General features: G+C 35.6%; 9 protein-coding genes and 1 long non-coding RNA gene across 11 annotated transcripts; 8 read left to right on the plus strand and 2 right to left on the minus strand.

The window, feature by feature from the left end:
• Window positions 1-143: 143 nt before the first annotated feature.
• Window positions 144-3,154, plus strand: LOC136818421 (uncharacterized; the record flags this gene model as incomplete). Its single annotated transcript, XM_067074756.1, is given in 5 exon segments — window positions 144-252; window positions 2,096-2,220; window positions 2,481-2,596; window positions 2,752-2,815; window positions 3,077-3,154. Coding segments are annotated over 5 exon segments (492 nt in total), but the record flags the coding sequence as incomplete, so codon positions are not given.
• Window positions 3,155-3,215: 61 nt separating this feature from the next.
• LOC136818468 (SAP domain-containing ribonucleoprotein-like) lies at window positions 3,216-6,233 on the plus strand. The gene is made up of 5 exons (XM_067074801.1): window positions 3,216-3,243; window positions 3,346-3,410; window positions 4,023-4,115; window positions 4,497-4,616; window positions 5,839-6,233. Exons 1-5 carry the CDS (start codon window positions 3,216-3,218, stop codon window positions 5,878-5,880), a joined length of 348 nt encoding a protein of 115 aa, XP_066930902.1. The 3' UTR covers window positions 5,881-6,233.
• A 580-nt stretch (window positions 6,234-6,813) lies between these two features.
• Window positions 6,814-27,200, plus strand: LOC136818423 (potassium voltage-gated channel subfamily A member 10-like). Of its 2 annotated transcripts, none has more exons than XM_067074758.1 (2): window positions 6,814-7,014; window positions 24,969-27,200. In XM_067074758.1, exon 2 carries the CDS (start codon window positions 25,026-25,028, stop codon window positions 26,229-26,231), a length of 1,206 nt encoding a protein of 401 aa, XP_066930859.1. In that variant the 5' UTR covers window positions 6,814-7,014; window positions 24,969-25,025; the 3' UTR covers window positions 26,232-27,200. The 2 variants fall into 2 exon arrangements, with proteins under 2 accessions (XP_066930859.1, XP_066930858.1); XM_067074757.1 differs by lacking the exon at window positions 6,814-7,014 and adding an exon at window positions 15,255-15,319.
• On the plus strand, window positions 12,003-14,029 carry LOC136818465 (potassium voltage-gated channel subfamily A member 1-like). Its single transcript, XM_067074800.1, has one exon. It carries the CDS (start codon window positions 12,768-12,770, stop codon window positions 13,911-13,913), a length of 1,146 nt encoding a protein of 381 aa, XP_066930901.1. The 5' UTR covers window positions 12,003-12,767; the 3' UTR covers window positions 13,914-14,029.
• Window positions 27,201-34,023: 6,823 nt separating the features above from the next.
• LOC136818469 (potassium voltage-gated channel subfamily A member 1-like) lies at window positions 34,024-35,294 on the minus strand. The gene has a single exon (XM_067074802.1). The coding sequence runs from the start codon at window positions 35,292-35,294 to the stop codon at window positions 34,170-34,172; it is 1,125 nt and encodes a 374-aa protein (XP_066930903.1). The 3' UTR covers window positions 34,024-34,169.
• Window positions 35,295-41,464: 6,170 nt separating this feature from the next.
• Window positions 41,465-53,524, plus strand: LOC136818470 (adhesion G protein-coupled receptor L3-like). Its single transcript, XM_067074803.1, has 14 exons — window positions 41,465-42,536; window positions 43,777-44,013; window positions 44,289-44,323; window positions 44,614-44,729; window positions 45,103-45,220; window positions 47,536-47,695; window positions 48,005-48,071; window positions 49,270-49,336; window positions 49,476-49,570; window positions 49,782-49,905; window positions 50,746-50,787; window positions 51,392-51,469; window positions 51,847-51,916; window positions 52,869-53,524. Exons 1-14 carry the CDS (start codon window positions 41,465-41,467, stop codon window positions 53,003-53,005), a joined length of 2,418 nt encoding a protein of 805 aa, XP_066930904.1. The 3' UTR covers window positions 53,006-53,524.
• Window positions 53,271-62,390, minus strand: LOC136818418 (cilia- and flagella- associated protein 210-like). The gene is made up of 14 exons (XM_067074753.1): window positions 62,252-62,390; window positions 59,768-59,826; window positions 59,351-59,556; window positions 58,879-59,002; window positions 58,570-58,686; window positions 57,662-57,750; window positions 57,228-57,405; window positions 56,650-56,724; window positions 55,937-55,980; window positions 55,661-55,781; window positions 55,451-55,522; window positions 54,909-54,992; window positions 54,356-54,436; window positions 53,271-53,783 (listed from the first exon to the last, which is right to left on the minus strand). The coding sequence occupies exons 1-14, from the start codon at window positions 62,301-62,303 to the stop codon at window positions 53,430-53,432; spliced, it is 1,656 nt and encodes a 551-aa protein (XP_066930854.1). The 5' UTR covers window positions 62,304-62,390; the 3' UTR covers window positions 53,271-53,429.
• A 10,106-nt stretch (window positions 62,391-72,496) lies between these two features.
• Window positions 72,497-92,084, plus strand: LOC136818429 (integrin alpha-V-like). Its single transcript, XM_067074768.1, has 30 exons — window positions 72,497-72,752; window positions 73,288-73,412; window positions 74,155-74,424; window positions 75,554-75,682; window positions 76,003-76,152; window positions 76,608-76,652; window positions 76,927-76,970; window positions 77,474-77,587; window positions 77,925-77,977; window positions 78,280-78,388; window positions 78,937-79,042; window positions 79,775-79,872; window positions 80,526-80,604; window positions 80,984-81,029; window positions 81,529-81,636; window positions 82,101-82,156; window positions 82,379-82,545; window positions 82,987-83,201; window positions 83,482-83,638; window positions 84,226-84,348; window positions 87,838-87,920; window positions 88,459-88,548; window positions 88,686-88,809; window positions 89,164-89,265; window positions 89,490-89,540; window positions 89,911-90,030; window positions 90,340-90,456; window positions 90,794-90,892; window positions 91,319-91,444; window positions 91,856-92,084. The coding sequence occupies exons 1-30, from the start codon at window positions 72,574-72,576 to the stop codon at window positions 92,000-92,002; spliced, it is 3,432 nt and encodes a 1,143-aa protein (XP_066930869.1). The 5' UTR covers window positions 72,497-72,573; the 3' UTR covers window positions 92,003-92,084.
• An 11,400-nt stretch (window positions 92,085-103,484) lies between these two features.
• On the plus strand, window positions 103,485-105,456 carry LOC136818451 (uncharacterized). Its single transcript, XR_010848236.1, has 2 exons — window positions 103,485-103,692; window positions 104,786-105,456. It is a non-coding gene; the product is annotated as an uncharacterized lncRNA (long non-coding RNA).
• A 28,454-nt stretch (window positions 105,457-133,910) lies between these two features.
• On the plus strand, window positions 133,911-140,908 carry LOC136818428 (uncharacterized). Its single transcript, XM_067074767.1, has 7 exons — window positions 133,911-134,086; window positions 134,897-134,993; window positions 135,541-135,677; window positions 137,130-137,214; window positions 137,602-137,708; window positions 138,329-138,455; window positions 139,114-140,908. The coding sequence occupies exons 1-7, from the start codon at window positions 133,923-133,925 to the stop codon at window positions 139,171-139,173; spliced, it is 777 nt and encodes a 258-aa protein (XP_066930868.1). The 5' UTR covers window positions 133,911-133,922; the 3' UTR covers window positions 139,174-140,908.
• Window positions 140,909-144,179: the final 3,271 nt, after the last annotated feature.

A 144,179-nucleotide genomic window follows, 5' to 3' on the forward strand; every position in this document is an offset into this window, starting at 1 on the left:
GCATTGAAAGTTAAGCAGAGAGATCAGAAAATTTTTATTCAACAGTGTCAGTTTTGTATAAAAGATGCAGTTAATCCATAATCAACTTGTTGAGAATAAAATAATTGCATTTAACAGAAAGGTTTTTACTTTGGTATTTTCAGGTCGATGGATTGAAAGAAGAGTTGGGAAAGCGTAAACTTACAAAAAGTGGAACAAAAGCAGAATTACAAGAAAGACTATTAAACCACATAACTACAAATGACATTACCTGTGAGTAGTCTTCAATATTATATTATTCTATAGCACTGATATTAAGAACCATTTTTTTAAAGAGTCTTCAGGGTCGGTGTGATACCTCACCCTCTTAGATTTTGATGAAATTTTGACCAAATGATCTATCACACAAGAAAATAAGACTCTGAAAATTTCACTTTGATATCTCAAGTAGTTTTGCAGATACAGCGTCTCAAAGATAGGCTACTAAGCGAAAATTGACCCCTAAAAATCATGAACTCTGGTGGGAAGCAGATTTTGAAAGCCAATGAATTTTTATTCAAGTACATTAGAAAGCTGATTTACAGTGAATTTCAAGAACTTTTTGTAGGGAATCAGAAAAAATCAAATTGAGTCTCCAAAATTTTCCCCGAAAATCTTTAGCACCTCCTGTAGAGGGCTTCAAACTTTGCGTAATCTGGTTTTGGAAGCACTTTTAGCTGTCTGCTGATGGTCCTTGAACTTTTTTGAAGCAAACATTTGACCTGGAGTGGTTTACTGGTGGGGTTTTGGCCACAAAAATAACTTTTCAGGATTTCCATTCATTGCGTAACCGTAAAAAATGCAAAAAATTGCTCTTTTGGCGATCTGGAGCAAAATTCAAGAGACGTATTCTTTTTGCGGCAACACCAAATTTTTTTGAAACTTTCAGCAAGGCTTCCTTAGTAGGTCTAGTTTTAGCCCAAAAATCTCAGTGGGTTTTGAGTCTCTTAAGATATGATCGATTGAAAATTTGCTTAACTTCGTGTTTTTTCCCTCTTAAATGCTAAATCAGGCCCACTTAAGGGCTCTAAGGTAATTTTGTCAAACATTTGGTTGATCTTCTCTAGCCAACTAATCATTGGCATTAAGGGAACAACTGTAAAAAATTTCAGGTCATTTCCATCAACAGATGACATTTTATGACTGTTTCTTTATTTTTAAGTACAGAATATGTAAAAAATGAGACTGACATCTGGCCTTTCCTACCATTCCAGGGCCTATATTTTCAGGAAAAGCCTCAACCTTTCACAGTTTGGTGAATATCATTCTTAAATATAAGCAGGTTACTCCAACTAAATGGGTTTAACAGTACTTAATTCCTATTCAAAAACATTTTAGACTCATTCAGAAATCCTACTTCTTATAAAAACATTCGAAATTATTTCTCTTTTATTTCCCTTTTTGTTTTTTATTAATAAAGAGAACACTTCGGTTATTTCTAACTTTTTTAATGCGAAAGCTTCTTTTATTATCACAAAAAGATATCTGACAGTGAGTTTTGCTTAGAGGTGGACGATAAATTTGATTATTACTGCCAGGCACATGACACTGCCCAGGGGGAAATTTTCTGAACTTTAAAATGGAAAATGAACAGTACAATTATACTTAAAATGATGTATACAAATTTAACGAAAGAATACTTCAAAAGAATCAGGTTCCTTTAGTTGTATTCAATTACAAAGCTCATTTTTAATGAGCCTTTTTTATCAATATCACTATATGTCATTATTACCATGCTTATTTATTTTCCTAATACCTAGCCAAATCAAGCAAAGCTTTAATGATTCTTAATTAATGGGATAATGAGATGGTTTGAGATATTTGGCATGTGAATTCCTTCGATTGTTCAGGAGCAAAACCTCAAAATTATTTGCCTAACTATTTTCCAAAGTTTTTGACAATTAGTATGAGAAAACAATAACATTTTAAAATTTAGAAATTTAGAAATTTCAAATTGTGATTATCAAGTTCTTTGGAAAATGGTTAAGATACTTGGAGGTTGTTTTACTCAAGACCACAGAACGTTTCTGCAAGCCAAATATCTTTAACAAAAAGATTATCCCTTTAATACTTTCAGCCATCACGAATAAAGATGAGCCTGTTTTGGATGACACAACAGAAGATGAAGAATTGAACAAAGAAATTGAAGAAAGTCTGGATAAAATTGATACACCAACTGCATTGGGTGATGAAAAATCTAAGGTTTGATTACGTTTGATTACGTTTGATTGTGATTGCATAGCAATCGATTTTGTGAAAGAAGCAACTTAAAAGTTAGAAAGAATTTTTAGAAACATTTTAAGTCCGTCAGGTTCAGGAAAAAAAGACACTTTTTTATTCAGCTACTGGCAGTTTCATTCCACTTTGGTGACAATCTTCAGTCTTCAATCTTACATTTTAATAATTTAGAATTTTTATTTAACTTGCATTGATTGCAATGATCTATCCTCTTCACCTTGCAGTTTTTATCAGATGAGGCAGCCGAACCAGCGAAAGAGGCTGGAACACAAGATAAAGTGGAAGAAAAAGTCGAAGAGCCTGTACCAACACCAGAGGAAAACATTACAGACACTGAATCGTAGGATTGTTTTTCTTAATTTTCACAAAATAATTTTTCTTAGCTCTCGATAAACTTCCATTACCAAATTTGCAAAAATTAGGAAGTTATGGTCATAAAATTATCATACTTTTTGTTTATGTTCCTGTATTCTTACTCTTTGTATATTTTTACAGAAAAGTTGATGGAAAGAAAGAGCAAACCAAAAAGATTGTCACTGTACCGTTAACAGAATCTGAGGTATCATTTTGTGGTTGAGCTACTTTATCGGGGTAAACTTAATCGGGGAAAAGTGACGAAATTTTTCCCAAGAGACGAATATTTTATATGCCGGACTAAGCTTTTCTCGATAAGGTACCGTGTTCCCACTCGGATTAATAGGCTAACTCTATGAATGGATACCAGAAACAGTATCTACTTTCTACTAACAGCAAAGCTATAGATAAGATCTATTTTTGTTACCCTGACAATTCAGTAAAAGAGATGTTTTTTCCTCATTAGAAAATCGAACAGAGAAGCAAACGATTCGGTGCTGTTGTCAATGAGACTGAAAAAAAGAAGGCTCGTATGGATCGGTGAGTTTTTTTTGCAGAAACTTTACGTGTCTTTGTCATGGTTGCAATAACGACTTGTTATTGCTATGAATTTGCACATCTCTTTCAAGACAAGTATTTAAAAGTGCAAAAAAACAATGTTATAACATAAATGGTCTTATTCAATAATTTACTGTGCATATTAGCCAGTTATAGATAATTAGAAAAACCAATGAGTAATTTTCATCATTTCTTTTTATTTAGCTTTCGGTGGAAATAAAGATGATAAAGATAAACCAGCGGTATGTAATTTTCTTTTTTGCTTGATAATGACACTCGTTCTAAACTTACTTTTCGGTTTTACAGCTTGAATCTTTTATTTTCAAATTTTTCACATCTCTTTCGCAACAGATCTTTAAATTCTCAACATGGCAGTTCCTCCACACACGCCATTTCTGATGGCTAAAATCTCGAGATTTAAAAGCAAAACGCATGCAAAAATCGGTCGTAAATCTGTAAACAGTTCACAGATTTTATTCAGAAACACAGAGCTCTAGAAAACTTTATTCGACCTTATATTTTGGGTTTAAACCATTTTTTCATAAAAAATTATCATTGAATGGCAAAAAATTGATCTTTTCGAATTTTTTTTTGCCTTTCTTCTGGTCACGTGACACGCTGACGACGTCATTTTGCAAATTTCTTTCTATCAAAATGATCCTCACACTATGAGTGAAAAAGGATGAAAACTTGAGAGGCCTAGGTTCAGTGATTCCAGAGATATTGAAGCATAAGTAAACGCATTCAAAACTCATTTTTACGGCTCTGGAAAAGTAGCTGTGAAAACTCCGAGACTGAAAGGGTTAAAACATTGTTTTAAAAATGTGACTGATTTTTCTCGAATTTTGTTACAGGGAGACAAATTATCACAACGTGCAGCAAGATTTGGTGCATCGGTAACATCGAGTAACACAACAACCACCAATAAACCATCCAATGGAATTAATGTAAATTATTCTTTTTCTCTCATCGCACCTTCTTTTCATATCGCTACTCCATGACTACTGGTTAAATCACGCGAAGATATTTTCCCTTTAATCAAAATTACAAGAAAAACTAGAAAAATAATCTTTGCGCTTCCTCGTGGAAAAATCTTCAGTCGAGAGAGAATTCTGTAACTGTACTATAAATGTTCAAAAATAAATAATAACAATATTATATAAGTCTATATAGTATTTATACCTAAACTTTCGTGTCTGAAACCATGAAAGAGTGAGTGATTTTAGTTTTTCAATTTTCCTATTGATTTTGTTTTCAGTGTTCACTTTTCATCAATGAAACTCGTAAAACTTGTTTTATATTTTTGATTTTGATCAATATTTCCATAGACAACTTCAAGTACGGACAAGTTGAAGCAACGACAAGAACGTTTCTTGGATGAGAAACTAAAGAAAAGACAAGAACGGTTTGGTGCTATCCAACCCACCAAACCATCTAATGATATGGAGGTATGCACGACTTAAAAGTTCCACTGTGAAAGTTTTTGTAGAAAGAGGATTGAGAAAAGCAGTGAAGACTTTAATGGGTTCACTCAATGATTATGATGGCAATCTATAACTTTCTAGATGGCGCGCTCTTGAATTTGAAAGCTGTAATAAAATACAGTTAACTTTCTCTCTAATTCGACCTCCAAGGACAATTTTTCGAATGAGAGAATGAGAGAAAGATTCGAATTTCAAAGAGTGATTTGAATCACTTTTCACCTGAGGGGACCAATCTTTTAGTTCGAATTACAGAAAGATTTGAATGATCTAGATTCGAATTAGATACCGGGTGCGCCACAAAAAAGTTTCTCTCTTTAAAACTAATTTTCTAGAAATCTAAAGATTTTAAAAGAACCATTCCTACTTTACTGTAAAGAAGAAAGATGAACTTAAATTTTGATGGGTCATTTATTAAATTCGATTCATTAGATCAAAAGTTATGCTCAATTGAATAAAAAAGTTACTTCCTGAAATTGTTAAAAAACGCTAAAAGTCGACCTATCAAATTTAACAGAAGCATAATTACATGATACATCATTATCCTTCGTTTCAGTCATTAAAAATGATAATTAGCTGTCTAAAGTCTAAATGACCTTTTGTTATTTAAAGGAAAGTTGAATTTCAATCAAAGGCAGAAAATTCGTTGAAAAAGGCAAAAAAATCTGGTAAAATTCATGAAAATACTAAAATATTGGCGAGGTAGATCCAGCCTTACAAAGACTTTATCTAATCAAAAACCGAAAATCGGAGAAATTTCGGTGTGATTTGATGAAGTTTTGAACCTTTCATTTCATTTCGAATTTATGTGTTTATCACTGAAAAATGCTTTTAATCAAAGGTTATTGTAATTGCCCAATTTTAATATAAAATTTGATAGGCGATTTTTAACATTTCGAGGGACTTTCTGAAATTACTTTTTTTCAATTGAGCATAACTTTTGATGAACGAATTTAATAAATGACCCATCAAAATTTAAGTTTATCTTTCTTCTTTCCAGTAAATTAGGAATGGTTCTTTTAAAATCTTTAGATTTCTAGAAAATTAGTTTTAAAGAGAGAAACTTTTTTGTGGCGCACCCGGTAGCTGACTTTAATAATAAATAACAAAATTGCTTTCCTAATAAGTCGAACAAAGCAATATGAATTTATGCAGATTTCCATTTAAAAGATACTTTTGTACATTTTAGGCCAGGAAACAACAGCGTGCTATGAAGTTTGGTATCAAATGATTCTTTGTATTTCAACACTCTTATGCATTGAATGAGGTATTTTTGTTTCGTATCGTATTTATTGGCTTGTTTGTACTAAATGAAGGACTTCATGCAGTAAACTTGATGGTTGAGACTCGTGTCTTCCGATCATCCAGAACATTCTGCTATAGAAAGTTGACGCACTAACCACAAATCTCAGTAGTTTTTTTTACTGCGTTAAAAGCGTGGGGTAGTGTTTTTTTAGAAGAAGATTTTTTATGAAAACGTTGTACATAGTTTTTTTTTCTGCTCACAAAAATATATACAAAATGAAAGTTTTAAAAACGGACAGTTTTCAAATGATTTGAAAGATCTACCTCAACATAGCTTGACATCTTTGATTCTTCAGAAATGCGTGCTTCTGAGATATTTCGATTCATAAAGGAAGAAAAAAGCTGAAATAAAAAATCATTTAAAGAAAGTCAAGAAACTCCTACTCAATGACTATGCCCATCTAGGAAACATTAAACTTTAAAGTTTTACTTTTTGACTCGAAAAGTTTAAGATACCTATTCTACAACTTTCTGGAAAATTTTCGACCTCGTTAGCGGCATGGATTTCCGTTTTTATCTTTTCATTCGTGTCTAGCGAAAAAGTTATTCAAAAACAGTTTGTTCTTCCTTGTTTCTGAATTATTTCATCTTCTCTGTCATTTGAGTATTTTTCCTCATCATCCTGACTGATGATATACAGTAATTCTCTTCTTGAATTTTTTCGGCCCCCTGTTATTGCATTTCGTAATACATTTATTCCAAACTCAGGAAAGGTAAAAATTCAATTTTTTTATCAATGAAGAAAACAGTACTTAGTTTTTCCGAACTTGGAACTGTCAATTTAATATTGAATTCCTATAAAGAAAGAAATTTTCCACTTGGTTTTAAAACTTTATCAAATTGTTTTCAAATTGTTTTGTCTATAGGCAGGAGCTTCTAATGATAAACAACATTTTTATTGCTTTTGAAAGACATTTGGTTGGTTCGCTAGATACTTTTGCGTTTGAATACTCAACTCCTGGAACCTGTGTTGTCATTGGTAACAAGATGATAATGGTTTTTGATTGGTTAAAATAAATGGTAAAACGGACACCAAAGAAGAGTGACAAATTCAAAAAAAGTAAGAGCTATTTTTTATCTTTGTTTGTTTTGCTTCTAAGTTTGATAAAAACCCATTCAGCAAGTACAATTTCAAAATGTTCAAAAGCAGGACTTGTGTCGAAAAAAATCTTGATATAAATACGCGTTTTTTATTAGGACCCAGTTTATAAGAGTATTTTGGCTGAAATTGGGCAAAAATAAGAACAACTCCAGCCAGGTAAAAAGTATTTTACTACTATTAAAAAGGTGTAATTTTTTTCTCAAGATATCTGGTTTCAAGAATAAAAACGGCAATAAGAAAATCTGAGGCTGAAATTCAATGAAAAAATAAGCACATCCAGGCTTAGCCAAAATTAAGGAAAAAGAAACCGTGTACATATGAGTTTTTTCGTCAGAAACTGGTAAAATAATTTGTAACTTTCGTCTACTAATATGGACCATGCAAGCCCAACTTAAGGGTACTTTAAAACGAAATTTTGATCCACTTCATTTTAATATCCTTGCTTGATTGTGTTGTTCAAAATGCATACAACAACATTTAATGATGACCACTTAAAATACTATTCGACTTATCGACCCTATTCATTAAACTCCAGACCCAAAATCAATTGTATATCGAATCAATTGCATTTGAGCAAACGCGACCTTCCCTTTAAATAACATCTACTGTTTGATTAAAATCCAACAATCCATAACAAACCCATTATGTATAGGCATAGAGGTATAAAGAAAGACAGGAGATGAATTCGTCGGTAATTGGTCGCTAAAGTCTTTTGATTTCTTTTATGTAATAAATCAAAAGAAATTCTAGGCTCGCCCGATGAAATACGACTTTTTAGTAGAACTCAAGTTTGCTCTGAACATTCTTACTATCAGCATCGAAGATTTCTAGCCTTCTAATATACGAGAATAAAATAAAATTTAGCTCCACGAAATAAGTTTGCGTTCAATTTTGTCATCCATTAAATTTTGTTTTGAAAAGATATTTTCTCCAGCCAGAAAATAAAAAGTTCTTTATAAGCACACACAATTTCAGACCCAACTTGTTGACAAAAAGTCGCTGGAGAATTTTGGAGGAAAGTATTAAGCAATAGAGTTCAACTTGAAGAAAATGTTGATCGAAAAATCTTGTCATTTGATGAAGGATTGCAAAGTTTACAGGCCCTTTTTTAGTCCAAATATTTTCTTACGCCGATGTCAGAAACAATGAATCTCGTCTCATCTTATTTCCGACACTTGAGTTAGCCAATAAGATTTCACCTATCAACAAAAGAGCTCATTAAAAATGCACGATATATGAGATTATGAGCATGCATACCTCGTAATTTTTTTAATCGTAGGGCGAGCATGGTTACAATAGCATACTTCTCCTGTTTCTTTATACCTCCATGGTATAGGTGTCTCGGAAGAAACTCTGTTTGTTGTCGATATAAGCTTGATTCATAGAAAAGCTTTCACACTATTCTACATTTTACCAATGGTCCTGGTTTCTTCATAAAATGCTGCTTTAGGAAATGATTAAATGACTTTAACGATTCTAATGAAGGGGGGTTTGTAGATGTTCGAAATTTTTGCTGAATCCCGGAATCCCGAAAATTGAAAAAATACTAACACCGTCACATAGGCTTGTACAGGGCAAAAATGTACCTAAATACTGTCACCGTCTGATTTTAAAATACCGTTTTCCCGTCTCTTTTTTTCGTCAAATCCCGTAATACCGTACTAAAAAAGGGCCAATCCCGTCACACGGTAAAAGTACAAACCCCCCTAACATAGTATGAACCCCCCCCCTTTTTTAAGGGGGGGGGATCCGAGTTTTCAAGAAAGGCTTTATAGGGGGGGATGGGCAATTTTCCAGTTAAAATGGGGGGTTTGAGCTTATAGGGGGGGATCAAATAAAAATGGGGGGGGGGATAGTAACTTTTTGGTTAAAAAAGTCTTATTTCTTATTTTTCCTAGTTTTACTATTATTAGTTTACTGTTTATTTGCTAGTGTTTTCAAGTTCATTGACTATTGGTACGAATTCACACTGAAAAATATATTTCATTCATCAAAAGTCTTCCCCAATACTGGGAGTACAAATTATATGCTGGGGGCTCGGACCCCTGTAAATGGTGCGGGATCAAAAAATTTTAAAAATAGGGGGGATACCTTTATAGGGGGGGATGAAATATTAATGGGGGGGGGTTCAGACCCCTCTGCACACTATGCCTAATGATATATCCAATATCAATTTCCATCTCCTTTGTTATGGAGACTTTGTACACCCCTGTCTCACTAACCTTAGTTGACCGGCGATATTTTTCCCATATGAAAAAATTCATTTCTATTGTTCAAGTACTGGGTTTTTTATGATTTACTTTTAAAAAGAGTAGAGTAGAGAGTAGAGTCTTTTACTCACACCTCTATAACTGAGTGTGTCCTTACCTCGAGCAAGTTTTCTCGTCCCTTTAGTTAACAATGCCTTATAGAGGCCCCCAACAGTTTTCGTGATGGCGTAATTGGCTTTTTTTCAAGTTTGTGATTTTGTGATATAAAATTTTTAAAGTGCGTAATTGCGTGATCGGAGGAACCAACGTGATCAATGTGATCGTGATAGAGGGGAAATTCAACTCGTGATATAGTAGAGGGTATTTTGTAAAATCGCTCGACTGTTTTGTTAGAAGCACTTGTTATACATTTTTGGAAAGCTAAGGGGTAGGGGAATCGAAATTACTATGTTTCCAATTTTTTTTTCGGACACTTTGGTGTGATTTTCGGACAAATATGACGGTCTCAGGCAAAAATCATAGGGTTAAAAATTAATGAAAATTTTAGCTCGAGAAAACGGAGACCTGTTGTATATTTTTGGAAAGCTCTCAAAAAATTAGGATTAGAGATATATTGCAAGTATAGGTGATTTCAGTACCTAACTCGAGATATTGAGCTTCAAAAAGCGCAAAAACTTGACAAAATAGCTGTTTCTGGCTGAAAACCACGGTTTTCAAGGAGACTACGGAGACTCAACTGTATTTTAAGTTAGATTTAAACATAAATTGACCATGACAAATAATGCTTTATGGTTTTGTGTTTTATTTTGTTTTTTTCCACAAAAGAAAGATTTTGATAAGATGAGACCTGTTTTATTTAGTTTTTAGGGAATTTATAGGAGGAGTCTTATGATTTCTATAGTTCTCCCTTTTCTCTGACCATGCTATTTCATAATTTAACCAACATTTCGCAAAATATATATTTTTAAGTGCTAACACCTATATGATTTAGAAATCTTCCTTCTAAAGAATTTTGAAGTATATTCAATATGAAAATAGATAAAGTTTTCTTTTTCCATTTGAGTTTCATTATATTGATAAAATAGAAACATTTTTTTCAATATAACATATTTATGTAATTCACAAAAGTAGTATCATATTAGAGATAATACCTATTTTAGTTATATCCAGTGAAGAGCAACGGACGTCCTGAGGTTTGGTAAGGACAGTGGTATGAAAATTTAAATATATTTAAATAAAAATAAAATATAAGATGGAAGAGAAAGAGCTCTAGATCCTTTCCACAGTATCTAAAGGAAATCTTAGTTAGCGCTTTTTCTTCATTCAGTAATTTTATATTTTGGCTAAAAAGTATTGAGTTTCCGCTCAGATGAAAGAAAAATTTTAATTGAAGCGAAAAATATATATAAGTCAAAATAAAGTAAATTGGTCTATTCATTCGGTTTAAGTGTTATATGTGGTTAATAGTTGAATCTGTTGAATGTACAATATTCTTGAACACTCTGATATTGAAGTATCTTTATGAAAAGAGGCATCTTTCAAAAGTTCTTGAAACCTTTTGATCTTTTATCCATACTGGCTATTTCGGTCTCACTCGATTCGAGGGTATAAAATTCTGTCGTTGTCCTATATAGTGACGTTTTATCTAATAATATTTCACTGGAGAGCAAACGTGTTAAAATATAATCCCTATTCTTTGCTGTTTTACATCTTCTTTATTTCAGCTTCAGATCACACGCAGTTAGAAGTAAATCCAAAATATTTTTATCCTGTTTTGTTTTATTGATTATTTTTGTTTTCTTTAAAGATTTTCATTCTGTTTTAAAAATCTTCATTTTAATATTTTATTTATTTTCAAGATTCTTAAGTCTGTCCAAGTCGTTTTTTTGTTTTTTGTTTTCTAATCAATGCTTTTTGTCTGTTCCAAAGGTTTTATTGACGTTTTACTTATGACCTAGATCAACCCAAACAGCTAGACATCAAACAAGCTTTCATTTACTTAAATTTTATTGTGATAATTTTCAAAGGAAAAGTATTCGAGCAGTATTTGGAGGGGAGCTGGATTAAATTAAGGTTTTTCGTGACAGGAAAAATAATCGAAACTGGTTGGCCGCTGTGATGATTAAGAGCAAGAGGATCAAGTCTAGTTCATTTTCTGATTTTTGAAAAATGTGTTTTTTTGCTATGTCGAATTGAAGTGAGGTAAAAGATGACCTGGAATTTCTGTGAAACATGAACACTGGAGAGTTTTTTTCGGATGATTTTAAATGTACACTTTTTTGAAATTTTAATGTGAAAAATAATTGCGGAATAAAAAATGAGCCACAACGGCAACTTCTCTATTTTTTCACAGCTATATGTTATTCCACAAGTTTTGCCCTTGTCGTTGCCGTTCTCGTTGTGACTGTTTCACCAGGCATGTGGCAGAGGGGTGTTTTGCTCTTAGAAGATCTCGAAGATAGAAGATGGACGGCTTCCTTATTTGTATAAATTCTCTCTATCCGTCTATAATTGTAGCAACTTTTACGTTAAGAATCTACCAGGCTAAAAGAAATTTAAAGTATCAATTTATTTGTTCAAAATTTATTTTGAGTTTTGTCTCGAATGACTCAATAATTTTGAAGCGCTTCCTTCGACGTATTGTCTTTAAATATTTTGCCTTTTTTCGATGAGTTGTTAATAATTTCTTTACTCGCACATCTAATATTTCATATATTTTCCAATTTTCAGTTTAGTTATATTAAAAAATTGAGAATAGAAAAAAAAGAAAGTTCTTCAGAAAAATAAAGGAAATATAGCAAAAATATAGACGCGATATTATTTTTCTTGCACGATGAAATAATCAAAACAATAGAACAAGAAATATTGAACTAAACAAAAGATGCAATAATTTGATAAGGATTTCGTCGAAAAAGAACTTTTTGATGGTCCTTCTTTTTGTTGTGCCGAAACTCAAATAGAATATCTTATCTACACTACAGGGTATTTTTTTACAAATATTTAAGGGTTGGGAGAGCAAAAAATATCTTTCCAAAAGAATATACCGCACAGTTGAACAAAATGTTGGTCCCTTTTTACTAACTTTTACAACAGTGAATTTCACTTTGATACATGTTATTTTTGAGTGTTGTTGCTATTTTTATGATTGTTGCTATCCACAGATGATACTTAGCCAAGACATTGGAAAGAACATTTTCGATATATTGTTGTCAGTGATTTTTGAGATTGCTGAAAGGAACTACCAAGGTTGAGCGGTACATATTTTGATACACACTGTATTTATATCAAGAATTAACAGCTATTATAGACCGACCCTCTAAATAATCGTACCAACCTTTATCGGATCAATTTCCTACGTCTTGTTCGTTGTTGTCAGTACGCTGGAAGGAGCAATTTAATTGGTTGAACGTTAATGGTTTGAATTTGAATCAACCTTTATTTATACACACTGTAATTATATCAAGAATTGGTAACCGACCATCTAAATAATCACCGGTTAAAATGAAGATGAAAAATGAAAAATGGAACAGAGTTGTAATCAATGTTAGTGGTGAAATGTTCGAAACACATGAACGAACCTTGGAAAGATTTCCTGAAACTCTTCTCGGTGATCAAGGAAAACGACATAAATATTTCTGCTGGAAGTCCAAACAATATTTCTTTGATCGACATCGTCAATCATTTGATGCCATTTTATATTTCTATCAATCTTATGGTAATTTATCGAGACCTAATAATATCAGTTTCGAAGACTTTGAGAAAGAATGCGCTTTCTTTCAAATACCGAAAGCTTCTATGGAATTCTTGAAACTGAAAGAGGGAATACCGTTAGAAAATGACGAAGAGATGCATCCTCATGAAAAACAGTGTAATAGTGAATCAGAGGAAAACCCATCCAGAGAATCAACACAAACACTGCGCGAAAAAGTCTGGAATTTATTGGAAAACCCCGAAACCTCAAGCACAGCTCGTTCACTTGCTATCTTTTCTTTATTCACTATTTTCATATCAGTTACTTTGGCTTGTTTGGAGACTATACCGGACATGAGCAAATACAAACATTCATATGTTTTTAAAGACCCTTTCTTCATGCTAGAACTTGTATTAAACTCATACTTCCTAATCGAGTTGATTGCTCGCATCATAGCATGTCCGGATTTGAAGGAATTTTTAAAAGGAACTTTGAATGTGATCGACGTTATCGCCGTAGTCCCGTATTTTATCATTCTATGCGTTGATATTACGAAGCTACGTTCGTTAGCGTTCTTACGTATCTTGCGTTTCCTCCGTGTATTACGGTTGTTCCGGTTATCTAAACATTCTGCCCGGATTAAAATTGTTGGTGCTATTTTAGCGGAAAGTTTGCAAGATTTACGTTTATTTTTTGTCTGTTTAATGATTATTGCAGTTTTCTCGGGATCCTTGATGTACTTTATTGAAAACACAGCTGAGAATTCACCCTTTACAAGTATACCAGAAAGTATGTGGTGGGCTTTACAAACAGTCGTTACCCTTGGTTACGGAGATATCACCCCTGTTACAATTGCAGGGAAATGTTATTCGGCTATATTTATGGTTTTCGGCGCCGTAACTATTTCTCTACCTGTATTATCGATTGTTATGAAGTTCACAACCATGTACAAATGATTTAAGATGATTTTCTTTGTTCTTGTAATTTTTATATTTGACTAGTTTGTCGTTGGGTAATTCAAGGTGTTGAGTGTAACAAAAATTATGCATCAGTGACAATTTTGAGTACTTCATTACCAGCGAAAACTTTTGAAATAAGAGATTTTTTGTCAAAAAAAAGTTAACAAAAATTTTCAGTTCCTAGATAAATTGATTTTAATTCATTAGAGTGTTATCAAAACTTGGATTTGTGAAAGAGAACATGGGGTGTATTCCCATGGAAATCACAAGTAAGGTGAAGGAAGGGAAGATCTCATCCTCTTTCTCTGTAAGATGATGTGGTTATTAGGGATGGAGATCTTCACTTTTTATTGAATAAGAAAATCCACTTTTTATGTCTCCTCACTTCGAGACGATTAAATTGAGGGTTCTGTAATCTTAACCTAAATTTTTCATATGTTGTTGGTTTAAGTGACCGATATTTGAATTTAAGGTGACAAAGACTTGCACGAAATATCATCAAATTTTCATCTATTTTGAAGATTTCTTAGAAAAATCCCAAAAAACAGAATATGTTAGTTAACCTGATTCCAGGCTTCTTTTCATAGTTTTTCACACCTTTCAGCATTGGGCTTTTCCAGAAAAAAAAACCGTATACCCTCTGCTGATGAGGTCCATTTCCGTTCCAAGGGGGTAAGGTTTTATATGTGGCGGAATTCCATAGGGAGATACAAAAATTTGTCAAAAATAACTGGAATTCCATGAAGGTAGCGTTTTAAATCTTGCTAAAATTCAGAATTCCAGAGGGGTTTAAACCTGAAATACCAGGGGGTTACATCATTTCCAGCCTGATGGATCTCCTCAACAGGGGGGGGGGTATACGGTTTTTTTCTTGAAAAGCCCATTAGGAAGAACACAAAAAATAGATAATGATGATGAAATAATTTCTTTAATTCCATTTATTCATATTTTGCGTGATGGTGTGATGAGGGGTGCCAATTGAGGGTCCCCTAGAGGGCCGTAAAGCAATGTAAAAATTGATAGGGTGGGACTTTTGCATTTTGCGGCTTCAAATCAACTGAATATTAATTTGATATTCTGATCTGCTTTTTTTGAAGTTTTAAGCGCTCAATTCTCTTTGACACAACATTATATTCAAATTGATTTAATGAACGAAAAATATTTTAATATTTTTGAAAAATATTTACACAAACTATATATTATATCGTAAATTTTATCCTGTATGAAAATCAAACGAACGCTGCAATTTATTGCTGGTACGAAGGATTTTCATCAAAAATGCTTTTTAAGACAACTTTCATTTTATGTTAACAACAATGTTAGTCACCATGCGAAAAACTACAAGGAGAAAGATTCTTGCGTCACCGTCAGGCTTTTTGGCGTTTGCTCCAAATATGAAATTGGTAGGTTATCTTATAGCTTTTACTCTATCTAAATAAGCCCCCCCCCACGATCACGTTGATCATGTTGGTTCCTCCGATCACGCAATCATGCACTATAAAATCTTAAACCACGAAATTGCGAACATAAAAAAAACGCCAATCACGCCATCACGAAAACCGCTGGGTGGGCCTCCTAAATGGATTACTAAAAAGAAGAAATTTTAGCAAGTGTTTAGCTAAACAAAGACGAAGCAAAGGTATTTTAGAAGGAAAAAATTTTATACCCTGTTATTAAAAGGCTTACTCTGTACTATAGTCTATCTCACGTTTATCGCTTCGTAGTACACTCTGTGCGTATTGTCTGTTTGATAAAAAATTCCTGTACGGAGACCTCTGCGATGAAGTATGATTTATAAATAGCAACACTTCTCTCATTGTCTCCCCTCTCCCACCAGCACTCCGTCGCAGCAGTCGGTTTAAAAATCTCAAATGAGAAAAGACAATGGCAACCCTTTACGGCAATGAATTTCGAAATTCCGTTTTTCTTAATCCTGATTTGTCGCGCCTGCTTCGTATGTCAAGAAAAGTAGTGTTCTTAACCGAACACAAGCTACTTTTCCAGTGAAGTCTAATGAAATCTCAAAAACGATTTTAACCGACTTTTCGATACGGACTAGCCTAGAAATCTAAGCTAGTTTGATTCAGTCACTTAGATAAATCTGATGGTTAAGTTGTGACTGAATAAACTAGCTTAGGGACAGTAAACTCGGTAGCTTATCAACTGACAACAACGCTCTTATTGCAAGATTAGATAAACAAACTCTCCGTCTTACAGTTTATGCGCTCCTTTTGTTAAATATAAAATGAAATTCTATTGTAAAGTGTGCCGATGGAGAGTGAAGGAAAAATTTGTTCATTTTTTTCAAAAAGTTATGTTCGTGTTTTATGGAACAGTCAACAAGAGACAAATTCGTTTCTTGAGTGATAATTTTGTGATTTGACATAAAAGTATTTTGTATGATTTTTACAAAGCTCATCTTAAAAATAACCTTCAATAAAATAAATAAAAATTACTTTAGACTAGCAGGCTAAAATAACGTATACGAAACAATGTAATCAATCCCCCCCCAAAAAAAACATTTTCTTGAGTCTTGAATTCGTATAGCAGTCACTAGTCTGGAGACCATACTCTGTACAAAAATATTTCTATCCTGTTAAAATCCCAACAACTTCACTGAAATACAGAGTATTGAATTATTGACTCGATTCAAATCACTTCAAATCACAAAAGAAAAAACCGTTATTTTTTCAAAAAAATTCAAAAGCTCGCGCCACTTCTTGAAACAATAGAGCTGTTTGACGTCATACTTTTGTTTATCCAATCATAACAATAAGATATTAGCCAATCAAATTCTGCGATTAATTCTTGCATCTTGTATAATTCCCGGCTACTACTGTCTATACTTTGATATTTTTTTGAAACCACATAGACAGAGAAGTCGGGTCTCCCAGCTAAGCAGTCACTGAAAATAAGCACCGACAGTTTTATGTTCTTCGAAAACGAAAGATGTCATTGTCTATAAAATCGAGCATAAAGTCTCAAATTCATAAAACAACAAGAAACCACAACCAGTCAAAAACCAAGAACTGTCTATCATCTATCCATTACAGTATAATACGATATCATGTCATGCAACCCAATCAGAATACAGAACTACAGCATAGGATCTGTACAAGTACTCTCTCTTCTATATTGCCACATACGATAGTCAATGTTCAATCACAAATCTTTACTTTATTACTTGCCATTCTGGAAACAAGTAACTTTTGCTGTCTTTACGACGAATAGAGCATTCTTTTTTCTTCATCAGTTCAATTCTTCCCAAAAACAAGAGAAGCACTATCAGGTCGGGATCAGGTCTGAAAACTTTTTCTGATACAGTATTCCAAATATATCTCTCGGCTCTCTCGTGGTAATAGTCTCACATCATAATATAATCGAAGAAAGATCTTGCATTCAATGAGTCCCACCTCTTCTACTCGTTTTCTGATAAAATAATTATAAACTTCTATCGCTCACGAAAACTCCCGATTTTTTACCACGTGACCCACTCTGACCAATCAGAAGCTCACCGAATCCTGCGTTCCTATTATGAACGCGCCCTTTCCCTAAGCCAGTATTCCAAGGCAAACTTAAAATCCGTAAATTTAAAAAATCTTTAAAGCGCCGAAAAACGCTCCATTGCCATAAGCCGTGTGTCCTAGCCTTGTGAATACGGGCTTAGTTAACTAGGCTAGATACGGACTATGTTAAATTTGCAATCGGTACAGCTCACCTATGAAAAGGGTTTTTATTGATGTGCTAATTTAATTGTATTGCTGATGTGATTTTCATTTATTAATAAGGATTCCTTTATTTCCTAAAATGATAAATCACATATCGATCATTATGTTTATATTTTCTCTGGTTCAAAATGAAGATGGGTTTGGTTTGTCTATGATTGAATTCATTGAAATGGGCAAATCACAGTAGTCTAGAAATCTAAGCTATTTTGATTCAATCATTAGGATAAATCTAATGGTAAGTTTTGACTGAATAACTATTCTAAGGCAGACTTAAAATCCGTAGATATAAAAAATCTTCAAAGCAACGAAAATGCTATACTGCCTAAGCTGTGTGTCTTATCCGTGTGAATACGGGCTTATTTAACTAGGCTAAACTCACAGCACGCCTCCGGGGTAAATTTGAGATATTAGGCATAATATGTTATCTCAGATTGGGCATTATAGTCCGGGAGCCAAACCCAAAAAATGGCATTTTGCTTAACCCAAGATTCTACAGGATAAACTATACATTTTTGGAATCCTCGACTATCCTAGTTTTGGAAATGGTCGGTCCCCAAAGCTAACTCCTGGTCAATTTTTCATACTGGGCCTGAGTTTAGGGGGTACTTTTTACCCTTTGTAAGGATTTGTTAAGGAAAATGCCATTCAAGGGATGATATAATTTGCTGTATCTCGTCAATCAGTTGACCAATTGCTTTGAAACTTTGCAAAAAGTTTTAACTAAATTTTGACCCTTTTTAAGTCTGGGACCTACCCAAACAACTTGAGACACAAACTAGGTGTTATGATAGACTTTGATGTAATACATCAGAAAAATTTCAAACAGACAGTATTTAGTATTATTTCAGGGCTGCAGGGGGGTAAAATTGCCCATTTTTATGGGTTTTTACCTTATCTGAGCAATTTTCACCACTAATCTTGGTTAAAACGTCATCAAAAATAGTTTTAACTTGATTTTCGTGTAATATATTCTGAAAGATTACAATGCTGACTTAAAACTAACAAAACCAGGGTGCAAATGGACAAACCAGGGGGTAAAAATGCCCATTTTAGGCGATTTTTATCGTTTTTGGACCTATTTCACCCATAAAGCGGTTTTTTGGTGCACCAATTTTATTTCTGACCACTGAAACAAGGATAATTTTGTAGTAGGAGCAATGGGAAAGTTATTTGTGGTTTTCATTGTCTGTAATCAGGGTCACTGTGGGCAAATCAGGGGGTAAATACACCACTTCTTGTTAGTTGTTGCCTGAATTTGGATGTTTTTATTGTATGGTAGCCTCAAATTTATGAAACTTTGAGATGGAAACCAGTTATATACCCTTCAGTCATTTCTTAGTACTTTTGTTGACAACGTACACAAAATAATGACGGATTTAAAACTTAAGTTTTGCCCAAATGATAACATTTATTTGACGTAATTTTGTCAGTTTTTGCTTTGAGATTCCACTATATTGCTATTCAGAGCTTCCCAAAATGGTCAAAATTTTCCCTTTTTTTCCCCAGGCAAACCTATAAAAATAATTTTTCACAAAAATTTTTTGCCGAAAATAATCATCAGCCTACCTTGAAACTTTTTGCAAAGTTTCAAAGCAATTGGTCAACTGATTGACTAGATACAGCAAATTATATCATCCTTGGAATGGCATTTTCCTTAACAAATCCTTACAAAGGGTAAAAAGTACCCCCTAAACTCGGGCCCAGTATGAAAAATTGACCAGGAGTTAGCTTTGGGGACCGACCATTTCCAAAACTAGGATAGTTGAGGATTCCAAAAATGTATAGTTTATCCTGTAGAATCTTGGGTTAAGCAAAAGTGCTTAGCCACATGTATTTAGACTTCGGGCCAACAGCCATTTTGTTTCTAAATGAATCTATCTTTTGTTTCTAAATGAATCATTTTCATTTGTCTCCCTTTTTTCTGCAGAATCACCTTTTTCCATAAATTATGCGTTTGCATCGAAATTATCAAAATGCGCGCGAAAGTACTTCTAAGTAATACTCACAAAATCTGGCCAATCAGACTGAACCTGCATTGCGGAGAAAAATCTCCCTGCAGGCATGTTACATACGCCAAGGAATTATTATAGACACTGGAAAAACAACTGGCTGATTTTTGCCACTTTCTAATGTACAAGCCTTGTCCGCAGTAATGACATTATTGTTCACCTTCCTTCCACCATTAAATGATTTTTCGTAGTATTTTATTGCAGTTCCTCATCAAAGAGCACTTATTCAATTCCCAAAAGAGACTTTATATTGCAAGAAAGATGCAAAAACATGTTATGTATAAGAAATTGAATATTGACACAAGAAATTTTCAAACTTCAAGCTTAAAAAAACCACCGTGTCATCACGTGCCACCAAAAGATTTTCATACCACAGTAGAGCTATGAGACTCACGTCGAATATACTTTAGGCGTACAAACTTTCGCGAGCAGAAACTTTCGCGATTGTCCTGAATTTTGACCCTTTTCGCGAAAGTAAATGTCTTTAAAAACTCTAGGACGGGGCATTCGCGAAAGTTTATGCTCGCAAAAAAATTCTTGACAAAATAGAAAATTTGTGAAACAAATTCTGAATAAAATTTAACTTTTATGGCACTTTTTAGCCTGCTAAAAGACTAATAAGTCAAAGGACAAATGTTTCAAGCCAATCCAAGAAATATTTGTCCCACTAAGCCATTTTTTTATGTGAAAAGTCTCAATTTTACGTCTTGATTCGCGAAAGTTTATGCTCGCGAAAAATATTTTTCCGTTAAATTCGCGAAAGTAAATGTCATGAATTTTGCGATTTTTCGTGCTGGCGAAAGTTTTCAATTTTACGCCTAAAGTATGTCAATATCAGCTCTTCTTGGAGAACTATTGGAAAGACATACCCAACTAAAAATGTCGTGTCATTACAAGCATTTTGTTTGATTTTACTCGCCTGATGATGTTTTACTCACACCAGATTTCACAAATGTATTTGCTTGGTATTCTAGTATTTATTTTCAAACTTTTGGCAAGCAAAAGTACAAATACAAATTGTTAGAGAACTTTTTTGAAATAAGAATATTAATTATTTTTCAAAATCAGAGTCCTTCGAGCCGCCATGACAGTTGTCCTTTGCGGACAAAGCCTGTACATCGATTGTTTTCTGAAACAATGGAAATACAATACTTCGCTCTCCAAAACAGTCCGCCAGATTTTTGTTGTTTTTGCCAGGTGAAAAAAGAATGAAGCAATGTTTTTATTTGAGAATAAGGGATTGCAAATCTGTTATTGATGTTTGTTTCTAGTTTTTGATTATATCTTTCAACTCTAAGTAGTTTTTTTGTTATTGGGATTTTAAAAATTCTTTTTCAAAATGGCGACCCCGCCAAACGCTTCTAGTCTACTTCACTGGACTCAGCGTCATCAAAAATTATCAAAAAGCAAAGTTCAGCCAGAAGTAGACTCTAGTCTATACATACGCCAACCGTTAAACAAGTAACAAAAATACCATAAGCTAGACTGTGGAAAAGGTTTAACGCTTGGATTCCCGGGCTAGCTTTCACTCCACTTATACAAACGCCTGATTGCAAACAACTCTCGTTGCGGCTCGTTTTATTGCATCCAATCAGATTCTGGTATTTTCTTACACAACAAAACGACAATTTGTCGTTTCTGATTGTCTTGATAAAATAACGCGTATCAATCATTCTTGCCTTTGATGATAAAATATTTTTATTGACTTGGGAATAAGAAAAGTCTTCGGTAAAATCGAGCATGTTTTTACCAACGAATTATAAGAGACGCTGGATAAATGACTCATAAAACGGTGGAGAGCGACCATTTTATTTCCTTTGTTTCAGAAAACAATTGACGTTCTAGCTTTGTCCGCAAAGGACAAATGTCATGGCGGCTCGAAGGTATCTGATTTTTAAAGATGTTTATTAATTTCATTTAAGAGAATGCTCTAGCATTTTCTTTTCGTACCTTTGCAGGGAAAAAACTTTGAAAGTAAGTCTAGAATACCAAGCCGAATACTTTTGTGAAGTTTAATGTTAGAAAAACGTCATTAGACAAGAAAAATCAAACAAAATGCTTATAGTAACACGAATCTTTCCAAAACTGTTACCACAAGAGCTAAAAGTAAAAAAACATTAGACTTGAGTGTCTTGGCTTCACTGTGGTATGAAAATCTTTTGGAGGCACGTGGTGGCAAGGTGGTTTTTTTGTGGTTGAAGTTTGAAAATTTCCGGTGTCAATATTCAATTTCTTATACACAGCACATCTTTTGCAATATTAAACGTCATGACGACATATTTGGCAATAAAATAAAAGAATCTGACTCTCACAGGAAAATCCTAAGACTCTTTTGGGAATTGGATGAGTGATTTTTGATAAAAAAACGCAATTAAAATATTTCGAAAAATCATTTAATCAGGGAAGGAGAGCGAACAATAAAATCATTATTGCGGACATAGCTAGAACATGAGAAATCAAAAAAAAATCAGGTACATCTGTATATCCAGTGTACAGGGTGTCCCTAATAAAAGTATCGAGTTTGAACATGCGATTGAGTAAAAAAGTTTGTGTGTGTTATCGCTAAAATAGGTATAAGAACGTTCTCCATCACATAGGCTCATTACAAAAGGTAGTTACAACGTATAAATTAATCGTAATGACAAAGAAAAAAGAGGGAGAGCTTAAAATACAATTTTGTGAATACACACTTAAAACTTTCTACTCAATCGCATGTTCAAACTCGATACTTTTATTAGGGACACCCTGTATAATAAATCTTTGTTTTTACCAAGTTTGTTTGTAACTAAGTAGCCTGGATATCCAAGCTCAAAATTTTAGAAAAAACTAAATTTACCTCAACATGCAAAGTTCTAAAATTATAGAGCTTGGTCTCCCTAGAGAAGGAAAGTGCAAACCCATGTTTCCAAAACTTTTCTAGCCAACCCAGGGCAGCAAAACAGAAATTGATAAAAAGCAGCCTTACAAGATCTAAAACCATTTGAAAAACACCCAAAGATTACCCCAGAGTCCATAAACAAGTTTGCATGCATTATCATAAACATGACCAATCATGTTTTCTTGGAAAATGAACTTGCCTCTGTTTTCTTCTTTTTCATGTTTTCATGTAACATAAAGCTGTATCTATACTAGCAAGTGGAGGATTATCCTATTTTTGTTTTAGTATTGCTCCGGGCCATGTAGATCGGCCCTTACGGCTTTAGCGAAGTAAGCAAGCTGACTGCATTCTCATATGAAAATATAAATCGCTTAGAGAGACCAGGCTGTAAACAGAACATCAGAACATCAAATATCAAAAACTATACTGTGAAATAGTTTACAGCCTTCATCTTTTTAAAGTCAAAATTATACTATTAGCTTAGAACCATGGCCAATAGAACTTGAGCTCTTTCGGGATTATAAACGTTATTTGATGCTCGCAGTACATTAAGAGCTATGAGATCAATCGACAATCGAATTTCAATCGGTCGATTGCGTTCGATTTGATTCGACTGGTTCGATCGTCGATTCCGTTCGATTGAGATCGTGTGGTAAAGGGGTTCGATTTTTAGTAAAATAATCAAGTTCAGTGTTTTTCTCTCCGATTGCTATCTCCGAAGATATCTGACAGGGTCCCAAATTCATTAATTTTCCACATGAGTATCTGACAGGGTCGACATTTAGTAATTTTTGACAATTTTTCTTACTGAAAATTTACCAAATATTCATAACTGTCATTCAGGGCAGGGTCCACTTTTCAAACTCCAGTGACATGTGTAGGTATGTATGACTCCAGTGGCATGTCCCCGTCGGCTGTCAAGGTCAGTGCCCCCCCGGGCATGGAGCCTCATATCGCATGCGTCATCTAATCGTTGAGTCCCAATTAGGACCAGTTAGATGGACTAGTTTAATGGTTGCGTATAAAAGGGGCTAGGATGATTGCCAAATCATTGCAATGGATAACTACGGCGAGATTTCATTTTGTGAGAATTTTATATTTCATATCCGTTAAATTTTTAATCCTCAATATTCTTATCAATATGGATTTTTTTTTTCAATTTTTTTTTCGGATTTACGTCGGTTTTCGGATAAATAAAAGCTTCCTCATATAAAATTCTTTAATCTTCAACACAGGAGAAAATTTTATGAAGATTTTTTTTTCATCATCGACAAAGAAAATGAACATTCACACAAAAAAGATGAGATGATAAAATAAAAAAGATAAAAGAATAAGGAAAATAAATGAACATCAATATCCCCTGAGAGCTATGCAAGCTTTATGAAATCTGTCTATACGTGACGACATACATATATATATCAAGGGATGAATTTTTTTGAGATCTGAAAATAAAAGGCCTGCAGATAGGGAATGGTGCATTTTATTATATATTTAGTGGGTGTTGCTGTTGGCTTTGTTATTTCATCATTATGTCTGCTTTTTAAGATGTTTTTTGGATAATTTCTGAATACTCATTTCTATCAATTGATTATTCAGACAATGTCTTTACCCCTGTTTTTGGAAAAAAGAGGATCATACTTATCAAAATTTTACGGTCTAGTATACTAAAAAGGAGGATACCACATAGGATAGACAAAAATGGGGTTAAAATGAATAATTCAATTTTTCTTATTAGGATAATAGGACAATCTTGCCTTTTTATTTTTTTCATTTAAGTTTAATGCAATCTTCGTTCACCATCTTGATTTTGAAAAGGCGACAAAAAAAAATCGGAAATGGAAAGAAAGAATAAAAAGTACTTGAGTGATAGAAACAAAAATATCTAGCAAAACATCTTATATTTTTTTCTAATTAAAATGGCGACTTGAGAATTTTCTTTTCGGGGGTACTCATATGAAAGAAAAGGGTCTTTTTGGTTTATCAAAGTACATATATGAATTGAACACATTTTATTTAGGGAGGTGTCCTTTTACCCTATATAGACTTTTCTAATTTGAAGTAAATTTGTATTTGGTTAATTCATTATCGACAGTTTTTCTTTGTTGAAATTTCACTTTTTGATTGATTTTCTTTTTTGTTGGAAAGTTCCTTAATTCGACAGCATCTTCTTGCTACGAGAGAAAGTTAGTCATTTTTTATGAAACAGAGCAAGGTGTGAACTTATTAGCCGTCTAAAACCGTTATTTTTTTAAAAGTCCAAGAGTGAAGAGGGTTTGAAAAATACTAAAAAAGTACTAACAAAACTTGAGCCTTTTCATTGGAGATGTTCCTCTTTAGAGCTGGTAGAGTAAACGGTTTTTGGAACACCCTAAGTGCATGGAAGGTGCGAAGGTTTCTACTTCTTTTTTTTTAAATATCTTTCCCTCTTTCGTTATAGAAACTGAAAGACTATCATCAAGAAAAGATACGAAAAAAGCAGCCAATCAGCGACGAGATGAAGGTTAATGACGAACGAGTCACACTTAATGTAAGCGGTGACATATTCGAAACCCGGAAAACAACATTACGTCGATTCCCGGGTACCCTTCTTGGTGACGAATACCGTATGCTTAATTTTTACTGCACCAAAACACAAACATATTTCATGAACAGGAATCGTAGAGCATTCGAAGCTATATTATATTTCTACCAATCAGACGGTGACTTACGCTTGCCCCCAGACCTCAGAATGGAGATTTTCATACAAGAATGCATATTTTACGGCATTCCAAAAGTTTATATCGACTCGATGCGTTTAAAAGCTGGAGTATTATCAAAAACAATCGAACGAGGTCGGAAAGAAGCAAAACCGATTATTGAAAGCAAAACTTGCCGTGCTAAAATATGGAATTTCCTTGAAAACCCGGAGACTTCGCAATACGCAAAAGCGTTTGCTGTATTTTCATTTATCAATATTACATTGTCTGTTCTACTGGCTTGTATAGACACTGTTGCTGCTCTTAAATCCACGAACCCTTTCTGGAGTAATCCTTTTGAGCTTGGGGAGCTTTACCTAAACAGTTGGTTTTTGTTTGAGTTTTTACTACGGTTCTTGTTTTGTCCCAAGAAATATATTTTCATGCGTAAATGGCTGAATTGGGTAGACTTGATAGCCGTTGTACCCTACTTTATTTTCTTAATTATCAATCGTGGTGGAACCTCATCGATCGGAGTTTTAAAGCTACTTCGTTTCGTGCGCGTTCTTCGTTTGTTCCGCTTATCAAAACATTCCGCTCGCATCAAAGAAGTTGGTGATATTCTAAGCGACAGTTTTCAAGACTTGTATATTTTTGTCTTGTGTTTATTCATAATGACAGTCTTCAGTGGAGCTATATTGTATTTCGCAGAACTCTCACATCCGTATACTCAGTTCACAAGTATACCAGAAAGTATGTGGTGGGCTTTACAAACGGTTGTTACCCTTGGTTATGGAGATATCACCCCGGTAACTATAGTCGGTCGCGTGTATTCTGCATTTTTTATGGTATTCGGTGCACTAACTATAGCATTACCTGTTCTATCAATTGTGATGAAATTCACTCATATGTATTCCATGGACCCAGAGGAAGAAGATCAAACGGTCACTCCGGTCAAAGGAAATACCGGAGCTATTCGTAAAGTATCCGGAAGTATTCGGGAACGATCAGCAACTTCTTCGTAAGGATAACAAGGATGGGCGTGTGTATGGAATTTTGATAGGAAGGTTCAATCGAAGGATTCAATTAATTTAAAAATCATCGAAAACTAGGAAAAGCGAGATTTCAACGTAATTCAACACGGATTCCCCTACTTTTAGCGTTTGGGTGCATAAAACAACACTCTAAAGGCCGTGACTCCGTAAGAGAATCTGCCAAAGTTGGCATACCGCTTTGATATCAGCGCAGTGATCGAGTAAAGTCAAACAATCGCACTTAACTTAAGCGCCAATTAAAAGCATAAACGTCCAGTTGCTTTTGCTTTCGTTTTCAAGAAAAAGGCAACGTGTTTTGAATGTTTCGACTGAACGACCAGGTCGGATCGTCACATTCGACATATCCCTTTAGAGCAGGACGTATTTTGCTCAGAATGGATGATTTGTTATTATCCAACTACTTCTAAAGAATATATCTAGTCCGAAAGCTCATCGAGAGAAAAAAGTCCTTCAAAGATGGCGTTAAATTCTACAGTCCAGAAGCCTTTATTTAGTTTTATCTTTGTCCTATCTTATAAGGTCGACGCAGATGGCTGAGAAAGGAGGACTGAATATACCTGAAATTTAAATTTGATTCTCCGGCTGAGAGTTTTCCCATTTTCATTTTGTTGGTAAAAGATTCCATTAAGACACCCCCTTCTCACAGGACCCACTGGGAATCCTTCCCACTGGAAAAATTGGCCAAAATATCGTCCCCGGTGGAAAGATTATACCCCAATTTTCGTCCCCACTAAAAATAATCAAACAAACCAATCCTCACTGCAAAATATGTTATTTTTACCATCCCCAATAAATTTTATGACTTACAAAAGATATTTTCAATCCACGGTTATAAAAAACAAGGGCATACCAATCCCCATCAAGTTTCAGTCCGTTACTTTTACCCCCACTGGCTGAAAATATTTTACCGGGTCTTTGAGAAGGGGGTTTATTAATTCATTGATTTCACTATAGTCGGTCAGCTAGACAAAATTTTGGGCTCCGGAGAGGGAGTAAGCCTAAGGTGGTTTTTTGGTATCCTTAGGCATCCTAGTTATGGAATTAGTCGGGTGGACTGGTCAAATCGGTAGCTTAATATCATTTTCAGGGCCAAATGTAGGGTTCGTTGGTCAAAAAATGTTGTAAAATTTTAATGGTTTTTGGGGGTCGGGCAAACTTGTTTAAGCCATAACTTTTGATAAAATTGTTCTTTTTACTTCAAATTTGGAGGAGAACTTTATTTTGGTAAGTAAAATCAAAATTTAAAATATTTTTTTCAAAATTGGACTTTCGGGACCCATGGCTGGCCCCAGAAGGCCGACTTGGGTCAGAAAATGAAATTTTTGAATCTTGATTGATGCTTGCGGGGTATACCCATGTAAAGTTAATGAAGGATACTGAAAATGCTTTTAAAAAGTTCACAATAGGGTACTAAAACATAAAATAATGTACAAGATGACAAGTTGGCCTCTCAAAAAAATAGGGCGGGGAAGATAGAACTAGAATTTTCAAAAATTCGCTTTTTTCGCTATTTTTGGTAAAATCTGACAAAGACTCGATGCAATTGATTTATTAGCTTCAAACTTTGAGAAGGACTTCATTTCAATAGAATGGAATCATAAAAAATGAAAAAAAAATTAAAGGGGCCTTGGGGACCTTCAACGGGCCCCAAGAGGCCGAAAATGGCCGACGACTTTCCTTTCTCTAATTTGGTCATATTAAGTGTTTGAGACCAATTTGAATGATTAAATGTTATTAAAATATCGTAAAAATAGTTTCTAGCACTAGTATAATTAGCAAATAAAATAAAAATTGGTTACCAGCACAATTTCAACAAAAGAGATTTTTATCGTCATCAAAATTATCATCTTCACTGACTTCCATATCAATGTCACTTTCCTCATCGTCACTCTCATCACTTTCATACTCACATTCATCATTATCGTCCTCGTAATCAATTTCATATTCTTCTGCTGGTTCCTCATTTGATTGAAAGTTGTCACATTCATGGTTGGTGCAAGCATCTGTACATTTGAGGGAGTTATCCACACAAGGGCACGATTCACGGACACACTTCTTTAAACACGTGCAAAACATCATTTCCAGAACTTCATCTGGAGCCGGGTTCACCTTATTCCACGAAATAGTGAGATCACCTTCGTCATTCTGGTCCCAAACAAAATCAACAGGCGATGGGATGATATGGGATGATAGGGTGACTTTGCAACAAGTTTCTCCATATGTAAACTTGATAGCAAGCACGTAGACTGTGTTGCCTTAGGCTGTCAGCGCATGATGGGAACATTTTGGGGTCGAGATGGCCATGTTTTGCAGCGTACATTTTGTAACGAATGTTGTTTGTGTTCGTGTCTTTGTGGCCATACATATCGCAAACAAAACTTTGGATGGTATTGAACTGTGCTTTGGTTAACTCTGGTGCATCTCCAAAAGTAGCAAATAGGTTGATGTATTGATCGTCTTTCATCATCGTTTTTAAAGGTTTCACTTTGCCCTTGCCAGCAAAGGAACTGATCGTATCGCACCCAGTAAATCCATGAAGACCTAGGAGTGCTCTCGAAACCCTTTCTACATCTTTGACGGCGTATCTTGTCTTAAGAGATTCCTTGATATCTTTTAGACTGATTATCCTGGTTTTACTTTTGACGCCAGTTTTCATGTGAATTTCAGCTCCAATTTCAGTTGCAAGACCAAGAGCGATTAATAGAACATCAGTATTAGGTGTATGGATGACTATCTTCTTGAAAGATCTTGATATTTGTTTCGTGTGAAAGACCAGGCGCGTGTCTGCCTCCTCGTGGTTGCAAGCTAATGTTCGGGCTTCAGTACCACCGAGTTTAACACAGATTTCTTCATATGCCACATAAACTTGAGTCTAACCAATGCAAGTGTGTTTCTTTTGCCATCTCTAAGCAAGAAACCGAATGAGGGTCATCTTATTTGCTCCGTTTGAGAGAAGTGACGAGAATTGCTTCACCTTTTGACCACCAATGATCCTCTTCACCTCTAGTTTACCAGACTCACGGTTTACTTGTTCTGCATTTTAAATGCATTTGCCGATGTTGCGATTGCGGTTGTTAATAAATGGTCGGCGTAGCTGTCATAGGTGTGTCCAGTTGGTTTAGTCGTCCTCACCAATGCCATACCATGGATAACTGCAGCAAACGGTTTTTTGACATTTTGTTGAAGAGAGACGTCTTTTTCCAAATGACGCATCAGTGATGACTTTGTTGTTTTGTTTAGTGCTCCGCTACTCTCAGCCAAGGACCATGGAACGGGACCAAGAGCAAAACAGAAAACCTCTCTAAGATTGAGGGTGCGAAACTGTTGCAGACTTCTGTTGTTGGTGCAACACCTGATGTAATGCTTATCAAATCCACCTCATCGAAAGGATTCACAAACATGGAGTCGATCGTGTCTTTGACAGTCTTGACATCCTTTTGGTCACGTCTAATTCGTGCAGGACTTAAATCGGGATGCTTCGAATTCTTTGACATAGAGAGAAATTCTTGCATGTGTTTGCGGACTTCGGCTCTGTACGCTGCGGTAAGTACCCATCTTTGAACGGCTCCGTGGTTTGTGCTGAACCCTTAAATGAAATAACAAAAGCTAAAGTAGTAAAATTAAAATCACATTACTGTTGTCTCAAAAGATGTGACTTAACTATTTAAAGTTCGCAGGTTATTTAAGAAGATAATGATAAACGAAGTTTGACTGATAACAATTATGTAAGTACCTGTTGTTCCACCTGGTGTCTTTGTGTCCTTGTTGATTGTTGTTTCAATCACTTTGTCAGCTTCCATTCTTCCGAAGGGGTTGTCAGGTGATAGTTGAACGGAGAAGTTACCACCTTCAAATAATGTGGTAATTGAAAATTGAAAACGTTTAGATCCTCTGGAGATGGCGGCCAAGGCATTGTATACTCCATGCTTTTTAGTTCGTTTCTTACAATTGTTTGATAGACGATTGCTTGTGGCTTATTAGATTTTTCAATGGATAGTGCCTTCATTTGTGCTTTCCAAAGCTCCGCTACGATATCTTCCGTTTTCCACGAATTCGGGTATACCAAAATAGTTGTACCACATTTTACGAATTTAAAATTAATTGTTTTCCTTTCGATCGTTCTCCTTAGATTCTTTCTACCACTCTCTGTCGTTAATAACGCTTGTATACACTTCAAATCAACACACTTTGGATTTTGTTGTAGATCCTCTAAGTACTTAAAAACGGCAGAAAGGTCTAATTGGTCTTCCTCTTTATTTTGTTCAGTAGTGGCGAGAGTCTCATTTAAAGGTCGAACGTAATCTCTGTAGCAAGATGAATGATAATGTGCTTCCTTTGCGACCAGTTCGTCGCTGGTGACTTTAAGAATTTCAGAGTCGCATCTTTCCATGGCAATTCTTCTGATTTTTTCATCAGCTCGCAATTAAACGCATGATGTAAGGGCTTCTCCAGTTCGAGTCCCAGTTAAGTACTTGTCCATTTTACAAAATATGCATCTTTTAGAAAGGGTAAGGCTTTCCGAGTCACCAGAACTTAAACGCGAGGATTTTCGTCTCGGAGCTTCTGTTTCGATATCCACTGCTTCTGGAGTTTCCAAGGGAAGTGACAGTAGGTTTTTCTAAAATTAAGAGCAATGGAATTGATCACTTCGAAATACCTTGTCGAAATCCTCTCTCCAGGGCCAAACTATGTTGGCCCTCGGTTAATTATTCTCATTTTGCCTGATATCTTGTTGAAAAATGAGCACCTTCAAAATGACTTTATGCCCCTTAAGACTAAATATTTCTCTTTTTATAAGCATAATACTTACAAGCAAACATACTTAGGCTCAGGATTGGGTCTTAAACAACGGAAACAATACAAGATTTATATTGAGCTTGATCAATTGGCAAACACATGCTTAAAGTACCATTAACTGTGTCTTCATAAAGCTCTAAAATGAAAAAAAACTTACTTTTACCAATATAACATTCAGTGCTTTGCTGTGGGTGTAATTCTTTCTGCAACTGTTATGGTAGTAAATTACAGGATAATCGTTGTTCTCACTGGTGGATGCCGATGACTCCAGTTGCAAAACTTTCTCATCTCCCCGCAATCTAACGGCCTTCGATAGTTTTTCCTAAGACTCCAAAGACGGTAATTTTGTCAATGCTTCATTTGAATTTGTGCAGTGGATGAAACAACTTTCACCAGCATGCTTATCATTTTTCTTGTTCGGCTCTTTCTTTTTCTTTCCTCCAGGAACCCAATCCTCGTCATCATCGAGTGTCTTTTTTCTTTTCTTCCTTTTTGCCATGCTCCGATATTTCTTCAAACTTCATACATAGATACCAAGTATCAAGGAAGTCATTGTGATATGAAATGAAATCTCTCTACCTCGCTTATATCAATCCTTTAACTTAACACGTCTCAAAATTTGAAAATTTACCAAAATTTGCAAATTTCTCCTTTTATGGACATGTTAAATAGTTATAACTAAATCTTTATCAACCCGACAAATTATCATAATTCATCTACCATTTAATTGAAACAATAATACCATTTAACGCCATTTAATATCTACACCACGATTCGATTTTTGACTCCTTTAACTCTCGTCTTTTCTTGATTAAGTCCTCTCAAAATATTGCTGCTTCAATACTATTTACAAAAACGCTGAGTAATGGAAATTTCTATAATATACAAATCAATAGATATCTATTGTGCCAACGAAAATGAAGATTTTCAGGTTTGTTGTTTCATCTTTAATTTCTGATGAATTTGCAGTAAAACTTGTTGTAAACTTCTTTTATATAAATTAAAGTGCTGATAGTTCGTATTATGCCATTATTACATCACGAAGAAAATTTGCTGATTTCACATTACATAATCGTTTTTCTATTTTGTAAAGTGGGTTCAAGGCACCCATTGTGTAAATAAAGTTTCAAAAATCGAATTCATAATCAAGAACAGCAAATACAAAGTGCTTTTGCTTTCCAAACTTATCTTTAACTCTAAATATGGCCAAGTTAGAGAAAATTAAGTTGTCGGCCCTTCTCGGCCTCTCGGGGCCAGTTGTAGGTCCCCAAGGTCCCTTTCAAGGTTTTTTCACTTTTTATGATTCCATTCTATTGAAATGAAGTTCTTCTTAAAATTTTAAGCTGATAAATCAATTCCATCGAGTCATTGTCAGATTTTACCAAAAATAGCGAAAAAAGCGATTTTTTGAAATTTTTAGTTCTATCTTCCCCGCCCTATTTTTTTGAGAGGCCAACTTGTCATCTTGTACATTATTTTATGTTTTAGTACCCTATTGTGAACTTTTTAAAAGCATTTTCAGTATCCTTCATTAATTTTATATGGGTATACCCCCAAGCATCGATCAAGACTCAAAGATTTCATTTTCTGACCCAAGTCGGCCTTCTGGGGCCAGCCATGGGTCCTGAAAGTCCAATTTTGAAAAAAATGTTTTAAATTTTGATTTTACTTACCAAAATAAAGTTCTCCTCCAAATTTGAAGTAAAAAGAACAATTTTATCAAAATTTATGGCCTAAACAAGTTTGCCCGACCCCCAAAAACCATTAAAATTTTACAACATTTTTTGACCAACGAACCCTTCATTTGGCCCTGAAAATCATATTAAGCTACCGATTTGACCAGTCCACCCGACTAATTCCATAACTAGGATGCCTAAGGATACCAAAAAACCACCCTAGGCTTACTCCCTCCTCCGGAGCCGAAATGTCAAATTCTGGGGACGTAGCTGATGGGCTACTAGTAGTTTTGTAGATAAGACAATTTTTTCATAGATTTTATTTTTTATAACAAAGAGGATTTATAAATAATATTTTCTGGAGTGAGAAAATAGAGTACATGAAATAAAGTTCGAAATTCCAAATCCTTTAACTCAGTGTTTTTACCCTAGTACAAGTACAAATATATCGGCGTTTTATACACTTTAGCCTAGGGTCTGATTCACAGAATGATAAACTTCCTTTATAAGAAACTTTTTCGTTGAGGGGGGGGGGAGAAGCCTAACTTTACTTCGTGAAAATTTTAAAAATCAGCCGAACCTTTTAAAATCAAATTAACGAAAAAAAGATTTGGTGCGCTCTACTAGAAGAAGTGTTTAAATTGACTTGAAATCGCGCAACTGGGTTGTTAACCACTCTCCCTTTTTGACATTACTCGTTTAATGGGCATTACTCGCCATTTGACGGTCGTAATGGATCATGGGTAATCAGGACTGAAAGCCCACCACGGCTTTCCGTTAGCTAGACGCAAAAGCATCCGAAATTTCAGATAAACAAAAAGTCATTGTCAGTGCGCGTGTTCTGGGAAATAATTGACTTAACTTTTTCTTGCCTGGGAACCGAAAGGTTAGAGATTCTAGTTCCACTAGAAAACCAATATGCACCACATTAACCCCCTATAACTCAGGTTCTTTTCTAGGAATTAAATGTGTTTTAGTATTATACTACCGTATAGGAAACTGTCATCGATTAAATCGTTTGGATCATTGATCTCCTATCGGTAAGTTTTACAAGAACATTTAACCATATTACCTCACAAACGCTAAGCGCAGTCAAAAGATCGGAGATAGAGTATGTTTTTAAGTGTTAGTGCTTTAAAAATATTCATGATATTGCCATATTGCAATGACTGCATGACATTATGCAACCTTTCCGTTTTCCTTCACTTTAACCAAAACTTGTGAAAATGACGTATTATCAGAAGACAGTGCAGGGGTGTATATCTTTATTAGCTAAAACCAACCAAATTTCAATCTCGTGCCCGTAGCCACTAGTACCACTTTTTGATTTCAACGGTTGGACGTAGGTACTAAACTTTCTTGTCTTGAGTGCTATCAGAATCAGGGACTGGTTTTCTGTTTGAGTGCAAATTTTGTTTGTTTGTTTGTTGGTGGTTTACTGCCCAGGTTGAACGGAGTACATTATGGTGAACTTCATCACAATCGAAAGCACTGGTAATGCTATCGTCAACGCCCCAAAAACCATGAAGAAAGCTGAGTAAAATTTACCGAATAATGTCATAGGCGTGATATCGCCATATCCTACGGTAACAACTGTTTGAAGAGCCCACCACATGCTCTCTGGAATACTCGTAAATTTCGTATTTTCGTCGCTCTTCTCTGCAAAGTAAAGTATCGTTCCACTAAAGACAGTCATTATGAAGAGACAGACCGCAAATACGTATAAGTCCTTTATACTATCTTTCAAGATAATTCCGACTGTTTTGATACGTGCGGAATGCTTGGATAACCGGAACAGCCGTAAAACACGGAAGAAACGCAAAATCCGGAGGAAAGATAATGACGTCATTTTATCTTTACTGATAACAAAAACAATGAAATATGGAATCACGCCAATGATATCAATGATGTTTAAAAAACTTTGTAGAAAGCGAAATTTGTTCGGACAAAATACAAACCGAGCAACAACTTCCACCAGGAAACATGTATTCAAAGAAAACTCAATCACTGCCATTGGATTTTGCCAGAACGGTAGATTCAATCCCTTAATAGAAGGTACTGTCTCTGTACAAGCTAAGATAACAGACATTAAAATCAATATGATGGATATGATTGCGAGTGTACGGGCTAGTTCGGATGATTCTGGATTTTCTAAAAGATCCCATGCTTTTCTTTGGAAATCAGAACAAAACATATCGACATGTTTTTTCTTCGTTTTGGTATGTTCATCAATCGTGTTAGTCATACCAGCTTTGAATTTCATTGCATCGATTGATTCCTTAGGAATGCCAAAGAATTTACAATCACGTATAAAGAAATCCATTTGAACGTCAGGTGGTATTCTCAAGTCACCATGTGATTGGTAGAAATAGAGGATGGCTTCAAAAGCTTTTTGGTTTCGATCGAAAAAATATTCTTTTGATTTGATAGAATAATATCGATTGCAGTAATGTTTGTTACCTAGCAAAGTTTCAGGAAATCTGTCCAATGTTGAACGCCATGTTTCAAAGATGGACCCGCTGACGTTGACGATGATTCGCTCGTCATTCGTGCTGCACATTTTTCTAATTACCAAGGTGTACAAAGTCAGTTCTTGGAAGCAAGCAAGTTTTTTTGTTTTTAGTATGATACTTTCGTCAGTAACACCCTTTAGGTTCTGTTGATACTACTCCGAAGGTTAAACTTTAAACTCAAATGACTTTCACAAAATCTCATCAATAACTCAAAAATGACCTACGGTTGATTATTTATGCGTCTTTCGTTATCAAAGTTTCCAAATCTTCCACATTGGGTCAACATAAACACAAAAACAGTTTTTCTTAGATTTGCAAAATAAAAACCACAACTTTTTCCACCAAAGGCGATAAAAAGGTGAATAGGGCTGTTTTAAACATGACCATAGATTATGAAAACAGATTCACATTTGTTATAATTTCAAAATTTATCGATTCAAAAATATTTTGAAAATTTGTGTAAACTTTTAAAATTTCATCTGGTATCTAAGTTTCTATAAGAAAACATTTTAACTTGCTGGTGGAAAAGTTCACGTGAGTTTTAGGCCCATTCTTGGCTACTCTATTGTAGTTTTCCTAAAAACTAGACTTAGTACTCTTCAAATACAAGTGTTAAATTATTTCCCCGGTGTGTTTTCGAATTTTCTTAACTTCTTATTGTATAGATTTTAATATTGTGCAATATTCTTATTAAAAAATAAGACTGATTCCAGTTTATGATAAGTTCGTGCAGCCCTATTTAAAAAAGCAAATATTTTTAAATATTTTTCTTCATGTGTTGAAACTTTCCAGCTTTATTTAGTTGATTTGACTTTTGTTGAAAGCCACGACGGCACCGTCTTTTCCTTTCTGTCAAAAATTCAGAAAAATTTCATGAACTAACTATCCTCTCCAGAAAACGCTATCCTTCACGATATTTAGTTTACAGTTTTATGTAAAATCAGTTTTATGATAAATCATGCGCTAGACCCTATTTGGGGGCTACACGTTTATTTATATAATTAACATATTTAAAACATCTTCAATATGGTGTGGGGTTGGTGTAATTTAAGATGCACGATCTAACGATTTACGATGCACGATTCGCGATCCGTGCATAAAATATGTTAATTCATGCATAATTATGCTAATCATGATAAAATATTTAGGCAATTTACAAACATTCATTCGCTGAAACTCAATTATTTTTAAAAACATCATTTATGTAAAATTATACAAATCATATTTAAAGAAGCTTTCAGTGCGTTTTCCTGATTATACCATGATCCCTTTCTCTTTTCAATTTCAATTCAGTCATAGATTAAAAGAAATAAGTGAAAGCCACGTGTATTCACCTTCTGTACAATATAGGGGAATTGTTTACCGAAAGAAAATTCTTTCTCATAATAGAGCACCTGTTTTTTGCTTCGTACATTACGGTCCGCAAATTTTATTCGACATATTTGCTTTAAGAAAGAAATTCCTATATTCGATTATGATTTTTAACACTGAGAGCAAAAATATTTCTTGTGCATTGTTGACTTTCACTCTCTGTCTATTGTAAGATTATGTTCACAAGGTAGTTTTCATTATCAACATTATGTAAGTTTTTTCATAATTTTACGGTCGTAATTATTCGTACTTTCATTGCTTACTTATTTCTTTTTTGTTGCATAAATTTACTTGAATTTACCGTGGTAAACAAAAGCGAGAAAGGATTATGCCATTGTTTTAGAATTATGCAATATAATTTAAGTTTATGATAATTATTAGGAATAATCAGCATACTTTATGCATGGATCGCGCATCGTGAATCGTAAATCGTTAGATCGTGCATCTTAAATTACACCAACCCTATGGTGTGGACGATTTTTCAATGTCGAATTAAACAAAAATGATTGATACTAACCAATAGAGCATGAAATTCTGAGCAAAAAAAGTATACTACAACAAGTCCTCGTCCTCTTTCCAATGGTGTAAATCATTTTCGTTAAAGACGAGTTTGAAACATCGTTAAATTTTTACTCATTTTTATGGGGAAACCTATGGCTTGGTATTTTTCTTAATTTGTTCTTAAGTTTTGGCCAATTTTAATCCTCGTAGTCTTATGAAGTTGTTCTTTATTTATAGAATAAAGCGTGTAACTTTTTCTCATTAAGAAAGCAGTGTGGGAATTAAAACCAAATCCTTAGCGCCGCTGCAGATGCTCTCATAATTGGAACTTCACTTGAAGAAAAAATGCATTTTACAGTAAACAAAACTAACCATCTATCCGTTGTTTAAACGACTTGTTGATTTAATAGCTTTGGAACATAAATACCTCTAGGCTCCAAACCTTGAAGTAGATGTCGTGAGAAAAATGCTTCACAGCGCTCTCAAAATGTGATTGACGTCACTAGACTAAAGTGGTGAGTAACATGCAATGTGCCTCTTGAAGAAAATATTGAATTTAGGGATGTTTGAACATTTAAGTATCGTCTAGCAAAGTTGTTTTAACAAGCAAGGCATCGAAATGGTCAAACCTAGCAAACGTACGTGTGGTGGCTTGGGTAGGAAAGTTTTGGCCTATTTCGACGTTTAGAGCAAAATTATTTAACCACTTCGTAATATAACTTATTTTAAACCGCTGCACGTACGGGGGTTCTTCTGTCTTTGCAAATTTCATGCTCGCTTAAAATCTCTTTACAAAATAGGAAAATCCTCTAATATTAAAACCTTTAAATGAAAATAAAATGTAAGATTTATGCGGCACTTTTTGGTCTGTCAAAGTCAAAAGATTCAATCCAATTCAAGAAGTATTTGTCCCCTTGGAAACGGGTCTGTCGGGATTGGAAGCGAAGGAGCGGCTGGACGAGTGCGCTTGGTAGTCACCTTTGCCTCTCACAGGGGCAGGGGAGATGCGCCGAGCGTGCACGGATCTCAGGAATGACTCAGTTTCCCTCTACTTAAGCCATTTTTTTGTGTGAAAATTCATCCCAGAAGTCTTTTAGAACAGGAAAATGAGAGGTCAGTAAATTCAAACATGCATATATTTTATATCTAACAAAGATCTAACCATTGCTCCAGTAAGTCCTATAAAAGCGTGTTCATTAAAGCAAAAAGGTGACGTGGTATTTGAGAAATATAATTTAGGCGTATAAACTTTCGCGAGCAGAAACTTTTGCGATTTTCCCGAATTTTTGCCCTTTTCGCGAAAGTAATTGTCTTTAAGAATTCTAAAGAAAGGGCCATTCGCGAAAGTTTATGCTCGCGAAAACTTCTTGACAAAATAGGAAATCTGTAAAACTTGCAAACTTTGAATAAAATGTAATTTTTATGGCACTTTTTAGCCTGCTAAAAGACTAAATGTCAAAGAACAAATGTTTCAAGCCAATCCAAGATGTATTTGCCCTCTTTTAAGCCATTTTTGGACCTATCTGGAGGTCCTATAAATTAACCTTTGTCCGTCCGTTCGTCCGTCCGTCCGTCTGTTACCAACTTTTCTCGAGATTGGCTGATTAGTTTTTTCTGATTTTTGGCACAAATATGCAAAATAGTAATGCCCAAAATGTGACGGAGCCCGATTTTCGAAAAAAATTCATTTCCGGCCGAAAATACCGGAAATATGCCGGAAAAACTGGTTGTTTGGCATATCTCGAGATTTTATCATTATTTTTTTCTGATTTTTTGCTCAAAGATGCGTATTAACAATGCCCAAAACATGGCTGAGTCCGATTTTTGAGAAAAAAATTTTTTCCGGTGGAAAATGCCTGAAATATGCCGGAAATCGCCGTTTTTCTAGATTTTCATTGGACTTTTCCCTTTTAATTGGTTGTTTTTTCATTCAAAAACATTATTAATAGCAATGCCCACCATTAAGCATGTTTCAATTTTCAATAAAATTGATTTTTGAAGCCGGAACTATTTTAAAAGTCGCCGGAACAACCTATTTTCGCCGGAAAGACAGTATTTCTTGAATTTCTCGAGTTGTACTTTATATTTTTTTATGAAATTTTGCACACTGATGCAATATGACAATACCTAAAATGTGACGGAGCTTGATTTTCGAAAAACATTTTATGCCGGAAAAACCGGTTTTTTGACATTTTCTCGAATTTTCATTTTTAGTTTTTTCTGATTTTTGCAGAAAGATGCGTATTCGCAATGCTCAAAACATGACCGAGTTTGATTTTTTGAGCAAAAAATTGTTTCGGCCGAAAATTCCAGAAATCGCCGTTTTTGCAGATTTTCATTGGACTTTTTCCCAACATTTCTTTGTTTTTTCCCACCATCAAGCATGATTCGATTGTCAATAAAACTGAATTCTGCAACCGGAACTTTCTACATCTTTTTTCCCTTCTCCCCTTTCCTCTCCCCTTCCCTCTCCCCATCCCTCTCCCCATCAACAATCAATGATGAGATTTAACGCGTTATGGCTTTTCTCTAAACATTATATTTTCTAACGGATTGTTTCCGTTTTTCTCCTTATTGCTATCTAACTTTCATCATCAGGTAGCATCATTCAGGTATCATATAAGTATCATTCAGCATCTAGCTTGTTTCATGTGAAAGTTCCCAATTTTACGTCTTGATTCGCGAAAGTTTATGCTCGTGAAAAATATTTTTCCGTTAAATTGGCAAAAGTAAATGTCGTGTTTGCGAAAGTTTGTACGCCTAAAGTACCTCTTTGTTCAACAGATTTAATATTGTTCCGACTTTTTTCAGTTTATCGAAAGTCTAGTTTGTAAGTACCAAGTGTTTGGTATACACTTCATTTTTTCCTAAAATATATTTTTTCAAGACTTTTCGAAACTATTTTTTTTCTTTAAAACTGGAATCTAATTTCTTGGCAAAATACTGTGAAATTGTTTTAGAAAACGTTTAGATAGAAACCAACCTCGTGATCAGAATTCGTTAACGCTGTGAGCCGTGAGTGTCAGGTCTGAGTATCAACCTTATCGGGGAAAAAATGTCGGGGTTTTAATTTGTCGGGAAAAAATTTCGTCGGGGAAAAATTTATTCACCTAGAGGTATTTTCGTCACTTTTCCCCTATTAAAATTTCAAATTCGTCACTTTTCCCCAAATTGTCCAAATGAAATGGTTTCCTTCACATATTAGCTCGAAAATAGATCTTTTAATTCGACGTTTAAAGCACTAATTTCGGTTAATAAAGGCGTATAAAATTTGGATTTGAATTTTGGTTTGGGGAAAACAAATCGAGTAAAAGTTTTATTCGGGGATAAAAAAATCGGGTAAAAGTTTTGATCGGGTGATAAAATGTCGGGTATAAATTTCGTCGGGGAAAAATTTCGTCACCCCCTCAAAATTTTCTTTCGTCACTTTCCCCCGACTTTTTTTCCCCGATAAGTTATAAATATACCATGTGTAATCTGCTTAAAGCTTAACATTAGGATATCTGGTCATCATCTTCAATTTTTGGGATATTAATGTGATCGAAATATACTCGATAAAGTTTTCGTCTGTTCCCCTGATGCTCACGGTACGTTATGTGCTGTTATCTGAAATAGTTGTGTGTGCGCACTGCACTAAGTTCACCTACAACAAGCTTAGATGTTCAAATAGTGAAAAGCTCTTGAAAGTTTTTCTAATTCCCACCTTGAAAATTGTTAAAAATTACCAAAAATCGACACTACCAGATAAACATCTTAAAAATTAATAAATTCGACACCCTGTCAGATATCTTCAGAGCCTAGAAAAACCATGATCAGCGGCACGTCCTCATACCCAATTTTGTCTAAGTGCCCCTCCCCCGGAGAATTAAAGTTTCTCACGACTTTCCGCTAGTTGAAGTAAAGAAGTGTTTACGTCAATTACATAATGCACAAATCAAACTTACACAAACCACCGACTCTCTTATATAAGGTTAAAAGGCCCTTTTTCAGGCGCAAATTTGTTTTTATCGCAGAAACAGTACTTTAGAAAATACTCAAGTGGAACTCTCAAAAAGTACTTGGAAAGTACATTTTTCTATTTGTGAAGTAATCGAGCAAAGTGTTTGGTTACATTTTAGATAGTATAAATGACCAAGAAAAAATTTGCAATATCATATATATCCTGAGATAGATTAAACATAGGCTGCTACACAAATCTCTATATACTTAAGCTTTTGAGAAAATCGTTTTATACATCTACTTTAAAGACAAGATTCGTACATAGTGAAGATATCGATTGGCTCACGTCTAGAAATACAAGAACTTGTAACCATTTCATGAATTTTTGCTTTACACCCTTTGAACCATGAATAGCTTGAACATTGGTTTATCATCTGGTGCTCATCAGAGACGATCATTCTACTGGCCAACGACATCATTCCTCATCAGTGAACAACATAAGAAACATGCCCAACGAAGTCGTCGGAGAAGCAGGTCTGCAAGCATGGAGGAACCGCAAAGCAAGAAATTGACAGGCTCACAACGCGATATGTTTAGAAGATCCACAGGCTATTCACTAGACTCTTGCATGAAACAAAATGATGTCCATGTAGTTGAGTTTCGGAAGAAACGGCGATCACACTCTTGTACAGATGAAAGAAATCTTCCTACGGTGAATTCTAATTGCTCGAATACAAGAAAGAGTAGATATTTGGGAGTTCCTTCTGTCACATACGGAAACAAACTACCTAACGAGTTTTCAGAAAGAAACCTTCATCTTCCAGGCAACAGAGTACGAAGCAAATCACATGAGCCTCAAACTCTATTGACATCTAACCTCGTACAAGTTCCAGTAATGGTACACACACGTCGTGAATTTGTTGACAGAATAAAACGGCAGAGGAGTAAATCATATGAAACAACAGAAACTAAAAGCGACAAGTGTAGATATTCAGATCGCTTACGAAGCAAGTCAGCTACGGATGGAGATGAAACAACTATCGACAATAATTGTGACTTGAAATTATTTAAAACAGTTGAAAACAAAGATTCGACAGATTTCTCTATAGAGACAAGAGATGCTCAGAATGGAAATCTTCGAAGGCTAAGTAACTCTAAAGTATCATTCGACGTGAGTGGAAACTCGCTTTGTAATGAAAAACCTGAAACAAGTGAAAACGAAATTGAAGCAAAATTATCCTCGAACCAAATGGTCGGACCATCACCTTTAACCAAACAATCTGCCGTCAATATTGATATTATATGCAGCAAAGAAGTCGACTCGAATCCGGAAGCTCTCATCCAGGATGAAAACGATGAAAATCAATCTGATCTTTCCAAAACTGATAGTAAAACACTCAATGAGACAAAAGTGTTACCCTCTTCACCGAAAGAAAGCCAACAACTAAACAAGAAAGACAATGTTATCAAAGCAAGAAGTTCACAATTAACAAACTCTGTGCAGAATTTATTTTCCTGCTTTTCCCACCTTACAGTAAAACACAAATCGAAACAAAAAAGACAAATTCGTTTTTGATTCATGAAACTATGATTGAAGAATACACCCCGTGTCGCCAGCTCCACTGAGAAATTGACTTTGATTTCATCCCCAATCGAAATTCATTGTTTAGAAATTGCACTCCAAAACCATCCCCACTGGGTTTTTTAACCTTGAAACAGAATTTTTATCCCCATTGAGATTTTAACCGAAATTTTTATCCCCGCTGGAGGAAAAAGTTTCGCCGGGGCTGTGAGACAGGGGTGTAAGAATAAGAGCATAAGTGGAAAGTGGTGATGGACTCAGTCACCTATAAGGGATCTACGTTTTAGAATATGTAAATTAAATTCGTATCTTGAATGGTGTTAAAAAAATGATTACGTATACGTTAAATAATCTAATACTTCGTTGGTGAAAACAACTTCCTAATATTTTTACCAAAAATAACAAAGTAACAAAGTGGAAGACACGATCTTTTCCCCGCAGATATTGCATTGTTTTTAGAAGATCGTTATTGTTTTGTTGCTAACAGATTAGGATTTTCCGGAATTTTCTCTATGACTATTTTAAACTATTGGATAATTCAATGTTTCGAAATACTTTCCAATGTATGCATGTAATATTTATTAATCTTTAATTTCATTAATACAATTGATATCTTGTAAAAGAGATGAATTTTCTACTTTAGTTCCCGCCCTGTTTGGATTTTGTTTTTGAGATTTTAACACCTTAAGCCAACAAAATCGAGTTTCCTCTACCCAATCAATATTATTCCACTATTATCGTTCTTAATTTACAATTTCGGGTCTTTAATGGGGTTGAAAAAGCAAAAACCTCAAAACTATTCGTGGCCTCTAAAACTTTTCATTTTATCTTTTTTTTTGAGGGATAGGAAAAATCTAGAATTAATAGTTGAAATAAATAATATAGTAATTTGTCTTTTTTTATTGAGAAATCTAGAGTACATAGTCGAAATAAAGTTGTTTATCATATCATTCTCGAGTATCTTTGAGGGGATCTGAAGTGTTCGGGGTCTGAAAGGAAAGTTGTTTTTTTTCAGAGTAAAAGATATTGCGCCTTCTAGGATATTTATCACAAAAATCAATTAGCAGGGAATCAATAAATTTCATCAAGATATATTTAAAATCTTTGTTGCCATTATAATATTCATAAATTTTTAGGTATGCTTACATCAGCTGTGGTGATTGCCATATTGCACATCAGTATAACAGCTACTCAAATATCAAATCATACCACAAATAGTTCGATAAACATCACTGCATTTGAAACTCAAAACATTACATCAATAATCAGCAATGTCACTGCTGCACAGAATTCAACAAATAATGTAACAGATTTGTTTATTGTTACGGCTACCAAGAATTCGTCCACTCAATTCAACAATTCAACTGACATAGGTAAATGGTTATGAGGCATTCTAAAATAGAAAGTAGTGTATCAAGCTACGCGCTGCCCAAGGTTTGGGTTCAATTCCAACCGAATCATACCAAAGATATCCAAAATGGTACTTGATGCCTCTCTGCTTGATACTCAGCAATTAAGAGACGAATAAGGGGTAAGTGAAGAAATCTGAGGGAAGGAGTGACGCCTCTCCTTTCATTCGGGTAGCTAAAGAAAAGTAAGCAGCTATTTAATCTTATTCAACAGCTTGTTCTTTTCTTTACACCTTCAGGACAAATTGACCAAGAAGCTATCAGAGCAAAAATCGTAAGTATAAGTTTTTCAGCTAGTGAATCCAGCAGATGTTTTTTGCCTTATTGTAAGGTAACATAACAGTGAAGGCACCTTTACTAAAAAAATGCAAGGGGGGCGTTGATTTGACCGAGTTTGTGTTTGAGTTATATGGGAAAATGGTTACAAAGACTTTCTTAACTGAAAGGTCTATAAAGCTTCTTTGAGTTGCAGGGAATTCGAGTTAAAGATACATCACTGTCTTTGGATATTCGTGTTTTTAATTGTTATGGTAGATTTCTATTCTCTTTTCTGTTTCATGGCAGGCAGAAGAAGCACGTTTGCTTGCATTGATCAAACGCCAAGTGACCATTGAATATTACACTCGAACGATTTCTTATTTCTTTGTTTGGATCTCAGTCATTACATTGTTTTCATTGAAGTAAGTAACCTATAAAACTTTGGAAAACTCCTCATTTCTAATCAAAAGATTATGAAAGTCGAAGAATTTCCGAAAACTTTCCCCTGATTGTTGACGTGCTATCAAAAACTTTTGCACTCAACAAAAACTGTCGTTTTATTCAAAAAAGCTGTTGCGTTATTTCAAAAGCTGTCGTGTTTCCAAATACTGCCGCGTTAATCGAAAAGCTTTCACATTATTCAAAAAAGCTGTTGCTATATTCCAAAAGCTTTCGTGTTTTTAAAAAAGCTGTCATCAAAACCAAAGGCTGTCGACGATGGTCTTCCAAGTTTGCGCTCTTCTCTTCGAAATTAAAGTTGGGAGTATTCTTGACATTTTCTCTTTTAATCTTCAGGTTACCGAAATCAAGTAAATTTTTTGTGCACAAACAATTGCTGCTATCCTATTTGCTTTCGGATTCTCTTCTACTATTCTTCCATGATGATAATAGATGGAGGTTTCTTGGTAATCGGGTGAGTCCTGCTTTTTACACCTTTTTGTGTTCAATCTATTCGCCATAGTTTTATTAAAGAATCAAAAATTTATTTCATAATCATAGCTTTTCGGCTACGCCATCGTCAGTACAACTAGTCAGTACAAACATAGAATGGTAAAATATCACAAATTTTTGTTATCCAAAATATTGAAAAAAATTGCCTAATTATCTACAAACAAAAATTAATCACACCTTTTTATATCAGGCTTTTAAGTGCTGATCAGATGTTGAATCTTTATAAGTTAACACCAGGACCCACACTACCGGGGACCCCCCACCTTTTTGCAAAGTAAAATTTTTGGTTGCGCCTCCTTAGACTTTATATTCCTTGCCCCCACTTTTAATTTCATGGCGTGGGTCCTAAAAACATATAAAAATATATAGGCTTTATATACCTTGAAAAGGGCCCTGGCCGAAACATATTAGAAATTTCTAGCATCAAATGGTATTTTTGTGTCGATCCTCCGTCCAATTAATATAGGCTTTATAATATACCTTATCGGCCAAAACTTAATCGACCCTAAGTGACTAAAATTTGGGCCGACTAAAAATTTAGAAATGGCCAAATCTTAATTATTAGTCGGCCCTTAGGGAGTGGTCAGAAAGTATCTACTAGAGGGGAGTGGAGGATATTTTGAAAAATCAAAAAAAAAAATTGCACCCCCTCCCCTAACCTGGAAAAATTTTTCGAGCCCCCCCCTCATAAGGGCCAATATTTTTTTATGTCAAAGTAAGGTAAGGGAGATAGTTTAGCCCTGTTAAGTTAAAGTATAACAGGGTTAAGACAAGAATCATCAAGTGGTTTTTTCTGAGTTTCTGTAAGATTTTGAAAAAATTACGGCTTATTTTCCCCAGTAGCGACCTGGCTTAATTTTCTGGGGGTGCAAACTATGAAATTGGCGCCCCTGGTATTTTTTGTCCTTATTTGCACCCTCCATTATTAAGTGAAAATATTAAACTGTAAGAGCAGTATGGTTGAAAGTAAAGCCCGGAATCTTTCAGTCAAGAAACTTGGAGTTTGTTTTTTTGTAATTTGAAATGTTAAGGTGTTTTGAACAAAGGAGGCACAACCATGGTTTGCGCCGGCGGAAAATTTTTCAATTTTTAACTTTTAATCTGTCTAAAATGCCCCATATTATAGCACCAAAAATAAAGCCACTCAAATAAAATACATGAGCTGTTGATACTTGAAATTGAAGTTTTGTACTTGATAATCTAATCAGATTATTAGGTTACCTGATCATCTTATCTAAACTTTTGCGGTACTTTACTCTCCATTAAAGATCAATGGCTAAAAGAGGCTAGGGATAAGGGGCACTTTGGTGAGAAAGGTCAAACAACTTAAAAGAGCTACTAAAAAGGAGAAATTTAGTCAGCATAAGCAGGCGTAAGACCACAAAAACGACAGCGAGCATCAACAAGTTTCGATCTTTTTGGTATTCTCTCTGGGGGTGAGCATCCTCTTGAACTACTGGTTGATACACAACACCTTGCTTCGGCTTTTCGCGATTCAATGTTGATGGTATTTTCGGAAAAACTCAAGAAAAAAGATGCAAGAGCGCAAAGAAAAAGCGCCGCACGCGAAAAAAAAATTAACATAACACTTTATAAAAGGCGTTATAAACGTGTGGAAGAGTGCCAAATTGCCCAATTAAACATCAACCAAATTTTGGCTCCCCCTTGAAAAGCTCTTTTGGTGCCCCTCTCAGATCTCTCTGGGGATGCATTGCACCCCCTGCACCCCCTGCCAGGTCGCCACTGATTCCCTGAAAAATTACTTATAATGTACACAATCTCCCTGAGTCTATTTTGAAACTGATGGTGAGATGTCGAATACCATTTTTCATCAGACATTACAGAGGCATCTCAATTACTGAAAAGAAAATTTTGAAGATTGGTTACTCGAGACCCTAAAATAAAAGCTATTCTGTTGTTAAAAGAGGAGTCTGAAAATAAAATTTTCTGAGTTTGAATTTTCCTATAAAACCTATATTTTCCAGGTTTTCCTGGGTCTGCCTAGTAGATACTTTCTGACCACTCCCCCTTAGTGACTAAATTTTGACGAGGTGGCTAAAATTAGTGCCGACTAATAATTAAGGGCCGAACTAAGTTTTGGCCGATAAGGTAGTAGAAATAGGAAATAAAGTAGATTTGACTCCGATCCACTGGGAAGAGCAGAAAGAATAGTTATTAGACTCCCAAAGCAAGTTGAGGGTATACGTCGTTGTACCCTAGGGGCTCTTGAACACTCTTAAAATGTACAATTTTTAACATCCTAATTTTCTATTTCAGCCATTATGTATTGGTTCAGCCATTTTGGTGCATTACTTTTCCACTACTGTTTACACCTCCATGTTGGTCGAAGGTCTTCATATTTGCTTCAAGTTGAAAACGGTTTTCGAATCAGCATTCGAAACGAGGCGTCATCTTTTCTATGCATTCATCGCTTGGGGTAGGTACCAAAAAATGAGTCAACTTTGTTTCTATCGAAATACAAGTTGTGGTGACAGACTGTATAATGTTATCGTGAATCTCAGAACTTAATAACGATTCAAGGCATGATGGGGAACATCTTTGTCACATAACGCCTAATCATATCATAGCAGTAAAGTCATGGATCTAAACATCACCAAAATGAGTTTATAAGTGCGATTCGTCTTCACAGGTTGTATTCAATTACTTTTAGAAGATGGATTTGATTTGGCCGACTATTGAAATCGACTTCCAATCGCTCAAAATTTTAACGTCTCTTTATTTCTAGGTATTCCATTTGTAAGTACATCCATTACAACTGGGATATATTTCAAAGACTTTACAATGACTACCAGGTAATTGTTTCTCACTTTTATATCAACCTTTTCCTGACAAGTGAAAATGCCTTGTTGTAAGACACATATAAGAACTTTACCGGTCGCGTCTAATGTTTAAGTGAATCCCAAGGATCTTTCTAGATACTCCTGGATAGGGTACTTAAATGATCATCCGACACATAGTTGAGACACATGGAAGTATCTATTAGTAACTTTATTCGGATGGCTTATACTAGACGTCGCCTAAGGTTTTCGGACTCTAGGTAAATATTCGATTTTTGACGTTTTTTTACTTTCGAGGCTCCTGCAGTAGCGAAAGAATCGAATGTTTTCGAAAATCGTGGAACTTAACGGAATGAAAAGACTCGGTTTTTGGTGAGGTGCTCGCTATATTCGGATAGCCTTGGAGGATTTCAGACAGTGGCGTTGTGGCAGGGGGACCGGGGGGCCATGGCCCCCCAGCGGAGCTTTTTTGAAGGGGCGCCGAAGAGCAAGGGGCGCCAAAAGAGATTTTTTTAAACGCCTCAATCTTAAAAATCATACTTTATGCACCTTTAACTGCGCCCCAGGACCAATTTTACTGAGATAATTTTAAAATGCTTGCAATTTTTTCACTCGCTTCGCTCGCAATAAAATTGATTCGTAACTTCTTTCCAATCTAGCTAACTTACAAGTTTTTTGGGTACAATATAGCATTATTAAATGAAAATCGAACTGCACCCCAAGACCAAATTGCTGACAACAATATTGAAATTATAGAACATCAATTTTTTCGCTCGCTTTGCTCGCATTACACATTCTTTCTTTTAAGTTTCTTTTCACTCTAGCAAGTGTCAAATTTGTCTATTTTTATTTAGTGATTTAGGGTGGCAGTCGATCTTCAAAAATTTTCTAGTAGGCCCCAACCATGGTGGCGCCTGTTTATCCCTTTTCCATTCATCAAAGATATATCTACTCTTATCCACTAAAACATTCCCTTCCTCGTTATCCCTAGGCAAATAAATTAGTAAAAGTTTAGAAACTGGTGGGTGGGGCGCCGCTTTGGAAAATTGGGGGCGCCATTTAAAAAAAATTAACTTTGGCCTCTCCAGAAAAATTTTCCCACAACGCCACTGGATTCAGAATTCTTTCTATCGTTCCGAAAAAGACGTCATACACTTTTGCTGCTTTGATTGAACGTTGTTATAACTATGAAGTAAACTTTCTCGTTTTGCAGCTGTTATTCCTTGCCGACTGCAGAAGCCAAATGGAAATGGAAAGGTCCTGTAGCTGTCATTCTTTCGGTAAGAATAATCTTGAAAGATATCTGATTGTAGCAAAATGTATCACCCTGGTATTTTATTGAAACGTAAATCAAACTGTCAACAATTTACTTGGTGTATTTTCTACTTGGTATATATTTTACACAAAATTCGATTTTAGATCAACATGCTGTGTTTTATGTTCGTCCAATACATCATATTCAAAAGTTTATTCTTCGCAAAATCTCTTCCAACAAGAAACTACAACAAGATACGGTAGGTCCTCGGGGGGGGGGGGGGGGGTAGGGGTACTAGGTTTTGCGAGATGACGAGTATGTCCGAGCTGAAATTCGAGACCCCTAGAGAGACTGAATTTCGAAAATATTGTCCATTTTTGCCACCCTTAGAGATCTTAGATATCTCTTCAAAAATTTATGACCCTTTGAGGGAGTCAATTTTAGATTTTAATTCTTTTTCAAAATTTCAGTTCAATGGCTCGGTCAGTGACGGCAATCATGCCATTGCTTGGAATCAGTTTCATCCTTGGTTTCTTTATTGAATACAACCTTGAAATCATTGGTTATATTTTTGTCGTTTCTAATGGTGTTTTGGTATGTCTATAACCCAGCTTGTATCTTTTCAGTCTTATTTGTGTCTCAGAAACTGTTCAGCTAACGTTTCCAGACCATCTAAAAAGTACTTTTAAACTATTAAAAATGACAAATGATAAAAATAACGACAAAAGAACGAAATATTTTGCCATCCCAACCCCCGACCTTAGAAGTGATACCAGACCTACGTATTCATTACTGTTTGTACTTAACGCTTTTATAAAAGACTAAAGAATGATAAATAACGCATTCATCTACGTCTCTATTTGGTTGACCTGGGAACATTAGCTGGACTATGTCTTCATCTTAACAAGAAACACCACAAAGACGGAGAGGCCAGGGACTTTGTATGCTTCCCAGATTTAGGAAAGGAGGTTTCATTGCAACTCCTTGATTGTTTCTAATGGTATAACCGTCAGTCACTCGGCATTAGCGAGTTTATGTATTTGGACTTTTGAGGACGGTAAAGTGACTAAATCGATTTGGAAAAACCCGCAGTGCTGACCCGCAAAATCGAGGACGGTAAAAGTGCTGATTTACCGCCGTCCTCAGCTGGTCATGATCTAGTCAAATTAGAACCTAAACGTCTCCGTCGCTCAAAAACACACATACATAAACTCGGTATTAATTAATTTCCCCTGCGAACTATCCATTCTTTTCCTGAATTTAAATCTTCATTCTTGATATTCATGACGTAATCTTTTATACGGAAACACCTGAAAAACACTGGACGTTTGCCAGCAGTTTTGAATTTAATTTTCGGGTTTTCCCGTATAAAACATTACGTCATGAATTTCATAAATGAATTCTCTTAAAAGTTAATAATGCTTTACGTTTCAGGGCTTTTTGTTTTTCGTGTTTCATGTGTTGTTGGATAAACAAGTAAGTAAAGCTCTTCAAACGTACCTTAAGAAAACTGAAATGACATGAAATGAAAATTGGACCAAAAATAGCAATTTTGAATTCAGAACACCCTCCTCCCAAAATACTAAAATTATCCCGATTTTTTTTTTTGTAAAATAAAGTGAGAAAAAGTTACAAAATTGCAACCCTGTGAGAGCCATTTCTTAAATTTTCTGATTTTGGATCCCTGTTAGAGATTTCCAGAGATTTAAGAAGAGACCCTGCCCAGTGGCACGTCCCCGTACCCATTCTTGCCTAAGTGCCTCCACCGGGATCCTCCTATACAATCCCTATCGGAAATGTCCATCGTTGGTCCTTTAACAGAAGGCATAAAAAACTGCAATGATTTATAATTAAAATCGGCTCTCTGTGCAAAGGCATCAATAACCTACCAGGTTATATAATAAATCATAGGTCTGTTCTGCACAAAGTCAAGGCATCCTCTTAATATTAGTTACTTGATAGCTATTAAATTTTAGCAAAAATTGAACCTCTGGTGCTCTTAAACTTTCACTCATTAAAAGTGGCATAATGTAAATGTTGTTGGACTTTTTACTTGATTATGTAAAATTTTCGATTGTAGGTCAGAGTCCAATTTAAGAAGCAAGTATTCGGACGAAAAGATCTGAAAATCAGCTCAACTCAACACCAAGAACCAAAGGTTAGTTTGAGCATTGACACTGTCGAATTAAATTACTCCGATGATCCAAAAACGATCTCTTTCCCTCTTTATTTGTTCGCTTTATTTGAAAGTAAGGAATTAAAGTCTGTCTCACAATATTTTGAAGCGGAGATAAAAATGCTGTAATTTTATCGAACTAGAGAGTGGTTTTGTACTCGATGAAAACATAGTCAAAAAAGACTGGAAACGGAGATGAAAAATACAGAAGAAAAAATCAACTGTAACATACTTTAGAAATATGGATCATCCATTACTAGATTTTGGCTGGAGACATCATGTAGTCATACTTGGAGGAAAATAACAGAATCAAATATTTTGGTCAAACCTCTTTTCATAAAATATTTTTTTCGTTTTAGAGAAAGGAGACGGTCCATTGGAACCGTCGTTTGAGTTGCACGTTCGATGTTAACCGAAGGTCAATCAAAGGTAAGAAAAGCTTGGTGAAGTATTTCTTAAAGGTTTAATATAAAGATTAAAAGTGGAAAACCTTGGTAAAATGAATGGGTTTAGTCCACGGCGTTGTAAATCTAGTTCTAGAGAAAGAAATCAAATGAATTTCGAAATATTTCTTTGGGAACCGATTAAAACTTTTTAGCCTAAACAAAAAATAGAAACATTTAGCGTAAAAAAGAAAATTGCTTGTGACGACTGACACTCCAAAGAGCCTGTTCCAATGAAAAATGGAATGATTTATTCAAATGACATCATTTTCAATTAATGGTCGATGGCACGCACTAGCCGTTGAAAGTAGATTTAGAGCGCCATGGTTTAGTCTTAGTTTGGTAACAAATTTTTCATGCCTGATATTATATAGTCCTTCGTCATAATCTGTTTGATTTAGTTGCTTAACTTGTTTGAGTTAGTGTTGCTATTTAAACTGTCTCTTACAGTTGTGTCACTGTCCGAAAAAATTCTTTCAAGAAAAGAGTGTCGAATGGCTGAACACAGAATCTAAAGACTTGGGAATCTCAAAAATAGTTGCATTGAGATGAGATTTGTACACTAACACCCTGTATATCTTATATATTCAGTCTAGACGCGAGTTTTTCCGTACAATCGCAACAAAATTGTGTCAAGGACTCAATACACTCTTCTCGAGATGCATAAATTTATTGTTGTCCTCGTTTTCAAACAGATTTCATTGCTATAAAATTACATATTCACAATGATAATTGTGTTGTTTACACCTCATGAGACATTTTGAATTTCAAGTACTTTTGTTTTAGAGTTAACGTTTGCCTTTTGGGAATTTAAATTGGTTTAGATGTATAATTTCATAGCAATGAAATCTGGTTGAAAACGAGGACAACAATAAATTTATGCATCTCGAGAAGAGTGTATTGAGTCCTTGACACAATTTTTCATTTCTTTTTGGCAGGAAGAACGAATGAAAGCATGACTTTAGAGGAAGATGATGAAATTTACGAAGGAGAGTTTACAACAACCACAACGCACATGGAAGACACCGAAACTTCTTTTACTGTCATGCAAGTCCAAGATTCACCTCAGTTATAAATATCATATTACTCTCTGCGGTATTTGATAACTCACACTCCTTGCAAGGAAAAGTATTCTCCGTGTGTGGAAATTAGATAAAAAACTTGATAAAAAATTCGTGCAAAACTCTTGAATTTGTCTTCAAAAAGTGTAAAGCTCTGGGACGTGAAAAGGTCAGCAACCTATTGTCACCAAGTAGTCAATTATCTGTAGAATATTCCCTGAATATCATTACAAAGCTATGCTTCCAGCATTCTACGAATTAACAGGACAATTATGTTCATTATGTTCAAATTCTATTATATCTAATCATTAAAAATATATACAGTACGGCATCATTATAAATTAATCATTTCCAAGAATTTTATAATATAAAAATATATCAGAAATTAAAATTTGGAAATAAAAAAAATTAATTGAAAGAAAAATTACCATGTACAAATTACCATGTGAATCCAAGTCTGGTTCCTGATTTACCGACATGTCCGTAAACGCGATTTCCGACACTTTCGTCTTTCAAATAATGCGGTAATTGGACCCCAGTAGCGTCAGCAACTATATAACTCGGCCTTAAACCTGCATTACCTTCAAATTTAGGTCCACGTCCTCCACCAGGACCTTCTCGGGCGGCTTTAATTAAAGGAAATGGGTTACGCCCATTATCGGTAGCATTTGTGATGACTTTATCAGCGTAATTTTGGAAAATTTCTTCTTCCTTTACTAGAAGCTCTTTATTATTTTTATCGACTTCCAATTGCTCGTTTCTTTCCTTCGCACTCTTGTCTTCTTTCTGGAACTAAAAAAAATCGAAATAGAAGTGTAAGAAATTTATTTCCCCCTTGCGTGCGCGAAGACAGAACAATATCGAGTTCATGTATTTGCACTTTTGAGGACGGTGGAGTAACTGCTCTTCAGTCAATCAGGATCTAGACAAATCAGAAGCTAACTATCTCTGTCACCTGTTGTCGCTATTTGACATTTCTCAGGCCATTCTCAGGGAACGCACCTCTCACGCACGCCCAACCAAGACTAGCTCAACTGCAAAGGGTGTAACTACCCCATAAAACGTGATACGTACTTTTGTTAGTAAGAAAACAGGTTCCGAAACCAAGAAAATAATGTGAGTGAAGGTGGAGAGTCTATCAACATATTTCCCTAACATCCTCTCTGGAAGAGCTTGGGATTCAAACACAGTCCATTGCGGTGAAAGTCTGTGATCGAAACCTTCACACTACCAATCGGCAGAATGTTAGTGAGATAAAGTGATATCATTATCCAGATGGTGAGTGATTGTAGACCGAGTTTATCGTTCTACATCTGCAATTTGAGCGTTACTAAGCTCATTTCAAGAAAATAATGGTTACGTACCATCTGATCTTTGTGTGTGCTTTGTAATTTGCTTGCTACTTGCCGTTTCTCTTTACGCTCCTTTTTCTTGTCTTCGAAAAACTGAAAGGGGAAAAAGATGTTAAACGTAGTTGATTGACGTGATACTGAGTTTCAAATCATCGTGAAGAATTAAGCTATTCATGATATGCACCACTGGAGAGTCTTCCGAGAATTTTCACCCAATACGTCACTTAAAGAATAGAAAAAGTGACGTATTATTGGGTGGAAAATTTTAAAAATTCTTAGAAGACTTTCCAGTGGTATATTTCATATGCGCCATTGCTATGTCTTCTGAAATTACATTCCCAATATCTGATTGGTTTGTAAGTGACATAAAATCCAGTAAAATCAGTCAATACGTCACTTGTAACCAATCAGTTGGTGATTATGTGAAAGATATTGATATTATATGGTGCATATCATGAATTTTCGTACAGTCACAAAAAATCGTGTCTTTGAAAGTTTAGATTGAGGATTTAGCAGCTAAGGAGTTTAAGCTACATTCGTTCTTTTTGGATGTAAACTTTTTTACCTTATTGTCTTGCTTGATACGTTGCTGCAACAACATTTGATCTTTTGCTTTATTCTCTTGTTGCTGATGATTAGAATCCGTCATCTGGCAATAAAAAAAACAATGAAATCACTGGAACCATCTGATCTGGCCATTAGCTTCAATAAAATAATGCAATTATCAAAAACATTAAAGCCTGAAGTGCTAGAAAGGAATCTTTGAGCTTTCTCGAGCAAGAAAAAGTGAAACCTTTTAAGATTTGCGCCGCATTTAGAATGACAGATTGAATCTAGCGATTTTCTATTCTTCACACGACACGTTTTTCGAGATCTGGCGATATATTTTACTTGCAATCCAGCCCTTCTTGTGAAAACAACGCGTGTCACTCGTTTAAGAGGGGAACTAAGTGGCTTCATTTCCGATGCAAGAGTTTAATCCTTTAGTCCCTTTGGGGCTTTCGACTCAATGGTTGAAAACGCAAAAATCAACAAAGACTTCACATCGTCTTTCAATATGGGCTTGACTTTGTTGAATAGAGAAGTAAGATGAATAAGAGCTCTTACCATTTGTATGCGATGATTTTTCATGGCTTGTAAAGAGTCCTTTTGTTTTTGCTGTTTGCGGTTTAATTCTTCCTGTTACATGGAAAGATCAAAAGAATGAACAAATTAATATTCAAAATTTTTCAAATATATTTTTCCTCGTATACATCATGAATGGAAGGTCTGTCATAGATGGACTCGGAAAAGAGACATTCGATGAAAATTCCTCACCATTCGTTTTTGTTCTCGTTCGGCGACAGCTTTGGCGATGCGATCATCTTCGTCATCAATTTGTTGTTGCATGCTGTCTTGTAGTTTACTGCGCATCATCTCTGTATGTTCTTGGAAGTTACTGTGAAGAATGGAGAAAGAAGACAATAAGATTAAAATTCAGCAAAAACACCCCTAAATGAGTTCAGGAGATCTCAGCGTTCTTCTTCTTTTCTTCTAAACGGACAAACAATCAAGATCAAATGTTATCAAGAATTGGAAGAAATGGAAACTTACTCGAAAATCTGTTGTTCTTTCTCTTTCCGCATGTTAGCCATTTTCTAAAAAGTAAATGAAACATATTCACGCCGTTGAATATTACTTCTAGTTAATAAATCACAATTATCTAATGAGGGCGTTAACCCTTTAAGTGCCACGGTCATTTTTTCTTATTTTTTTAAAGAAAATCGCTAGTTCGAACTTTAAAGGCTTATATCTCCGGATCTAGAAGGAGTTAGAAGCTCGTTTATAGTCTGTTGGATAGCTTAGAGTCCAAATTTGTAGGTTCTTGGATAACTCGTTCAGAAACCAGAAATTATCAAAAAAACTGTCAAAATCTTAAAAAAGTGGAGTTTTGTCAAATTTTTGCATATTTTTGACTTTTTAGCTTAAAATCTCGCTGAAAAGACTCACTTTTGATTTTTTTTTTTTTGCTTGGCTATGAAGCCCAATCCGATTCGTACGAGTTAGACCAAAAATGACGATTTCTAACTCAAACTGGGCATTACAGGAGGAATTACCCCTCCTACATAGCCCATGTCTGATAAATACGACATTGGCACTTTTAAAAGGGTTAATGAAAGGCTATACAATGTCTGCTAACCTTTTTTGAGGAATTCCTTCTTTGATTGGGGTTTTTCAGCATACGAGGCGTGCCTACTTTTTTCATTTAAAAAGCATGAAATCGACTCTATCATTATGTGTAGGGAGTAGATAGAGTTATTTCTTACCTTTTTCGCTTTGACGAATTTTTTGATTTTTTCATTTTCAGCTTCTTCTTTCAAAAGATCTTCTTGCTCTTTTTCCTGAAAGAAAAATTGAGGTGTCATTAATTTCTCCGACAATATTTCCTCTTCCATTGACGGGTTATTGACCAATTATAAAATTGCTACTAAAACATTGAAAAGGATCCCATAGGATTAAAATCCGGGTGGGGGTTACTTAGGCAAAATGGGTGCGTCATAAGGGTTCTTTTTTCACACTTCCGAAAGTCATTCAAAAGGATACAGAAACCATTTAAACAGCAATTGAGTCTCTGTAAGGATTCCAAAATTACCAAATTCAAAAATAGGGGTCATAAATTATTGAAATTTGGTCTAAAATTACTCTAAGGGTAGCAAAAACGTCAAAAATGGACAAAATTTTCTCTCTGAGGGTCGATTTTCGAAATTTGACTCGGATATTTAACCATCATCTCGCAAACCACCTAGTACCCCTGGATAAAATCATTGAAAAGACAAGTATGATAGTAATGGAAAAGTATCACGAACAGATATTACATGTTTTCACAAACAAAAAACGATCTTACCCTTTTTAATTGTATTTCATTTTTATAAAATTCTTGAAGTGCCTTTTTCTTTTGGCGGTGTTTATTCGCGATGGTTTTCTTGGTGTTACAATAAGCATCGAATTGATCTTTCAGAGTCTTTCCTTCCTCCTTATCCTCACTTTTTTCCAATTGTTTGATGTTGTCACAATCTTTGACCCTTATATAAAAAAAAGACACATCGATCAGTTGTAAAGTAAAACTTGAATATTGATTAAAAGTTCTACTTAAGCTTTTCAAAGTGATCAAATAAATGGATTGGTTTAACCTAAAAAAAAAAATCTTGAAATCATGAAATTTAAAAGTAACCTTTATCAAAAAAGCTTACAGATTATAGAATGAAATTCAAATGATATATACATTTATTCAAAGATTATTCAATGAATCCACTCAAAATTGAGAAAAAAATAGCTTACTGTAATTTTTGGAAATTTGCAACTTCCGTAGATCTTTGTCTAGTCTCCTGTAATTTTTCTTGTTCTGCTTTCAGAAGATCGTCAAGATTCTGATAAAGAAACGTTAAATATGTAAAAAGTCATTTTGGTGGCGTATTTGAAAATCAAATCTAAGATATTGATGATATGAGATGAAATTTCAATACAAACAAGTGATACTTTTATGGACCTACCTGGTTATGCATTTAACACATATATAATTGATATCTACGTGAGCATGAACGTTAAACAATCATTCAGAACACAAATAGTGACGATTTATTAAAATTAGTCGTTTGTTTCTTATAAAAAAAACGTTTAGAAACCAAAATTTCATGATCTTGAAATATTCTTTTCATTCAAGACTTCGTGAGCATAAAAACATCTATCTCATCAAAAAATTGAGTAATTTGGCTAAGAACATTGATGTATGCTTATTTATTAATAGTGATTCTTATAGATAAAGATGCGTTTTTTGAGCTGAAAAGTTTTTTTACAAAAATCTGCTTCACCCATCTTTTACCTACTTTCATGCAAAAAATCAGAAAAAATTAATGATCCAATTTTTCACAAAGTCCAAAAAACCCGTTTTTTAGCCGTTTTTTGGCCCAAATTTACCCCAAATTTTTTTTTTTCGAAAATAGGGCTCCGTCACATTTTGGCCACTACCATTTTGCACCTTTGTACCAAAAACCAAATGATTCCTATGATTCAATCTTGGGAAAAGCTGGTAACGAACGGACGGACGGACGGACAGAGGTGAATTTATAGGACCTCCACCCCACCGGGGTAGGTCCAAAAACGAAATATGAAAAATTGTGTATTATTCTTTTAGAAATTGGGTCCTCTAGATTTGCACCAAATTATTGAACATAACTCTAAATAGGTACCTGTTTTTGCAATTTGATCAAGTGGTTTTCTCTTTCTTTCTGAAAATCCTGTCTGGAATTTTTGAAAGCAATTTGTGCATCTCTTTCCTTTAAAACTTCAGTCAATAAAAGTGCACCCTATGAGAAGAAAGATATTCATTAAAGTTGAATAACGCATACATACCATTACAAAGTATTACATTTTGAGGTCCTAGGACATTTACTAATTGTATCGTTGAATAGAATGGCCTCTAGTGAAAGTTGTCTACCATCAGCTGTGACTTAGGATCAATGGATTTTTTTTTAAGTAGGGACTTTAAAACTACTCACATGGAAGCCTTTGACACGATCAGTCTCATAATATTGTTGTTGTTTAGCCCTCTCAATGGCTTCTTTACGCTTTTGTGCTTGAATTTTAGCTTCTTCAATATCAATCTTTTTACGTTCCTCCTGAAAATGATAATTTTACAAAAAAAGGTTACAGTATATGCCTGGAAAATTGAGTAATCAAAATTAAAGAAAACGTTTTAGAGTATTTGATGGGATACATAGCTAACTTGAGAATGTTTAAGAATCTTGAACTAAAGCCAACCAAAGCTATCATAATTCACTTTCTATACAAAAGTTTCACAAAACTCAAACGCTAAGGGGTTCAATTAATCAATTGTTCACTAATACAGAGTTCAGTTAATATAAAGAGTGAAGAGTATAAAGCAAAAAGAAAAAGTAAGACTAACAAAGTGACAAAGACACAGAATAAATTGAGTACGCTTGAAAGAGCAAATTTGGTATGGTACCTCTTCTTGTTTCTTCGCGGAGTTTTCTAGCTTGAAGTTTTTTCAACCTCTGGCCTTCGATAGTATTCTCCCAATGTTTAACCAACTCTTTTGACGCTGCGTGAAGATTCTCTCTATCACGTCTCTTTTGTTCTGCTTTTTCTGAAGCTTCATTGTACCGTGCAAGATTATTTTGTATTCGCTGCCAATCTTTTGGTTGAAAGACAGCAACCTAAATAAGAATTTCAAGTGCATACAATTTTCATTAAAAAGTATATATTTTTTAATTTTAGACAAATTCTGTTTTATTTTGTTGTTGAATGTTGACACAGAAACCACACTACCTGAAACTAGGAAAGTGATCTCCATAGCATTTTATATTAAAGAGTTTTTCAATTCTTCTATTTATAGTGAGATATATAAACCTTTGGATGTTTACCTACCTCATTGGGATTGATTCCTTGAGCCATGAGACCAATTCTTGGTAACTCTGATGCTAATCCTAAATTATAAAATACATATATAGCATAAAGTTTACTGACTTGTTGACTCTATTTTTGCTAATTTTTTTAAGTTTGTCCAGTTGACACAATTGATGATGTTTGTGGTGATTTATTACAGTATTCATTTTCACCAGAAATATCAATAAAAGTTCATTCCGGGCCATTTGTTTTGGTTTTCAAAACAGACGAAGCGATCAAACTGAAACATGGCGAGTAAAAAATATCAATGTTTCTAGCTAGATTTGAAAAAAACGTCAACAACTTTTAACCCATCCACCCACTTGCTTCGTCTGTTTTGAAAACCAAAACAAACAGCCCAGAATGAACTTTTATTAATATTCTGGTGAAAATAAATACTGTAATAAACTTTTTTTTTGAACGCTTCGTCAATTGACATTTTTCTAACCAAAAATTTATGTGAGTGACCCCTTACAAATTAAAGATTGTGTACTGATTAAAAGAAAAAATATGAAACATATTTTGGCAGTACTATATGTTTTCAATTTATGAATTAAATCAGCCTGTCTTTTCCTATCTATGTGCTGTGCCCAGCTTTAGAAAAGAACTATTTTATTACCAACTTTTTTTTCGACACCAACTTTTTTTTTCGACACCAACTTTTTTTTTTCAACACAAACTTTTTTTTTCGACACCAAACAAACTTTTTTTTTTCGACACTAACTTTTTTTTTTCGATACCATTTTTTTCCCTTACTACCAACTTTTATTTTCCGATACTAACTCTTGTCTCGATTACCTTCTAACGTACCCTGAGTATCAGAGGTTAAGTTTTCAAAGAATATATTAACCTCTGAAGACCGATAATAGGAATTATATCGTGTATGTGTCAATCTAATCACTGTAGAACGTATCAAAGATGAAGAGCAAATATTACCTTATTAAAAATATCTAGCAGACTGTATCAGTATGCAGTTTACTATTTACGAATTCCCCAGAAACCTTAAAGATATTAGAATTCCCCAGAAAGTTTAATTGAAGTGAGTTTCTTTCAAAAGAAATCTTTTACAGTACGTGATCCCCAAATGTATAACAGTAATTACTAAATGGGAATAAAAATATCAACTTTGAACTTCATCCAAGATCTTGGATGGTCGTCATGGTTACTTTTGTCTGCGTTGATTGCGCGCTGAATAGAATCTCGATTCGTCAGCACAGCGTCGACATAAGATTTCGACCTGTGCTTTTTACGGTACACAACGCGATACCAGATTTCTGTAAAGCCCGAAGGGCTAGATGGAGTGCTTTAAGCTCTTCCAAGCAAAAAAAGTGAACATCGGAAAAAATATTTCTGCTAATCTTTCCGAAAATCTTCTGATTGGTCAAGCTCTGAAATTCTATTAGAATGTCACGTGACTTATTCAACATCTAGCTAGCCCTTCGGCTGCTTCGGGCTTTACTACATCATTGCCAATAATCTATTCTGCTCTAAAAAGGCGGCACGATTGGGCGTGATGACCATTGAGTTTCAAGCCCGAAGGGCTAGAGGCGAATCTTTAACCCTTCTCAGGCAAGAGAAATTGAAGCTACTTATTTCCCTGCTACTTATTTTCCCAAACGCGCATAGAACGCACTCCAATCATGACGACGGATTGTATCTAGTGATTCTTTTGTTTTGGAGGACTACATTTTGTGAAATCTAGCGATAGGAAAAAACAACAGAAAAAAAACTGAAAGTTCACAAACCAAATTTGAAGTAAAACACAAAGTATATACAAGTACAAACTATAGGAATGACTTCAAGTTCAACCGAAACAAACTTCCAGACTTCGTCCTAGTCAGTATTCATGCTGGTGTTTCAGCTTTTTATTTTTTCAATCCCGTTTGGAAAAGTTTCATGGTGGGCATTTCGTTAAAGCCCCAGACACACATTATATTAATCAGGTTGGGTGGACGAGACAATAACCAAAAAGGTTGACTTCGTAAAAAAGAAGTTTCGTAACCGGGTCTTGAAAAGAAGTTGGTATAGACCTTTTTTTAATAATGAGGCCACCCTGTTGAATAATTATGTAGTCCAGCAAAAAAAACAATGATATAGCCATGCTTAATTATTATAATATGCATGAAACAGTAATTATGCATGGCTGTATCATTGTTTTTATGCTGGACTACATAATTATTCAACAGGGTTTACCTCTTTAAAAAAAGGTCTATTGGAAAAAAAATTGGTGCCGAAAAAAAAAATTGGTGTCGGAGAAAAAAAGATGACTGTATGAAAAAACATGAAGTTGGTCGCAAAAAACGAAAAGTTGGTATCAGAAAATAAAACTGATGTCAAAAAACAAAAGTTGGTGTCGAAAAAAAAGTTGATAATAAAAAGTAATTCGGCGCGCCATAAAAAAGTAAAGAACACAAAGATTTTGCTTGCATTTCGAATCAGAAAGTGAAATATGGCAAAAATTGGTACCTCCATTCTTCACCTGACCTTCTCTTCTTCCATGCATGATAAGTGAGGACATTTTCAATCAATGAATGAGCTGTAAAACCTGATCACTGGCTGGTCTTTTCCTGATTTTGATCTGTGATTGTTCACTCCGTCGCCATTTTGTTTTGATGATTTCCAGTTGTTTGTTTACATCCGAACTATGACAACTTACACGCACCCGGGCGAAAAAATAATGCGGAAATGACCTTGCGCTTTCGTTCGGCGTGGTGGGATGGACAAGCCCCACGGTCCAACTTTCGAAAAAGCAAGGTTGGCTTTTTTGGACACAATTGGACACAACCAATTTTTCTCGCAACTTTTGATCGATTTTGGAAAGTGACTTTAATCTATCCCTGCAGGATCTCGAGGTATAAAGTATGAAAAACATTAGAGACGTAACGCTAACTAACGGTTTCGACAAAGCCGTTGCCGTCTCTCTCTCTCTCTCTCTCTCTCTCTCTCTCTCTCTCTCTCTCTCTCTCTCTCTCTCTCTCTCTCTCTCTCTCTCTCTCTCTCTCTCTCTCTCTCTCTCTCTCTCTCTCTCTCTCTCTCTCTCTCTCTCTCTCGCGCGCGCGCGCGCGCGAAAAAAAACGGGATCATTATCATATAATTTGTTCTAGGCCAGTGCCGTCCTGGCGTCGTCCAGGACGACTCTTTACCATGATAATCAAGCTCACTTCAGTCGCTGTCATTGAGAAATTAAATCTATTTCTTACTATGACGTAACAGAAATATATAAATGATTTCTTGTATTTTTCAAGAAAATGAACCACAAAATTTTCTTGTAGTTGTAGACTGGAAAATTGATTGAAATAGTTTCCTGTATTTTCCAATGAAAATATTATGTATTTCTTGTATTTTCCAAAGAACATTAGATAAAAACACATTTCTTGTATTTAGTAATGGAAACAACCTAAAGCAAATTCTTGTATTTTTCTTTTAAAGAAAATCGATCATTTTCTTGTATTTTCAAAGGAAGAAATAAATAAAAATATAAGATAATTTTAATATCTTTCAAGAAAATTGTCTAAAGCAATTTGAGTCTTTGTTACTAAAAATAGCAACACTTGGGTCAAATTCCGGTTTTGTCGGGTGTTTTCGATATGAAAAATGACGTTATATTGACTTATCAAGAATTAAAGTCTGTTCACGATAAGTGTGCACTTTTTTTCTTTTACCTATAACTTTTGAAGGAATTCTTCAATCTTTATTAATTTATTATCGTTGGAGAGATATTTCTGAGTGGAACAATTTGAAATAAAAAAGTCTTTAAAAGTTCTAAAAACGAAGATGAAAATTAAAAAGAAAAAAATGAAGATCTTGTAGAAAAGTGCCATAACTTTCATTTTCACTGGATAGATACTTTGATCTTAGGAGGTCGTCACTGTGAAAAAAATTCACTAAAATATTTATTCAATATAAAGTTATGATACAAAGTTAATAAGTGATTGACCCCAAAAAACCGCAAAAAACAGCAGAAAACAGCGTTTTTAGACGTCAATCAAATTATAACTTTGTTCGATATCTTTTGACTGAATGATTATTTCTGATAATTTTTTTCACAGTGATGACACTCGATGATCAAGGATTCACTTCAGTGAAAATGATAGTTATAGCATTTTTCTACAAGATCTTCATTTTTTCTTCTTCATTTTCATCTTCATTTTTAGAGTTCTTTTATAAATTTTTTTATTTCAAATTGTTCCACTCAATAATATCTTTCCAATGATACCAAATTCATAAAGATTGAAAAATTTCTTCAAAAGTTATAGGTAAAAGAAAAAAGAATGCACACTTATCGTGAATAGACTTTAGTGACAGATTCTCTCTTGAGATACTTTGGAGAAGTCTCCATTCAATTACCACAATCACCTTAAATTCAGTTTAGCATTACAATGGAGGGTGACAAAGTTAATTGAACCTAGTACTTGATGCTTTCTGTTTTTTAGGTTTTCCATGCATTCATAGTTCGTTTCTTATAATCAAAAAATGTGTGCTTGCGAGAATCAGCATAAAATTATTGTATTTACCTGGTTGTTTTCGACACCCCCTTCTCGCAGACTCACTGGAACCCTTTCCCACTGGAAAAATTGGCCAAAATATCTTCCCTTGTGGAAAATTTTCCTCCAAACTAAAAATGATCAAACAAACCAGAATATTTACTACATTTCCCATCCCCACTGAATTTTCTGACTTGAAAACAAAAGAATTGAAATCCGCATTCCTAATAAATATGAGAATATCTTTCCCCAATCGAGTTTAGGTACGTTATTTCTTTCCCCACTGATTGGAAAAATCTTACTGGGTCTGTGAGAAGAAGGTGTTTTTCATAAGCTGTACTTCAATGAAAGCTAACTGAGCTAACCCTTTAATATTCACGCTAGTACGGATAATCATATTTATTTTATAATAATGCTATACAAGTTCGCAGGCCACCGTGCGAGCACATGGGCCTCTATGAACCGCTCTTTGTTCGGTTTACAATTTTCTTAAGATAGAGTTTTTTCCTAGGGCTACCCCTGACTTTGAATTGAAAGTTTGCATCCTTTAGTGAAGTATTCATTTCTTGGGCCTTCACACGCCACTCTTTGATTGACTTCCTTTCACTTTTCGTAAGATCTTCTGTCACCCGGAAGGGCAATCTTTCTCCTTTAGTGATTGCTCTTAACACTGTATTTTTGTCTTCTTCGTTTGCAAATTGGACTTTTATTGGGCGATAGTGTTTTTCATCTTCCTTTTCCTTCGAAAATTTTCCGATTCTTTGAGTTTCTTCAATCTTTATATTCCTTAAGCGTAGTTTCAAAGGTAAGACTTTTTCATTTAGATATTCTTTGTCGTAGATATTGGTTGACGCCTCTGATCTTCAGTGGATTCGTCAACACCATGAAAAATTAGATTGCATGCCGTGGATTGAATCTGTCGTTCCTCCTGTTTTTCCCTTCGAAATACGTTTTCTATGTTCTTCTCGATTTGCCTCGACGTGACTGCTGCGTAGCTTTGTGATCTATTTTCTTCTTTCTTCTCAATGATGTCTTCCATCTTCTTTTTGATCGTTGCCATTCTGGTCTCAAAGCTATCCTTTATTTCGCTGATCATTGTATTAACGTCTTTGGACTTAAGTTAAGTGATTTCTATGTCCTGGGCTTTCATTATATTTTCGCAAGCTTTTATCTCCCTTCGAAATCCTGAAACTGTTGATGTTTCACATGAATTGACCCGTTCCAATAGATCAGGAGTGATCACGACACAATTTTGACAAATAAAAGCTCTCGATTTGTATGTTAGACATAACTGGATTTGATAGACGGGGAGCTTTGAACAAATGTAGTGTACGATTCGATTGCACTTTTTACATTCAAGTGTGTCTTTGGATCTTCTTTCTTCACTTGTAACACATTCAGATGGGCTGCAAAGGTCGTAAATTGATGCTGAATTCGGTTGTTTTCGTAGATTTTCCTGAATTTTCTCCGCCATATTTACATCTTTTAACAACACATCCGTTCAGTTTCTGTTGCTTCTGCGGACTTCTTAACAAACGGAAAGAAGCCTTATGATATTGCAATATGTATTTTATTTAAAAGCTAAAACTGAAGCCTTCTTTTAAGAACGTTTAAATTTTGGACCCGACTTTTCTTATTTTTTTCGTGACTTTAAGCCTAGACGTCCTAAAAATGTTTATATTACACTTTTTTTATTAATTTATTCAAAGAGGGTTGAAACCATATGTACTTCGTAGCACTTCCTAAAATCTGTTCTTAGTTTTTGGTTAAAAATGTGTTCGAAGATGATATGCTTAAAACCAATTTAAGATATAGTTTTATTTTCAACGCTAGCAAGATTGTGTTATCATCAAAAATAGATTTTGATTGCAAATTAGTCTTCTAATCTTCTTGTTACTATGTTTATTGAAAATCGGAAGTTTTATCATAAGTGAGCACCAATCAATGACGAAATTCTTCTCCTCACATTCATTGATAACGTCATGACGCCACTCCTCAGTTAAGCAATATCATATTACCTCTGGTTTGCGACAAGCTTATAACACGAGGGAATAGGTTTGCAATGTGACGGGTATGTCCGAGCCAAAGCATGAAAATCGACCCTTTGAGAGAATGAATTTCGATGTTTTTCGACCCTTCCAGAGACTTCTTTCCCAATTTTCAGCTCAAGACTACCAGAACTTTTGAGGTAGTCGATTTTTGATACTTCGTAATTTTGGGACCCTTTCAGAGACTTTAAAAAGGAATCCTTATGACTCGCACATATGATTATGATTTGAACACAAACACAGTGTTGTGCTTCCAATCACTTACACTTCCAATCCAATATACCCTTTTCCATCCCATTTTCTACGGCCAACCAAGGTGTTTATCTCAAAATATATTAAGTTTCGATTAATGGGACTACAGCTTTGAGACATCGGAAGCAACATTGCTGAACATATCTTTTGTCTATTCTTAGGTTATGTGGTATTACACACACACCTCAGTGTAGCAGACTCCGTAAAAAAAAATAAACTGAAAAATCAGCCTTAAAATTGTACCAACTTTGTGAAACAAACTTAAAATTTCATACCCTATTAATGTACTTTCTTCTGGGGTAAAACTACTTGTGAATCTCAAATGTTTTTTTTTGAAGAAAGTAACCCTTCACATTGGAATCCAAATTCTTCATTTTATCTCTTCTTGTTTCAGACATGAGACAGGGAAGTTCACACCTAACTCGAATCCTTAGTTACCTCACAGAAGAAATCAGATTTATGAATTAACTAACCATGTCAATCGACGTAGTAGTATTTCCATAATAATTCCATTTTATTGGGGATTTATAAAGTAATTTCTGGTTAAAACAATTCAAAACTTCGAATTAATTCGAATTAATTCAAATTAAAAAGGTTCCAAGCAAACCAAGTTTTTTCCTTCCGCAACAACATTGTTTTTCGAAATTTTTTGATTTTGGAAACGTTTTCCAACGGCTGTAAAAGAACCTTTCCCAATTACAAGCCCTTGCCCATTTCCAGCCAAGACAGATAAATATCGATAACAACATCTGCATTGGTAGCAATGTCAATGAGATAGTCGAAGGCTAGTGGCCAATCCGTATGTAGGATTTGAAGCCACTATTTCCCTACATAAGTTACTCAGCCACGGTTGACCACGCAGTTTTACAGAAATGCTATTTTAGGTTGGTAGTAACAACAATTGCCTGCTTTTGAAAATGTACCACGCAAAAACAAGAAAGCGCTAGATTTATTCCTTCATCGAGAATGCAGCTTAATCTTAAGGCATTGCTTTCTTTTGCGTTGAAAAAGGTGAAAAGGTGAAGATTCCTCTTAACTTCTGAGAGGATATCCCAATAACCTTCAATATCATACTGCGGTGAATCGTTTTTACGACTTGCAATCCCATCCTCCTTTGCGTTAATTACTTTTTCACGTTAAAAACATTCAATATCAAACAAAAGGTAATAACTTTCACGGTTTTCCAATCATTTTGAAATGAACTACGGGATCGAGACTGGTACAAGTATACCTTCAGGTCAGGCATACCGTGAAAAGCACAGGTCAAAATCATATATTGACGCTGTGCCGACGAATCGAGATTCTATTCATCGCGCAATCAACGAAGACAAAAGTAACCATGACGACCATCCAAGATCTTGGATGAAGTTCAAAGTTGATATTTTTATTCCCGTCGTTGAAAACACAACAAAAAAATATCATCAATGCTTTTTAAAAAGAGTCAGTGATAGAGAATCATAACATAAAGTCTGTCTATTATTTATGTCTATTATTTCGATTCAATTAAAGTGACATTTCCATAATTACTCTAGGGGCTGAGCTAGGTCCCGTATGCGCATCGGCGTATAGTCATTTTTTCTTTTGATCATGAAAGTATAGTCCTTGAAGAGTCAGAAAACGTGTGTGGCGTTATTTGGATCAGGCTCAGATTTCCATAATGGCGGATTTTAGATTTTCAACCCTTTTTAGCCCTCTTGCTTGAAAAAAATTTTTCTTTGACTTTAAATATAGACATATTATATACCAATCGATCACAAATTTTATGCTGATTGAGAAAAAGGTCAGAATCATGGTCTGAAAATTTCGTTATCTGGAGATATGAAGCACTTTCGATTTCGATTTTTTGAAATTACTACTTTTGGTTCCAGATTTGCGTGGCTGTAACATTTGATTGGCTTACTTGATTTACTTGAAATTTTTGGAGGGTCTTGCCTGCCGTTCAAATAATAAAATTCAGAAAAATTTATTTTCTACATGAATTTCGAAATCCATAATGGCGGATTCAAAATTTTCTTTCGTCACATGGGCTCTTAGGCTCTGCTAGGCTAAGAAAAATATTTTTTGAGCTTAAAACCCTGCATATTATATACCAATCGATCAGAAATTTTATGCTGATTAAGAAAAAGGTCAGAACCATGGTCTGAAAATTTTGCTATGTCGAGCTATGAAATGAAGTACTTTCGTTTTCAAAACTTAGAAAACGTAAGTGCTTCGTATCTCTTGATAAAGAAATTTTCAGACCATGGTTCTGACCTTTTTCTTAATCAGCGTAAAATTTCTGATCGATTGGTATATAATATGCAGGGTTTTAAGCTCAAAAAATATTTTTCTTAGCCTAGCAGAGCCTAAGAGCCCAAGTGACGAAAGAAAATTTTGAATCCACCATTATGGATTTCGAAATTCATGTAGAAAATAAATTTTTCTGAATTTTATTATTTGAACGGCAGGCAAGACCCTCCAAAAATTTCAAGTAAATCAAGTAAGCCAATCAAATGTTACAGCCACGCAAATCTGGAACCAAAAGTAGTAATTTCAAAAAATTGAAATCGAAAGTGCTTCATATCTCCAGATAACGAATTTTTTAGACCATGATTCTGACCTTTTTCTCAATCAGCATAAAATTTGTGATCGATTGGTATATAATATGTCTATGTTTAAAGTCAAAGAAAAAATTTTTTCAAGCAAGAGGGCTAAAAAGGGTTGAAAAACTAAAATCCGCCATTATGGAAATCTGAGCCTGATCCAAATAACGCCACACACGTTTTCTGATTCTTCAAGGACTATACTTTCATGATCAAAAGAAAAAATGACTATACGCCGATGCGCATACGGGACCTAGCTCAGCCCCTAGAGTAAATCAATAGTTTAGTAATTATTGTTATACATTTGGGGATCATGTAAAAGACTTCTTTTGAAAGAAACTCACTTCGATTACACTTGGAGGTTTCTGGGGAATTCGTAAATAGCAAACTGCATACTGATACAGTCTGCTAGACATTAATAAGGTAATATTTGCTCTTCATCTTTGATTCTTTCTACAGTGATTAGATTGACACATGCGCGATAAAATTTCTATTATTGGTTTTCAGGGGTTGATTCTTTGAAAACTTAACCTCTGATACTCAGGGTAGGTATGGCGGTCAGGCGCGTGCTACTTATTATTATTTAATTATCCCTAAACTCAATCCAATCCTTTTTTAACACCTTTTCCTATTGTCTATAGGTGTGAAAAAAGACTTGGACGATTTTAGGGTGGTAAAATGGACAAGAAAATACCTGCGTTGCAATTGGCGGCTACGGTCGAAAAGGTGTATTTGAGCTAAAATAGTTATGACGTATGCGACGTGGAGCGCCATCTGGTTTTCTCCGAAATGACGTATGCATTTTCTCAAAAGAAAAGAACACACAAACATTGGTTTGGCAACTATTTGTATTGATACAGTGACGAAATGCAGATTTCTTTCTTAATTACTGGTGTTCGAAACTTGTTAAAAAACTATTGTCTTTGCTAATGACCTTCCATACTCATTAACTAAATTGCTTCATCATGGGTTATTAATGAAGTTCTATCTAAAACCATTCATTAGAAAAAATGATGCCAGTTGAAATTGGAACAGTATTTTTTCTTTCATTCAGTTTTGTTTTAATCAAAGGTTTTGGTCGATTTTCGTGAAGGAAAAATGCTTCGGTTTAACATTTCAGGTAAGTTACTTAAGGAGTGGTTTACACGAGCAAAAAGTTACAGCCATTTAAAGTATGTAGAGCTAAAGCTGTCAAACACGACCAGAATAGACGCCAACTTATTAGCAAAGAAAAGTATGAGCGCAGATATGAAATAAATGATAAATGCTATAAGGTATATGATATCGTAACATTTGAACTAGAAAAATTCCTCAATTTATTCATCTTCATTTTTCTTCTTCATTTTTCAATTTTTCTAAAATTTAGTCTTTTAGATGATTTTCCTCCAAAATATCTTTTCAACGGTCTATAACCTTTCACTATAGCATAAATGGTGGCTGAGAAATGGCTCAAAGGTGAAATATCCACATCTTTTGAAAGAGAGTTTGAATAGGAGGGAATCAAAGAGCGTCTAATCACTGTTACCTTCATTTCAATGTTTATTTTCGTTCATAACAGCAACCAAAAAGCCCGTAAAAATTCTTCTAGTTTGCTGGAAAATGCCCATTATTAGTTCAACTTAAAGCAGTGACACTTCTGATGCTGATGTTTATTATCCAATGCGATCGAATTCACAAGAATTGACAAGCTCTTTGGACTTGTCCCCGAAATTTCAGATCAAATTCAAAAATTTACTGGATCGCTTCAGATTATTTCAGCTCAGCTTCCAAAATGAGAAAAAAAAGATAAAAACATTGTAATTTTTTTGACTTTGTCGGGGCCTATGCGCGCAATTATCAATCGACGATTCCAGGCTAAAATCGAACTACCTGACTTTCTATTGTGCGCATGCGTAAGAAAAAACCACATATAATTAATACCTCCAACTTATATAGTCAAATCTTTCTTTCTTGATAAGTAGAAAAAAGTTTAAAGTAATTAAATCTTTATTGCTCGCCCAACTCGAGTTTATACATTGAAAAAATTCGCTCCTGTTGTATGGCGATTCTGCAGCGAAAAATATGCTGACATTGCCAACATTGCAGGGCTTTTACGCCGCTTAGGCTTTCTTGTTTTCTCTAACTTTAGTGAGGCTCACACAGCGATTGCGTGATGCTAAGATTGGACTTGTTTCATTCTGCAGTGCTGTCGTTTTGTATAAGATTCTCATCATTTCCACACTAAGATTCATCCATTTCTAGCGGAAAAAGACCAGGACTTTGGGTAGTTAAAAAAAAAGCTTTGGAAAGCTACGCAGTTTCGTGAAACACAAGTTTTCCCGTACTTTTAGAAACAAACCCTTTCCAATCTCGTGCTGGTTATCCCGGGGAAAATAGCAAAAAGATTCCAGAAAAGTGACGAGAATCCTAGTTCGGAAATGGGAATCTTATATAAAATGACAGTAATTGTAAATCTTAGGCTAGAGGAAGTACCACCGTATGTACAGGAAGTTGATTTTTAACGAAGAAAATTATAGAAAATCGCTGAAAAAAATCATAACAGTGCTTACATAACAAAATATAAATGACCACTAATCTTGCTACTAATTATTGTTTTGGAAATATTTTTCTTTTTCATCAGGGTACTCAAAAGAAAACTAATTAAATTGCTAATTTTAATGGTTTGTTACGAAGGTTTGACCTATATTGGTTAATGAGGGAGTAAATTGTTTTTCAGAAAATAGAAAAATTATGTGTTCATTAGCCAGAAGAAAATTGAAGCATTCATGTCATGTTGTCAAGTTGTGGATTTTTTCTAAAGGTTATTTTAAAGGTGTCTTTTTCTTGACTTTCAAAGACTTTGAGAAAGGTGCTTTGATATCTACATCCAAATTGCTGTTTTTAGTCAATTATCACAGTGGGGGCAAGTCAAGTTAATCAGTCAGTTACTGCTCAATCAAATGGTATATTATATTTTGTGTCAATTACAAAACGCTCAAATTACTATCAGTTTCAATGACAAATATTTCTGTTTCATATCCAAGAAATTGGATTTGGAAGTAAAAGAATTTTCATTATAAAGCTTTCCGGCGATAATTAACCAAGTTATGTTTCGATTCAACTAAGGAAATTGCTGTTTTCAAACGACTCATATCCGATTCTTGTGGGCGAAGAGTCTTCTTTCGTTTTTTTGCTTGGATAGTCATTTTAGTTTATGTTTTGGTAAGCGTCGCTGAGTTACAGAAAATTTGTTCAAAAATTAAGCATGTTTGAAAAACTACACAGCAAATTCATAGTTTTATTACCAACAAAGTAAATCTTGGAGTGTTGATTTTGATATACTGAGATTTTACTTATCTTGATTTTAGATATATTTAAATCTAAGTTATTGAATAAAACCGAAAAAATAATACTATAGTTGAATTTTATCAACAACAACGAAAATGTTGCTAAAAGCTCTCACATTCCAACTGGTGGTTGTGATGCTATTAAACATGGTGCTTGCCTTTAACATCGATAGTGATTCGAATCGCATAGAGTTCATTGATCCATTGTTGAGTGATGGAAACACAAATCTGTTTGGATACGCCCTTGGATTTTATAAGAAGAATGATGACGCAAGGTAAGTGCTCCAAACAACAGAACGCTATTTTCAACGCCCACCAAACGTACGACAAACTGGGGCGAAAAGTTTCAGCGAGTTAACGCATGTGTGTTTTTTCTGCGACGGGTACAGTTAGCTTCTGATTTATCTAGATTCTGACTTACTAAATTCTAGACAAGACAGGGAGAATTCTAACACAAAACTCCAACGCCCATCGAGTAAATTATATTTTGAAAATAAGCTTCTGTGCCTATTCGATAACCTTAAAACCCACTCCAAATCAAAGTGAACTCACTGTTCAGCGGAGTCTCTTCGACACAACTCTCCTTTTTCTCAAATGTCTCCTTAACTTGAACAAGTTTTATGGTCCCTTCAGCTAACAATGTCTTTGTACTGCAAAACTCGAGATTTCCTTAACTCGAAACTCGAACAAATTTGCGTTCCACGTGCGTGTTTGAGTTAAGGAGACTCCAACACTGTACGAATACTCTAATAGCCAATTTGTCTGTGAATAATTTTCACTTACAGTTGTAATTGAATTTTATTCTTGCAGACTGATTATTGGAGCACCAATGTATGATAACAAAACAGGAGCATTGTTGAGTTGTCGCGTCAATGGTGATGACAAATCATGTTTTCATATGAATGCTACCAATCCTAACAGTGAAGAAAGACAAGGTATTACTATCATCTCCAAACTGGCACGTACAAAGAATGTCTATCTAAGCTTGATTGTATGTTAGATACGTTAGATGGACGTTTTTCCGGGGAGAGGGCACTCGTTTACCTGACCCTCCGTAGGCGTGGTCCTTAAGGGTCCTTTTTCCAAGCTTCTCAAAGTTCATTATGTAGGGTCGAAATGAGCAAATATGAGAAAAAGTGCACTCAAACCCTCAAAGGGTGTAAAATAAAAGCCTAATAATTTTAGGCCGGGACGATGTTATTACGTTGTAAACTAGCCACGTAGGAAAATGTACTGTAATGGTTCTTTAAAAAAAACTTTAGTCTTTATCAGGTTTATTCAACATAATAGAGAGAACTTAATGGTCCTGAGATTTGAAGAATCAGACAGTGACAGCCTTTGATAAATGTAGTCAATCCTAGTACGAACCTCTACAATCGGACTCTTTCTGTGACTCTAGTTAAAACATTCAGCTTGAAAATAGTGGGAAATTCTCTCCATAACTCGATTTTTCTCTACAATTAGAAACTTTCTTTGATTCGAACTAAAACATTGGTCCTTTCAGCTTGAAAATAGAATCAAATATTCTCCATAATTCGATTTTTCTCTACATCGAATTAAAGTCTAAATCCTTTGACGATTAAATCAAAGACAGGAAACTGATGGAAAAAAAATTACATAAGCATTACTTTCTACTCTACTGTCTACTCTCCAATACCCTAATCTTGCTCTTTTTAGATCAAACATTGAAAGGAGAGGCTTTAGGAATTTCTATCTCAACCACCGATAACTCAATCATTGCATGTGCTCCGTTAGCTCACGGATTCCGCATCAAAAATGGCAAATGTTTTAACGAAACCTCTCAATCATTCATCGATCCATACACGTTGAATACCACCAATAAATTAGCCAAATCTTGTTACAGCCGACGAAATTACTTCATGGGAAGGTGTCCAGTCTTCACTGATGAGACCTCTTATAAGTACAGTGAAGTTCCATGCTACCAAAGTAAGAAAACTTATTAAATTGCATTTTTATTTTATTGTAGGCGGTAACCGATTTCGCCATTTGTTAGACCGAAATTTCGTCATCTTTTTTTAAAAATCCGGCAAATTTTGACCAAGTAGACACATAATCAACAGCCTTGAAATTAACACACAAAAAATTAACACGAATCTTATTGTTTTTTCAAGGAGACCACGGCTGGTTTTAATTTAAGGAAATTTTTCAATTTGTGTTAATAAATGACTAGTAATATTCGTGGAATAAGGTATTTGATGCCAAGTACATTGTAATCCTAAAAAAACCGTAAAACTTCTTCTTTCTCATTTGACATACCATTAAACGTTCATTGAGCTTCCATATTAAGACCATGTTCAGACGGTACGGTTCCGTATCGTTCCCCCGGGGGGGGGGGTACTTAGGCAAAATAGGTGCCAGGTATGTGCGAGCCATAAGGGTACCTTTTCTCAATCCTCAAAAGTCTCTAAAAGGGGTACAAATTCAAAAGTTAGTCTCTGAAAGGGTCCCAAAATCACGAAAATCAAAAATTTCTCTCTCAAAGGGTCACGATTTCCAAAAATTTTAACCAAAATTTGGTGAAAATCAAACCAAAAGTTGGAAAAAATGGACCAAAATTTAGGAAAAAGTCTCTCAAAGGGTCCCAAAATCACGAAAATTTAGTCTCTCAAAGGGTCGATTTTCGATTTTCGGCTCGGACATACCCGTCACCTCGCAAACCTAGTACCCCCCCCCCCGGGATCGTTCCCTAACAAGTGTGAACGTCAAAATTAAAAACGTCAATTCGCTCCACTGTTTTCATCGGAACGGAACTCTTCCGTTTTCTTACTCCGAAACGTTCCGAAGCCCCAAGGCCAATATGAACACTCTCGATCCGTAACGGAAACCATACCGGAACGATGCGAAACCGTAACGTCTGAACATGGTCTAAGAAGTTCGATCAGCACAGCGTTCTATGCCATCCAATTCCAACAGATTAGGTTTTACCATTCTAAAGGAATGATATGGGAAAATATGAAAAACACATTTTAAAGATAACTGGGTGACTTACATATTATTAGAATTCCATTGTGTTTTTATTTTTCATTTTTACTGTTTTCGTAACATTTCATTATAGATAGTCAACCGCACCCTGGAATCAGTAACTATGCCAATTGTCTACTTGGAAATGGCAACGTTCAATCTTTCAATTCAAATGGTTCACTCTATCAATTCATTTCGACTTCAGGGTCTGGAAAATACACAGGTGAATATACCATATTACTTTGAATGAACACCCCCTTCCAATGAACGCCTCCCCTCGGGAGGGGCGTTTATTTGAAACAAGAAGCTTTAAGGACGTATAATATTTAAAAGAAAACTTAGATCTAGGATAATAAATGTTTTCTTTTAGTATTCGAACTGAATTTACCCTCTTCTTTTAAACGCCCTCTTTGAATAAACACCCCTAAAAAAAATCAAAAAATTTGATAAACGCCCAGGGTGCAACTCTATCTTCAAGAGAGCAATAATTAATTAGGGATTGGAACAAACTTCTACGAATTCCTATTATTTTGTTCATCATAGGTGCTCTTGTAACGACAGCTGACGGAGAAAAAATCTCCAACTTTATGAATGTTTTGGATATTGATGATATGGGGAGTGATAAAGATTTCATCAACAATGGAAAAGTATTCGCTGATAAATTGGAATACACAAATCGAAGTTCATTATTAGGTAAACAGTTGTTGAAAACAACCATAGTCTTGATACATAATATTCATGATGTAATGTTTTATACGGAAGCATCCAAAAATGACCGGGTATTTGCCACTTCATTTAAACAATAGAATTGGTTGAAAACGCACGGGGTATTTTATTTGCTGATAAAACATTACGTCATGAAAATCATGAATCAAGCATGAGCTTCTGATTCTGCTTTAGGTGTATTCTTGATATTATGCGTATGCTTATGAATGAGTATGAATCAAAATTACTTCATTTTCTTGAAACACTCGAATCGAAAACACCGGAATTTGACCCTAAAAATAGCAACACATGGTCAAATTCTGGTTTTTTCATGTCTTTCCGATATGAAAAATGACGTTATCTTGACCTACGCATATCAAGAAAAGATACATGGCTAGTTGACTCTTTTATTGAAGGAAAATTTTGATATATTTTCATTTTAGGTTACAGCTCAATAAAAGGAAACTTTACCGGAAAATCTTTACCAGGTTTGTGATGTTATTTGCTGGTATAAAACATTTTCCAATGTCCATAACGCATTTTAGCCTTAGATAAACACTGAAATGGTCGACCCCTTTTAGCCGGCTCTTACTACGCCAGAGCTCAATTTTTCCATTTTAGCCCGGCCTTAATTTGATTATCTGGATATATTAAGTCGGACCATATTAGGTCAGCGACGAAAAGATAACGACAATTAGGGCCGGTGTAAAAAGGGCCGCTAAGGTAGATAATCAAAATAAACTTGACCTCATATATTTTTAGGGTTGGCATCGGGAGCTCCACGTTCACAGATTTTTGACGGAGAGGTTAGTAACGTTGAAATGATAATTTAGTCCGTCATTCATTTCCGTCATCCATTTTTATGGTCGTAGTTTCTCGAAATTGGATCGCTTTCCCAGGAGATTGATGGGTATATGCCGCCCGTCAGACCCTTAGTCAGACCGGGACTAAAAAGGTTTAAGAAATTGTTTGGTGAATTTACCCAATAGGGATCGGGACTAATTTGACCAAATTTCAATCTTAAAGACACTTGAAATCTTCCTATTGTTCCGACCGCTAGTGGGACTGAGATTTAATTTTTTTGATTTTTCCAACCCTTACAGAGATTTCCACGTTCTAAAAAAGCACCTTTAAGGGCGGCGCATACCCGTACCTTTCACTTGCCTAGCACCCCCTTGGGTCGCTTTCTAAAAAAGTAAACGTGAGTAAGTAATAAATTGCAGCCGAAAATAAGTGTTTCTAGAAATCAAACCTTACAATAAACAGCTTTAGATTGTACTGAAAATTAAATGTTGAAAAATTTGTTTAGGTCATGGTCTACCAACTTGAAATCAATTTAAATGGTAACTTGACCATCAGCAAGGATGACGATACCAAACTTGTTTTGATGGATAGAATCCCAAACCCTGTCACATCGAAAGGGGTGAGATTTAAATGTTAAGCAGATTATCTTAAACCAGCCAATGTGGCAAACTCATCCCCGTGTATCCCAGGCTTTATTCATGTTACTTATAGACGCCAGAGAATACCCTGGTGTTGGCTCTCAGAGGGCGAACTTCTCGAAACAATACGTCATAAAAAAATCTGACGTTACAAAGTTCAAAAAATAAACGCAACTTAATGCGCATCATTCACACTTTACATTTGATTTAGATACATTGAAACATTAAAAATTGGGTATATGTAATTTTTAGAGCTTCGGATGTTTCATACCGCCCATTTGACTCATATCAAAAGTTTTCATCATACTTCATTTTCAGGGACCAACAATGTATGGAGCTTCCTTGGCTGCTATTGACATCAATGGTGACGGGTGAGTAAAAAGATTTCCCAATAAAAAAAACTCATTTAGTTACGTTATATCGGTCGGGTTTTGGCAAACCTGCTTTTAACTTTTTTGTTGAAGAAGCAACCTCGATGAAGGCCAAACCATCATTACCATTGATCTTCTGGATCTAGCTTTAAGATCTTCGACTACAGGCAATAAGGAGCATAATTACATTTCTTGAGCTTACATTTACATCGTTTCCATATTTTTATGTAGAATTCCTTTGGCTAATTTTCAAAGTCTGATAATGTTACTGTGGTATAAAATATGTGTACTTTCGATTTCAGTTTCCAAGATTTGGCTATCGGTGCACCATTATTTTCGGATCAGTTCGGTAATCGAATCGGTCAGGATGAAGGTCGTGTTTTTATATTTATCAACAATGGAAAAGCTCAAGTGAGTCTGAACTTGTAACAGTTATTGAATTTTGATAATTAGAGCATGCTATATAAGCGTATTACACTTGACACTTATTTTCTCATTTTTTTCCCGGAAACAAAAATTGAAACTTACCGCCTTAAGTGGCAAGACCTAATATCTAAGAAAATTTCAAAATTCATGGCCTTAAAAACAAAATTTTATTATACATGAGATACACTCTAGTACAAAGTACACATACTCGAGGGAAGCTCCGATGCTGGTTCTCTTCTAATGCTATTTTGGCTAGACGTAAAACTGACATCCCATCTGAAATCCATACTTTTTACATAAGTGTTCCCGTTTCATATCAGACACATGTTCTATATCAGGACAGTGTCTGTTTATTGTTATATTGTGCTGATATAAGCAAACATGTCTTTCTTTTCCTCTTTCTGACCAATCTTGCTCCACACCCGTGTCAATTCAATATCCAAAAGCTTGTAAATCAAAATTGATGAGTAAGCAAACGAGATCACTCTTATTTAAAAACAACCTTTAAATCCAATCTTTTACGCCTTTTTTAGTTTGATTACGAGGTCAACATGACATTAACGGGTGAAAAACAAGAAGCAGCACGTTTTGGATCAAGCATCACGAATATTGGTGATGTAAACGGAGATGGAACTGATGGTACATTAGCTCTATTAATAGAATTCTTGTCTTATCTTTTAATTTCACGTTTCCAAAACAGTTGACACTCTCGAATTCGACGTTATACTATGGAGCTTTTCCAGAAATATTCCATGGCCCCATGTTGAGGATATCGAATATCCAGGGGGTTAATGATTTTTGTTCAACAGTGGATATCCAGGGGGTTAGATATCTTACAAGGGAATGGATATCCACGGGGTTAAATATCCACAAGGGAGTGGATATCCAGGGGGTAAGCATCTTTATAAGAGATGATATCCAGGGGGTTGAGCATATTTTGCAGAGTAGATATCCAGGGGGTTTTTGCGAATAAAGTAGGATATCCAGGGGGTTCTTCGATAATATTGAAAGTTACTCTCAGAAACGATGCTCTACTATTCGATATGCTCCCTTATTTGTTGAAAATCCGATTCCGCCTGAAAATCGATAAAGAGTTCAACTGTATCTCGATGGAACTGACATTTCACTGTTTTCACACTTCAAAATAATAGATTGAAGAGAGAATTGGTTTTATACGTTTCCGATTAGTGCGACGCGTTAGAGTTTCATACTGACGTGGTATGCTAAAGATATAATAAAAATATCTTGATGTGGTTGTCGAGACAGGGTTCCCAATTAGAGTCTCCTAAATGTTTAAAGCATAGAAAAAAAATGAACCATCTAGCTTCAAGCTCATTAGAACATAAATACGATTACCATTTCTTCATGCAGATTTGGCAGTAGGAGCTCCTTGGGGAGGAAAAGATGGCAATGGTGCTGTTTACATTTATAACGTCAGGGATGGAAAAATTGTCGACGTACCATCACAGGTAAGCTCATAAACTAAATTGGATTTTCAAAATAGTTATTTTTAAAGTCTGTCTCAAAATAATTTGCAACGGAGACAAAAAAGGCTATAACTTTTGACAGAATTCGAATTATATATCGATTTTGTGCTTGTTGAAAAGATAAACAGGAGCGGAATTTTACTTTTTGTCTCCACCACTGCAAATTATATTGAGACAAAGTTTAATTCATGTTCCCTGCATTGAAATTTGAAATTTTGTATACTTTTGTAGTAGTACCCACCGACATTTATAAATCCTAGATAGAGCTAAATTTGCCATCTTTGATCGTAATTTTATTTGAAAATTGTACCCGCAATAAAGCCGTTATAGCGTTAAAACTTTGCCTTACAACAGACGGCTCTACATCACAAGTGTTCAGGGAAAATAGATCTAGCGCTCTCGATGCATTACTATGTAGTGCTACCAGTATGGTAACGCTTTATGAAAAACTCCAATCAAAAGATTTTGTTTAGCCGGGATTAGAAACTGCCCCCAGGCTCAGTATTAAACTAAGTGCACTAACTAATTATTCTTGATATTCAATGGAGGAACAAGTAAAATTTTAACTTGTAATACGGACCATATTGGTTTTTGAGAACGTAACATTTCATCTATACTTCGAATAATTTTCGCAGATCTTACACGCTCCTGTTCCAAATGGTTTCTTTGGTCATTCAATTACATCATCCGTCATCGATACCCGAGTTTATCCAGGTATGTGGTGGAATAGATATAGATATAGAGTCGATGTTTTTACCAGGATATCCCAGTAATCTAGAACTTTTAGACAGTCTTTTGATTGTTTTCACGGGTCCACAGCCAGCTGACTCGGCTATCTATGAACTGAACGGAGCATTGGATGCCCGGGGATTAGAACTACGAACCCCTTGGATCAGGAATCTGACGCTATGACCACTAGGCCATCGCTCCTAAAGAATTAAGTAACTATCTGTTGCACTGACTTTCGCACTGTGCTTGCAGATTTCCGCTTAACCTGGGATTCATGGTAAAATTTTGAGAGCATCAAACATTAAAGCTTTTTCCCGATATGTTTTATTGAAACTAGACTTTATGAAAAATGTTTCTTTTTTAGCCATCGCTATCAGTGCACCGAACTCAAATCGTGTTTTTGTTTACAAGTGAGTACAGTACTTTAACTTTTCTCAATAAAACGGAATGTTTTCTGGCTGGAGGGAAAAGAGTAATCCAATTTATGATATGCACTATTGCAATGTCTTCTGGCATCACGGACCCAACAGCTGATTGGTTGTAAGTGACGTAAAATCAGTTATTACGTCACTTGCAAACCAATCAGCTTTTAGGTCGGTGAAAGACATTACAATATGGTGCATATCATGAATACGGGCTATAATAAGACTTATAACTTCGTTTAAAACGAGATGAGACGAAAGCTTTGCTTTGGTAAAATGCAACTTCATGGTTGGCGGAGGAGTGGAATCAATCCTTTTTCGGACGGAGTAGCGGAAAGTGACAAAAATTTAGAAGGAATTTCGGAAATTGGACCCTCTGACATCTCTAAGAACATCCCACTTGCTTACCAATTAATTCCAAATGTGATCTGATTGATATTCACAGGCGTGATTTGAGCTGATTTAACTTTAACGATATTTCCTTTAGAGCAAAAACAATCATTACATTAAAAGACAACTTATGGGTAGATCGTGTGACTGTGCCTACTGATATAAATGACGCGAATTGTGAATACAAAGAAACCAAATATGAATGGTTTGTAGTCTAAATTGTTATCTGACCTGCAGCCAACGTTACCTAGTAAATAGGAACTGAATCTTATCATAGTCCGTATAAAAAAACCCCGGTCTGGAAGCCTTTTGTTTTTTTCCATTGTTTCTTACTTGAACTTGCGATTAAGAAATTAGTTTGATCATGTGATTAAATCTTAAACCAATCCCAAGAGGAGTACTTGGTAACGTGATCAAAAACTGAGCAATTCGATTTTCATCTTTTTATATTAACAAAGGAAAAACCTAAAAACAAGTTACAGCCCAGAGTTTTTTATACGGACTATGATCTTATTATTTCTAGGGCTCTACTATGTACTGGCCTAGACCTAGCTTACAATTCGCTGAAAGAAACACCTAAAACTTTGTCGAAATTTTGGATAGATTTATTTGCTAAGAAGTTTAAAAATACTAATAACATATATTTACACTTAATAATTTCTTTTTCAGTATTTACTTTCAAGCGAATATTCAAGATGAGAGCACCAACGCCCCTGAAACTTTTGGTATGGTCTACGCCCCTTGTTTAACTATTTCATAGAAATGATTTTCAGTATAGCAAATTTTTCAAAGCTGATTAGGCAAACAAAGCTACCATTATACGGCCCTGTGTATGTCCTTTGTTTTTAGACTTGAATTTTATTTGGATTGAGTAAATTCAGCTGACCTTGATTTGTACATACTCAAGTATCAATAACTATATTTCATTTTCCATCTCTTTTCCACAGATGTTGAAATTCAATTTAGAACAGACGTTCGGGAGTCTGGTGAAGGAAGCCGAGCTTTCATTTTCGACAACGTCACTCAGACGTTGACAAGCAACTTGGTTCGCAATGTCACTTTCAAACGTGGCGAAAAGAAACTGTACCGACACAAACTTTACTTCTCTATCGCGGTGAGAAAAATTGTTCTCTATAATACGTCTAAAATTCTTTCCGACGTGTTTTTAAGTAAATAGCACCCTGTTTCACAGCCCCGGTGGAACTTTTTCCCACAAGCGGGGAGAATTTCGAATGGGGATTAAATTAAGGTAATTTTCCCAGTGTGGCTAAAATTCTAGGGTTTTTTCCCACCGGGACGATTTTTTTGCCAAATATCCCAGTGGGGTGGGGATGACACAGGGGTGTTAAATAGTAACAATAAAGAAAAATCGGCTATTTTCCAGTTTTTCTGTTACTTTTAAGAAAACATACGATTTGAAAGTAATAGTTAACTTAACAAAGACTTGCTTGATGGCATTCTAAATTCAGAACGTCATAACTAGCTCTTATATATCAAGATTATAGCTCATTCTATAAGAAGTCACTGGATGATAGTCATGGTTTTCTTTTCTTAGAGAGCAACAAACTTCGAAGAAGCAGTCAGTTTGACGACATCTTACAAAGCAGCTGACACAAAGAATAACTGTGGAGACGGACCCTGCGCTATTTTGGATCAATTTGGAACACAAAAAGGCGCTATCGAAGTCAAATATTTGAGACAATGTGGTACAGATCAAATTTGCGATGTCAATCTGGATATTATATCCAGTGAAATTCGAGTCCTAAAAGGGTAAAATCAGTTTTCCATTTTTTGAACTTGTATTGCCATTTTTCTTGTGGTTTTAAAATATCCAATCAAATTTCCACCAAAGCAGCCTCAGAAGTCTGAAACATATTAGTTTTTCTAAGAGCCGTTTGTTTACTGTCGAATGAAAATTCTGTTCTTTCAAATTAAAACGGTCGTTTTAGGGGTCTAACAGGAAAGGGGCACAGGTAATAAATTTGCACTCGTTTTGTCCTAAGTGACAAAGGCACATCAAATATCTAATTCTTCATGACTCCTTTTTTAGAGCCTCTTCAGTGGTTGAACCATTATACATCGGTTCATTCAACAATGAAGTAAAACTGATTGCCAATGTAAAAAACTGGAACGAATCTGCATATCAAGCCAAAATGACCATCCATTTTCACGAAGATTTCACGCTCCTATCACTCACTGCTAACACGGTAACTAATTCAAACACATTCAAAACCTCTTAAAAGATATCACTTACCGAAAGAGCTGTCAAGTCGTCTCTATGGCTTTCGAAGTTTTCATAACATTTTCTCAGTTAAATACTAGCAAGGGGCATAAAGGGAATTAACGGTTCAAATTTGTTAACAAATTTAAGCATTAATTAAGACGGCTTTCTTGTCTTCACTCGATATAATAGCGAGTTTATGTATTCGAGATAAATTGAGGGGGACGGTATAAAGTAAAGTTGACATGTTTCAAAATTCATCGTCCACTTTGCTCGACGACGGTAAAAAAAAAAAAATACCGTTGTCTGTTTAGGTGAGAAATACGATATAGAGCCATACATCAACTATCGACTTTGTTTTGTACCATTTCACTTACCGTCGCCCTCAATATCCCCCGATACATAAACTCGGTAATAAACGGCACACGACAGATGGAATTCGGTGATTAAAATTTTGTTTGAAATAATTGAGAATTCATCACAATAACGATACTTTCTTCTCCAGCCTAAGGTTTACGGGCTTAACTATTCAGGCACGATTTTCTACTGCAATTGTACTAAATTTGATTACAGATAAACGCAAAAAGGGAATACGATGGACTAGCAGCGAATTACACTGAAGGCAACACCACTTTCAATGGAACAGGAAATCTCGTCAAATTCTTATTGGATAACCCGATACTGGAAAATGAAGTGGTAAGTCTGATTTTCTCCCGGTTTTCTGTACAATATTCACTTACAAGATGTACGTTTTATTTTTATGGTATAAATACCATTCCAACGAATAACTTAAATAGTTTGATATCTTTAACCTGTTGCATTAGGACGAGTTGTATGAGACAGGAACTTTAATGTAAAAGTGATCTGAAGATCTGAATGTTTGAAATTTTGAGAATTGGATTCAGGCGTTGCAATGCAATTTATTGCCACATACTATATATTTCTTCTTCCTAACTAAAGGGGCAATCAATGGATATTTTGCAATCATCTGTCCGCATTTTAGTGTGACTTTGAAAACTTTGAAAATAATTTTTTTTGCAAAAAATGAAAACAAATTCTCGTGAATAATTTTCCTTCGTCAAGAGTACAAAGTTGCTTTTGAAAGTTTTCAAGATATCGCAAATTTTTGAATAAATAACGAAATTTAATTTGAAGAAATGCGTAAGTTTACCGTACTCTATTTGTCATGGTACTAATCAGGGTTAAGGATTACAAATATCTTCAAAAATTTGATATTAATCAAAAACATATCCCTGGGTAGATCTCTTAAGGGCTCTGACCATAGTCAGAAAATTGATTTTAGTTTCTGAACATAAAAGTTATGTTTTAGATTCTTTAACATTTTTAACAAAGAATCGCCTTTATGAATTGCTCTTTAATCAAACCCCTTAAGAGTAATTAAAAACTTATTTGCAAAAATGACGTTATGAGCTTTAAAAAGACGTTGCATTATGTTGCATCACCTTCTTTTATAAAAAGTGCTAAGTTTTAATGGGTAATTAACCTTTTTGTTTCGAACTTTTTTCAAACTGTCCGCAAAGAATTGAACTATTTTAAATTTTGCGGAAAATTTTTCTAAAAAGATGTGTCAAAAGTTATGACTGTTTTTTTAAGCAAAATTCAGATTAAAAATTGATGAAACACCACTATTTTGAAGATTTTGAGACAAAGAAGCATTTACAAAAATTTTCCGCAAAAATTTTTATTGTTCGGTAAAAGATACACCATCTACTGCGAAAACTTTTTCAAAATGTTTTTTCTTCGCCGAAACTAAGCTCTTCAAAGTTGAAATACTCTTCCTCGCAAAAGTCTTCATTTTCTTCTTCATCAAATTTTTTCAATGCAATGTTTAAATTTTCAGATTCAAGAATAGTTGGCCTAACAGAAAATGTATAACATGCCATAGTTTTGTTGATGTAACCAGTCAGAAAACACATTTTAAACACGGCAATTATGAAAAATTCACTATGGTCAGAGCCCACGCGATTTTTTATCACCGTGTCGAGAAAAAAGCGTGGTCCCTAGCGAAAATCAAAACCGCTGAGGAAAAAATGGCACGTATGGGTATATTATAATATAGATTAGGGTTCTTCATTGATAAAATCATATTTCAAAACTTTATCACATCAATACAATTTTTTTGTTTCTTTTTGAACAAATATGTAAATTTTCAAAAATTAAAATTATGCTGAAACCAACCTAAGAGTTAACAGCTGGGACATATAATATTACAAAAGTATCAAGATATAATACCGACTTTAACTTGTTTAAGTATCCTAGATACTGTCGTATTTGAAATGACCGTTTGAGTTTACTTGAGTTTTTTTTTAAATAGAGCATGTATGTATTTATAATCGTCGCACTTTAAGCTCTATGAAAGTCGGTTGGTACCTGTAATGGTTGATTCGTTGGTAATGATGCTTTTCATGGAATTTGTCGAACGGACCATTATAATTGAATTTGTATTTCCCAATGCAATTTCCATCAGTGCCTTTAATCCACCAACCCGTGAATTGATAATCCTTTGCACAATTACAAGAAGAATAGTCATCATTATCCTTGTCCCAGGTCGAAAATTCGACTTTGTTTTGGTAATCTGCGAACTGAGTTGCTGATTTCTGAGTTCCACCACTAACGTGTAAAAGATAATTACTTCGTTCGCTATCTACCTGGAAATGTGTGAATGTGTTGTTATACCAGCTTGTATACCCAAGAAGTTTCATTTGAACCTTTAATTCTGATCCTTTTGGGTAAACAGCCTGTGCAGATAAAACATGTATGTTTTCATTTCCAAACCAAAATTCCCGATGCAGTTTCCCAAAGCCAACCTGGTTAGTAGGAAAATTGAAAATTAAGGCGACAAGTCGTTTCTTTGAGCGATGTATGTTTTAAATCTTTCACAAATTTAATTTGAGCAACAGAGCAATAACTAATAAAAAAAAAAGGTGAATAACTTACCTTGTATTCATCCCATCTTCTGAAGAAATTGACCGATCCATCCATACGTCTTTGAATAACGGTCCAACCGCCTCCTGATGTTGTTTGATCACAATAAACTTGAGTCATTCGATATCCGTTCATTGTGACCTTATAATAACCATCAATAGCCATCCCGTTTTGCCTGTGTGCTAGGCAGTCACGTTCTGGTTTTATATTTCGGCAATCACAGTAGAATTTCGTAGGAATGGTCAAATCATCTTTACAAATACATGAACCACATTTACCTGGAGCGTGGAGCATGCAATAGGTGGAAGAAAGTTTTAATCTTTCTAATAATTTTGTATAGTTTGCTTGAAGTCGTTTAAAATCATTTTTTAAACTGCTAACATCGCTGCTAGAACTGTCTGCATGCACAAGGCAGAGAATGAAAGATAAAACGTTGATAATTGTGACACATATCATGATACGTCTTTTCTCTCCAATCGCCTTTCAATCTTTGATGAAATTTGAAGATACTGGACGGGTTATCTTTCGATGAAACAGGTACAGCAGGTTCCTGTACATATTGACAGGTGTTAATTTACCAAGTAAAAGCTTGGAGTTTTCATTTTACAAATTTTTGTTGCAACCATTTTTCTGGTTACGAAGAGACAAACGAAAAATAGACTTCACATTCTTTATAATTTTTCAAACTTAACTCTAAGGTATTTATTTACTTTCTCCAAACTAATTTAACTTTCCTTTTTTCGTTTTGGTGCTACTTTTGGATTTCCAGGTAATGTTGCTATGCAGCAAAAGCTTGATGTCATATCTTCGCGAAAGAATTTAGGCTACAGAATCATCTTCTTTTCATGGTTCTGGCTTAAATTTTCCTTTAACAGCGCGAATGAGCACGGTCTAAATTATTAGAAAGTTTGCAATTAAAGTACACCTTCTTTTATAAGAACCAGTAAATTTTGACTTAGGATGAGCTGTCTTAATTTTTTGAAATTTTAATGTTTTTACAGTGAAAAATTGGATTTAAAATCTGGTAAAATATGTTTAAATCAGTACTGTACTTTCTTAATAGTTTCGAAATCTGAGGCTCCGATTATTCATACTTTGTTCTTAGGTTTTGTTCAATTTTCAGCCTTGTGTTCTTGTAAAATGGTTCCTATAAAACAAACATGTACTAATTTCCAGCTAAGTATTCATTTCTAAAACTTCACAAACACAATTATAATGTTTTTTATTTTGCATCTTTAGGTCACAGTGGAAGCTCAATTTATTGTAAAGTATCTTGCCAAGCCAAAGTTTTTCGAATACCCATTCAAATTACATGTCAACTCGTAAGTATTAACAGTTCTTTGTTCGACCTAAGATCAGTCTGATTTTCCCTTTTCCCAGTGTTGCAAGATTACTTACTACAATAAAATACCTTAGATATTTCTTCCCGAAAACGGCCAGTTAACAGCGAGTTTATGTATGTGTGTTTTTCAACGACGGAGACGGTAAGGTCCTAATTTGACTATATCCTGACCAGCTGAGGACGACGGTAAATCAGCACTTTTACCGTCCTCGATTTTGCGGGGCGGAATTGCGGGTTTTTCCAAATCGCTTCAGTCACTCTACCGTCCTCAAAAGTGCAAATACATAAACTCGGTAACATGTCTTTAACAGCGCCTTTTCGATTTATGAGAATACGCTCCTTCATTTTGTTTCAGTTTGTTTTGAGCTACTTACACTCTTAATCTTTTCTAAAATTTCTAAATTGAATTAGAGCTGCTGCAAGTTTCAAAATGACCACTTCTTGAAAAGTAATTGCTTCTTTAGTTGGTCTCCCACCCACACGACCAAACACATGATTCATTTTCCTCTTCCACTTAGAACCGGTCACGATGCCAACGCAACAAACAATGACGTCACTGTTGATCTACCAATGAAAATACAAACTTGTGTCCAAATCTCTCTTGATCAGTAAGTCATCAAAACATCTTAATCTTCAATTAGTTAAAGTTAAGACACCATGTCTCATGAGTATTATGTATTTAAAAGTCAATCTATTCAGCTAACCAACCCTATCTATCACGAAGTTACCGAATTTCTTTTTCCAGAGCTGATGTTGAAAGTGAAAAGCGGATCAAAGCACAAGTCTTGGTGTACAATGATACTCAGAAACCGATTTCTAAGCCCTCAACTGCACGAGAGGCTGGTCCCATTGTCTCTTACAATATTCTGGTAAGTTTCTGTTCTAATTATGAAAAATAAATTAGCAGCACAATGGCAAAAGAACCAGAAATTTAATGCAAATTCAGAGACGCGTAGTCTGAATCGCCGACCTTTACAAAACTGCCGATAGTATATCACAAATCCGTTAGTGGAAGCCATAATGCAGTCTTAGAGACCCGCTGTAGAGCAAATGCAGAGACGCGTAGTCTGAATCGCCAACCTTTACAAAACCACCGATAGTATATCACAAAGCCAAGATGCAGCCTAAGAGACCCTCTGTAGAGGGTCAGTTTAATCAAAATTGACTATTTACTTTTTTAGGTTTCTTTAGTCAAATTGCACACAGTTTATTTTTCTTTACAGGTACAGAACAGTGGTCGAGTACCCATTGAAAATATGTCGCTGGATGTGACCCTTGTTGATAAAGTTCAAAATCAAAATCTCATTTACATTTCTGATTTATCGGTAAGTTACTACCCAGCTAGCACACAACTTTCTTTCAACGTTCATCTAACGTTCTATGGACATTGTGAAGGTTAAATAAACCAATTCTGCACTTGCCCTGACTCACGAAAGAAGTCATAGAACAGTTTTGTAGATACTGAATCATGAATCAACTAACCATAAACACTATATTGAACATTATATAATATTTAGCATTTTCCGGAAGACTATCCTTTACATTCTAGATCGAAGGTAGACCTTGTCTATTGAACAATATTAATGTTGGAAAGTTGACTGTAAGTAATGTTGTCCTTCTAAAGATATTCAAAATATCCTCAGATTGCTCTCACTAATTCGAACTCCAATGGGGAATCTTATTTGTTCGAATAACAGAGAGATTCGAATTATAGAAAGTATTGGGTTTCTCCTTGACTGGGACTAGAAACAAGTTCGAATTATTGAAAGATTCAAGTAATTTAAGTCCGAGCAAGCGAGAGTTTTGGTACTTAAAAAGAACTTGCAATCAATACTGCCTTCGGCACAAAACATCTAAAGAGTAGGAAAAAAAGTAGGTATTGCTCATAGCAAGTAGAATGCTTGACAAATAAACTCCTTTCTCTGTTTTCTCACCATCTGCCCATCTGATCATCTCGTCATTGTTCACAGGGAGACAATGACATTCAACCTCAATTAAGACGAACGAACGAAACGACAAAAGACATCACCGCTCGTCGAAAACGACGTGCCACTCATGCGCAGTTGACAGATACCCGTCCTCCTATAATTGTAAGCCATTAACTGATAAAGAGGCTTTTGTAGGTTTTTAAATTAGAATCTAGATATAATCTGCACATTGGATATTTCTAGCCTTGAAAATTTCTCTCGAATCCATCTTATTATAAAGCCCGAGTTAAAGATTTCTTCAGCAGAATAAAATTTTTTCATGGTTTTGATAACTCTTCGTTTCGTCTAGAAGCATTTGTCAAAACTCAATTTTTTGACCGTAAAATATTCTTACCCAGCTACCTACATGATAAAAACATATAACAAGTACTGATTTTGAGCATCTGAACTGACATTATCTGCTACCTTTAGGATTGTTTGAATGGCGATTGTGTGACAATGACGTGTGAAAATGTTTTGAACGTACCAGTTGATGGCATTCAAAGATTGAGGTTGACTATGGCTGTTTACTTGGAAACATTGCAAAAGGTATTTAGACGCTGTTATCCTGAAAGGAACTAAAAATTCATTGTGTTTCGCGGTCCATCATCAACATAAGTGAAGTTAGTATATAAGATGGTAGTGAGCTATCCAGACTAAATTCAAAACACTCTAGTTGAATACCGTATTGATGCTCTTCAATTCGACTTTCTATTATTCCACAGGCTCCATTATTCGGTAATATTGAAAGTAACCGTCAACAAGAAACTTTCTACTTATTAGATGAAAATTCAATTCCCCGTGAAACTCAAAATACGGAGCATTTTGTTCCAGTCTTGTTATCCTTATGTGTCATACATTTTACTCTACTGTTTTATTTTTTCAGTTTGAATCGGAAGAGATGGTGATTCAGGTCACTCCACGATTCGGGGGAGAGTATGGAACAGTTACTGAACAAGCTAATGAATGTCCTACCACTATTGAAGTAAGCATGATTAGGTCATCCATTCTTCAGATTTTGATCCGAAAGTTCTTATTCAAAAATAATCGTACACTTTTCATTTATTTGGATCCTTTAATAAAAACCTCACATGTTTATTTTCAAAGATTTCATGAAAAACATAGATCCGGAGAAATCAATCTCGTACCCAGGGCTATTTTATAGACTTCGGTACAAATGTGACCTTTCTTGACAGCTTTATCGGAATCTTAACTTGGCGAACTAAGAAACTGGCTTCGAGTTTGCTGAAAGATTTCTATAATTGATATTCACAAGTCTATTTTCTTCTATCTGCCGAGAGTGCTCGATGATATCAGAGCTTCAAATTAAAAGAAAGAGAAATAAAAATTGATAATTGATGTTTTTAAACTGAAGGAATGAGTGAAAATTCGTATCTGCCTTTATCCTTAGCTTCGACAACCGTTCAAGAAATCGGAGCCAATTTTGATAGCCAGGAGAGTTGAATGGTGGGTCATTCTGGTGGCCATCGTCGGTGCTCTAATCATTCTCGATATCTTCTGTGTCATCTTATACAGGGTGAGTACACGTTTTTATAAGAACAAACTGTATAAGAATGTAAAACTTGAAGGACTCTAAAACACCTGATTTCATAGATCTTAGTAAAACTTAGTAAAATGGACAAAAATACTCACGATGATGAAATTAAGAACATGTTAAGTAATTTTTAGGCTTTAAAACTCAAAAAGTTGAGAGCACGCCCCAAGGCAATTTGAATGTTCTTGAAAAAAACTTATAACAAGTCAAGTATAAAAAACTTGTAACAAATAAAGTTTAAAAAACTTGTAACAAGTTGAGTATACAAGCTCAAAAGCATTTAATATTGAAGTTGTTAAGCTTTTTAAAAAGTTTTTTGACCCCACACAGTATTTTGCAAATAATTTCTTAAGGACCACATTTAACTTTTGACTATCCTTCATTTTTTCCTAGATTGGTTTTTTCAAGAGACAGCGCTACGAAGATACTCAACCACTGACTGGAACTCCAAATGCTCACATTGCGTACATGGAGAAATACAAACATAAAGGAAACGGTGGTGATGATGGTATCTCAACCACTAGTAGTGATTTCGATTAAATAAATTTTCAACAATTCAATATTTTTTAGTATGCAAAATAGCCCCTCTATCAGAAACACTTACGTCGTTTAAATGTTTGGGGACGTTTTTGAGGGTAGGTGGCCATTATAAACGTTAAGACAGACTTTTTTTTACATTTCGTGCCAGCTGACTGGATAGTAGTAGATAGGTGAGCAACTCTTCATTATAGTAGGGGGAAATTTGTTCGTTTTTTTGAGGTCGCTCGATTTTTTTAGTCAAAGCACTTGTTATACATTTTTGAAAAGCTAAGGGGTAGGGGAATCAAAATAACTTGGGTGCCAATTTTGTTTCGGACACTTTGGTATGATTTTCGGACAAATACGACGGTCTCGGGAAAAAATCATAGGGTGAAAAAATAATGAAAATTTCAGCTTGAGAAAACGGAGACCTGTTATATATTTTTGGAAAGTTCTCAAAAAATTAAGATTAGTGATATATTGCGAGTATAGGTGATTTCTTTACCTAACTCGAGATTTTAATCCTTAAAAACAGTGTTTTTCAGTGTTTTTCAGCCAGAAACAGCTGTTTTGTCCAGTTTTAGCGCTTTTGGTAGCTCAATATCTCGAGTTAGGTACTGAAATCACCTATACTCGCAATATATCACTAATCTTAATTTTTTGAGAGCTTTCCAAAAATATACAACAGGTCTCCGTTTTCTCAAGTTAAAATTTTCACTAATTTTTCACCCTATGATTTTTGCCCGAGACTGTCGTATTTGTCCGAAAATCACACCAAAGTGTCCGAAACAAAATTGGCACCTAAGTTATTTTGATTCCCCTACCCCTTAGCTTTCCAAAAATGTATAACAAGTGCTTTGACTAAAAAAATCGAGCGATTTTACAAATTTCCCCCTACTATTAGGTTCAATTTCATCCAAGTCCCGTGGCTTCGGATTAATGTTAAATGAGTTTAAAAAATGTAGCGCACACAGACAACTAGCCAAAGCGTATTTTTTTGTCTGCACAAAGCTGACCAATGCCCTTTATTCAAAAGCGGATGTACCCACAATGAAGGTAAAAATTCATGTAGAATTTGGGTATTTTAACTTTTTCAGAATTTGAAGTTTAGACGAGTAAGGGGATTTCATTACTAGGGCCCCCCATTACTCACACTTTATTTTATTGAATATTTCAATATGGTAGGGTTTATTTTTTTCCAGGCTGTAAGTTTTAAGCCTTAAATTCAATGCTGAAACTCAAAGTTGAAACTCCACATTTCAGAAGTAAATAAAAGCACTTTGTAGTTTTTTTAAACTTTAGAGAGAATTTCCCTTATGACACAAATAAAAATCTCTCATCAATCACGTATTAGTAGATCACACCATCACGACCCAAGAGGCCCTTATTCGTAAGAGCTGTTAGAATCGAATAGCAAACTAGGTAAACGATTGTACCACGTTATCCGTAACATTGCAAAATGATGAAAGTTGCTTTGCGTGCGAGATTGAATATTTTTTAACAAATTTTTGAAAGTTACTTAAATGGTTTTCAAAATATTTATAATTTTTGCATTTTTTAAACAAGTTTTTACCTTTAAAATTTAATTATTTCATTTAGTTTTCCATTATTTTTGTAAATATTTTTATCAAGATAAAATCAAAATACACTTTTTTTATAAAAAATATATTCCACTTCTACAGTAACAAAGTGGGGATAAAATTTCTATCGAAACCCCATTGGGGATGGAATTTTTTTCAAAATAAAAAGTCGTTAAAATTGAAAAATTTTGTTCCTTTCGAAAGGGGGGGGGGTGTGCATAGCACTACTTCGTCACATATCACTAATTCGTCTTCTATTGTTATTTTCTCTTTTACGTCATGATATATGCATAAATAATCACATAAATTATTTCTGATTGATCTTGAGATTAGAGGTGGTTTCTACTTGCTTTTTTATTGTATTTTTCTGTAACACCTCTATAGCTGTTGAAATTAAACAAAAAAAATTGTTCTTTCATGTGAGGGTGTTAATAAACAAATGAAACAAGAAATAGTCCATGGTTGATCTCTTTTTTTTTTAAAGGTGTTAACAAACAAACTTAATAAAGTGAATGGATGGTCGCTTTCTTGTTCCGTCTAGCAAAAAGTAATACAAAAGGTTGAAATCTCAATGTCTGAACCCTTTTTTATAAAATTATAAAATTTTGGACGAATAATGGAAGTGAGGAGAGCTTTTAATGAAAGATATGATTAAGTAACATTTGGTGGGGTTTTATGTGAAAAATTTCTGAATGTTTAAGGAGTAAAGAGTCGCGACTAAGTATAGTGTTTGGTGTTTTTGGATCTTTAAGGATAAAAAAGAGTGACCAAGTAGTGTTTGATGTTTGGGTGCAAATTAGGAATATTTCTTGGGAGTAAAAAGGCGTGACCAAGTAGTGTTTGGTGTTTTTGTGTGAAAGTATGATCATTTTTAATGAGTAAAAAGGCGTGACAAGTAGTGTTTGGTGTTTTTGGTCCAAATTAGAAATATTTCTTATGAGTAAAAAGGCGTGACCAAGTAGTGTTTGGTGTTTTGGTCAAAATTATAAAAATTTCTTATGAGTGAAAAAGCGTAACCAAGTAGTAGTTGGTGTTTTGGTGCAAACTATGAGCATCTTTAAGGATAGAAAAGAGTGACCGAGTAGTGTTTGATGTTTGGGTGCAAATTAGGAATATTTCTTGTGAGTAAAAAGGCGTGACCAAGTAGTGTTTGGTGTTTTGGTCCAAATTATGAAAATTTCTTATGAGTAAAAAGGCGTGACCAAGTAGTGTTTGGTGTTTTGGTCAAAATTATGAAAATTTCTTATGAGTGAAAAGGCGTGACCAAGTATTGGTTGGTGTTTTGGTGCAAACTATGAGCATCTTTAAGGATAAAAAAGAGTGACCAAGTAGTGTTTGACGTTTGGGTGCAAATCAGGAATATTTCTTGTGAGTAAAAAGGCGTGACCAAGTAGTGTTTGGTGTTTTGGTCCAAATTAGGAATATTTCTTATGAGTAAAAAGGCGTGACCAAGTAGTGTTTGGTGTTTTGGTCAAAATTATGAAAATTTCTTATGAGTGAAAAGGCGTGACCAAGTAGTGGTTGGTGTTTTGGTGCAAACTATGAGCATCTTTAAGGATAAAAAACGCGTGACTAAGTAGTGTCTGGTGTTTTGGTCCAAATTATAAACATTTCTTATGAGTGGAAATGCGTGACCAAGTAGTGTTTGGTGTTTTTAGTCAGAATTAGGAACCTTCCTAATGAAGAGCAAAATGTGACCAAGTAGTGTTTGGTGTTTTTGTGTGAAAGTATGATCATTCCTAATGAGAAAAAGGCGTGACCAAGTAGTGTTTGGTGTTTTCGGACGAAATTATAAACATTCTTAATGACTAAAAAGACGTCACCAAGTAGTGCTTGGTGCTTTTGGACAAAACTATGAAAAAACTTTCATGAGTAAAAAGGCATGACCAAATAGTGCTTCGTGTTTTTGGTCGAATTTCTGAATATTTCTAATGAGTAAGAAATCTAACTTTCAATACATGTGACCAAGAAATGATAAAATTTTGAATTAATCTGCAAAATCTAACTTTTAAATCACTCGACCATGTAATAAAAAAAATAATTTTGCAAAGTTTTCAAAGAACGCTCATGATCTGCAAAATCTAACTTTCAAGTCATATGACCAAGTAATGATAAATTTTTAAATTAATCTGCAAAATCTAACTTTTAAATCACGTGACCGTGAAGTGAATATGTAAATTTTTGCTAAATTTTTAAAGAACTCTTACGCAATGTATCGTGACCAAGTAAGGATAAATTGTTTTGCCTGATCTGCGAAATATAACTTTCAAGTCATGTGACCAAGTAAGAAGAAATTTTTTTGACTGATCTGCAAAATCTAACTTTCAAGTCATGTGACCATGTAATGGGAATATTAATTTTTGCTAAATTTTTAAAGAACTCTTACGCAATGCATCGTGACCAAGTAAGGATAAATCTTTTTGACTTATCTGCAAAATCTAACTTTCAAGTCATGTGACCAAGTAAGGATAAATTTTTTTGACTGGAACTCTTACGCAATGCATCGTGACTAAGTATGGATATAAACTTTTTTGCTTGATCTGCAAAATCTAACTTTCAAGCCATGTAACCAAGCAAGTATAAATTTTTTTGACTGATCTTTAAAATCTAACTTTCAAGTCATGTGACCAAGTAAGGATGAATTTTTTTGCCTGATCTGCAAAATCTAACTTTTAAGTCATGTGACCAAGTAAGGATAAATTTTTTTTGACTGGAACTCTTACGCAATGCATCGTGACCAAGTAAGGATATAAACTTTTTTGCCTGATCTGCAAAATCTAACTTTTAAGTCATGTGATCAAGTAAGGATAAATTTTTTTGACTGATCTGCAAAATCTAATTTTCAAGCCATGTGACCAAGCAAGGATAAATCTTTTTGACTGATCTGCGAAATCTAACTTTCAAGTCATGTGACCATGTAGTGGGAATATAAATTTTTGCGAAATTTTTAAAAAACTCTTACGCAATGCATCGTGACCAAGTAAGGATAAATTTTTTTGTTTTTGCCTGATCTGTGAAATCAAACTTTCAAGTCATGTGACCATGTAGTTGGAATATATATTTTTGCAAAATTTTTAAAGAATTCTAACGCAATGCATCGTGACCAAGTAAGGATAAATCTTTTTGCCTGATCTGCAAAATCTAACTTTCAAGTCATGTGACCAAGTATGGATATAAACCTTTTTGCCTGATCTGCAAAATCTAACTTTTAAGTCATGTGATTAAGTAAGGATAATTTTTTTTTTTGACTGGAACTCTTACGCAATGCATCGTGACCAAGTAAGGATATAAACTTTTTTGACTGATCTTTAAAATCTAACTTTCAAGTCATGTGACCGAGCAAGGATAAATTTTTTTGACTGATCTGCAAAATCTAATTTTCAAACCATGTGACCAAGCAAGGATAAATCTTTTTGACTGATCTGCGAAATCTAACTTCCAAGTCATGTGACCATGTAGTGGGAATATAAATTTTTGCGAAATTTTTAAAGAACTCTTACGCAATGCATCGTGACCAAGTAAGGATAAATTTCTTTGTTTTTGTCTGATCTGTGAAATCTAACTTTCAAGTCATGTGACCATGTAGTGGGAATATATATTTTGCAAAATTTATAAAGAATTCTAACGCAATGCATCGTGACCAAGTAAGGATAAATCTTTTTGCCTGATCTGCAAAATCTAACTTTCAAGTCATGTGACCAAGTAAGGATAAGTTTTTTTGACTGATCTCCAAAATCTAGTTTCCAAGCCATGTGACCAAGCAAGGACAAATCTTTTTGACTGATCTGCGAAATCTAACTTTCAAGTCATGTGACCATGTAGTGGGAATATAAATTTTTACAAAATTTTTAAAGAATTCTAACGCAATGCATCGTGACCAAGTAAGGATAAATCTTTTTGCCTAATCTGCAAAATCTAACTTTCAAGTCATGTGACCAAGTAAGGATAAATTTTTCGACTGGAACTCTTATGCAATGCATCGTGACCAAGTAAGGATATAAACTTTTTTGCCTGATCTGCAAAATCTAACTTTCAAGCCATGTGACCAAGCAAGTATAAATTTTTTTGACTGATCTTTAAAATCTAACTTTCAAGTCGTGTGACCAAGTAAGTATAACTTTTTGACTGATCTACAAAATCTAACTTTCAAGTCATGTGACCATGTAATTAAAATTTATTTGACTAATATGTAAGATCTAACTTTTAAATCACGTGACCCAGCGTGACCATGTAGTTGGAATATAAATGTTTGCAAAATTTTTAAAGAACTCTTACGCAATGCATCGGAGGGAGGGGAAGAAAGGACCTTATTCGCAGCAATCTAAAATCTTACAAAAAAGAAGTTTTTCAATTTTGTCAGTGGGTCCAATTGACCCTAAAGTGACTCTAAATGGGTCCAGGGCACTCAGTTGTGACTCTCGAGTCCAACCCTGACCCTAACTGGTAGTGACCCAATAAGCGACAAATACGTCACTAAAGAACGTCACAATACGTCACTAAAGAACGTCACATTCCCGTCTAATCAAAAAAATGGATTTGGCCGTCCACAACCCCGACCGAAAAAGTCACCCCTCCCGGATTATTTGACTTGGTTCTAGCCATTAAATATCCACTACCGGTTGAAAATTACGCATACGTAGTATTATGAAATAGAATTGCGAGAACGGTCCTTACTCCCTGTGATCGTGACCAAGTAAGGATAAATATTTTAGCCTGATCTGCAAAATCTAATTTTCAAGTCATGTGACCATGTAATAAAAATTTTCGAATTAATCTGCAAAATCTAACTTTTAAATCACGTGACAGTGTCCTGGGAATATAAATTTTTGTGAAATATTTGAAGAACGCACCTACAATGCCCAGTGACCAAGTAAGGATATTTTTTTTGACCACACATCAACATTGCGCTTTAGAATTTCAATCACGATTTTTCATCGTGAACTCACTCTTCAAAATATTACATGTATAGTAGTGATTTGATTGGTCAGTTAAAGAAATGTAAAATGTCAAAATATGTTTTTTATTTACCTCTGCGCCCATCACTTTCACACCTAACGGTAATTAGGGATTTTATGTATCCTAGAAAAATATATCTGTCAATCGATTTTCTATATTTTATTCAAAGATATATGTCAATCAACTTCTTAGCTTGCATAATAGCATATGTTACGTCATGTTTAAATGGTTAACAATGATCTAGTAGAAACCATATATATTTAGCTGGTTTAATTTTTAAGCATAAATTATGACGTAGAAAAGAAAATAACAATAGGAGACGAAGTAAGGATATGTGACGAAGTAGTGCTATGCACACCCCCCAGTCAACCCTCAATTCAGGTATTCACGCACAAATTTTTGCCAAACTACGTATTCACGCGTGAAAAAAACCATTTTCACGTTCACGCACCAATTTTGCTTTTACATCTTTGGTTAAACGATTGTGACCTTATTGGGCTAAATTTAACCTTTTTATGGTAGCTTTTAAACAGATTGACCTATTCTTATACCAAACATTTTCGCCAATATATAAAGTTTTTTGCTAGTTTTGTGATCTTATTCTCGATATCGTCGACTTTTTAAGGCCTCTTTTACAGCTATTTGAGCTTTCATGAAGCAATATTTTAGGTCTGCCGCTCCAAAGTTACTTGCTTGTTACGGGAAGCAAATGCAAAATTAAGCCTTTCCTCCGATAATTTCTTCCTTGCATACCCGTAAGATGTCTTTTACATTGAGAATTAATTTAAAATCGAAGTTTGGGCCAATCATGGTCTGAGAAGCCGTAGACTTCAACACAGGCTTCATAGAGGTGGTGCTGTGGTGCAAATAGAGGACGCGAATTCAAAAGGTTACCCCCTATCGGAGGAGAGAAAATAAAAGGGAAATAAGAACGCGAGCGCAGCGAGCGCGAAATTTTTTTGACAATTTTCGCTCTCCTTTGTTATTGAAAAACGGCCTTAATACGCTATTGTTAGCCAAGTATGCCTTGTTTGGTCACACAATTTTTGATTTTATTTAACACTGACCATTTGTTGGCAAAAAGAAAAATATGGTACGGCGAGTAACGTACCTACCGTACCCGGTGCGTCGTTCCAAGAGTTTCGCCCAAGAAAAAAATTAAAATTTAGAATGCCTAGATTGCCTGAAAACGCATCATGTGCATCACGATGTGAATTATTTTTTAATCGTTCGATGCTGCATGCATGCAAGATGTTTTTAGAACTACACCTACTTTTACTAATTATTGAAGGAGCAAATACCGCCTTTACTGTCTCTAAGTTACTGCAGTATCAGTATATTTGTATTGTAGTAACAATATAAGTGAATACAGAGAGACGACCATATCATTTAGTGCTGACGGAGAAAATTTTTATCTAGACTCATTCGTTGGATGCAGTATTTGCATCACAAAAGTTGCCATTAAAAAAATGCACCCGCAGCAAAATAACGAAAATATTTGTTTAGATATTGTAAAGTTTTGCTTATTTTGAATAACCCCACCATGACAATAAGTCAATAGGACATCCAAGATTGTGCGAGCGAAGCAAGCAAGAAAATTTTACTGGTTAAAATAGCGGAATAGACTTATCTTTTTTTTAAATTTTTCTGCATGAAACTCATGAAGAAACTAAAAGGTAAATAGTTTTATACCGAAATACCGTTTTTTATTGATAAAAATATCGAAATACCGACAAAAAAACAGGCAATTTACCGATACCGGTAGAAAATGAAATACCGTAATCCCGTCGTTTTTTTCTCGAAATACCGATTTACCGGGGGTAAAAGGCCCAATACCGTCATACCGTAAAAGTGAAACCCCCCCCCCTCGAAAGAGCATGAAAAACTGATAAAGAAAAAGGTCACAACCTATATCTGAAAATGAATATATCAGGAGATATTAAGGAAATAAGGCAAAATGACGTCATAAAACGATGACGTCATCGAAAAATAAAAACTTACCACAATTCAGAAACTTTTGGTTTTTTGGAAAGAATACCTTTCAGTGAACATAAAATATTATTACGAAAAAGTCTGAAAATCCTTTTTAAGCAGTCTATTAGCCAAAATTGATATTTTTAAATTTTGCCTGTAATTGCCACCGGAGGAAGCCTAAAGCTTCTGAGGATGGCATTCATAGCTGCACACATAAGGAAGTTGGGCAAACAAAAACTCAAAATTTTGCGCGCGTTTTTCAGTATTTTAGTTCCGCTTAACGGTAGCATTCTTATCTTATGGTCTCTCTATTGTTTTATCATCATCAAAAAGACTTTTCCGGAGTTATTTTGATCTGATTACTCATTTTGAAATGTCAGTTTGTCTTTTTCTTATCCTTGGAGAGTTAAATGAATCTAAGGAAATTCCCTTTTCTGGGAAATTTCCTTTTTATACCACAAGTAGTTATTAAGCGCTCTTCATAGGTCGAAAATATTACTCTACTCAAAGTATACGAACAGCTATGTTGCTAAACGTGTATATTTAGTAAAATAACATATGTACTTGTCAGTAATTTCTGAAATCTGAGGTTCAGATTCTTCTTAATTTTTTCTTAGGTTTTGGACAAATTTCAGCCTCGTATTCTTATGAAATTGTTCTTATAAAAAACGTGTAAGACAAGGCACGGATGTCACTCTAAGTAGACTGTAAATCACTCCCTTGACACATTTGTTAGCATTTGAAAGAATTTTAAATTGAAAATGTTAATTTTGGCCAATAGACTTTTTTAAAGGAATTTTCAAACGTTTTCATAATAATATTTTATGTTCACTGAAGGATCTTCTTTCCAAAAAAACAAAAATTTCGAATTTTGACAAATTTTTATTTTTCGATGACGTCATCGTTTTATGATTATGTTATATTCAATCATGAAATCCCTTTGCACAAGCTGCTGCACACGGGTGTTGAATAACCAGATAAAAATCTATAAAACTTGAGCTAAAAAGCACCAAAATAAAGAATAATTTTACTTTAAATTTCTTGTTACTTTGTCTACCATTTTCATTTAGCATTTTTGCAGACTAGTTTTTGTTTACATTTTTGCTACCATTTTGCTAGATATATTATTTCCAAACCATTTCAAGTACATTTATGATGACATCATCAATATTTTTATATAAATATAGGATCACTTCTCACTCAGTTCATTCACTCATAAGTCCTTGAAGAGTCAAGACATGATGTTGGATCAAAACTTCAAATTTATTTAAATAATATCTCAATTTTCAATTGTCAATTCAATTTTGCACATTCAGAATTTGTCTACTTTTGGACATAGTCATTTGGCTTTCTTCCATCTTGGTCAGCTTCCAGCTGTCACTTAGACATAGATAGACTTAGATTTCGTTCATACTCATTCAATTTTATTTATTTTCCAGTTATTTATAAAACTCATTTGTATCTATTTCAGTTTGAACCTCTCTCAATAAATGGTTCCAAGCACATAACCAATTTGTGATAGTCTGTGAAGCACCCGATAGACAACATTCAAACAGACTCAGATCATCTAACCAATCCAATCAAATCCAACTCAACTGAATTAATCGATCACTCAACCAAATTAATCGATCACTCAACCAATTGTAACTATCGACCAATCAACTAAACCGATAGAATCAAACTACTGTATCACGCTGATCATCATCGTGACACGTCCACTTCAAATTACTTCAACAAGGTACATCAATCTATCTTTATTCAACCTTTATGTCATCAAGACCTAAACGTAATATCAAACTAATCAAGTACGATATACTTGGTTCAACTGGACAAGTCGTATACAAACCAGACCCTCAATCTGAAGTTGCGCCTACTGACCAATCAGACATTTCAAACGTACCTTCACCATGTCAGAGTCTGACACAACCAACTCTGATATAACAGACCTGATAGATGAGGCAAATGATCTGATCAATGAAAGTCCACTTCGTGCATGTGTCACATCACAAGAAGTTCATGACCTCATCAAAGAACACAAGAGTCATCGCACATCTATCTGCCAAAAACTCAAAGACGTCAACGCTGATGATGTCCTACGCTTATCCATCAACAAATGTTACGACTCCATCTCAAATGCCATCAAGGAAGCCATCGACTACAAAGCAAAACTCAACCTTGCAACCCGTGTGAAACAATCAAGTGAATCAACAGCTAAAGAAGCTGCTACTGTTTTTGCTCTCGAAACACTGGACCGCACCATGATTCAGCTCAAGACACCGTTTGACCTGAAACTTGACGATGTAAGTGATGTTGAACTTGTCCAATTTAAGAACGAAAACAGCTCTATCGTCAAAAGGTTCGAAAAGTTATCCCAAAAGTATGAAGAAGTCCTACAATCACCAATCACAAAAGCAGAGACATTGTTATTAGTGAAGAACATTGGTGAGAGATTTGTAAAATTAGATTCTCTCAAACACAACTTCAGCACAAACGTCAACAAGGAGATATCGTATAGAAAGCTCGACAAAGATTTGCACTACAACAAAGAACACCTGAACATCAAACTCGACAAATTCCACGGGTATGATTCTTCAGTTGACTTCCATACATTCAAGGATAATTTTGAAAAACTCTACCTACAATCTACGCCAGCCAAGTTTCTGCCTGATCTTCTGAAGAACAACTTCTTAGCAGAGCCAGCCCTAATGTTAGTGAGAACCTTCACCGACATCGATGAGATCTGGAGGAGATTTAAAGTTGCATAGATCAGAGATTTGGGAAAAGAGGATAAGAAATGCGCTATTCATCTATTTGAAGCTAGGCTGTAGAATCTTTTGTTAAATATTTCCCTACTATAGGGGAATATTTGTTAAAACGGCCTTTTTCCGTCTTTTCTTCCATTTTCGATGTTAATGTTTTCTTTATTCGTGCTGCACATTATGACTAGGCTCTTCAGTCACGTGACTGAAAATCGTCGCGAAGATTTAGCGGGGAAGAAAATAGTATCCTTCTATCAAAATATGGCAGGGGTTTTTACCAGCTTTTCATAAAACAAATGATTGTGTGTAAAGCTCAGAGGACTGCCTGAGTTTCTCTCGTGTGTGCTGAATTTATTTTTCCCATAAGGAGAAGAAGAAGGGTGGAGAAAGAAGCTGAAACACATGGAAATCCAATCCATTCCTATCTTGACTTGAGAAGAAGGTGAGCATAAATTTCTTTCTGATTTCCATCATGTATATATTGTCTAGATATTAATAGTCAAAACTTGGAAAAGCTTGCACTCTTCTCAGTGCCCCATTTTTAGCCTTGATGCCAGATGCTAAAAAGAAAACTAGATCATAATAGATGCTTTTACTCCCTGTTTACCTTTTTGTATGCTCCCCTCCCTTGTATCTTTTGTGTGCGCTCTCTGGGATCCTTTGGTACGCTAGGACCCTGCCGACGCACCGTACTGTCTGGTGTATTTGTCCGGTGGCAAAAAGTATCCTTTCGCTACACCGGACAAATTAAGTCCGGTGTTCGTTAAGTCCGGTGCGTCGGCATGGTCCTGGTACGTTTTGTGTGGTCCTTTTTGTACACTACCCATGGTCCTTTTTGAATGCTTTCAAGGTATACCTTTTGTACGCTCTCCGTTGGTCCTTTTTGTGTGTTTCTGGGTACCTTTTTGTACGCTCCCCGTGTACCTTATTGTACGTTGTTCCAGTGTATCTTATTGTGCCGTTCCCCGTATACATTATTGTACGTACCCCATGTACCTTATTGTACGTTCCCCAGTACCTTATTGTATGTTCCCTGTGTATATACCTTATTGTAGGTTCCCTGTAGGTTCCCTGTGTACCTTATTGTGCGTTCCCCGTGAACCTTATTTTATGTTCCCGTCCACCTTATTGTATGTTACCAGCGTACCTTATTGTACGTTCCCAGTATACCTTATTGTATGTTCCCCGTGAACCTTACTGTACGTTCCCAGTATACCTTATTGTATGTTCCCCGTGAACCTTATTGTACGTTCCCAGTGTACCTTATTGTACGTTCCCCGTGAACCTTATTGTATGTTCCCAGTGTACCTTATTGTACGTACCCTGTGGTCCTTTTTGTACGTTCCCGTAAACTTCTTTAATGGCTCAGTTTATATGCATGGCAAACATAGCTCAAACCATCAAGCAGAGTCTCACCCTTTTAAAGCCTTTTTTTTGGGAGATTTCAGCGAATGACCACACATTTGGCATTGATTACTGTAAAGAGATTATTTCCCATTATGAAATTTTGAATTTTTCTTTCCTTTCACATTCAGGTGCCAGGATTACAAATTCAACAAAGTTTGACGACCTCTAAAGCTGACAATACAATGTAACTTGCTGGCAATGATGTAATGATAATGTTGCACACAATGAGAATATGAACAAAGATAAACATTCTTGCAATAATTGAACCAAGGAACTCTATTGTTCCAAGATGTGATTTAATGATCAATGATACAAATGTCATGGAGTTTAGTTTATCAAGACACAAATTTCACAAAAAAGTTTGCTGGAAAGTGTTGTAAATATTCAGCAATACTGTAACTAAATGTGACAATTTCAAGGTTGACAATTTGGTATATTATTATCACATGAATACTAATGTAACAGATGTTATGCACTGGAAATCTAAATCTGTAAAGAAGGAGATCCATTTTTAAGTAACTTTTTACTTGTGGATGGTATAATATGGTGGTTTAAAATATTGATGACAAGGAAGTTTTTCATATGAAACTAATGTGTACAACATATTTCGATATCTCCCAAATTCATATTGCCATATTTCCATATTAGTCCCTTAGTAGACAGTCTCAAGATATTTTGGCACTTTCTTACTCAGATGAGTCTTAGAATAATATCAACTTGTAAATCTAAGATTTTATTTCCTTAATGAAGGTAAAAAACAATATTAGTTGAATAAAATACATTTTTCTTTGTGTCAAAATGGTTATCATTTGCATGCAATTTTTTAACAAGTTTTTAGACTTATATCATCTGTGAACATGTCTATGAAATAAAGACAATTTTTAGCAGGAATATGGTTAAATTTTGTTTTGTATCGGATATTGCTTAATATAAAGGCTTTAATAAATCTAAGTTACTAAGTTGGGGCTTTAGGATAATCTGTGGGGTTCGACTGCGACTACAATCTATGCTCTGAGCTATTGGAGGAAATATTTAACCACATCTTTGTGGCTCTTGTTTCTATTGAAATGTCTGCGGCCGATCGATTGTTTTTATTCTGGACCAATCAGAGCGCTTGATTCGTTATGCGCACAAGACTAGAAGTACAAAAAAAAAAAAAAAAAATGGCAGCCGTGATTGATATCGAAAGTGAAAATATTTTTTTTTTAAATCGCGGATTTTGATATTTTTTATAAGCACTTTTCACTTTGAACGCAGTGTTTCTCAAGCCTTCGTTGTTGTGCTTGAAGGGGAGAATTTCCCAGCTTTGATCATGCAAAATATTTTCCTTATAGAATGATCGAATCAATTTATACATACTGTAGCTAAAAGAATTGAAATTCACATTATAAAACCAAAAATGATAAGCTTGTAAAACTAGGATAATTTTTGGTTATTTCTTGGACTAGAGTTTCTAAGAAACAATACCATGGAGGCCTCTTCAACCGGGTAGTGATGTTGGGTATTAGAATAAATTGGAAACAGGACAAAAATAGAGCTCAAAAGAAAGAAAGAAAAAAGAAGCGATGATAATTCATGATATCAATGCTAGAAGATCACAAATATCATGAAATCTTTCTTTTAAGAGCTTTATATGAACTCGAAACAATAAAGCATAAAATAATCCAAAGACATTATTGAAAAAAATACAATAGTTATACAAAACAGCTCCATCTAGGGATTTCCCTTGATATAATGAAATATCAGATAATATAAACTAGCAATTAGCTTTCGCTATGATGCTCCCGATGACAGGCATTTGACAGTGATTGATTGAAATACACCTATTTCCTATTAGCAGATTCATGCAAAAGTCACGAAAAAACGTCGAGTAAACAAACTTTTGATTGGCGGAGGCATGCAAAGATTACCTCATACTCTGGACATTTTAAAAAATATGCTTGTATATGCAATATTTCAGCCAATCAGAGACTTTCTCGACGTTTTTCGTGACTTTTTTACATGAATCCGCTAATAAGAAATACGCGTATTCAGAAAAGGCGAAATGCCGTGTTTATTTTTGTCAGAAATACAGTGATATTGCAAAGTATTCAACTTTTCTCAGCCATAGCTTGCACTAAACATGTCCCCTATAATAGATACCTTATAAAGCTTGAATTACAAAGCTTTTCATGTTTTATAGGCAGGGTCTTGGAATAATCTTCAGGAAATATTTAGAATGACTTTCTTCTCAAAAGCATTTTCTTTGAAACAACAATAACAAAAATGAAAATAACAAACATATCAAAACATGAATTTATAATTTCCAAGACTATATTTTGACAATGATATAATTTTCAGCTAAGTTGTTTTCTATATCGTAATGTAATATTGTTTTGTAAAGAACACAGTGGATACAGAAGCATTCCAAAACCAAAATGATTCAAAATACAACCAAACAACAGGAACATAGGAATTTCTCCAACAAAAGGAGTGTTAATTTCAAGTTTGTGTACCATCAACTGCTCTAAAATGGGATTACTTGAGATAACATGGGACATACTGCTAGTTCTGGTCAGCTTTTTCTCTCTATCGTCACATCCTCTTCAACAACAAACAGATCCACGTTTCTTGGACAGTACAAAAAAGATGATTCTGTGGAGGTTCGGTTAAAATGGTTGCTGTTTTGGTGTCCCATTGCACAAACATTGCACAGCTCCATTGAAAACGCAGACAATTCATTCCAATTCTTGTTCAACATTTTGAAGTCAAAACTCTCTTGTCATTAAAATGTTATGTTAAAATGAAGTTTGATGATTGGTTGAACAACTGCTATCTTTGTGCAAACTCAGCGTATTTGAAGCAGCGATTCAGACCTCGTAAAAACATAATGTCAATCTGGCTTTAAAGCAGTTGACGGTACATCCAACGTGTAAAACTACTTTAATGGTTAGTATGGTATTTGTCATGGTGAATGAACGAAGGCTGGAAGGCAAAACCATAAAGCTGAAATAGGAATAGAGAAGAAGAAACTGTCAATAGATAATTTGCAATAAATATCCAGGCGATGTCAATCCAGACTGTTTGATTACCGTGAAAAAGGGTAATCACTGGAGGGAAACTGGTATCGCCTCCAAATAGTAGAGCTTTCTGGTAATAAAATTTTAAAAATTCAAAAGTCAAAAACATTTAATTTACATTTTAGCTTAGACAAAGTGCAGACCAAGAAAGGTCTGCAGTTTGGAGGCAATGTAAAGTTTCCCTCAAATGATGCAAATTACTCTTTTTCACGAACAGTCACGAAACTAAAAGATTCTGGTAAAGTTGAATTATGTTCGAACGACCCTGCCAATTCCCCGGACTCCAGGGATTTTCTTGTTGCGTGTCTGAGGATTTTAACATTACTTTTTGAGACTTAACCCGGACTGAACGCGTGGTCTGCGAGACGTACTTAAACAATTGGGCGATCACACATGGGCCTCAATTTCACCATCCCTATTCTGCCTGCGTTCATGATGCGAACTTAGTTGACTGTGCGTTAACTCGTGACAACACGTTCACTTATCCAGCCGCGTTGTTCACTTATCTGGCAGCACAATTTGTTTGTCTAGGGATAGAAATATTTCTTTCGTTCGACAGGGTCGTCTTCGATCAGGTTCAGTAACCAAACACCTACCGTAACTTGGTCTAATGTCGACATCTCTCCCCTAATTTCGACACCCTTTTTATCAGCTGAAATTGATAGAAAGGTTGAAACTGTTTTTCTTTGCTTGATGGTCAGAGAGGAATATTCTTTTTCAATAAGTGATTCAAGCTTTCATATTATTCCTGTCTCTAAAAAAGGGTGTCGGAATTAGACGAGAGATGTCGATATTAGACCAACTTACGGTAGTTTGATTCTGTTTGATAAAATTTGATAGTTCAATTACGAAAATTTGGATCAATTGAATTCAATTGACATCGTCTGGAGATAAACAGAAGGTTCGTTAATGGTGGTATGCAAAGTTTTTCCCAATTTCTGATAATAATTACCCAAAAGTAACAGTAAAGTAACTGATGATGCCTGATTATACAACAAGGATTATACCAAAAAGAAATTCTTTAAAATAATTTTCAATCATACATCCTATCTGAAACATTTGGAACATTACTTTTCCTATCTGAAACATTACTTTTGATAAAATAGTATTATCATACTTACTATCAAAGTTGCAGAACAGTCTGTTGTCTGTGGGATTATACCTTCTACTTTCTGAAACCCTGAAGTTGCTTCGTTGCTTTTTGTTGTATTCCAAGCTATGACTTTGGAGCGCTAAAGACGATAAATTTCTGTTCACGCGGTGTTGTTGTATTCCAAACTATGACTTTGGAGCGCCAAAAACGCAAAATATCTGTTCGCGCGGTCGAGCTAGCTTAAAAGCTCACCACACGGCAATCTTTTAGGTGCGGTCACTAGGTTACATCGTCCCGTTTTCTTGAACAATTTTTCGCCAGCTCGACCCCCCCCGGCCTCGTGAAGCAACATACTCTCGGGTGCCTAATAAACGTACATGTACGTTTATTTTTTTCGTGTCAAAATTCCCGCCTGTACGCACCTTATTAGGAACTGTACGTTTATTTATTATCTGAAGAATTTTCCCGCCTGTACGTTTATTCCCTCCTGTACGTTTATTTATTTTCACCCAATATCGCCCAATTCATACTGGAAAAATTTGTTATTTTTTGTTCAAGTAAGATATGTTGAAAGGCCGTTAATTACATTCGAACGTATTGTAGGAGATTTCAAGTGTTACACGAGTAAATTCGAACGTTTTGCTTATTTAGTACTTGTCATTGATCTATAAGAGATATACCTATACTTAAGTCACTCGTTTCGACCTGGATGTTCTACTTTTGAAAAATTGGTAGATTATTCCCTGTACGTTTATTTTAGCCTGTACGTTTATTTATTTTAGCTCTGATGTCTCGCCTGTACGTTTATTTCAGCCTGTACGTTTATTAATTCCAATTTTATTCTCTCCCCTGTACGTTTATTTTGGTCTGTACGTTTATTAGGCACCCGAGAGTAGGCTCCCTTCGGGAGCAATAAAATAAAACAGTATAATAAAACAGGGGGGGCAAACAGTTAGTACAGAACACTATGTGTACTAACTGATTTTTGGAAAAATCTGTACCCCACCACCACCCCCTGTCACTTAGTACACCGTGTACTAACTGTCTTTGACCTCGCTCAATATATATACCACCCCCCAAAATAAGGATCCGTCTCTCTACGGTGCATTCCAGGTGAATTTCACACCCCAGGGAGGTTTTATGAGGTGTATTTTTACGTTTTTACCTGTCTTTACCAGGTTTTTACCACTAACTACTTTCAAACAAATAAAAATATAACAAATTATGGAGTAGGTCAACCGCAGTGGGGGCTGGTGGGGGGAAAAATTGATGAATAACGAGACAAAAACACACAAAAAGAGTATTTTCGCAGTTTTTCCTTTTAGGTTAAAAGTATAATCATATCTCTCGATGAAACTGAGGAAAAAAGTAGTTTTAACCAGTTTCTAACCTAGTTAAAGTGACAATAATGACTTTCCAGAAACATTTTTTAGACAGAAAACACAGTATGTTTGTTCAGCAACTTATCCACCATCTTTAGATAATTTTCTATTTTTCCCGATTATGAATCGGATGATCGGATTATCAAAACAAAACAGAAAACGTTCGAAAGTTCGAAATTTTCAAATTCGAATGTTTTATTTTGAATATTTCTAAGAGTTCTAAGAGTTCCTAGAATTGTAATGTCATGTGTCAAGCTGTTAAAAGGTATTCCTGACTGTCCTAGAAAGAAGATACATAAAAAAGATAGAACCATAAACCTCTTGATGTATTTTGTCTAATTTTCTATCCTATTCTATTTATTTTCAGTCAGGGTCAATAAATAATACTAAACTAAAACACAATATTGACATATTATTCTTGGCGACGAAGATAAAGTGATCATTCAGTTGATGCAAACAAGTCGATCCCTATCCGGTTAGTAAGCAGCAGACCTACAATCTGGTAAGTCATCTTATTAATTATTAATCGCTGATCGCAGAGATTTGCCAACAGGAATACTCCACAACCCAAGCGGTAAGTCAATTCAATCTACAGTCTTCACCGACTGGTGAACTACCAGGCAAACGTTTGGTCTGTAGCATTCATATACAGCTTTCACCTGTCCGTTGAACCACCTGGTCAGCGCACTAGATCTGGGGATACAGCTTTCACCAACTGGTGAACCACCTGGTCCGAGTATCAGGTCTGTTGACTCAGCTTTCAACGGCTGGTGAACCACCTGGCCAAGGAGCCAGGTCTGTAAATATGAATTCAAACACAACGCAACTCTACTTTGACCCTGACTGCCATCCGGATGACACGCTCAAGGCATTCACGGAATTCACCTTTGATTATGAATTGCGGTATGCGGCAATGTATCCGGACCCGCCTAAAGTATCGTTAGATTCGGCATTGCAGAGGTGGAAACTGGGAAACGACAACAGGAATCCCAACATTGAAGAATACGATGCAATCATTGATCAATGGAAGGCAAAAGACATGGTGGCAAAATTTCTTGGAATATATTCCTCACGACGCCTTGTAAACGACTGGACGATGGCCTCGCCAGTAGAAAAGGCAAGAAAGGAAGCCACATGGACACAATTTAAAGAAGCTATGCATGCCTATTACAAACCAACAGAAAACCTGACCCTCAAGCATTTTCAATTCCGGTCCTTACACCAAGTTAAGGATGAAGCCTTCATTGCTTTCTGCAATCGCGTTGAAAAAGAAAGTAACCATTGCCAATTCCAATGTGAGAATGCAAATTGTACAGGTGCAACAACCGCAGTCCGTGATCAAATCATAATTGGTACACTGAATGGAGAAATTAGAGAGGAGGCACTGAAAAACTCATGGGATCTAAACTCACTCCGAAGAGAAGGAATGCGTCTCGAAAGCGCAGTCCACGGAGCATCGGAAATTGCAGGCGAAGGAAGCATCAATAGGCTATATGGGAAATACTCCAGAAAAAACCCGCATAATCCGAAGACACCATCACAGGCCCCAAACAAAAACAAACCAACAGCATGTTTCTTCTGTGGAATAACCGGGAAGAGACAAGATATCATCAGACATGCAAGAGCATGTCCTGCAAAGACATCTATTTGTAGCAAATGTGATAAAATGGGCCATTATTCAAAGGTCTGCAGAAGCAAGCACAATGAGAAAAATGCGGTGAACGAAATGCAGGAATCAGAATCAACAGAGGATGAAAACACATCAGTATACAATGTCAATCTCTTTAAGATCACCCACCCAAAAGGAAACAACGAGGACTTTAGAACAGAGGTACTAATCAACAATCATCTGGACATGGTACTAGCAGACACTGGCGCAGGAATATCGGTGTGCAGCCTAGATACGGCCAAGAAATGGAACATTGCAGAGAGGATGTGTGATACAAATTTGAAGATTAAGCCATATAAAAGTCAATCAATTCCAGCCATAGGAGTAAGCATGTGCAGTGTATCATTTGGCGATAGAACTGTCCCAGTTCAATGGTACGTTATAAAGGAGCCATGCGAGTCCGTCCTTTCTGGTACCAAAGCAAGCCAATTGAACATTGTCAAATTCAATCGCACTCCAGAGGTGCTAATGCCAGTCAGGATGATTGAGCTCAAAGATAGTTCACTGAAAGAACATCTTCAAGAAATCATTGCTTCCAAAACACCATTGTTCAAAGGAATTGGTAAGTTAAGGAATTATACTGTAAAGCTCCAACATAATGATTCTGTTAAACCAGTGGCAGAGCCTCCAAGGCGTATCCCTTACCACTTGAAGAGTCGCATAGAAGAAGCCGTCACCGACATGATAAAGCAGGATGTGATTGAGGAGCTTCCAGTTGGTCAACAGACCCCATGGATTTCTAATATGGTCATAGCACCAAAAGATGATGGAAATATTCGGATCACACTTGATGCGAAAAATGTGAATAAAGCCTTGCTATCATCAAACTACCCGATCCCAAGATCAGAGGATATAAAAGCACAACTATCAGGAAAAAAAGTATATTCCAAGCTTGACTTAAAATCAGCATTCTGGCAGCTTGAAATAGCAGAAGAAGCCCGAAATTTAACAGTTTTCCACATGAATGGTAAGCTGTATCGATACAAAAGGCTGGGCATGGGTTTAAAGCCCTCACAAGGTGAACTAAATGCAGCCCTTCAACCCTTGTTTGCTAATCTTCCTGAGGTACACGTGATCCATGACGACATAATTGTTGCCACTGATGATGAAACATCACATGTGAAAATAGTTGAAAAGGCACTCTCCATTCTACAAGACAAAGGCCTAACATTAAATAAAGAGAAATGTAAATTTGGAGCCAAACAAATAAAATTTTGGGGTATGATAATATCCGCCGATGGCATACGCCCTGATCCCGAGAAAGTTGAAGCACTCAATCACTTGACCATTCCTGCAAACAAAGAGGAGTTAGTCAGCTTCATTTGCATGATGCAAAGCAATGCTGACTTCATCGAGGGATTTGCTCAGAAGGCTTCAATCTTAAGGGAACTAACAAAGAAAGGGGTGCGGTTTAAATGGGAGAAGAAACATAATGATGCCTTTTATGCACTAATAGAATCATTTCGTGAAGACGTCTTGCTGCGCTATTTCAATCCAGGGACTAGAACGTACATCATAGTTGATGGGCACAGGACAGGACTGGGTGCCATATTGGCGCAAGGTCCTTCATTAAATGAAGCCAGGCCAGTTGCTCTGGCATCAAGAACTACCAGTGTCTCAGAGAAGCACTGTCCACAGCTCGATTTGGAGGCTGCCAGCCTCGATTTTGGGCTAAGGCGCTTCAGAGAATATGTTGTGGGCTCGCCCACTCTCATCAAGGTGGTCACAGACCATAAACCTTTGGTGCACATATTCAATGGCCGTCGCAATGGCTCAATTAGGACCAGAAGAATAAAACTGAACCACCAAGACATCCCTTTCATCGTCGAATACCAAAAAGGCTCGCTTAATCAGCAGTAGCGGCCTGGCTTAATTTTCTTGGTGGTGCAAACTATGAAATTGGGGCCCCTGGTAATTTTTTCCTTTTTTGCGCCCTCCATCATTAGGTGAAAATGTTAAACTGTAAGAGCAGTGACTAGTTGAAAGTAACGCCCCTAATCTTTGAAATGGAAATTTTATACCTAGTAAGTCGATTTAGTCTATATTTTTGCTTTGTAAAACTCATATCAGGAGAATTACCTGATAATCTTTAAACTTTTGCGCCGCTGGTCTTACTTTACTCTCCATTAAAGATCATGGCTGAAAGAGGCCCCCAAAATTCAGAAGTTGGGAAGAAGGGTTCGTTGAAATTTTGGCGCCGCAGGCAAAAAACTTTGGTGTAAGAAGTCAAACAGCTTAAAAGATCTTCTAAAACGGAGAAAGTTAGTCAGTATAAGACCACAAAAACCACAGCGAAAATCAACAAGTTTTGATCATTTTGGCAATCTCTCATTTTGGGGATGGGGATTTTGTAACTAGGGGAAAGTGAGCAATAAATTTGAGTCGAATCGAGTTTGCTAAATAATGTTAAATTTCTCTTCTTGCAACAAAACTTAGATGTCGAATGAAACAACAGCCGCCATCTTGGATTTCCATCAAAACTGACTTTCGTATCCGTCAAACAAACATTTCTAGCGGGCCGCGGAAGAGCACTCTCATACGCCCAATTCATAAGGGCGACACATTCTCTTTAACCCCTGGTGGATACACCAGGTTTCAATATTGATAGAAGTTTTGAAAAAATTGAAGAAAAAGGATGGAAGAGGGTAAAATAAAGCGCCGCAGGCGAAAAAAATTAACATTGTACTCATAGAAGGCGCTATAAACGTGCCAAATTGCCCAATTAAACATCAACAAAATTTTGGCGCCCCCTTGAAAAGCTCTTTTGGCGCCCCTCTCAGATCTTTCTGGGTGGTGCACTGCACACCCTGCACCCCCTGCCAGGCCGCCACTGTTAATCAGGTGGACTACATGAGTAGACACGCAAGAGAATTATCCAGTTTACCTACTGAACAAAGGAGGGAATGCAACGAACTAAACAACCTTCTCTATGCGCTTCACACAACGCCAATAACTGACCAAATCACCTTAGCAAAAATTGCAAAGGAAACAAGCAAAGACGAGACTCTGAGTAAAATACAAGAATATCTCAGGAAGGGATATTCCAAAATTCCAGACGGGGTTTCAAGGGAGGTTAAGAGATTCAACTCCATACTCGAAGAACTGACCATCGTTGCAAATGGCATCATTTTCAAAGAAGATCGAATCGTTCTGCCAAAATCGTTGCACGATCTGGCCATTAGTCTTGCACATAGAGGTTCGCATCCCGGTCGAAGCGGAATTGAACGAAGACTTAGATTTCACTTTTTCTTTCATGATATGTTCAACAAAGTTAAAAGTTTCGTCTCCGAATGCAATGAATGTGCCATATTTGTCGACAAGAAAACAAAAGAGCCTATAACTTGCCATAAAGTGCCTGAGCGATGCTGGGAGACCGTAGCTGTGGACCTGTTCGGCCCAATGCCATCATCAAAGCATGTAGTGATTGTACAGGATATAGGGTCTAGATACCCTGCTGCCAAACTAGTTTCGTCCACAAAAGCTGATAAGGTTATTCCAGCGCTAGGAGAAATATACGACGAGTATGGCTACCCAGAAACCCAAATCTCGGACAATGGGCCTCCCTTCAACAGCAAAAAAATGAAGGCCTTCACTGATAGTCATGGGACAAACACAAGATTCTCTTCACCCCATTTCCCAAGCCAAAATCCGGCGGAGACGTTCATGAAAACGATTGGGAAAACCATGAAAATTAATAACCGCACGACCAAGAATGAGGCTGAGGCTCTAAGGGAAGCAATGAAGACCTACCGTCAGACCACACACCCAGCAACAGGGTTACCACCTGCCAACATACTTTTTAGAGATGGTTTAAAGGATAAGTTTCCCCGGAAACCATCAAGTATAGAAGAGATAATTGAGGCGAGGGGGATGGATAAAAGAAAAAAACAAATTCGACAGGATGCTACCAATACATCCAAATACAGAATCGAGTCAAACATCACCCCTGGAGACCTAGTTCTTGTGAGAGACTGGACGAGGAGGTCGAAGTTTGACCCGATTTTTCTATCATCTCCATTCCTGGTTTGTGAATTAAATAAAGAAAAGAAAAACGTTCTGTTAAGTGAATTAGATTCCAACCGAGTTCTGTCGCGGCATCTCGATGATGTCAAAAAGTGTAATCACTACGAGCCTACAATATCCGAAAAAAAGCAACAAGACGAACTACCATCAATTACCCACAACGCTGAGGAACTTGCTAGAAATCTCATGAAGAAGACAGTGAAGATACGAAATACTCCCACAGCAACAGTTTGACATTCCGGTCGACCTTCCAATAATGTTCCATCCTCCCGCAGGAGGAGGCAAGGGAAGAAATACAACCAAAAAGGTCAAAAAGGATTAGAAAAACCAGACAGCGATACATCGAGATCTGCTGATCTTCCATAAGGACTACCAATATCTATCATTGGTCTCAGCAGCTCTCATTGTTCCTGTCTGCACCTCATCCATACAATAAATTTTTCCTTTCTTTTCCTAGAACATGGGCAAGAAAACCCGAACAAAGAAGCAAATAAAATTTTACAGACACCTTGCCCGACAAACAAGGAAAGCAAAGACACATTCAAATGATGTGAGACGAGTCGTACTTAAGAATGTAGAGGAACCAAAGCGCACTGTTGTGATTCCGCCTAACGTTGAAGTTATCAATAGCGACGATGCTATATCGATCACGGCATCTGATAATGACTTTAATTGATCGTGTTTAATCAATTTAAATCGCGTTACACACAATAATTTCATGAGTTTTTTTATTTTTTTTATACTCTCATATACATATTTATTCATTTTTATTCCTATTTTTTCCATTACATTTGGTACATATGTCATTTATAATTTATCAATATATATATATATAATTTATTATATATGGTAATGGTCATGATGTATTTTGTCTAATTTTCTATCCTATTCTATTTATTTTCAGTCAGGGTCAATAAATAATACTAAACTAAAACACAATATTGACATATTATTCTTCCTCTCATAAACTGATAACAGTAAAAATCTGAGAAATCTAGTTTAAAATTCTCGTTTTGAAAACAGTTAATACACCTTTTTTCTTCCAAAATTCTGTATACACCACCCCTTTTGGCAGTTAGTACACTGGTGTACTAACTGCATTTTGAAAATTTGAAAAATGGACCCACCACGGTACTAAGTGTCATGGGTGTTGTGTACTAACTGCTTGCCCCCCCCCCCCCCCTGTAATAAAAGTGCATAAGAATTAAAAATTAAAAATATCCTTCTCTTAGTAGAAAACATTTATGCAACTCTTTTAATTTGTAAATGCTGCTAAAAATGGTTTGAAATTTTTCTAAAAAAGATTAAACCCTAAAGGGTTCTTTTATGATTCACCTTCATTTATAACACCTGGGAAAATAAAGATGTATTGCATGAAAAAATCAATATCACTCATGACTTTCCATTGAAATAAAATTGAGAAGACTATAAAAAAAGACTAAAACTGTCCAACTGATTTTTAATTAGTACATTGATTCAGATTGTATAACTTGAAAACGGGACTAGAAAATTATATCATTGCTCCATAGAGGACTAAATTCAACAGATGTGTAACTCATTGCTAAAAAATTAAATACATTTACATTTGGAAAAAATATTGGAGAAATAATACCAGCCTGTGCTCAGAAAAACTTGTTACATAACAACAAGTGAAAATATGTGTTCAAGTAGAATTGTAGAATTTAAATAGAAGCACTTTTGGGGTCTCCTAGTTTGTTTACATTCAGACATTTGGTAATTTTGGCCCACATGTTTCCTGGCTCTGATGACTTATTTGGACCATCTTTTCAGGGACAACCTGGATACAAAACAAACATCCAAATAAATACAGATTCAATAAAAATTCTCCAGACTGATCAAATTTACATAATACGTATATGGAAATCCACTTTTTCCAGAGAACATTTTCCAAGTATATGTCCCATTTCAAAGGATATGTAGGCGGTGCTCAACCAGGTTTAACTGTTCATATCCACGGTTGTCCAGAAAACATTTACAAAATATTAACATCCTCTGCATATATTTATTATTCCACTCTGTTTTGGTCAAGCTAAATAATGCACGTAATAATATAGTTTCTGCAGGTTTAAGTTCATTTTTTAGCAGACTTTTCCATGCCTTAACGTAACGGTCAAAATGCAAAAATGTTGAGTCATCCTGAGTCAATCTTTGCTTCATTGCACCAGTGCTTGGATGGCCCATACTTCTATTTCTGTGGAATGGTTTTATTGGGTAGTTTTGTTATAAACAGTATTTCGTAGAGAAAATGACGATAACTAGCCCTGAAAATATATAAAATGAAAATCTACTGTAAAACTAGGGCTTTTTTGTTTTTGTATAAGCAATAATCTGCATGAATTACCCTAACACAGACTGTAAAGTCCACCGATGAAACTATGTTTTGGCTGAAAAATTGTCCAAGCCTTGTGAGTCAATCCACTGACCAGTCAAAATCATGGCCCATCAACGGTAAGTGTAAACCGCAGGTTACAGGTTGCAGGTTACAGGTCACAGGTTACAGGTCACAGGTTACAGGTTAACAAAACACAGACCGGAAAACTGTAACGCACTCGTAACATACAATTCATAACATACAACTCATAACATAAGTTCCTGAAAATATTATATGTAATGGAAATGTAATATCAAAATATGTTAATAATGTTATTTAGAAGACTTAAACGACAAATCATCAACCCCAAATATTGACAACAAATGACACTTAAATTATGTAAATAATGATGTTATCTCAAAGTATGAGGTTTTGTACGCCAATTATAATTAACAATAAAATATTCTTCATGCATAATAGGATGCTGACGCTGCAAGTGGATATAGATTGACAGGTTTTGAAAACAATAAATACTCCAAGAGAGCTGTTTTAGAGAGATGATAAAGGTGACGTCATTTTATCAAAAATACAAAGCAGGGGATAAAAATATTGAAACATTTATAAAATATAATACCGTTGACGCTATTTTCATCAATTCTTGTTATCATACCTAAGGTGATGCAGGAGATAAAATGAGATATGACATAGTGATTGCGAAATAGCTATTTTCCTGTTAGGGGGCTGTTTAAAGCAAAGGTGAGATCGATATTCGAATATTTCTTTATTCTTTGTATATAACATACGTAACATGCGTATAACATTGAAAAGATAATTTTTTTACATGTGTGATATAGATGTAATATATAATACAAGTATTACAGGTAACGGCATAAAACGCGAAACCACATGGTCAGCATGTGGGTAGATTTTTAGCTTTTAAAATAGTTCTAGATCAATAAAATACCTTTGGAATTATATTTTTGACATTAACAACTGTTTTTCAAACATTTTCTTTGTGTTTTACAGTAATTGAAGCTGACCAACACTGACCTGTGACCTGTGACCTGTAACCTGCAACCTGTAACCTGCGGTTTACACTTACCGGCCCATCAATAGTTAGACTTTATAAATATCACATGTCGAAGTTATTTGAGCTTTACAATGTTTTTGTTAGCCGAAACTTGAAATTTCCAACCCAAAAGTCAATGGTTTCCCTAGATAAAGCTAAAAGTACCACAGAGGAAATCAAGTATACTTACTGAATCTCAAGTCCATTACCATGGAGGAAGTTTTTCTAAGATTACACTATTTTTTTCATCTAAAAGTTGAAAAAAACAACAAAATTATCAATCGATTTTGCCCATCTTAAACCAAAATGCCAAGAAGTTTTAGAGAGTGCCCAGGAAAACTAAGGCATAAGTGGTCACAATCAACCTTCCTACTACCAATAAAAATTATGTCTGCAACACAAAAAATTCATTCAGAGCAATACAAGCCAGAAAGAAATTGGTCCCAATTGTTCAAAATTTCAAGCATGCCTCATGTCCGCCATCTTTACTCCCTGAATATAGAATGATTTTCCTCGATCTTCTCAGGGGAGACCCCGAGAAGATCAAAGATTCACTCCCCAGTCTCTTTTTCACAAAGAACTCACTGGAAAGCTTTATTCAAGGACTTTTTTCTTGAACATTGGTTAACCTGTACGTAACGCCATTTTGTTTCGGCCTTCCTTCTTGCTCAACTATTCTACAGCCTTGCTTCTTCAAAGGGTGCCGAATTCAAAGGGAAAGAATAGGAAAACAGCGAGCGGCAGCGGCGTTTCTTATCCTCTTTTCCCAAATCTCTGCATAGATCATGCTAATGAAGCAGATTCAAGTGTTGACGAAGTCCGACCTATCAAAGATCAGGGATCCTGATAAGTTAGTTGTTGCAATCATCTCCTTCACCAACATGCTACGAGAAGTTATGTCAATGGCGAAACGTCATAAGATCGAACCCAACCTCTACTACAGTGAGACACTTACAACAATCTATGCTCACCTTGGAGATGCACGCCTCGCACGTTTCCTGTCAAGTATCTATGACGATCAACCAGATGAAAAGGGAACTTGGGAACGTCTGCTCAAATTCCTTGAAAGAGAAGAAAATCTTCAACAGCAAAAATCAACTGTCAATAACTTCAAAGCTGATCGCAAAGATGCACCTCCACAACCAAAGACAAAGCGACAGCCAAGAGATTCCTACTTTGGCGGGCCAACACGCTCACCCATCTGTCGAATCTGTGGCGAATCTGACCATGTTGCAACCTATGGACCTGACAACACAAAGGTGGTGAAGTATTTCGCATGCCAGAAATTTGTTGAGAAGACACCAGCCGCAAGATTGAAGATCATTCGCGACAAGGGTATATGTCATCAATGCCTTCTTCCTGGAGCAAAGGCAAGTGAAGGCAAACACCAAGAAGGACGATGTCAGCGAAAGTACATATGTCGACATCCAAGCCATCAAAGATATCCTGTGAAGAAGCATGTTCTCGTTTGTGAGATGCACAAAGATGATGATGCCAATCAAGAAGTTCTTGACAACTTCAAGGAGAGATGTATGAAGTCATCCAACCTACCAACATTCTCCAGAGAAATCCAGCTCTCCTTCCATTTTCAATCATCCCACGTGGCAACACCTTCTCCACGAGACTCCATCCAGAACAGAGGCATCTATCTTTTACAATCGATTCAAGTCAATGGAAACCAACAAAAAAACAAACAACAATATCTTCTTCGACTCCGGATGCAGCGACTTTATATTGTCTGAAAAGGCAGTAGCACTCCTTGGACCACACGTCAAGCTGAAGGACAATAGACGAACTCCCCTCGGTGACGTTGGTAACATGTCTATGAAATCACTTGGATCATACTACGTCGATCTACCACTTCACGATGGACGTACCACCACACTTTCAGGCATCTGTTTCAAGTAAATCACATCAGAGTTTCCCATCTATCAGTTGAAGCAAGTTGAAGAGGACATTCACAAGCACTACAAGTCATCTGGTGGAACCAAAACCCTTCCAAAACTTCCGTCCTGTGTGGGAGGGGAGATCCATCTCATGATCGGAGTGAAATACATGAGGTATCAACCAAAACCAATTCATCAACTGCCATCTGGACTCACACTATTTGAATCTTCATTTGCCAGTCCAAACGCAGAACGTGGTTTCGTTGGAGGACCACATAATGTCTTTACCGAAACACACAAGAACTTCCCTACCATCTTCCTTACCCACCGACTTCAAGAATCCAGCTCAAACGTTCCTCTTCTAGGATATGGAGGGGAAGATCGATGATCAATCGTTCAATGTGAAGATCATGACTGCTCATCTCAATCACATCTATCCAAGCTACAGAGTCTTCGAGGAAGTCGAATCTACTGGAAGCAAGATTAGCTACAGATGTCCAACATGTCGAATATGTACTTCATGTAAAAACCACGAAACAAATCATGCAATCAGTATCAAAGAAGAGGTTGAACAGAGCCTCATCGAGTCACAAGTTTCTGTCAAACTAGAAACTTCAACCACTTCAGCCACTCTTCCATTCATCGTCAACCCAGTAATCAAACTTTCTCCAAACAAAGACCAGGCTATGAAAGTTTATCGCCAGCAGATTCGAAAACTCAATCAACCAGCCAATACTCAAGACAAACAAGATGTCATCCAATCAGAACAAAAGCTACAGCAAATGGGTTTTGTCGAATACGTCAAAGAATTACCACAAGACGTCCAACATATCCTTGCATCGCATCGCACTACACACAGACATAAGCAAAATGTACAACACCATTCAACTAGATCAATCCCAATGGTCATACCAACGCTACATTTGGAACAAAGATCTCAATCCTGAACCCATACCAGGAGAAAAGGTCATAAAAACCCTAATATATGGTATCAGATCGAGCGGTAACCAAGCTGTCTACGGATTACGAAAAGTTGGTCAATTGTCAAAGGAAGAATACCCTGATGTCAATCAAACTATCCAGGACGACATTTATGTGGATGATTGCATTTCTGGGGAAGACAACCAACAAGCTGCCCACCAACGAGCAGATGAGTTGGAGCTAGTCCTAAACAGAGGAGGCTTCCGACTAAAAGGTGTTACATTCTCAGGGGAAGATCCACCAGATAACCTCACGGACGATGGGGATACCATTTTTGTTGGTGGAATGCGGTGGCACGTGAAAAAAGATAAATTATCAATCAACATTGGTGATCTCAACTTCACCAAGAAGCAACGTTGGAAGAAACCGTCCAACACAATCAACATCATTCCAAAGCAGCTGACCAGACGCCATTGTTCTTCAAAGGTTTCTAAAGTGTTCGACCTGACTGGCAAAGTCGCTCCAATCATCGCATCTCTGAAACTAGAGGTTCAACAACTGGTTCTACGCAAGCTCGATTGGGATGATCCAATTCCTGAAGATCTTAGACCAATATGGGAGTCAAAATTTGAACTCATCAAAAGCATTGACACCATCAAATTCAAACGTGCAATAGTTCCTGAGGACGCATTGAACCTTGACATCAACACACTCAACTTTGGGGACGCCAGCAAATCAATGATCTGCTCCTGTGTTTACGCAAGATTCAAAAGACGAGACGGCTCATTCTCATGTGAACTTGTCTTTGCTCGCACACGTGTTGTTCCCAAAGGTATGAGCCTGCCAAGAGCCGAACTGTATGCAGCTCTGACGACTGCTTACACTGGGGAAATAGTCAGAAGATCATTCAAGGACTACCACAAGAGTTCCATCAAATTTACTGACAGTCAAATCTGCCTTCACTGGTTATCAAACAACGAAAAACCATTGAAGCTCTGGACTAGAAATAGAGTTATTGAAACACTTAGATTCACACCCAAGGAAGAATGGTACTATGTTCAATCTGAAAACAGGGCAGCGGACATTGGTATAAGGAAAGGTGCCACCATCAATGAAGTTGATCAAAACTCAACATGGATCAACGGATTTCCTTGGATGACACTACCTCAATCATCTTTTCCAATGCTTTCATCTGAAGAAATTAAACTTAATGAAGCAGACACATTGGAAGCCAAGAAAGAATTTGATGCCCACTTTGTCAAACAAATGCCAGATGTCAAAGACAGATACGCTTTCACTGGTTACCACATCGACCCAATGCGTCCTTCATTCAGCAAAGTCATCAGAATCTTTGCATACTGTGTTCGATTCTGCAACTTCATTCTTAAGAAAGCTGAAATATCAAAGCCATTGACAGATGCAGACCTTGAAGCATCAAGACAATATTTCTTCATGATGGGAACTCGAGAAATTGTGCAGTTTATTGAACCCAAAAGGTATGAGAAGCTCACATCACGCAAAGGAGATCTTCTCATCCATACTGGTCGAATTTTGCCAGACAACGAAGTCACCATTACTGGAAGATTCACGTCAGCTATGCGAGATCTGGCAAGTACAACCTTTTGCGTACCAGTATTGGACAAGGACAGCCCAGTCGCTCAAAGCCTTGCACTTAACGTACACTGGAACCATCCTGTTTGTAAACATTCTGGTGTTGAATCAACTTTGCGTTACATTCTCAAATCTGCATACATCATCGATGGACGTCAACTTGTTAAGAACATCAGAAAGCAATGCACCAGATGTCGCTATCTCACCAAAAAGACCGTTGAAGCAGCAATGGGTCCAATCCCTCAATGCAGCATCACCATTGCACCACCATTTCATGGCACGCAAGTCGATCTTTCAGGTCCTTACCTTGCCTACTCACCATTACATAAACGCACGACTGTAAAGATTTGGCTAGCTGTATTCTGCTGCTGCACGACTTCAGCCACTTCTATCAAAACCATTGATGACTACTCAACTGTCATTTATCAGATTCTCCAACAACCATGGCTTCCCAAAGCGACTATTTTGCGACAGCGGCAGCCAAATTATCAAAGGATGTGACCAGATGCGTCTTGATTTTAACGACATTCAACATCAACTTCACAAGCGTGTATCCGTTGACTTCACTGTTTGCCCGGTTGGCGGACACAACATGAATGGCAAAGCTGAAAAAAAGATTCGAGAGATCAACAAATCCATCGAGCGAAGCGTCCACAAAGAAAGATTGTCCATCCTTCAATGGGAAACATTAGCCTCAATCATTGCCAATAGCATCAACGACTTGCCAATCAACATTGGAAGCAAATCGGAGAGGAAAATCTTGATCTTATCACTCCAAACAGGCTTCTTCTTGGAAGGAGCAATCACAGAAGTCCAACAGGTGAAATAGTTACTTGTGACAACCCACAAAAGCTGTTAAAAGCAAACACAAAAATCTTCAATGCATGGTTTGAGAATTGGCTACTCAATCATGTACCAAAATTAATGGAACATCCACAATGGTTTAAAGGAGACAAGAACCTTCAAGTTTGAGATATCGTACTCTTCACCAAAACTGACTCTCCAATCTCGACAACATATCAGTATGGTATTATCACTGAAATCGAACCTTCCAAAGATGGCATTGTTCGAAAAGTACGCGACAAGTACACCAATGCCAATGAATCGTCAAGTCGTGAAATCTTCCGCTCAGTCAGAAACCTTGTTCTGATACAATCAATTGACGAAATGGATTTCTCAGAGGAGACACACGACAACAACACTCAAACCGACTAGCACAATATTATTCACTCGAATGCCCGCGACACGCTTTCCGTATTGATACGCTTTGTTCACGATACGTAATGGTTGGTTATGCTTATACATTATGGTCGATATAGACCGGTACGAGCCAGGGAGTATCTTATCCATTTGGTGGACTAACTTTCTTGGGGTTTTTCTTGTTCCTTATGGTAATAAGAATATTTTAAGCTTCTGGGCCACCTGGATTTCTCACCTGGGTATCCATAATGGCGGATTTTTGGTCATGTGACCCCCGTAGGCAAAACTGAAAATTCTTCCAACCCAAATATAGGCATATCAAATATCAATCGATCGGAAATTTGATACTGATTAATTTTGAGATACAAAGTTGGGTCTGTAAACTTTCCTATATCGAGATATAAATCACTTTCGTTTTCTCAGGTTTGGCTGCAGTTGTAGGCGGGCTTTCATGGAGTGAGGCAATTCTTTTAGTCATATCTCAAGAAATATGCTTTTAAACATATCAAAACTTTATGTGCTCCTAGAAAAGGCATTAAAAATCACGTGACTGAAGTGCCTATTTAAAATTGTTTGTGTAAATTTTCAAAAATTTTACAGTAAAAATATGTATTTTACAGACCAGAGTACAATTTCCTTACTATACTGTTATAATTTACATTTATAACACTCGCTTCAGCTTTTCAAAGCTAAATCAAAACTAAAATTGTAATATGTAATAATAGTAATAGCATATAACGTAATATTAAAATATGTTTACTACCGTCCCGGAAAAAAACCGAACATTTACGGAAGAGACTAACTAATTTCGTTAAGAAAAGATGGCGGACGGTCGTTAAGTTCAGCGCTCCGGTAATATTGTAGAAAACCGAGCAAAAAAGAAGATAAACAGATACAAAAAGCAGACCAAATTTGCAACAAAAGGTGATTGTCTTCTGTAAAGATTCTTTCGCAGCCGGTTTTAACGTATCAAAATGCCAAACGAAGCTGATCCGACCGAAAATGCTGAAAACCGAATCAATCGAACAAACGTGAACAATCTGGTGGCGTGCGAAAGGTGTGGACAGCAAAGATTTCGTTCACAACGCGGCGTCTTACAACATCTTCCATTTTGCAATGGACCCGTTCAACCACTTCCAGTTCCACCACCACCCAGACCACCGGATCCTCCACCTCAAGAACCCATGGTACAACATCATTTCATGTGGGGCCAACTCAACTGCGATCAAGCAACTCACGAACTGAAACAATGCTATGAAAAGATAGTGTACTGGAGGAAGAACATCTTTATGCTGCCGAAAGGTTCGACCGGAAAAGACTACATCAAAGAAACTACCCGATTGATCAACGAATGGTTAGCCGACAGCCCGATTAAAGAATGTGCGATGTACGCAGTACATATCATGCCAGCGCTTCTATTGCAAAAACCGGCCAAGAACTCCAAGAGTAAGCATCATGTCGATGCACTAAATCGAAGGCTCAAACTCTGGCAGCAAGGAGAATTTGACCAGCTGTTTCGAGAAGCAGACACCCTTCAAAAGAGACTACCAAAAGTTGATAAAAGGAAAAACATCAACGTCATTTCTCGAAAATTTCGCGAGCACGTATCAAAAGGAAACTTGAACTCAGCTATCAAGCTTCTGTCGAACAATATGGAAGGGGGAATCCTACCACTGAATGATCAAACGAAAGATCTACTAAAAGTCAAACATCCAGAAGGACGTAAAGCTGAAGAAGACGTCAAATTGCAAGGTCCACTTCAAACCGTCGAAAATGTAATATTTGACGTCATTGACGACAAGATGGTGTACGAAGCTGCAAAGATCACTCGTGGTGGTTCTGGACCCTCGGGCTTGGATGCGGACGGATGGAGACGAGTCCTCGTATCAAGAGACTACGGAGACACGGGTACAGACCTCCGAAAATCAGTTGCAGTGCTCATCAGAAAGAGATGCTCCATCGATGTGAAGGATTCAACGTTAGCACCACTTTTTGCTTCACGTCTTGTACCTCTCAACAAGAACCCTGGACTTAGACCGATAGGTGTTGGAGAAGTCCTCCGACGAATCATGGGGAAAGTTGTGATGGCCGCATTCTCTGAAGACGTTGTACGTGGTTCATCGGACGCGCAAATGTGCGGACGAAGTTCCGGGAGCGAGGGTGCAATCCACGCCATGAGACGGATGTATACCAACGAAAGAACAGACGCTGTCATCCTTGTCGACGCAGCCAACGCCTTCAACAACATCAATCGAGAAGCCCTGATCCACAATATCAAGTATATCTGTCCCGAAATCGCAACATATGTTACGAACTGCTACTCCAGCCCAGCTAGACTTTTCGTCGTTGGAGGTCTAGAAATCAAATCCCAAGAAGGAACCACTCAAGGAGATCCACTCGGTATGGCTATCTACGCTCTGGGTGTTACACCGATGCTTAACATCCTCCTCATTGGTATAGGCAACAACCACAACCGAATGGTCGCCTTCGCCGACGATATCACAGCAGCTGGGTCCTTGGACGCACTGAAGAAATGGTGGGATCATCTCCTCGAGATCGGTCCATCCTATGGTTATTATCCACAACCAACAAAATCTTGGCTGATTGTTAAACCCGACCAACTCGAACAAGCACAGGAAAAGTTTGCTGGCACCGAGATCAAAATAACATCCGATGGTGAACGGCACCTCGGGGCGGTGATTGGTACGGATGAAAACAAAAGTCAGTACATCAACCAAAAGATCGACGAATGGACCCAGGAGATTAATCTTCTTGCTGAAATCGCAGCAACCTATCCACAAGCAGCCTACTCAGCCTACGTCAGCAGCTACCAACATAAGCTGACGTACTTCCTACGCACCATCCCAACGATCAATGACGAGCTGAAAAGAGTCGACGAAGCTGTGCGGCACCGACTGATTCCATCACTAACTGGTGGACGCATCATCAACGACCAGGAAAGAATAATGCTTTCCTTACCTCCACGTCTCGGCGGAATGGGACTGAAAATCTACGCCGAAGAATCGAGCCACGATCACAGAGACTCGATGAGTGCAACCGTGGCACTGCAGAATCAAATCCTTCAAACAAATGACGGTGCACCCGAAGCGAAATCCAAGTCTCGTCTTCACAACGAACGGCAGCAACGTCACCAGGAAAAGCTACGAGCTTTCTTGGAGACAGCCGACATCAACACCAAACGAACGATGGAGACGCTCAATCAAAAAGGTGTTTCAAATTGGCTGACATCCATCCCTTTGAATGAACAAGGTTTCGAGCTGACCAAGCAAGAGTTTTGGGATGCCATCAGAATTCGATACAACTGGCCTCTCGACCGACTACCATCAACTTGCGCGTGCGGATCATCGTTCGATCTAGCACACGCGCTCTCGTGCAAGAAGGGAGGATTCGTGTCTTTGAGACACAATGAAATTAGAGACATTACGTCCAAATTGCTAAGAGAAGTGTGCGTAGATGTAAGAACTGAACCCCTATTAAACGAACTTAATAACGAAGATCTACCAAGACATGCAAATGTCTCACGCGAGGCGAGACTGGATATAAGCGCTCTCAGTTTTTGGACTGCTGGCCAAAGAGCATTTTTTGATGTGAGGGTTTTCAACCCGTTTGCTCGAAGGTACACCAATTCAAAAATTGAGAACTGCTTATCATCCAATGAACGCGAAAAGAAGAGACAATATGGTGAACGTATTTTGCAAGCCGAAAATGGGACTTTTTCTCCGCTTGTTTTTGCGGCAAATGGGGCGATGGGACGTGAATGTACGTTATTTTACAAGCGTCTAGCTGAAATGATAGCAGACAAAAGACATGAAACTTTCTCAAAAGTTACTAACAGCATTAGAACTATCATATGCTTCTCGCTCGTTAGATCTACAGTGAGATGCATCCGTGGATCGAGAGGTAGAGTACGACTCCCTCAAGATGAAGTTTAATTTTTTTTTTCCTTTCTTATACACAATCCATAATTCTAGTAGAATTTTATTTAAATCGAAAAGATCCATGCCGGGACAGGCTCCGGTATATAGTATATTTTATATTTTTCAATACCGACTTGTATTTAATTTTTCTAGACTAGTAAACTAGTCGGTTATTTATTACTTATAACCTTATAATAAAACTGTCAATCAAATAATGTAAACACTAATTAAATATTCAGCGCGCGTGATAGAAAAGGAAAATAACCGACTAGAAGCTACTTCCAACGCCTTTTTTTCTTCACCTAAAATCGTAAGGAGAGACATACAGATTTCTGTATGTCTGACCCGTGCGGGATTGCATTTATTTTTCTTTCTGTTTATTGCGTTTTTAGAAATGCTCATTTATTTATATGTTCCCATGTTTAATGTTACTATGAAATATCATTTAGTCAAAAAAGTTGGATGGATTCTCAAAAACCTAAAAAAAGTTGTAAAATTAAACAACGTTTTTTGAGGGAAGTAGCTTCTAGTCGTTGAAATTCAGAAAAGAGACGCAACTTCACCCCTTCGATTCTTTTTATTTGAAGCTTGATTTTTTGTATATGGGTCTATTTTCAACGACTAGTTTACTAGTCTAAATTTTTCTAGTATATTACGTTCCGAAAATGCTTGAACGAAAAAAAAAAAAAAAAAAAAAAAAAAAAGTGTGGAAAAAAAAAAAAGAGACTAACTACGGGGATGCTTGGGCGACAAAACAAACGCAACAAAATTTCGAGATTCCAGTCCAATATCTATGCGTGAAACTATGAGTGCCTCCTCGTCGCTACGCTCCTGCGGGGGCAAAAAAACCCCCGCGAACTTTAAGTGTGAATGCGCGCATGTCGTGTGCTGTTTTCGGGGTGTTATCCGAAGCCGAAAAAGGTACGTGATACGTTTCTCACGCCACATACGTTACGTTACTAAATGTCATGATCCGATATTTTTACTTTCGATTTCGATTTCAACAGAAGTAGGAAAGGTCACATGATATCAAAGCCAAAGGTATATTCCATAATTTAAATTTGTCTCTGCTGAGTGGTATGTATTGATATTGTATCTTCATGTTCACGTTTATGTGTACCTGAAACATCAATCAACTCTCTGGTTTCAAGATTTTTTGTTTGCCTGTGTGCCCTGTTGCCGTTAAGCCTTCTTTCTTTTGATCTATGTATGGTCGTCTGGAGTTTTCCAGAGTTTCTGAACCTTTAGGATGTTTTTAAGTTGGACTCAGGCGGATCTTTAAAAATTGTTTGGTTCCCGTCATTTCGACTTTAAAAAGTGGGTTGGTCGGTCGGTTGGACGGTCGAAAATATTTTTGTACATACATACCATCGAAGGTACCTGCATTGTGAGCCACATAATCATCATGCAACACTCTCTATAATTCTAGTCCTCATTTTCAGGCTGAAAATGCTTGCCAAAGTATGAAAAGTAAAAAATAATAACTTTAATGAAAGAATTAATTTCAGAGAGTAGCACCATTGGATTTCTCAGGTATTTTCTGATAATATGGAAAGTTTCACTGTCTGAACATTTATTCCTCCGCAGCGCTTTGAAATCAAAGATGAGTTGTGAAATTTTTTGTGTCCCGCAGATCTAATAGACCTTTTTTCAAAAAGGACGTCCTGTTGAGTAATTATGTAGTCCAGCCATAAAAACAATGATAGAGCCATGCATAATTACTGTATCATGCATATTGTAATAATTATGCGTAGTTTTATCATTGTTTTTCTGCTGGACTACATAATTATTCAACAGGGTGGCCTCTTTGAAAAAAGGTCTATCATAGTGTCCTCCTGGGTTGGTTCCCCCCACCATATTTCAAAATTTTTCGGTTCCCCCCTCTTTTTTGAATTCCCCCAGCTATTTGAAGATTTTGCGGTTCCCCATATGGCTAACATAAAAATGCCTTAAATCAAGTTTGAAATTTTGGAAAGATTGAAAAAATAGCCTTGAAAGTGCTGGAAAAATGAAATTGTATTGAAAAGTTGGTTTATCCCAAAAGATAAATTGCTGATTTTATTGCTTAAACAGGTTTTGCAACAAGATCACCTTGAGATCAGTGAAGTTCCCCCAGTCAAAATCTCCTAAATTTATGTTTTTCCCCCCTCTTTATTTTCCCCCAGCAAATTTCAAATTTTTCATTTTCCCCCATACTTTAAAAAAAGGGCCAAAATCAGAATCCCCCCCTTTTATAAAGGGGGGGGGAGGACACTTTGTCTAATTTTTTTAAAAATGGCCTTAGTTGAAACGAATTTTTAGACAAAAGTGTAGAATATTACACCTGTATATTATATATGGTTGGAATGCTAAAAGAAAGCTCTAAATTACTCAAAAATAATTAATTTTATAGCTCAACTACACAAAGAACAATTCCTTGTCAAAGTTTGACCTAAAATTGAAGATTTTGATAAGCATCAAATAAAAAACAAGCAAACCTGGAATGGCTAACTGAGCGCGCAGAGGTTGACAATTAGGAATCCAGACGTGGCAAAAGGGGTCTCCTACTCTCCGACTCTAACTTCAGAGTAAAAATCAGGGTCGGTCGGATCGGATGACGGGAACCAAACAATTTTTAGAGATCCGCCTTATATATAGTCTTGATACCGTCAACTGTTCTAACTTGGGGCGATTGGTCGAAACATGGGACTGGTTGATATCTGGTCTGTATTTTCACTTACTGTTAAATCTCTTTGACAACAACATAGGATCCACCCCCCCCCAGAGATTTGGGGGTACTTAAAAAAAAAAAATTGTTAAAAAAGCCAGGTACAGAAATACAAAATTTTTCCCACTGCGTGGGATACAAACATCAGTGAATTAAATGAGGAAACATATTTTTTGAACCTCTGAGATTCAAGGGGATATTCCTAGCTCATTCTTAAGGCATTTGTTTACCCTTTAACCTGTTAAGTGCCACTGGAGTTATATGAGATTGGCAGGTCTAGGTGATAGAATGGGAGTTTTAACAAGTTGACAGAGTATTTTGCTTCTCTTACCTTCCTCATTATGTAAATTAAAGAGATGTAAAGAGTTGGACCATTTAGGTTTTTGTTTTTGAGGTTTTGTCATAGTTAGCAAAGTTTATTCCCCTGAGGTATATCATCAAAATCCATTGTTTCATTTTATGATTTCAACGAGGCGGCAACAAAGCTAGCAGTGCTATCTTCAAAAAATACAAAGGAGATGGATGTCCAGTCATTTATATGTTCATGGCAGACTAAGCGCGCAAATTATTTTTATCACGTGTCTCAAGACAGGTGTAATAAAGTTGTAAAATTTTAATGGTGGGCACAAGAAAGTTTGCATGCCTTTCATATGTTGTGTAACATAGCTTCAACCAGGTTTCTAGCTTCCCCCAACAAAGTAAGGTCCCCCTCAACAATTTAGCTCCCTCCAAAAAATTGCCTTGTGCTAGGTCCCCTAACATTGTTCTCCATAATAACATTCAAGGTTTGTTTTGATTATTTTACAGATCCGGTGTTGACTTTAAAGGAGGGGTGTTGATATTAGACGATTCTATGGTAGTTGTTTGGGAGAATGTGACAGTCCTTTGAATAACTAATTACTCCAGCAGATATTTTTTTAATGATAACGTCATATAATCCATCTGTCTTTTACAACAAAGCTGTTACAGGTAAGATAATTCATCATGTTTGGGTGGAGTAATTTATCATTCATTATCATCATCCCATTCTCCCAACGAATATCCAATCAATTGAATGTTTACTTACATCAAATGAACACAATTGAAGAACACAATTTAATAATTGCTTTTCGATTGTCTCGGGGGGAGGGGTACTTAGGCAAATGGAGGGTACGGTATGTGCCGCCCTTAAGGGTACCATTTTTAGACTTCCAAAGTCCTGCTAAGGGTCAGAAAAATCAGAAAATCAAATTTCAGTCCCACTAAAGGTCGGAAAAATAGGAAAATTTCAACTTTTATAGAAATTTGGTCCAAATTGGTCAAATTTTCCTTTGTTTTCTCCTTTTTAGTCCCGGTAAGGGTCCAAAGTTCGAAAGTTGGGCGGCACCCCCCGTCAGCTTGCAACCCTAATACGCTAATAGACGATATCGGCTTAACGTGAAAACTCAGATTTGATCCCGGAATATTGCCCACAATGCTTTGTGCAGAAAAAATTTCACCGTGAATTTTTTTCCGCGCAAAGCATTGTGGGCAATATTCGGGGATCAAATCTGAGTTTTAACGTTAAGCCAATATCGTCTAATGTAATCAAATTTTACCCAGGATTTTCTGTTCGATTGCTTTGTTTACGCTCTATCGTATTGCATATGTTCGATTATGTTCAATTGATTCAACTGTATTTGATTGCATTTATCGCTATTGTCTGATGAGATACTTACGCGCTTGTTTTAATCTGATTTTCCAATGGCAGATTTGAGGCACCCCACGCTAAAGATCTAAAACTCGAGAGGAGTCTTATTGAATATTATTGTTATCGACCTAATCCAACATAATCCAATATCAATCAAACGCAATCAAACACAGAAATCGGTCATTTGATTGATTAGATTGCGTTTGACAATTGAATTGCAATTATTTGCTCGCATTGGATAATATTCAATTGTTTCGATCTCAATTTTCAAACTATTCTGCTTCAGACCATTGATTAAAATTTTCTTTTAAATCGTTTTGCAATGTGTAACCAACCTTGTTGCCTTGTGTTTTAAAATGGAATTGTCTTAGAAGTATAGTTAAAAAAAGCTAAATGACAAGTTTATGATGTATGAAAAAATCCTAGAATTGTTCTTAACAGAATGAAATTCAAACTTGCCATTCATGTTACAAAATTGCTGAGAATCTAGTTCACCTTTGACTGATTTTGTATTAGTGAATCTGTAAAATCTTGCTTTGTCCAAAGAATTTTTGATGCCATTCATTGAGTATTCTTTTACCTTACCTTACCTTAATGCATTTAACTATTAAAGCAAAGGGTCGTTATACAAAACTTGAAAAATTTGTCAAACTTATGCTTGAATATGTAGATTTTTCCTTTTTTCACTGTTGCAGAAAATACTACAATGATTTATATACAAAAGGCTTTCACGTTGCTTGCCTTGATACACAACTTTGGATCTTTGACTTATGGGGCAAAAATTTGTAAACCAGTGGATCAGTGTTCATGTAATTTGGAAGGAGAAGGAGAGGTTTCTTTACATGCTATTGATCAACGCAATTCACCACTGTAAGTGATAGAGATAATGTTTGTTTCTTGATTTTTTGTATTATGTTCATTATTGCGCCATTCCATTTTATATCCATACAGGGGAGTGGATGAACATTTCCAGAGGGTAATCCAAGAGAAATTTCCAGTTTTTCTTTTTTCCAAGGGGGTAAAAAGCTTTTCTAAAATTTCCAGGGGATAAAAGACTGATTTTAGTTCGTCCACCATCACTTTATGGTATGAAATTTTACTATTTTCTAGGGGATATCCACTCATTTTCAATATTTTTTTTGACTTGAAAAGGTTATTTCATCCCCCGGTATGGGTTTTTAATGTAACAGCCCATTGCTGTAATAAATTTGCTTATTGCTTATTGCTCATTATATTCTAAAGTTTCCTGGATATCTCATTTGTAATATCGAATTTCTAAAAAGTATTTAAAATTTGCTCTTTTTGTATACACGTTTTTTTCATATTAGAGCAAACTATACAAGAAAATTAAGCTACTAAAATATTAAGAACAAGTTATGAGCATTTTGAGGCTTTGGGGACTCTAAAACACCTAATTTCTTAGAAAAATGGAAAAAATAACTCAATAAATAATAAAAGTTTTCCGACTTTCGGTCACTAATTATTTTACTTTCACGAACCTGCTAAACTTGAATTCTTATAAATATATCTACCACGATCTATCTATCAATCTGTTTATCTATAGATATCGATATTTAGCTTCTTTTAGATTGCTTGTTTCCATAAATAACGTGCTCTACTTCTGGCAGATTTCGTTTTATTGTTCCATCCATATAAAATCGTTCATTATTTATTTTACAGGTTTCCAGATATTCCTCAAAGTTCAGGGTCCACATTTTTAATCAGTTACAATCCTTGCACCACATTCACCAAAGAAGATAATTGTAATAATGTCTTGGTAAGAATTACGAATTGATAGAAAAATCAATTATAATTTGATTCCAAAAAAACTTAATTATTTTGAATCTTTTGTATTGGGCTCTTCCAGAAAAAAATTGAATATAGGGGGTGGAGGCTAACATTTTTTGGAAATTTAGTCCCCGAACATTGGGACTTTTGATCCCCCGGACAGTAGGTATAATCCCCCGGACAAGCATCAGTTGACCCCCTGGACATTCTAAATTACCCTCAAACAGAGCAAAGTTACCCAAAAATAAAGCAATTTTACCCCTTGGACAAGACAAATTTTGTAGATTTTTCACTACCCCCGGACACTATATTCTTTCCCCCCGTGTACAAAGGTTTTCTAGAAGAGCCCATTGCAAAATCAATCCGCGACAAACAACCGCTTCTCTCAAATAAAGAGTTTACTTTATCTAAGACGCTGCATATATATATATATCTGTATCTTTTATGTCGTAGTCACTTCCTTCTTCTCCATTTAAAATTTGGAAATAATTTACAGCTGCTTTACTTACAGAAACACATACCTCTTATTACTTCAGGCTTGTCAATATGCATCAGGTGACCCAACACAAACTTTCCCATTGGCAAAACCAGCTACACGTGTCTTCACATACGATGAAACCAACCAACAAGTTGTTTTTACTTATACTGCTACCTCAAGTGACCTCGCTAAAAGGTTAACTTGTTTATTATCGAGTCCAGTCCCAGAACGTTATCACAAGTGAAAATTGACCTTTTTAAATACAGTAGACTTCCTGTTATTCGAATCTTTCTAAAAACTTTTTCCGCGATGGAGGTTCTTTCTAAGTTATTCACAATATTCAAGCGATTCTTGAAATTAGCTTAATGTTTTCATAACCAAAATGCCTCAATTTCTTAATGAAAACTCAACTTTAAAAAAGTTAAGTTGAAAGTTCTTTCGGAAAAGGTTTCAATTATTGGAACTAGAAATTCCGGTAGTTATACTGTAGCTACCAACAATGAAAGATACTTTCGGAAAAAACTACACATTTCTTTTATAAGCAAGCGAGCTGCTAAGGATCCAGCCCTGAGAATTGCCAAAAAATTAAACAAATTGGCCTTATTAACCTAGCCCTGAAACTGAGCTCATATCTAGAAAGCAACCAAAAATACCTAAAAAAGAGGCATTTTCGGCATTATTTGACTTGGTATGAAAATGTGTACCAATTGTATTTGAATACCACATTTGAGGTATTTTGGATACAAAATGAGATACAAAGCAAATAATTTGCTAGGCATTTTTGGCTGAAAATCCATAAGCAACTTTTTGGCTGAAATCCAAAAAATCCTTAGCAACTGCCGCCCTGAGCCGAAAATTGGGGTTACTTATAAAAAAAATGTGTATACCAGAATTCACAATGTAACATTACCCCTGTAACTCATACCGGGTGACCCACGAAAAAGTTCAGACGTTTCCCGACATCTTGAGGCCGAAAAAATGTCCCAAGGTGCTTGAAGTTTTGATATTTAGAAAGTAGATATCCTAACTTAAAATTTGAGCTATCATTTTTTAAATTTGACCGACTTGTTCTCTACTTATGAGCTTTTAAAGTCAAAATTCACTTTTCGGAAAGTGTAAAAAACACGTAAAAAAGAGGTATTAAATTTATGCAATCAATTAGAAAATCACTTACAAATTGACTTATTTAACGAGTTTTATGACATTAATAATTAATAAAAACACCTTTAAAAGTAATTTTTGCTTAAAACAAGACTAGTTTTTATAAAAATTGGCGCTTTTGTAGATTTTTCAGATTTTTTTCAAAAACTGTATATCAAAAGCGTCTAAAAATACCAAATTTGATACCCCTTTTTTACGTGTTTTTTACACTTTCCGAAAAGTGAATTTTGACTTTAAAAGCTCGTAAGTAGAGAACAAATTGGTCAAATTTAAAAAGTGATAGCTCAAATTTTAAGTTAGGATATCTACTTTCTAAATATCTAAATTCCAAGCACTTTGGGACATTTGTTCGGCCTCAAGATGTCGAGAAACGTCTGAACTTTTTCGTGGGTCACCCGGTATATGCGGCCGTTTCAATAAATTTATGGTCTTAGACCGGTGAACTTTTTTGGGTTTTCATTTTCTTAAAATTTCTTTTCCACATAGGACGTTTAATGTTGGTTTGAAATGTGACAAAACTGTGGAAAAACCCAGTACATCTGGTATCCTTGAAGCTCCCACAAACACTTATGTGAGTTAGAGCTACCTTATAACACGAAAATAAGGAGACATGTATTTAACACGAACTAAAATATTTCTTGTTTATTAAAAACCTCTTTAATCTAAACCATCCGTGTCGTACTTGACGAAGAAAAATGAAATTATTTTTAAATACATGATTACCTACTTTCATGTAATTGTAATAATAAGGTTATCTCAATTTGTAGAAATGGAAGTGATCATGTACATGCTACTTGCTCTTGGATATTTACAGTGCATCTATTTTTATATCGCCTAAAAACCGTCAAGAAAAAACCTTTTGAAATTGATATTAATTTAATCTATATGGATGTTAAATTTTTATTACTATCACTATCCATCTATGGTTCGTGGCTTTGAATTTTAATTTCCGTTTTAGACAATGACGCTAACGCATAAGTGTGCATGTCCTGGTGTTTGTGCATCAGATGCTCCTGCAAGTGACAGTGGAAAGAATCTTAGCGTGGGAAGTTTGCTCTGTATTCTGTAAGTCTTTTTATGCCATTGGTAAAATGTCTTAGTGGTGTATCACACTGTTTTTATAACATACATCGAAATAGTTTCTGGTTGAGCTGGCTTATTCATGATGATATGCACCATTCTAATGTCTTCAACGGACCTCTTCAGGTGACGTAAAATCAGTCAATACGTCACTTACAACCAATCAGCTATTGGGTCCGTGATGTATGCAACGGTGCATATCTTGAATTAAAAAATAAACCAAAATCTTCAATTAGGGGTTATCGAATGATAAATAAAATCAATCTGCCGTCCTCAGCAAGAGCTCCAATTAGTTTTTGAAACAAACGATGAGATTCGAAAATTTGAATTCATTTTTATCGTTCTCTACATACGCAAGCTATGGTTGTATTTATCTAGTCATCCCTTTAAAGTAATACATCTGAACTGCTTGAAACTGCATTTTCTTCTTGTCCTTAATTTCACATTGTACTTCCCGACCTTGATTTGTGTTAGTGATCGTACGACTTTGAGGGCAATTTTCGGAAACATTTTTTGAAATTGCCTGAAAGAAAGTGAACTCGGAACTTTTTCACTAAATCATATACGATTTCACATTGCAATGTCTACATTTCATTTTGATTCAGGTTAGTTGTGTTCGTTATTATTTATCTAATTGGTGGGATTTTATTCTTGAAATATTATAAGAAAGAAGAAGGGAGTGACGTCATCCCTCATCGAGAATTTTGGACGGATTTTCCATCGAAAGTTAAGGTGAGTTTAAGAGAATTGACGATGACCTCCATTTTTAATTTGATGACACAGGAATATTAATTTGATGTGTCTTTGTCCTTCTATTGGTTTATAGATGTTTTTCATGTTTTCTTAAGTTACGTAATTTCCGCCATTATGAAAGCAATATATAGAGGCAATCCCTTACGCAAATCAAACGTTTACTTTCATAATGGTGGAAATTGATATAATTGTGTAACTTTAGAAAACATGAAAAACCTCTACTCCAGAAATAAATATCTACCTTCATGTTAAGGTCTTTTTTGCAAGGTCAATTCCACTGGGTTTTCTACAATTTGAGATGGCATTTTACAATTTTTTTAAGGTACCCCGTTAGATTTTCATCTAAATTTCAGAGACCTCTCCTGGAACTTCCCGGTTTTTGAGGAAATTTGACCTCCTCAATTTTAGGGTAAAATTCTTCCTTGGAACAACCCATTCTAAGTCGGCTTCTTATTGTAGGATTATGCTAACTTTACTTCACTTTTTTATCAAGCAATTCTTACTTCTGCGATGGAATCATGAATTAGTCTACCACGTTAATATTGTTCATAAATTTAGCTTGTTTTTGTCCGTTGAATTTTCGGTTAGGTGGAATTTAATAAACACTTTTGATCATTTAATTCAATTTGTTTTTCAGGATGGTTTCAAATTTACCGTCAGTAAAGTTCGCAAGAAGGACGAATACGAATCCATTTAAATCGTTGGATATCACATGTTTAGTACCGTTTAGAAAATATCTTTCAGACTACTGACGATTACGTTTGTCGTGTTTTTTGGTTAAAGTTTGCAGAACATATTTTGTGATCAAATATTACTGAAAGTGGAATATGCATGTCTTTGATTTTATCAATGTAAACAGGCTCTTAAAGAATTTGGACACATATAACTTTTCATTGAAATCAGATTAGAAATAACGCTTAAGGTTTGTTTTTTGAGCCTACCGTAAAGAGGTCCTCTAAATTAACTTTTGTGTGTCCGTCCGTCCGACGGTTTGTTATGAGCTTTTCTCGGGATTTGTTCATTCGACTTCTCTGATTTTTGCACAATGATGCGAAATGGTAATTCCCAAAATGTGACGGGGCCAGATTTTCAAGAAACATATCCAGATCCGGAAATATCCCGGAGAAAGCGGTTTTTAGGATTTCACCGAGATTAAATCATAAGTTTTTCCTGATTTTTTTGTATGTAAATACGTATTAGTACTGCCATCAATCTGTCGAAAACTGTTTTCCGAAAAAAACAATTTCGGTCTGTAAAACAGGAACTATGCCGGAAATCGCAGTTCGTTTAGTTTTATTAGCGATCATTCTTTCAACCCGAAACTTTTAAAAAAACACCGGAACAGTCGAAAAATAAGCATATAATGAGTTTCGTTCATTTTTTCGAGTTTCACTCGATAGATTTTCATGATTTTTGCATAATGAAACAAAATGATAATTAGTGATAGCAAAAACATGCAGATGAGATGGAGTTTCTAAAGATACTTTAATAATTGGTCATTTGAAGTAATAAAAATGACGCGTTCTTTAGAAAAAGTAACAAGATTGTTTTATTACTGGCTAACGACCAACCAAATCAGGTACAAAGCTTGTATAAACTCCTACTCGTCCCAAAACGTGAGGGAGCACAATTTTTGTTAAGAATCCTCTCCAAGTAACCTGAGGTCAGATTGTGAGTGTTTTCTGCACACCACGCTGAAGCTCTAATGGGATGTGTGAAAACATAACAATCTGACGAATATGCAATCTCGAAATCGTAAGGACCATGTTCGTCTAAAAGGACTAGGAACGACAACAAAGTTGCGTGATTGGGCTTATAAATAGGGCGCCGTATCAGTTTTTAGCTTTCCGGCGCACAACAAGATTCTTTTTATAGAATTTCCCGCGGAGGACCATTTTTCTCAGATGTATAATTTTCAAGCGCCTTCAGAGGTTTACCGTGCGCGTAAGAAAATTATCTCCAAGGAACTTTAAAAAAATAAAACTGTTTTATTAAAGTTCTTTGGTCTCTTGCGATCCGGAAATGTTTTTTTGGATTTTCTTGATAGTTTTTCTTTTTTTTATTTTGAATTTAATTTATATTAAAATAACCGTAGTTTTCTATTACGCCGTTAAATCATCTTTTGAATTTTATGTCAAATGAAAAGGGTAGATATTACGGTCTGTGAATTCTTCCAAATTTCAAAACTCTGGAAATTGAAAGATAACAAGGATTTATACTTTTAGAAATGAAAATTATGCACTTTACAATTACAATTTCGATGTTAATTTATATGTTAATTATTTTTAATAACGCATTTAAAAAATAAAAATTTCAAATTGAAATTTACTTAATATTTTTTTCTTAAAACTTTATGTAGTATTTTTTTTGGTAATCTTTTTTATTCTTATTTAGATGACAAAATATTTTGATAAAATAATATTAATGAAAAACTCAAAATCTTTCCAAAATCTTTAAATTTCGATCTCAGCACTGAAAGTTTGAACGGTTCTTTTTAGTACCATCAAAGGTACCACACCTTATACATTTGGTTTAGTCATTAAAGTCTGTTCCAAACAAGTTCACAGTACATTTTTTTGGAACATTTTTTTCGGTGGAGAAAATATGACTAAATTCACATTTATACCTTGAAGGAATGAAAATTTTAATTTCAAACTTTTCTAAAATTGAATATTTTTTCATATCTTTTTGGATCAAAAAATTGCAGCCCTTCAAAAAAAGAATTTGATAAATTGACAAGAATGGTCGAAATGGACGTATTTCAAGGGGCTCTAACTTTTATTTTGTTAGTAAAAGCTGTCTCTGGACATCAAACCAAAAAACTCCTATCTTGTTCCACTTCATATCTCCACTTCCTCTTTTTACTGCAATAACTCTCATTCAATGACAACTTTCCGAAAGCACTTAGCCTAAACAATTACCTTAGGGAAGAAATTTTCGCGTAATTTAATTTCGCGGGCCACAAATCAAAATTCGGAAGTTTTGCGGAATTTAATTTCGCGGTGGAGAGGAATTTTTTTTTAAAATATGGCTTATTTTGCCCACAAAACACCAATTCTATAGGTGATTCTTTAAATCATGAGAATATTCTTGTTTCGTGGATTTGTCAAAAAACCGCGAAAATTTCTTCCCTTAATGAAACATTACCGAGTTTATGTATCGGAGGATATCGAGGGCGACGGTAAGTGAAATCGATACAAACAAAGTCGATAGTTGATGTACAGCTCTATATCGCCTTTATTCACCTAAACAGACGATGGTATTTTGTTGTTTTTACCGTCGAATTCGAAGACATGTCAACTTTGCTTTATACCACCCCCCTCGATTTATCTCGAATGCATATATCTTTTGGAGACGCAAGCGACCTCTTGCTATCGTCCACAAGAATCTTTTCATGGTAGACCTTTTCATAAATTACGTCACGAACATCACTTGCCTCGTATTCAAACAATTACCATGATGATTATGTCTCTTGAGACAGAGACATGAAATGAATTTTTTATGAATAGGAAGTAGTTTTAATAAAATCCGCAGGGAGTTAATCACCATGGCAATAATTTCAAAACAAGGCAAGCGATGTTAGTAACGTAATTCATGAAAAGGTCTATTATGAAAAGAATTTTTAAATGCAGAAAGTAGCTGGCAAAATTATACCTTGAAAGTTATATTTTTGATTGTATCTTTGGGGCTTTGGAACATCTGTGACCTTAGGGTAACGAATTCGTGCCTTTAAAGGTAACTTCGAAAGTAGTTCATTAAAGATATGAGGCATTTAAGACTTTTTTATACCGTCTTTGATTTTTTTCCTAAACGCGACTATGGGGCTTAGCAACCTCTGCCGAATACGACGAATGACAAATTATGATGAAATTGACGTACGTTGAGGTACTATTTTTTAAACTAGCCATAACTTTCATTAAGGTGCCACCGCAGCAAAACGAACATATAGAGTTGAATTTGCGTTCAATAGGAATGATCTTAGCCCTACAGTAATTTTTGTTAAGAGTGACCTCTCATCTGAGACAAAATTCTTTCAAATGCTAATAAATGTGTAGACTATAATGTGTCAAGGGAGTGATTTACAGTCATTTAGAGTGATCCGTGCCTTGTCTTACACGTTTTTTATAAGAACAATTTCATAAGAATACGAGGCTGAAATTTGGCCGAAACCTAAGAACAAATTAAGAATAATCTGAACCTCAGATTTCAGAAATTACTGAGAAGTACATGTTTCCATTTTAATTAATATTGACATTTAAGGCTGAAAAACTCATATAAATTTAAGAGCAGCCCAGCCAGAATCATATGACTTACTGGTTGTTCCTATAAAAAGCGTATGTATCTGAAGAAACTGCTCTTAATATGTTATTTTACTAATGTACACGTTTAGCAACATAACTGTTCGAATACTTTGAGTAGAGTAATATTTTTAACCTATGAAGAGCGCTTAATAACTACCTGTGATATAAAAAGGGAATTCCCTAGACTAGTAAACTAGTCGTTGAAAAGAGACCTATTATACAAAAAATCAAGCTCCAAATAGAAGTTGCGTCTCTTTTCTGAATTTCAACGACTAGAAGCTACTTCCCTCAAAAAACGTTGTTTAATTTTACAACTTTTTTTAGGTTTTTGAGAATCCATGCAACTTTTTTGACTAAATATAAATAATATTTCATAGTAACATTGAACATGGGAACATATAAATAAATGAGCATTTCTAAAAACGCAATAAACAGAAAGAAAAATAAATGCAATCCCGCACGGGTCAGACATACAGAAATCTGTATGTCTCTCCTTACGATTTTAGGTGAAGAAAAAAAGGCGTTGGAAGTAGCTTCTAGTCGGTTATTTTCCTTTTCTCTCACGCGCGCTGAATATTTAATTAGTGTTTACATTATTTGATTGACAGTTTTATTATAAGGTTATAAGTAATAACCGACTAGTTTACTAGTCTAGGAATTCCCCAGAAAGGGAATTTCCTTAGATTCATTCAATTCTCCAGGGATAAGAAAAAGACACACTGACATTTCAAAATGAGTAATCAGATCAACATAACTCCGAAAAAGTCTTTTTGATGATGATAAAACAATAGAGAGACCGTAAGATAAGAATGCTATCGTTAAGCGGAACTAAAATACTGAAAAACGCGCAAAATTACACGTTTTTTTTGGAGACTTAAAAACATGCAATTTCTTAAGAAATTACATCAAAATGCTCAAAAAATGCTGAAAATAAGAACATTTTAAGAACATTTTTAGGCTTCAAATCCAAAAAACTAAGAACATCCGAAGGCTTCGAAAATTTTTGACGTTCTTATAAAATAAAAAACGTGTATGAAATGTTTGCCCAACTTCCTTATGCGTGAAGCTATGAATGCCATCCTCAGAAGTTTTAGGCTTCCTCCGGTGGCAATAAACCTCGGATGGAGAATATTATGAGGGTATGAGAGAATACAATAAAATCATACTATCGATGATCATACTTCTTGGTTATAACCTCCCTTGAAAAAAACTAATTCCTTCAAACGTTTGGCCGAAACCAACAACCCCCTGCTTTCAAAAGATATACAGTTGAACTCATGTAATTCGAACTCCTATAATTCGAATACTCACCTAATTCGAACAGATTCTGTGGTCCCCTCATAATTTACCTCGAAAACCTTACAAGAAAACTCCTTTAATACACCCCTGTCTCAGTGACCCA

The sequence above is a fragment of the Clytia hemisphaerica genome, unplaced genomic scaffold, assembly GCF_902728285.1.
Source record: "Clytia hemisphaerica strain Z4C2 unplaced genomic scaffold, Clytia hemisphaerica genome assembly, whole genome shotgun sequence".
NCBI classification, from domain to species: Eukaryota; Metazoa; Cnidaria; class Hydrozoa; order Leptothecata; family Clytiidae; genus Clytia; species Clytia hemisphaerica.

Excerpts from the sequence above, each read along its gene's own strand:
- LOC136818470 (XM_067074803.1), top strand. The coding sequence starts at position 41,465 with ATGAATAGCTTGAACATTGGTTTATCATCTGGTGCTCATCAGAGACGA. Across the intron at positions 45,221-47,535 it reads GGAGGTTTCTTGGTAATCGG|CCATTATGTATTGGTTCAGC; the intron begins GTGAGTCCTGCT and ends TTTCTATTTCAG. Across the intron at positions 51,917-52,868 it reads TAACCGAAGGTCAATCAAAG|GAAGAACGAATGAAAGCATG; the intron begins GTAAGAAAAGCT and ends TCTTTTTGGCAG.
- LOC136818428 (XM_067074767.1), top strand. The coding sequence starts at position 133,923 with ATGATTTATATACAAAAGGCTTTCACGTTGCTTGCCTTGATACACAAC. Across the intron at positions 137,215-137,601 it reads AAGCTCCCACAAACACTTAT|ACAATGACGCTAACGCATAA; the intron begins GTGAGTTAGAGC and ends TTTCCGTTTTAG. Across the intron at positions 137,709-138,328 it reads GGAAGTTTGCTCTGTATTCT|GTTAGTTGTGTTCGTTATTA; the intron begins GTAAGTCTTTTT and ends ATTTTGATTCAG.
- LOC136818418 (XM_067074753.1), bottom strand. The coding sequence starts at position 62,303 with ATGTCCTCACTTATCATGCATGGAAGAAGAGAAGGTCAGGTGAAGAAT. Across the intron at positions 56,725-57,227 it reads ATGAAATACAATTAAAAAGG|GAAAAAGAGCAAGAAGATCT; the intron begins GTAAGATCGTTT and ends TTTTTCTTTCAG. Across the intron at positions 55,981-56,649 it reads AATTCGTCAAAGCGAAAAAG|AAAATGGCTAACATGCGGAA; the intron begins GTAAGAAATAAC and ends TTTACTTTTTAG.
- LOC136818469 (XM_067074802.1), bottom strand. The coding sequence starts at position 35,294 with ATGTGCAGCACGAATGACGAGCGAATCATCGTCAACGTCAGCGGGTCC.
- LOC136818429 (XM_067074768.1), top strand. The coding sequence starts at position 72,574 with ATGTTGCTAAAAGCTCTCACATTCCAACTGGTGGTTGTGATGCTATTA. Across the intron at positions 81,030-81,528 it reads AATCGTGTTTTTGTTTACAA|AGCAAAAACAATCATTACAT; the intron begins GTGAGTACAGTA and ends TATTTCCTTTAG. Across the intron at positions 91,445-91,855 it reads TCTGTGTCATCTTATACAGG|ATTGGTTTTTTCAAGAGACA; the intron begins GTGAGTACACGT and ends ATTTTTTCCTAG.
- LOC136818465 (XM_067074800.1), top strand. The coding sequence starts at position 12,768 with ATGAAGATGAAAAATGAAAAATGGAACAGAGTTGTAATCAATGTTAGT.
- LOC136818468 (XM_067074801.1), top strand. The coding sequence starts at position 3,216 with ATGAATTTGCACATCTCTTTCAAGACAA. Across the intron at positions 3,411-4,022 it reads ATGATAAAGATAAACCAGCG|GGAGACAAATTATCACAACG; the intron begins GTATGTAATTTT and ends ATTTTGTTACAG. Across the intron at positions 4,617-5,838 it reads AACCATCTAATGATATGGAG|GCCAGGAAACAACAGCGTGC; the intron begins GTATGCACGACT and ends TGTACATTTTAG.